This window comes from Coregonus clupeaformis, chromosome 14 (assembly GCF_020615455.1).
Source record: "Coregonus clupeaformis isolate EN_2021a chromosome 14, ASM2061545v1, whole genome shotgun sequence".
Taxonomy (NCBI): Eukaryota; Metazoa; Chordata; class Actinopteri; order Salmoniformes; family Salmonidae; genus Coregonus; species Coregonus clupeaformis.
The window spans coordinates 33,956,432-34,078,327 of NC_059205.1; the positions used below are offsets into that span (position 1 = coordinate 33,956,432).

Below are 121,896 nucleotides of genomic sequence, written 5' to 3' on the forward strand. Positions count from 1 at the left end.
GCAAATGGAAGAAACACAAAAGAACTGTCAATCTCCCTCGGCTTGGGGCTCCATGCAAGATCTCACCTCGTGGAGTTGCAATGATCATGAGAACGGTGAGGAATCAGCCCAGAACTACACGGGAGGATCTTGTCAATGATCTCAAGGTAGCTGGGACCATAGTCACCAATAAAATAATTGGTAACACACTACGCTGTGAAGGACTGAAATCCTGCAGCGCCCGCAAGGTCCCCCTGCTCAAGAAAGCACATATACAGGCCCGTCTGAAGTTTGCCAATGAACATCTGAATGATTCAGAGGAGAACTGGGTGAAAATGTTGTGGTCAGATGAGACCAAAATCAAGCTCTTTGGCATCAACTCAACTCGCCGTTTTTGGAGGAGGAGGAATGCTGCCTATGACCCCAAGAACACCATTCCCACCGTCAAACATGGAGGTGGAAACATTATGCTTTGGGGGGTGTTTTTCTGCTAAGGGGACAGGACAACTTCACCACATCAAAGGGACGATGGACAGGGCCATGTACTGTCAAATCTTGGGTGAGAACCTCCTTCCCTCAGCCAGGGCATTGAAAATGGGTCGTGGATGGGTATTCCAGCATGACAATGACCCAAAACACATGGCCAAGGCAACAAAGGAGTGGCTCAAGAAGAAGCACATTAAGGTCCTGGAGTGGCCTAGCCAGTCTCCAGACCTTAATCCCATAGAAAATCTGTGGAGGGAGCTGAAAGTTCAAATTGCCAAACGACAGCCTCGAAACCTTAATGACTTGGAGAAGATCTACAAAGAGGAGTGGGACAAAATCCCTCCTGAGATGTGTGCAAACCTGGTGGCCAACTACAAGAAACGTCTGTCCCCTGTGATTGCCAACAAGGGTTTTGCCACCAAGTACTAAGTCATGTTTTTGCAGAGGGGTCAAATACTTATTTCCCTAATTAAAATGCAAATCAATTTATAACATTTTTGACATGCGTTTTTCTGGATTTTTTTACAAGACCACTGATAATCTCCCTCGATCTGGGGCTCCACGCAAGATCTCACCCCGTGGGGTCAAAATGATCACAAGAACGGTGAGCAAAAATCCCAGAACCACACGGGGGGACCTAGTGAATGACCTGCAGAGAGCTGGGACCAAAGTAACAAAGCCTACCATCAGTAACACACTACGCCGCCAGGGACTCAAATCCTGCAGTGCCAGACGTGTCCCCCTGCTTAAGCCAGTACATGTCCAGGCCCGTCTGAAGTTTGCTAGAGTGCATTTGGATGATCCAGAAGAGGACTGGGAGAATGTCATATGGTCAGATGAAACCAAAATATAACTTTTTGATAAAAACTCAACTCGTCGTGTTTGGAGGACAAAGAATGCTGAGTTGCATCCAAAGAACACCATACCTACTGTGAAGCATGGGGGTGGAAACATCATGCTTTGGGGCTGTTTTTCTGCAAAGGGACCAGGACGACTGATCCGTGTAAAGGAAAGAATGAATGGGGCCATGTATTGTGAGATTTTGAGTGAAAACCTCCTTCCATCAGCAAGGGCATTGAAGATGAAACGTGGCTGGGTCTTTCAGCATGACAATGATCCCAAACACACCGCCCGGGCAACGAAGGAGTGGCTTCGTAAGAAGCATTTCAAGGTCCTGGACTGGCCTAGCCAGTCTCCAGATCTCAACCCCATAGAAAATCTTTGGAGGGGAGTTGTAAGTCCGTGTTGCCCAGCGACAGCCCCAAAACATCACTGCTCTAGAGGAGATCTGCATGGAGGAATGGGCCAAAATACCAGCAACAGTGTGTGAAAACCTTGTGAAGACTTACAGAAAACGTTTGACCTGTGTCATTGCCAACAAAGGGTATATAACAAAGTATTGAGAAACTTTTGTTATTGACCAAATACTTATTTTCCACCATAATTTGCAAAAAAATTCATTAGAAATCCTACAATGTGATTTTCTTGATTTTTTTTCTTCTCAATTTGTCTGTCATAGTTGACGTGTACCTATGATGAAAATTTCAGGCCTCTCTCATCTTTTTAAGTCGGAGAACTTGCACAATTGGTGGCTGACTAAATACTTTTTTCCCCACTGTATACAGCTCTGGAAAAAATTAAGAGACCACTGCAAATATTTCTTAAATCAGCATCTCTACATGTATGACAGCCATTCCATTCCAGTGTCTGTTGAATTCCAACACAGGCACACCTCATTCTACTGAATTAGGTACTGATTAGGAAAAGTATAAAAACCACTGCTGTGGTCATCATCACTATCCTCTTGCAATAGGACCAGTTGGATGGCAAAAACAGTGCTAATAGTACCTCAAAAGTAATATTAATCAAAAAATAACAATTGACCATGCCAAAAGAGTTGAAAAGGAAAGTTTTGAGTGAGGAAAAGAAGGGTTCAATTCTGGCTTTACTGGCAGAGGGATACAGTGAGCGTCAGGTTGCTTCCATCCTTAAAATTTCAAAGACGGCGGTTCATAAGAACAAGGTCAAGCAGCAGACATTGGGGACAACAAAGCTACAGACCGGCAGAGGTTGAAAACGACTCTCTACTGACCGTGATGACCGCCAACTCATTCGAATGTCACTCAACAACCGTAGGATGACATCAAGTGACCTACAAAAAGAATGGCAAACAGCAGCTGGGGTGAAGTGCACGGCGAGGAAGGTTCGAAACAGGCTCCTAGGGGCAGGGCTGAAGTCGTGCAAAGCTAGAAAAAAGCCCTTCATCAATGAGAAGCAAAGAAGGTTTGCAAAAGACCATAAGGATTGGACCGTAGAGGACTGGAGTAAGGTCATCTTCTCTGATGAGTCCAATTTTCAGCTTTGCCCAACACCTGGTCGTCTAATGGTTAGACGGAGACCTGGAGAGGCCTACAAGCCACAGTGTCTCACACCCACTGTGAAATTTGGTGGAGGATCGGTGATGATCTGGGGGTGCTTCAGCAAGGCTGGAATCGGGCAGATTTGTCTTTGTGAAGGACGCATGAATCAAGCCACGTACAAGGTTGTCCTGGAAGAAAACTTGCTTCTTTTTGCTCTGACATTGTTCCCCAACTCTGAGGATTGGTTTTTCCAGCAGGACAATGCGCCATGCCACACAGCCAGGTCAATCAAGGTGTGGATGGAGGACCACCAGATCAAGACCCTGTCATGGCCAGCCCAATTTCCAGACCTGAACCCCATTGAAAACTTCTGGAATGTGATCAATAGGAAGATGGATGGTCACAAGCCATAAAATAAAGCCGAGCTGCTTGAATTTTTGCGCCAGGAGTGGCATAAAGTCACCCAACATCAATGTGAAAGACTGGTGGAGAGCATGCCAAGACGCATGAAAGCTGTGATTGAAAATCAGGGTTATTCCACCAAATATTGATTTCTGAACTCTTCCTTAGTTAAAACATTTGTATTGTGTTGTTTAAAAATGAACATGAACTTATTTTCTTTGCATTATTCGAGGTCTGACAACACTGCATCTTTTTTGTTATTTTGACCAGTTGTCATTTTCTGCAAATAAATGTTCTAAATGACAATATTTGTATTTGGAATTTGGGAGAAATGTTGTCAGTAGTTTATAGAATAAAACAAAAATGTTAATTTCACCCAAACACATACCAAATGTAAAACCAGAGAAACTTACATTTTTGCAGTGGTCTCTTAATTTTTTCCAGAGCTGTATACATTAGTTTACATACACTTAGGTTGGAGTCATTAAAACTTGTTTTTCAACCACTCCACACATTTCTTGTTAACAAACTATAGTTTTGGCAAGTCTACTTTGTGCATGACACAAGTAATTTTTCCAACAATTGTTTACAGACAGATTATTTCACTTACAATTCACTGTATCACAATTCCAGTGGGTCAGAAGTTTACATAAACTAAGTTGACTGTGCCTTTAAACAGCTTGGAAAATTCCAGAAAATTATGTCATGGCTTTAGAAGCTTCTGATAGGCTAATTGACATAATTTGAGTCAATTGGAGGTGTACCTGTGGATGTATCTCAAGGCCTACCTTCAAACGTAGTGCCTCTTTGCCTGACATCATGGGAAAATCAAAAGAAATCAGCCAAGACCTCAGAAAAAAATGGTAGACCTTCACAAGTCTGGTTCATCCTTGGGAGCAATTTCCAAACGCCTGACATCAGTCAGGAAGTTAAAGCTTGGTCGCAAATGGGTATTCCAAATGGACAATGACCCCAAGCATACTTCCAAAGTTGTGGCAAAATGGCTTAATGACAACAAAGTCAAGGTATTGGAGTGGCCATCACAAAGCCCTGACCTCAATCCTATAGAAAGTCTGTGGGCAGAACTGAAAAAGCGTGTGCGAGCAAGGAGGCCTACAAACCTGACTCAGTTACACCAGCTCTCACTTTGACATTACAGAGTATTCTGTGTAGATCGTTGACTAAAAAAGACAATTAAATCAATTTTAATCCCACTTCGTAACACAACAAAATGTGGAAAAAGTCAAGGGGTGTGAATACTTTCTGAAGGCACTGTACTGTACTTTCAGTGCAAGAAGAATCAGCAGGAGAAGCTCTCTAGTCTTTTGACCTCTGCTACCACAGGTACACTGTAGTGTATGATTCATGAAAGAATAATTAAAACCTAGTCGGATATCTATCCAGCATGCTGAAAAATCACTGTTTTGGCTCTGCAAAAAACACAAACACCAAACATCAGCATGGAACTCCTTCTTTGCTTCTTTGTACTCCCTTAGCATCTCCTTACTGTCGTTTCTTCTTCTTTTGTGGAAAGAAAATGGTTTCGTGAAAACTGACCACGGTTTAGACTGAGCATTCCTCTCACTGAAGGGGACCTGGGAGACCTCTTATGGCATTCAATATGTGCGCCCAAGCGTGAGATCCAGATCCATTTGGCCGGGGGATCCATGGGGACGGTCTGGGGTAACTCAATCTCTCACACTGCTCCCTAACTCTCCCGCTCCCTTGCCCAGAGAGCCATCTTTTCACTCCAAAACTGTGTCAGCAAAATGGATGTCATTGACTCTCCATGTCCAATTGAATCTGGGTGAAAAGGGGCCTCCTTTGTTATTTTTTCCCAATTCACTGTATTTTCGTTTCTACTTCTTCCTCTGGTGAATGTTTTGTGTCAAACTTGATCACTGATATGTCTAGTAATACACTCTACCTTTTAGTGTGCCCCATATGGAAAAGAATCACGAAAATCCAATGAGAATATTTTATGGCAGAAGAAGATTATTTATGTCAGTGGTGTATTTGTACGAGTTAACTTATATGACATATGTAAGTCTGCTAAATGACTAAAATGTAAATGTAAATGTAACAAATACAATTGAATACATGATTGTGATCATTTTACTACATATATATGGTATGACATTTGAGTAGCTGTGGGAAGTAGCGCCCACTGAAATATCGGTGGTGCTGGGGGTGTGTTGGGAAATATCACATTTACATTAGTATTCAGACCCTTTACTCAGTACTATGTTGAAGCATCTTTTACAGCCTTGAGTCTTCTTGAGTCTTCTTGGGTTTGACGCAAACTTGGCACACCTGTATTTGGGGAGTTTCTCCCATTCTTCTCTGCAGATCCTCTCAAGCTCTGTCAGGTTGGATGGGGAGCGTTGATGATCAGCTATTTTCAGGTCTCTTCAGAGATGTTCGATCGGGTTCAAGTCCGAGCTCTGGCTGGGCCACTCAAGGACATTCAGATACTTTTCCCGAAGCCACTCCTGCATTGTCTCTGCTGTGTGCTTAGGGTTGTTGTCCGGTTGCAAGGTGAACCTTCGTTCCAGTCTGAGGTCCTGAGCGCTCTGGAGCAGGTTTTCATCAAGAATCTCTATGTACTTTGCTCCGATCATCTTTGTCTCGATCCTGACTAGTTTCCCAGTCCCTGCCACTGAAAAACATCCCCACAGCATGATGCTGCCACCACTGTGCTTCACCGTAGGGCTGGTGCCAGGTTTCCTCCAGATGTGATGCTTGGCATTCAGATCATCATGTTTCTCATGGTCTGAGAGTCTTTAGTTGCCTTTTGGCAAACTCCAAGTGGGCTGTCATGTGCCTTTTACTGAAGAGTGGCTTCCATCTGGCCACTTTACCATAAATGCCTGATTGTTGGAGTGCTGCAGAGATGGTTGTCCTTCTGGAAGGTTCTCCCATCTCCACAGAGGAACTCCAGAGCTCTGTCAGAGTGACCATTGGGTTCTTGGTCACCTCCCTGACCAAGGCCCTTCTCCCCCAATTGCTCAGTTTGGCCAGGCGGCCAGCTCTAGTAAGAGTCTTGGTCGTTCCAAACTTCCATTGTGGCCACCTCTTCCATTGTGGCCAGCTCTAGGAAGAGTCTTGGTGGTTCCAAACTTCTTCCATTGTGGCCACTTCTTCCATTGTGGCCAGCTCTAGGAAGAGTCTTGGTCGTTCCAAACTTCTTCCATTGTGGCCACTGTGTTCTTGGGGACCTTCAATGCTGCAGAAATTGTTTGGTACCCTTCCCCAGATCTGTGCCTCGACACAATCATGTCTCGGAGATCTACGGACAATTCCTTCGACCTCATGGCTTGGATTTTGCTCTGTCAACTGTGGGACCTTATATAGACAGGTGTCTGCCTTTCGAAAACATGTCCAATCAATTGAATTTATCACAGGTGGACTCTAATCAAGTTGTAGAAACATCTCAAATATGATCAATGGAAACAGGATGCACCTGAGCTCAATTTCGAGTCTCATAGCAAAGGGTCTGAATATATATATTTTTTATACACTTTAAAATAATAAAATAATAAAACTGTTTTACCTTTATCATTATGGGGTATTGCGTGAAGATTGCTGAGGACTTTTTTTATTTAATCCATTTTAGAATAAGGATGTAACACAACAAAATGTGTCAAGGGGTCTGAATACTTTTTGAAGGCACTGTATCATCAATAATACTAGTTAGGCCTATATACAGTTGAAGTCGGAAGTTTACATACACCTTAGTCAAATACATTTAAACTCAGTTTTTGCAATTCCTGACATTTAATCCTAGTAAAAATTCCCTGTCTTAGGTCAGTTAGTATCACCACTTTATTTTAAGAATGTGAAATGTCAGAATAATAGCAGAGAGAATGATTTATTTCAGCTTTTTATTTCTTTCATCACATTCCCAGTGGGTCAGAAGACTATATACACTCAATTAGTATTCAGTAGCATTGCCTTTAAATTGTTTAACTTGGGTCAAACGTTTCGGGTAGCCTTCCACCAGCTTCCCACAAAAAGTTGGGTGAATTTTGGCCCATTCCTCCTGACAGAGCTGGTGTAACTGAGTCAGGGTTGTAGGCCTCCTTGCTCGCACACGCTTCTTCAGTTCTGCCCACACATTTTCTGTAGGATTGAGGTCAAGGCTTTGTAATGGCCACTCCAATACCTTGACTTTGTTGTCCTTAAGCCATTTTGCCACAACTTTGGAAGTATGCTTTCGGTCATTGTCCATTTGGAAGACCCATTTGCGACCAAGCTTTAACTTCCTGACTGATGTCTTGAAATATTGCTTCAATATATCCACATAATTTTCCTTCCTTATGATGCCATCTATTTTGTGCACCAGTCCCTCCTGCAGCAAAGCACCCCCACAGCATGTTGCTGCCACCCCTGTCCTTCACAGTTGGGATGGTGTTCTTCGGCTTGCAAGTCTACCCCTTTTTCCTCCAAACATAACGATGGTCATTATGGCCAAACAGTTCTATTTTTGTTTCATCAGACCAGAGGACATTTCTCCAAAAAGTATGATCTTTGTCCCCATGTGCAGTTGCAAACCTTAGTCTGGCTTTTTTATGGCGGTTTTGGAGCAGTGGCTTCTTCCTTACTGAGCGGCCTTTCAGGTTAGGTCGATATAGGACTCGTATTACTGTGGATAAAGATACTTTGTACCTGTTTCCTCCAGCATCTTCACAAGGTCCTTTGCTGTTGTTCTGGGATTGATTTGCACTTTTCGCACCAAAGTACGTTCATCTCTAGGAGACAGAACGCGTTTCCTTTCTGAGCGGTATGGCGGCTGCATGGTCCCATGGTGTTGATACTTGCGTACTATTGTTTGTACAGATGAACGTGGTACCTTCAGGCATTTGGAAATTGCTCCCAAGGATGAACCAGACTTGTGGAGGTCTAAAAAAAAATTTCTGAGGTCTTGGCTGATTTCGTTAGTTCTCCCATGATGTCAAGCAAAGAGGCACTGAGTTTGAAGGTAGGCCTTGAAATACATCCAGAGGAGGAAAACTAGACTCCCTGCGGACCTGGCATCTTTTCACTCCCTCCTCTCTACATTTTCTTCCTCTGTTTCTGCTGCTAATGCCACTTTCTACCACTCTAAATTCCAAGCATCTGCCTCTAACCCTAGGAAGCTCTTTGCCACCTTCCCCTCCCTGCTGAATCCTCCTCCCCCTCCCCCCTCCTCCCTCTCTGTGGATGACTTCGTCAAACATTTTGAAAAGAAGGTTGACGACATCCGATCCTCGTTTGTTAAGTCAAATGACACTGCTGGTCCTGCTCACACTGCCCTACCCTATGCTTTGACTTCTTTCTCCCCTCTCTCTCTCCAGATGAAATCTTGCGACTTGTGACGGCCGGCCGCCCAACAACCTGCCCGCTTGACCCCCTCTCTTCTCCAGACCATCTCCAGTGACCTTCTCACCTCGCTCATCAACTCATCCTTGACCGCTGGCTATGTCCCTTCCGTCTTCAAGAGAGCGAGAGTTGCACCCCTTCTCAAAAAACCTATACTCAATCCCTCCGATGTCAACAACTACAGACCAGTATCCCTTCTTTCTTTTCTCTCCAAAACTCTTGAGCGTGCCGTCTTTAGCCAACTCTCTTGCTATCTCTAGCAGAATTACCTTCTTGATCCAAACCAGTCAGGTTTCAAGACTGGTCATTCAACTGAGACTGCTCTTCTCTGTGTCACGGAGGCTCACCGCACTGCTAAAGCTAACTCACTCTCCTCTGCTCTTGTCCTTCTAGACCTGTCTGCTGCCTTTGATACTGTGAACCATCAGATCCTCCTCTCCACCCTCTCCGAGTTGGGCATCTCCGGCGCGGCTCACTCTTGGATTGCGTCCTACCTGACCGGTCGCTCCTACCAAGTGGCGTGGCGAGAATCTGTCTCCGCACCACGTGCTCTCACCACTGGTGTCCCCCAGGGCTCAGTTCTAGGCCCTCTCCTATTTTCGCTATACACCAAGTCACATGGCTCTGTCATATCCTCACATGGCCTCTCCTATCATTGCTACGCAGACGACACACAACTAATCTTCTCCTTTCCCCCTTCTGATAACCAGGTGGCGAATCGCATCTCTGCATGTCTGGCAGACATATCAGTGTGGATGACGGATCACCACCTCAAGCTGAACCTCGGCAAGACGGAGCTGCTCTTCCTCCCGGGGAAGGACTGCCCGTTCCATGATCTCGCCATCACGGTTGACAACTCCGTTGTGTCCTCCTCCCAGAGTGCGAAGAGCCTTGGCGTGACCCTGGACAACACCCTGTCGTTCTCCGCTAACGTCAAGGCGGTGACCCGATCCTGTAGGTTCATGCTCTACAACATTCGGAGAGTACGACCCTGCCTTACACAGGAAGCGGCACAGGTCCTAATCCAGGCACTTGTCATCTCCCGTCTGGATTACTGCAACTCGCTGTTGGCTGGGCTCCCTGCCTGTGCCATTACACCCCTACAACTCATCCAGAATGCCGCAGCCCGTCTGGTGTTCAACCTTCCCAAGTTCTCTCACGTCATCCCGCTCCTCCACACACTCCACTGGCTTCCAGTTGAAGCTCGCATCCGCTACAAGACCATGGTGCTTGCCTACGGAGCTGTGAGGGGAACGGCACCTCCGTACCTTCAGGCTCTGATCAGTCCCTACACCCAAACGAGGGCATTGCGTTCATCCACCTCTGGTCTGCTGGCCCCCCTACCTCTGCGGAAGCACAGTTCCCGCTCAGCCCAGTCAAAACTGTTCGCTGCTCTGGCACCCCAATGGTGGAACAAGCTCCCTCACGACGCCAGGACAGCGGAGTCACTCACCACCTTCCGGAGACACTTGAAACCCCACCTCTTTAAGGAATACCTGGGATAGGATAAAGTAATCCTTCTACCCCCCCTTACCCCACCCCAAAGAAAGAAAAAAAATACATATTGTAAAGTGGTTATCCCACTGGCTATAAGGTGAATGCACCAATTTGTAAGTCGCTCTGGATAAGAGCGTCTGCTAAATGACGTAAATGTAAATGTAAATGTACACCTCCAATTGACTCAAATGATGTCAACTAGCCTATCAGAAGCTTATAAAGCCATGACATAATTTTCTGGAATTTTCCAAGCTGTTTAAAGGCACAGTCAAGTTAGTGTATGTAAACTTCTGACCCACTGGAATTGTGATACAGTGAATTATAAGTGAAATAATCTGTCTGTAAACAATTGTTGGAAATAATTACTTGTGTCTTGCACAAAGTAGATGTCCTAACCGACTTGCCAAAATTATAGTTTGTTAACAAGAAATTTGTGGAGTGGTTGAAAAACGAGTTTTAATGACTCCAACCTAAGTGTATGTAAAGGTCCGTCTTCAACTGTAGCATTTGCAATGTCATCAACAGCTATTGTTTCAATTCAACCGAAGGTTCAACTAAAAATAGAAAATACATACAATAGACATAGGTTTCAAGCTTTGGTTGATTTCAAATTGTACCTACAAGTTAATAATTAATATCCAGTTGGTCTACAAATTAATAACTGATATGTTGGATTGACGTCTTCATCTCAACCACAAATCCAAGTTAAAGAATAGGACTAAATCAAATCAAACTTTATTTAAAGTGCATTTAACCCCCAAACTACTACATTATTTTTTCATACACGCATTACCAAGTGGGGTCATTTGGACCCCAATAAGAAAATATTTGAAAAAGCAACAATCATAGCAAAATATCTACTTAATTCTTATCAAAACATCATCAGACATGTTAATAACGTTATATGAAAAATAAAAAACAGATTGTTATTTTTGCAAAATTACAGTAAATTTGCATATGATGTAAAACAGAAAATTGTATTTTTCCCTTAAATAACGTGCAGATTTTTTCTAAAGTACAATAGACATTAGTACTTAAATGCTGATTTACCATCATTTGATTGTAGTATGATTTCGTTTTGGGAATTTTTAAGTAAATATGGATTTTGTCATATTTATTTAGTTTTAATGCACCTCATTGCTGGAACCTACTTCAAAATACATTACAATGGGTTGTTCTGGTGCTGCTCGCGCAGTTTAAAGTATTGATTGGGGGCCTTCGTACTGAGGAATGTAACTGTTTTCTTGAATATTTGTGTTGTGCTGTATTTTATTTAGTTTTATATTGTATCTGATTTTGATTCGATTTTGTTTTATGAATTGTACTGTGCCTACGGAAAGTATTCAGACCCCTTGACTTTTTCCTCATTTTGTTATGTTACAGCCTTATTCTAAAATGTATTAAATTTATTTTTTCCCCTCATCAATCTACACACAATACCCCATAATCACAAAGCAAAAACCGGTTTTTATTTTTTTTGCAAATGTATTACTTTGCAACGTAAATATCACATTTACATAAGTATTCAGATCATTTACTCAGTACTTTGTTGAAGCACCTTTGGCAGCGATTACAGCCTAGAGTCTTCTTGGGTATGACGCTACAAGCTTGGCACACCTGTATTTGGGGAGTTTCTCCCATTCTTCTCTGCAGATCCTCTCAAGCTCTGTCAGGTTGGATGTGGAGCGTCGCTGCACAGTATTTTCAGGGCTCTCCAGAGATGATCAATCAGGTTCAAATTCAGGCTCTGGCTGGGCCACTCAAGGACATTCAGAGACTTGTCCCGAAGCTACTCCTGCATTGTCATGGCTGTGTGCTTAGGGTCGTTGTTCTGTTGGAAGGTGAACCTTCCAGCAATTGCCCCTTCTCCCCCGATTGCTCTGTTTGGCCGGGCGGCCAGCTCTCGGAAGAGTCTTGGTGGTTCCAAACTTCTTCCATTTAAGAATGATGGAGGCCACTGTGTTCTTGGGGAGCTTCAATGCTGCATAATCTTTTTGGTACCCTTCCCCAGATCTGTGCCTCGACACAATCCTGTCTCTGAGCTCTACAGACATCTCAAGATGATCAGTGGAAACAGGATGCACCTAAGCTCAATTTCGAGTCTCATAGAAAAGGGTCTGAATACTTATGTAAATAAGCTATTCCTGTTTTTTATTTGTAATACATTTGCAAAAATTTCTAAAAACCAGTTTTTGCTTTGTCATTATGGGGTATTGTGTGTAGATTGATGAGGAAAAATAACAATTTAATCAATTTTAGAATAAGGCTGTAACGTAACAAAATGTGGAAAAAGTCAAGGGGTCTGAATACTTTCCAAATGCACTGTAGTTACATTTCTCCAGCCCCATCCCTCAGCTGTTCACCAAAAATGTAGATTTTTGGTTGAGATGGATACGTGAATCCAACATATCAGTTATTAATTTGTAGACCAACTGCATATTGAATTGTGTTCAAAGGGCTCATTCTGCGACTTTTCAACCTTATATTCATTATCTACAGCACCATACCAGTGTCTACATATGTGAAAACAGCGCATTTCTACGTTTTGTAGTAAAACAAAATAAATTCTACCCGATGACATCATCAAAAGTGAAAACATTTTAAAAACAGTGATTCGAGGTGAAGTAGATAAAGGGCTTTATTGCCAAAATCTTTAAGTATCCATTTAAAAGAAGATTGTTGTAATATCTTACTTATATGGGTGGGTAACCTTTAGACATAACATTGCCAAAATCCTGAAGTATCCCTTTAATCTTGTATGTGTATTTGCTCCCATATGTATTCCTTACAAGTTCCAGGTAGAACATATAATAATCTTGTTAGATTCTTCTATATCTTGAGGTTCATTGGCTCTCAGTAAGATCCATCTTTATAGAAGACCTTACATTTAAAAAAATATACTAAATCACATTGACTTAAAAACAAACATATAGAAACTTAAGGGCTGTAGAAGTGTGGATGGCAAGAAAAAAAGATCTAAACATCTCAACGTCTCAGGTGATAATTGGACAAAAATGTGTAGTTGTGAATATCTCCTTCATGTGTTGGAGGAGATTCACAGAAGCTTGGCAACAGTGAAACACCCATCACATGCAACACCACAAATACTCTCTTCCTCTAATACACATGACAACACAGGCACTATGATGCATCACTACAACACTACTACAGTATAACAAACATTACCTCAACTGTCTGTAATACAACGATGCATCATAATGTTAAATTAACTGATTTTATTGGTGATCTTGATGGAGCTTGGCCTATGTGATCTAAAGTTCAACTTACTGTTGAGCTGTGTTCTTCCCACTTACACAGTTAGCTAGCTGTATGTACGGTGCATTATTGATATACAGTTCTCTCTCTCTCTCTCTCTCTCTCTCTCTCTCTCTCTCTCTCTCTCTCTCTCTCTCTCTCTCTCTCTCTCTCTCTCTCGCTCTCTCTCTCGCTCTCTCTCTCTCTAATTTGTCTTTATCCTTCCCATCACACTGGCATGCAGGAGCCAAGAGACCTCCTGTGGGTTTGACCCCACATAGTCTATATTTCATTTCATGGTGTTTAATTCATTTTGGAGAATAAAAAATATCATCCTGTTTTAAGTGGCTGACTGGCTTGTTGGGTCTGCTAGGGCAGTGTGGTGGGATGGGAGATGATGACTGGAGGGAGATACTCACCTTCAGCTTCTCCCAGTTCAGGAGGCAGGGGGGATCATTAGCCATCAGGGCCGCGGGAGGGGGGATGGACAGAGGAGGGAAGAGCCGATAACGTGCCCTCGCATGGTCTCTGCTCTGAGCCTGAGTGAGTGGGAGAGTAGGAGAGAGCCAAGCAAGAAAACAACAACTTTACTAATATGGGCAGATATAGATAGAGAATGTAAGACAGAGAGACCGACACAGCAATACTGAAGATAGAAAGGTTATTTGGTTTAGCTGTATTTGGGCTAATGCAACTTGAATCATTCATTCTGTGGTATTATACAGTATGTTTGATTGAATGCTTTACCGGCAGAGTGGGGTAGGCCCTAACACTACAATGGAGATGTTTTTTGTTAAGTCTTATTTTTGTCTCTGTTTGTTTAGGTGGGGCAGAATGGGAGCTAATCGTATTTCCTCATAATACCAGTTAGTTTGTCATTTGTTTTCCTTCATGGCTTGTGCTTATTGGTGAACTAGGAAATGCTCTATAATGGTGCCTTGTGGGAGATAAAGGCTTCATTCACCCTGCTTCTTTCTTTCTTTCTTTTTCTCTCACTCTCTCTATTCCCTACTTTCTCTCACCCTCATTTTCTTTATTGCTCCCTCTTTTCCCCTCTACTCCCTCCCTCCTTAGCTCTCTTATTTCTCTCTCCCTCTCTCTCTATCTTCACCTCTTTCTATCTCCCCCTTTCCCTAACTCCTCTCTCTCCCTCTGCTGCTCTCCTCTCTTGCATATCTTGTATTGTAAACAGCTCACAAAAGCGTGACAAGGTCTCCGGCTCCCCCCGCTTCACTCTCTGTTCTCCAAGCTATTTGTTATTGTCGATCCTCCGCTATCGTGTGTTTGTCTCTATCACGCTTTTCTCCATTCTTCTTTTTTTTTCTCTCCGCCACGTCAGAAAAGCTCAAGTTAATTAAATATGGAACGAGACGGAGCAGCATCTCTTTAAACCATCATGTCATTAAAATGGCATCCCTCTGAGATCAGCTTAAAAGGAGTCGGAGAACAATGTCAGATATTTATGGGCCTGGTTATGTAAACATGCTCCCTTTATTCTCTATGTATATTTCATGTAATTATCACTTTTTGTAGCGCCTCTCCCCCGAGACATGTAGAGGCAAGGAGTTACTGGGGGAATGTCATTAGAAGAGACTGTTGTTACAGCGCCGATATGATACTGCTATTGAGTATACTGATTATACTGTAGGCTACATTCCCGGACTCACTGAGGAAGGTTTTTATCTATATTTGAGATTTATCATCCATAAATCATTGCTGTTTGTATTCATTTTATATTTACATTTTAGTCATTTAGCATACTGGCCCCCCGTGGGAAACGAACCCACAACCCTGGCGTTGCAAGCGCCATGCTCTACCAACTGAGCTACAGTATTCATATATGCTTTTGTATCTGATTCATATCTAGGTCTCTCTGTCTGGCACGGGACTCACGCTCAATTCACTCATTTGTCCATCTACGACAACAGACCTTGCATTCCATTCACTCAATCATTTCTCCATCTGAAACAAATGGTAAATGTCCTACTAAGAACTTTTACCTATCCTCGCTTGACTAATCAAATAAAACCAGTGGACCCCTCACACCCCCCCATGATATATCCATCTATAAAGAATAGAGATCTAGTGCACTGTGAACTCGCTCCTACAACAAAGGGTATACATGGTCTCCATCATCATGCTTGAAGGCCTCTGTCTGTCTGCCACTGCCAGCTGATGGAAGATGCTAATTAAGAGGGCCGGAGAGCGAGTGGGGCAACTGTCTTAGCACTACAGGCACCTGTGTTGCACTAGAGTAGGAGGCTGGGCCTGGATCTCTATCACAACTCATAACAATGGTGCTGTGGAAGGGGAGAAGGGAGACAGATGACAGGGGAGACACTAGAGTAGAGTACGATGGGCCTGGATCTCTTTTACAACTCAATTATGTGTGTTTTTCCGTGTTATTTGTAATTTATTTTCTACATAATGTTTCTGCCATCGTCTCTTATAACCAAAAAGAGCTTCTGGATATCAGGACAGCGATTACTCACCTCGTATTGGACAAAACAATTTTCTTCAACGAGGCGGCTGCGAAGGATATCATACAGACACCCGACAAGGCCCAAATCCCCGTCATTCGCGTGAGGAAGAGACAGAAATATCGTGGACGTAGATCGGGGTGCCTTGTAAGGATCCGATGGCGAGCGAGTAAACTACCTCTTCCATCAATCCTATTAGCCAATCTTCAATCATTGGATAACAAATTGGATGACCTAAGATTACGGTTATCCTACCAACGGGACATTAAAAACTGTAATATCTTATGTTTCACAGAGTCGTGGCTGAACGACGACATGGATAACATACAGCTAGCGGGCTATACGCTACATCGGCAGGATAGAACGGCTGACTCCGGTAAGACAAGGGGTGGCGGTCTGTGTATATTTGTAAACAACAGCTGGTGCACAAAATCAAATATTAAGGAAGTCTCGAGGTTGGAGGTTCGAGTATCTTATGATAAGCTGTAGACCACACTATTTACCAAGAGAGTTTTCATCTATATTTTTCATAGCTGTCTATTTACCACCACAAACCAATGCTGGCATTAAGATTGCACTGAATGAGTTGTATTAGGCCATAAATCAACAGGAAAACGCTCATCCAGATGCAGCGCTCCTAGTGGCCGGGGACTTTAATGCAGGGAAACTTAAATCCGTTCTACCTAATTTCTACCAGCATGTTAAATGTGCAACCAGAGGAAAAAAAACTCTAGACCACCTTTACTCCACACACAGAGACGCTTACAAAGCTCTCCCTCGCCCTCCATTTGGCAAATCTGACCATAACTCTATCCTCCTGATTCCTGCTTATAAGCAAAAACTAAAGCAGGAAGCACCAGTGACTCGGTTAATAAAAAAGTGGTCAGATGACGCAGATGCTAAGCTACAGGACTGTTTTGCTAGCACAGACTGGAACATGTTCCGGGATTCTTCAGACAGCATTGAGGAGTACACCACATCAGTCACTGGCTTCATCAATAAGTGGATCGATGATGTCGTCCCCACAGTGACCGTACGTACATACCCCAACCAGAAGCCATGGATTACAGGAAACATCCGCACTGAGCTAAAGGGTAGAGCTGCCGCTTTCAAGGAACGGGACTCTAACCCGGACGCTTATAAGAAATCCCGCTATGCCCTCCGACTAACCATCAAACAGGCAAAGAGTCAATACAGGACTAAGATTGAATCGTACTACACTGGCTCTGACGCTCGTCGGATGTGGCAGGGCTTGAAAACTATTACAGACTACAAAGGGAAGCACAGCCGCGAGCTGCCCAGTGACACAAGCCTACCAGACGAGGCTAAACCACTTCTATGCTCGCTTCGAGGCAAGCAACACTGAAGCATGCATGAGAGCACCAGCTGTTCCGGATGACTATGTGATCACGCTCTCCGTAGCCGATGTGAGTAAGACTTTTAAGCAGGTCAACATTCACAAGGCCGCAGGGCCAGACGGATTACCAGGACGTGTACTCCGAGCATGTGCTGACCAACTGGCAAGTGTCTTCACTGACATTTTCAACATGTCCCTGACTGAGTCTGTAATACCAACATGTTTCAAGCAGACCACCATAGTCCCCGTGCCCAAGGACTCTAAGATAACCTGCCTAAATGACTACCGACCCGTAGCACTGACGTCTGTAGCCATGAAGTGCTTTGAAAGGCTGGTCATGGCTCACATCAACAGCATTATCCCAGAAACCCTAGACCCACTCCAATTTGCTTACCGCCCCAACAGATCCACAGATGATGCAATCTCTATTGCACTCCACACTGCCCTTTCCCACCTGGACAAGAGGAACACCTACGCTAGAATGCTATTCATTGACTACAGCTCAGCATTCAACACCATAGTGCCCTCTAAGCTCATCACTAAGCTAAGGACCCTGGGACTAAACACCTCCCTCTGCAACTGGATCCTGGACTTCCTGACGGGCCGCCCCCAGGTGGTAAGGGTAGGTAACAACACATCTGCCACACTGATCCTCAACACGGGGGCCCCTCAGGGGTGCGTGCTCAGTCCCCTCCTGTACTCTCTGTTCACCCATGACTGCATGGCCAGGCACGACTCCAACACCATCATTAAGTTTGCCGACGACACAACAGTGGTAGGCCTGATCACCGACAACGATGAGACAGCCTATAGGGAGGAGGTCAGAGACCTGGCCGTGTGGTGCCAGGACAACAACCTCTCCCTCAACGTGACCAAGACAAAGGAGATGATTGTGGACTACAGGAAAAAAAGAGGACTGAGCACGCCCCCATTCTCATCGACGGGGCTGTAGTGGAACAGGTTGAGAGCTTCAAGTTCCTTGGTGTCCACATCACCAACGAAGTATCATGGTCCAAACACACCAAGACAGTCGTGAAGAGGGCACGACAAAGCCTATTCCCCCTCAGGAGACTGAAAAGATTTGGCATGGGTCCTCAGATCCTCAAAAAATTATACAGCTGCACCATCGAGAGCATCCTGACTGGTTGCATCACCGCCTGGTATGGCAACTGCTTGGCCTCCGACCGCAAGGCACTACAGAGGGTAGTGCGTACGGCCCAGTACATCACTGGGGCCAAGCTTCCTGCCATCCAGGACCTCTATACCAGGCGGTGTCAGAGGAAGGCCCTCAAAATTGTCAAAGACTCCAGCCACCCTAGTCATAGACTGTTCTCTCTGCTACCGCACGGCAAGCGGTACCGGAGTGCCAAGTCTAGGTCCAAAAGACTTCTCAACAGCTTCTACCCCCAAGCCATAAGACTCCTGAACAGCTAATCATGGCTACCCAGACTATTTGCACTGCCCCCCCACCCCATCCTTTTTACGCTGCTGCTACTCTGTTAATTATTTATGCATAGTCACTTTAACTCTACCCACATGTACATATTACTTCAACCACCTTAACTAGCCGGTGCCCCCGCACATTGACTCTGCACCGGTACCCCCCTGTATATATAGCCTCCCTACTGTTATTTTATTTTACTTCTGCTCTTTTTTTTCTCAACACTTTTTTTGTTGTTGTTTTATTTTTACTTTTTTTGTTAAAAATAAATGCACTGTTGGTTAAGGGCTGTAAGTAAGCATTTCACTGTAATGTCTGCACCTGTTGTATTCGGCGCATGTGACCAATAAAATTTGATTTGATTTTTTATTTGACCCCGCTGGTCATCTATGAACGTTTGAACATCTTGAAGAAGGATCTGACCTTAATGGCAATGTACTCTTATAATCTCCACCCGGCACAGTCAGAAGAGGACTGGCCACCCCTCAGAGCCTGGTTCCTCTCTAGGTTTCTTCCTAGTTTCCTGCCTATCTAGGGAGTTTTTCCTAGCCACCGTGCTTCTGCAGCTGCATTGCTTGCTGTTTGGGGTTTTAGACTGGGTTTCTGTATAAGCACTTTGTGACATCTGCTGATGTAAAAAGGGCTTTATAAATACATTGGATTGATTGATTTATGGAGGGAGACAGGGGAGAGGGAGGAGGGGAGACAGGAGAGACAGAGGAGAGAGGAATCAGAGGAGAAGGGAGATAGGAGACAGGAGAGAGGGGAGACAGGAGAGACATGGAGAACGGGGCCATCGGCTACTTCTCTCTGCCAGTTTGAGGAGCAGGTGAAGAATCAAGGAATATGCTTGCTGAGATATACCCAAGGAGACAGCAGAGAGAAGACTGCTCTATGCAACCCAGACACAATCACTCAGGTATGATGTCATGTCAAACATGGTTCATGCAACAAAAGCCACCTCCCCCCTTTCCTTGTGGCTTTCCATAGGTGCAGAAAGATGTGATTGCATGGTATGATGGAACAGCATGTTACGTTGCATCAATACAAACACAGACACACAAACATGCCTACATCATAATGGGCATACACACACAATAATTTCCACTAACTATTGTTCAGTTCAATCTACTGTGCCATTGAGTCAAAGTGTCTCTGTGTAATTTAACACCGATTGGCACACAGTGGCGTGTATTCATGGATGCCAAGGGAAGCCAGGCTTCCTCCAAAAATTGACCAAGAAAAAAAGAAAAAAACATATAAAATAATGTATCTTTCATCTCCCTATGTTTTCTTAATTTTCCTTCAATTTGCAAGAGGCCGAATGTATCTCACCAGAGAAAGCATTAGAGCGAGCAAAACATTAACCCTCTGTCTCTGTATGTGTAGGCCATCTATCTGATGCTGTCTGGTCAAAAAGAGTATGACATTGGTGCTGCCTGTAGCATTGAATGCAAGAAAGGCCAACGAGCATTTGACCTCCTTTGATAAAAAAAAGTATAAAAGAATAACCAATCAGCATTGAGCTAAACTGAGTGCTCTCAACTGTGAATGGTCCTGGCGCACCAAAAAAAAAGTGTCAAGGGAAGCCAGTTTGGATTTGGCTTTACTCCTATCACATCACATCGAGAGAAATACGTCATTGACAGAAACATCTTGAATTGTTGCATCTCATTGTGTTGTTTTCCTCCGGTGGCTAGCTAGCTAGCAAAAATTGTCCCTTTCCTAAATTAGCCATGGATGGAGATAGGGATTTTGACTTTTACATAATTTTTTTACTGCATTTTTTCAAACTTAGTTTTACTTAGTTCTCTGTACTGGCCAATGATTATAGCGCAGATTCTGATCCAACCATAAATTCATACATTGTGCCCCTGGACTGAGAGGATGGAAGTTCAATATGTAGCTAGATGTAGAAGGCTAATGTTGCCCATGAAAGCAAGTTAGGCTAGCGAGCAAGCATTTTAACCAGGTAGCCTAGGATAACAAAAAATAAAAGCGTGTACTGTATGACAGAGTCATAGACCGTTTCGTCAACATGAAAGAGAGGAGGATGGCATTGGGGTTTCTCTACAAGTAGGGTGAGTCAACATGTTTTTTCTACTTGCACGAACACATGCACGCAAACACACACACAAATCTGAACCATGGACAGCCACATCATTTTTATTTTACATTGATTGGACTAAATTGTTTATTGTATTTTTTAGTTGTCACTGTAGTAGACTAAGCATAGGATATTTGATGATGTTGAAATGTTGAAAAGTAGAGGCAGCTCCTGTTTTCTTTGCGATTTGCGGTAACTCTCCATGGTTCTAAATCAATAGTTGTTTAGTAGTGCGAAGATTTCGGAAACATTAACTTGCTTGACCATGCTGTAGGTCACTGTTTGTTACATGCAATATGCTTTGTGGACTTCACCGGACAGAGGTTGCTCTCCGGTTTTGTGATGAATCAAAGGTGTGGTTGAATTTATTCTGTCTTCTTATTTTCTCGGGCCTTAGGCCTATATATCACAGTCGCAAGGCTTATGAAATAACAGGTTATAGAGCAAACAATGTAATTATCGCAACACATAGGTTGTAATATGGCATTTTTTTCTGGCTTCCCCAGTGATTTTACCCATGCCCTGCTACTGTTGATACGTGTTTTTCTGTTGCTCATTAGAAAAACGTGCGTTTTCTAACCGATTCTGCATTTGGTTAATGATGTTTGTCATCAATGAGACACTGTAGACGCGGAAGCCTATTTCACTTCCTCAAAATCCCCAGAATAAATCTAAGATAACTCAAGAAATCTATAATTCATTTTGACGGTTTTGCCGAGGATGTTTTAGTTGCGCAATTTTACATTTAACTAAGGAGTATGGTATTTCTCAAGTTAAAGAATGTGTGACGTGTTGTCTTATATAAAATTTCTGGGCAGGTCTGTCTCACTGTCTATGCTATTGGATAGAGAGAAATCACTGCAGCTATTCACCCCATTTTAGTGGGCAAATTTACATCGTCAAATCAAAACCCAAACTTAATTTACCCGTTGTGACACACGGATGTTCCAAACTCCGTTTTAGAAGAGACTGACTTTATTACCAAAATTATCCTATTTACACTTTGTATTCAATTTTGACAGTAGAATATCTGTTTCTGACTCATATCGATGCCACATAGGCCATTTTCAAAGGGATCTGATGCTATTTAAAGGCAGTCACTCTTTAACAATGTCTGATTAGGGACAGGACAATCCATGCACGTCTACTGACTGTGAAGCTGTCATTTCACCTCTAGTTATCAGGAGCAAAAACAGCTCTTCTCTTGTCTCACCCACCAGTGAAGTAAACCTGCCATAATGCCATCCAATCTGACCCCTCACATCACCATGCAGTAAACCTATGTGAACCGCAGTGTTCTTAAATCGTCTGCAATAACCACAGCAGAATTGCTTTTAATCAACGTCTGAAATGAGGGTGACTGGAAGCGTCGCCCCATGCTGATTAAATGTAATTGTTTAATTGCCAAGTGCTGGGAACCCATCCTAAGAGGATTCCAATGGAATTATTTAAGCTCCAGTCAGGAAATGCTGTGTCCCGGAAAAGAGGAAGGAAGGAATACGGAAATGGGAAAAATGGCAGAAAAAAATTTAGCTTTTTTCTGTCTATGAAATATTGACTGTGGTTTAATTTTCAGTTGGATGATAAGTGAACAGCCTAGGGGCAACAATGCACATCAGCGACTCTGGTCAATCACCAAGCTCAAAGGAGGACAGGTCACACTCAGGCCCTGTGTGGGGTGAAGGAGGATGGCCCCCTATTTTCCATTTTCACTGTCGACCTATGGAGCTGATCTCAAGATGCTTTGGCCTTCATACTGCATCTATTGAAATATTCTGTGACAATGAATTTTTAACAATGTCTATGTACTGAAATGTCTCTGAAGGAATTCACCATCAGTAATTATGTTACCTTAAATCACAGGTAAGTTATACTTAATTTACAGGTACAATTCCTGCTTTTTGCTGGTGTCAGGACTGAAGATGTTGGTCATTAGACTTAGAGAACCTAAACAGAAGTGTTCAGCATGAAGTCATTGTATCCGATGTCTTATGCTTGTGTGGACGGACTTCTGAGGGGTTAACTCCTGGAACGTTCTCATGAAGGGGGTTATATAAGCATAGAAATAGCCCACATAGAGCAGATATACAGCTTCGTAGACTTTCTTTCCATGATAATGACAGATCTATAACTCACATTTCTCCCTGTGAATTTGGTCAGGTTTCCCAAAAAGTTACATATTGCAGCTTTAACACTTGATAACACTTGATTTACATCATCATCAATATTCGGTTTGGTTAGCTGATAGCCTATGTAAAGCAGCACTTCATAATTTATTTCCTTATAGAATCATAGCTGGAAGGGTGCCGGTCAGTGCTGTAGCACCCCTGATAAATTGAAATACATTTTACATTTGCCAAAGTTATAGAATTACTGCTGTCTGCTCAGAAAGAAATGAAATAATTCAGAATAGACTACCACACCATGAGTAGGCCTATAATTTAGCCACAGAGGATCAATAGCTTCTTTCTTTTTTTATTAGCCTAGCTGTGGATTGTGTGTAGCCCAATAACAAGGCAAAGCCTACAGTCGGGAACATAGGCAAATCTGTCAGTGAAGACAAAACAGGCCATCCGCAATATTTCAAATACAATCGCGGGAAATCACAGGTTGGAAAGCAAATGGCTCCTGCTGAAAAGAGAATCTGTCTGCTATTGGCAACCAACATATTTTACCAACTTCCAAATAGGCTTATTGAGCGAACATTGTTTTACAAAGTAAAATAAGAGATGTGCTTTTGGCACGAGCACATCAGCCATTGCTGGACAGTGAGCTGCACATCATGGGTGAGTCAGTGAAACTGGAAAGCTTTTTCAGGACTACAATTTCGTCCTTGTTTCCACACACCTAGGCCTAGGCTATTGATGGATTCAAGACGAGGTTGTTTTTATTGATCTCATATTCTCAGTTTGTCAGTGTCAAAGTAGCCTAATTTCGATAATTTGTGTGGTATTAAAAAATATTCTGCCTAAGTCACTGGTTATGTAGCCTAAAATGACGTAGAACTGCATGAAATGCATTTATAAAAGGCCACATTTTTCCCGGACCCTGGGCTACAAAATGTTTTCCTCATGTGTGCAACTTCTGTAAGTGCCTCTACTTTACTGTTCTATGCCACTACACAAATGTGATGATATAACATACATGCAATGCTTTATTATAAAGGCACATTTTTCTCTCTCATGTATTTCGGTAGGCCAGGGTTTCCCAAACTCGTTCCTGGGCTACAAAATTTCCACACAAGCCACTTGCCAACCAGCCATATATCATGTTAGAGTTGGAAGATTCTATTATTAGGCTATATTATGAAGTTAGTATTTAAGAGCATTAAAGATATATCACAATCAGTTAACAAAATATCGAGCTAGCTTTACATCAATCATCAACATCAATGATCAGCTGCTAGCCTAGCCTCTTTTTCAGATGTCAATCATGTCTTTAGGAGGCACTGTAACTACACTGAACAAAAATATAAACGCAAAATGTAGGTTAAAGTGTTGGTCCCATGTTTCATGAGCTGAAATAAAAGATCACAGACATTTTCCATACGCACAGATAGCTTATTTCTCTCAAATTTGGTGCACAAATTTGTTGACATCCCTGTTAGTGAGAATTTCTACTTTGCCAAGATAATCCATCCACCTGACAGGTGTGGCATATCAAGAAGTTGATGAAACAGCATGATCATTACACAGGTGCATCTTCTACTGGGGACAATAAAAGGCCACTCTAAAATGTGCAGTTTTGTCACACAACACAATGCCACAGATGTCTCAAGTTTTGAGGGAGCGTGCACCAGAGCTGTTGCCAGAGAATTCTATGTTCATTTCTCTACCATAAGCCACCTCCAACGTCATTTTAGAGAATTTGTCAGTACGTCCAACCGGCCTCACAACCGCAGACCACGTGTAACCATGCCAGCCCAGGACCTCCACATCCGGCTTCTTCACCTGCAGGATCATCTGATGCCAGCCACCCAGACAGCTGATTAAACTGTGGGTTTGCATAACCGAAGATTTCTGCAGAAACTGTCAGAAACCATCTCAGAGAAGCTCATCTGCGTGCTCGTCATCCTCACCAGGGTCTTGACCTAACTGCAGTTCGGTGTCGTAACTGACTTCAGTGGGATGATGCTCACCTTCGATGGCCACTGGCACGCTGGATAAGTGTGCTCTTCACAGATGAATCCCAGTTTCGACTGTACCGGGCAGATGGCGTTGTGTGGGCGAGCGGTTTGCTGATGTCAACATTGTGAATAGAGTGCCCCATGGTGGCGGTGGGGTTATGGCATGGGCAAGCATAAGCTACGGACAACGATCACAATTGCATTTTATCGATGGCTGACATGACACCCATTGAGCATGTTTGGGATGCTTTGGATTGACGTGTACGACAGCATGTTCCAGTTCCACCAATATCCAGCAACTTCGCACAGCTATTGAAGAGGAGTGGGACAACATTCCACGGGTTACAATCAACAGCCTGATCAACTCTATGCGAAGGAGATGTGTTGCGCTGCATGAGGCAAGTGGTGGACACACCAGATACTGATTGGATTTATGATCCACGCCCCTACCTTTTTTAAGGTAGCTGTGACCAACAGATTCATATGTGTATACCCAGTCATGTGAAATCCATAGATTAGGGCCTAATGAATTTCTTTCAATTGACTGATTTCCTTATATGAACTCTAAGTCAGTAAGATCTTAGAAATTGCTGCATGTTGCGTTTATATTTTTGTTCAGTGTAGCTTGCTTACAATTTGAGATGAGTGAGTTTGTTGTTGCAGAAATAAAAAGGCATATGTTATGAATTTGAGGTATGAATTATGAATTTTGAGCACCTGCCCCCTGAAGGATCTGTGCACGGCCCTGGCTCCCACATACAGACACACACACACACATGCTCAAAGCCACGCACAGTTAACACATTCCGCTGTAGGTTACAGATCATTGTGATGATCATGTCCATCTCTCACAACATCAATTTACTTTGAAATTAAGAATGAAAAACCTACAGTGAAGGCCACATTTCATTAGAAACATATTGGCACAAATCCCATGACATTTTAATCTATCAGTGCTATCACACTATCTTTCCTAACATTACTGACCTAGTGCAGAACAGATATCCATTAATGGAGCTTGTTTTAGCATTTAGAAATGTGCAGGATGAGCTGAGGTTTGGTGTTTTGCTGATGAGTGCAGTAATCCATCCCTCCCCTAGGGATATGCTCTGCCTACTACTGCTACTGCTGCATCCCTTGCCTCTGGTCACAAGTATGTCTCGGTCTCCCAGACCTGGGTTCAAATAGTATTTGTAATCTTTCAAATACTTTGAGCATTTGCTCGAGCCTACCTGGGGTGCCATAAGGGGTTTGGAATTTTGGGATTATTTTATTAATTCCTCTGTGCCAGGCAAGTTCAATGAAGCACAATTTAAGCATTTGAAAGATTTTTTATTCTATTTGAACCCAGGTCTGTTTTCTCTCCCCACCATGCAGGGGAGGGAGAGAAGAGGAGCTGTGCACCCAGCTGTGGCCTTATTACCAGGCAGGCAGGCAGCCGGACAACAACACCTGACCATGCAGGGCCAGTCGGCCCAGATGTGCACATAGACAGTGGCAACACTTTGAGCAATGCAGGTCCCCTCTGGGACCCCAGGCAGCTGCAAACCAAAGGCCCTTCTCACTATCTAGCATGATGTCGTAATTACACATCTAATAACTCACCATCACCCTGAGAGAACCACACTAATCTATATCATAACACAGGAGTGACTCTGACACTCATTGTTTTTTGCACATCATACCAAACAATTGTGGTGTGTAGAATAAATAATGGTACTACTGTACTTGACCCAGAAGTGCTCTCCAGTCTTCACAGCAGGGACCCAATTTGTGGAATTTACTTGAAGGTTGGAAAGTTCTACAAAAAACGACATCCCAGCTAGCACATAATGCTCTGAGAACCATATGTTTCGTAGAGCTTGGTGAGATCGTGGTTGTCCTATGGTTATTTTGCATACAACCTTCCCACAACTTTCTGGGAATGGTGCAGGATAGTTGTTTGGCTTTGGAACATTCTCAGCACATGTAGCTCTTTCCTTCAGTCAAATGACCTAGTGGCCTCATGGGTGGAATGTTATTAATATAATTTCATAATTAATAAACATAAAGAAAATTAAACGCTGAAAATCCTGTGTTTCTATGTCAAACATTTTTGTTATAATTCAGTCTTCTGTGATGTCTATAAAGTATAATATTGGGATGCAAACACAAAATTGAATACATTTAAACTCTATATCTGACATGGTACATGTGTCTTCTTTTTAAAGCCCATAACTATGAGTGTGAGGTGTATACTTTTGTTTCAAAGTAGATTTGTTTAAGACTACCAAGAAACACTCTGTGTGACCGTGATTTAGCCCACTACAGTAAAAGGTTAGAACTTGACAAAAAAACTTGGTATTTCATTATTTTAACAGAATGTTTCCTAAAAGTTAAAAAATGGTTACATTTAATTTCAGTTTTGGTAATGTTCTAGGAACGTTCTCCAACAGGTTTGACATTGCAAATGTTCCCAAATAGCTTGGAGAACGTTAAGAAACAATATTCTTCTGTGGGAATTTCAGTACCTCATGGTTCTATTAAAAGTAATGTTCTCAAATTGTTCCTAGAATGTTAAGAAAACTTTCCATAAAACCACAAGAAACTTAAGTAGCGTTCAGAGAATGTTCTAAGAATGTTATTTAAAAACATACATTCCTTTCTCATAACGTTAAGAAAACTTTCCATAAAAACCACAAGAAAACTTTAGTAACATTCAGAGAACATTCTAAGAATGTTATTTAATAAATGTAACTAAATGTAATTGAAAATGTAATCTACGTAATCCCCAAAACTCATTATTTATCATGAAAGGGCCATGAACAATAACTAGTAATGCTGCATATTCCAAGAAATGTTAAAATCTCTCCTTTCTGGTAAAAATAGTTATATATTGCTGAGGTGTAGTCACTTTCGAGGACAAAAGCTCAAGTACACAGTACAAATATGATAAAAAATATGAAGATATTAAATATTTCATATGATTTACTTCCTATTCAACAAAACTGCATGAGTTTTTCAAAATATAGTATAATCAATTCATAAAATGACTAACTATAAGATTTCACCTTCCTTATAACTGTAAAATACATATTTGTATATTTAGTGTTAGAGAAAATGTTAAAATTTTCTAAAGGTCTCTCTTGATCAAAATGTCTGCCCACATCGATGTGAATGTCTCACAGAGCTTTAGCTTGGCTTCCTGAACTCATTAGGAACTCGTCTTTCATCTCACATTACTCTTGTCCGTCTATGACAAACAGAAAATTATCGTTATTCATTGTGTATTTATTATTACTTTTATTATTTTATTATTATTACGTGTTATTACTTTTCTATGATTTTTCTATTTTCTTTCTCTCTGCATTGTTGGGAAGGACCCGTAAGTAAGCATTTCACTGTTAGTCTACAACTGTTGTTTACGAAGCATGTGACAAATAAAATGTGATTTGATTTAATTTCCGTTCTCAGAGCTTTATTAAAACCTCCCAGGAACCATAGTAAAACGTTCTCAGAACCCCCTGCAACCTAAAAATGTACATTCCCAGAACAGGGGGGAAATGTTTTTGTTTTACTGGTCAAGAAACCTAGGGCTTCATTCCCAGAACCGATGGGAACCCAAAAACGTGCATTCAAACAACTTCCAAGGCACCAAATGTGCTAGCTGGGATATATTTTGTCACTCTTGTCATGCACTGTGTCTCATTGAGGCCAAGCAAAGTACTCAGAACAAGGCAGCATCTCAGCATGTGGTCCGTTCTAATAGGCCAATGTTGGTGACATTTTTTTTAGATCAACGATACACAGCACTGCATTCAATTATCAAAATGACAAGGTAAAACATTTGACACGTGGATTGCTTAAATGAATGAAGCATAACCAAACGGCTGAAATTAATAATTTGATCTGGGCTTCTTTTTTTCTCAGTCAATCCAGGTCTTGATGTAGTATGTATGGGTGCACAGAGTGTTCAGGTACAAACAAACAAAAGCTAGGAAGATGAACAGTGACATCTAGTGGTAAATATACTCCTGTACACCAAGTACAAAATAAACTAATACTTGTTTGTCATACAATACAATGCCTTGTGATATAACACAACTGAATCGAGCACATATGACAATTACTGCTAATAATTGTTGACATACAGTGGGGGAAAAAAGTATTTAGTCAGCCACCAATTGAGCAAGTTCTCCCACTTAGAAAGATGAGAGAGGCCTGTAATTTTCATCATAGGTACACGTCAACTATGACAGACAAATTGAGAAAAAAAAATCCAGAAAATCACATTGTAGGATTTTTAATGAATTTATTTGCAAATTATGGTGGAAAATAAGTATTTGGTCACCTATAAACAAGCAAGATTTCTGGCTCTCACAGACCTGTATGTCACGCCCTGGCTCTGGGGACTCTGAAATGTTGAGCCAGGGTGTGTAGTTCTGTGTTATATTTTCTATGCTGATGTTCTAGATCGTTTAGATCTATGTTGGCCAGGGTGGTTCCCAATCAGAGGCAGCTGTATCTCGTTGTCTCTGATTGGGGACCATACTTAGGCAGCCTGTTTGGCACTAGTCGGTGTCAGATCTTGTTCCGTAAAGGTTTGTTTTGTGTAACCTAGGACTTCACGTATCGTTTGTTTGTTGTTTTGTGTCGTGTTAAGTACGTAATAAAATGTACGCTTATCACGCTGCGCCTTGGTCCGTCTCTTCAGTAAACGATTGTGACAGAAGATCCCACCAAAAGAGGACCAAGCAGCGTGTCCAGGAACAGACAGCCTGGACCTGGGAGGAGATCCTGGACGGGAAGGGATCCTGGACTTGGGAGGAGATTCAGGCCGGAATGGATCGCCGTCCTTGGGAGGAGACTGTGGAGGCGCGCTATAGAGAGGAGCAGCGGCAACGCAGAGGGTACCGGCCGAGGAGGAAGCCCGAGAGACAGCCCCAATAAATGTTTTGGGGGGGGCTAAATGGGTGGTTGGCGGAGCCTAGGGTTAGAGCAGAGCCAACTCCCCGTACTCAGGCTAGGAAGCGTGTGACTGGGCAGGCTCCGTGTTATGCGGAGCCACGTACTGTGCCGCGAGTGTTCCGGCACAGTCCTGTACGTCCTGTGCTAGCATCACGCACGTGTCGTGCAAAGATGGGCATTCAGCCAGGACGGGGTGTGCCGGCTCAACGCTCGTGGTCTCCAGTACGCCTCCTCGGTCCCGTATATCCTGCGCCAGTGCCACGTGCTGTAGTGCCAGTACGAGTGCACAGCCCCGTACGTCCTGTGCTGATGCCTCACACGTATTGTGTGGAAGTAGGCATTCAGCCAGGACGGGTTGTGTCAGCTCTTCGCTCCAGACCTCCAGTCCGCCTCCACAGTCCGGCCCGGCCCGTTCCGGCTCCCCGCACCAAGCCAGTGGTGCGTGTTCCCAGGCCAGCCCGGCCTGTTCCTGTCCCTCGCACCAAGCCAGTGGTGCGCGTTGCCAGCCCGGTCCGGCTTGTTCCTGTCCCTCGCGCCAAGCCAGTGGTGCGCGTCGCCAGCCCGGTCCGGCCCGTTCCTGCTCCCCGCACCAAGCCAGTGGTGCGCGTCGTCAGCCCGGTCCGGCCCGGCCCGTTCCTGCTCCCCGCACCAAGCCAGTGGTGCGCGTCGTCAGCCCGGTCCGGCCCGTTCCTGCTCCCCGCACCAAGCCAGTGGTGCGCGTCATCAGCCCGGTCCGGCCCGTTCCTGCTCCCCGCACCAAGCCAGTGGTGCGCGTCGTCAGCCCGGTCCGGCCCGTTCCTGCTCCCCGCACCAAGCCAGTGGTGCGCGTCGTCAGCCCGGTGCGGCCCGTTCCTGTTCCCCGCACCAAGGCAGTGGTGCGCGTCGTCAGCCCGGTCCGGCCCGCTCCTGCTCCCCGCACCAAGCCAGTGGTGCGAGTCGTCAGCCCGGTCCGCTCCTGCTCCCCGCACCAGGCCAGTGGTGCGTGTGTCCTGTCCGGCACGGCTTGTGCCTGTTCCACCGGTGCCTGGTCCGGCACCGGTCAGCTGCTCCACTCCGGAGCCAGAGCAATCCGCTCCACCGGGGTCCGGTCCAACTCCTGTCAGCGGATCCACTCCGGAGCCAGAGCAATCCGCTCCACCGGTGCCCAGTCCAGCTCCGGCCAGCGGCTCCAGTCCAGAGCCTGTACAGATCGATCCACCGTCGTCGGGTCCAGCTCCAGTCAGCGGTGCCAGACCAGACCAGGGGCGCAACGGGGAGGTGGGGAGAAAGTGATGGTCACGCCCGGAGCCGGATCCACCTCCAAGGCGGAATGCCCACCCGGCCCCTACCCTGTTGTATCTGTGTGGCGCGGTCGCAGTCCGCGCCATTGGGGGGGGGGGGGGTACTGTCACGCCCTAGCTCTGGGGACTCTGAAATGTTGAGCCAGGGTGTGTAGTTCTGTGTTATATTTTCTATGCTGATGTTCTAGATCGTTTAGATCTATGTTGGCCAGGGTGGTTCCCAATCAGAGGCAGCTGTATCTCGTTGTCTCTGATTGGGGACCATACTTAGGCAGCCTGTTTGGCACTAGTCGGTGTCAGATCTTGTTCCGTAAAGGTTTGTTTTATGTAACCTAGGACTTCACATATCGTTTGTTTGTTGTTTTGTGTCGTGTTAAGTACGTAATAAAATGTACGCTTATCACGCTTGGTCCGTCTCTTCCATAAACGATCGTGACACTGTAACTTCTTCTTTAAGAGGCTCCTCTGTCCTCCACTCGTTACCTCTATTAATGGCACCTGTTTGAACTTGTTATCAGTATAAAAGACACCTGTCCACAACCTCAAACAGTCACACTCCAAACTCCACTATGTCCAAGACCAAAGAGCTGTCAAAGGACACCAGAAACAAAATTGTAGACCTGCACCAGGCTGGGAAGACTGAATCTGCAATAGGTAAGCAGCTTGGTTTGAAGAAATCAACTGTGGGAGCAATTATTAGGAAATGGAAGACATACAAGACCACTGATAATCTCCCTCGATCTGGGGCTCCACGCAAGATCTCACCCCGTGGGGTCAAAATGATCACAAGATCCCAGAACCACACGGGGGGACCTAGTGAATGACCTGCAGAGAGCTGGGACCAAAGTAACAAAGCCTACCATCAGTAACACACTACGCCGCCAGGGACTCAAATCCTGCAGTGCCAGACGTGTCCCCCTGCTTAAGCCAGTACATGTCCAGGCCCATCTGAAGTTTGCTAGAGTGCATTTGGATGATCCAGAAGAGGATTGGGAGAATGTCATATGGTCAGATGAAACCAAAATATAACTTTTTGGTAAAAACTCAACTCGTCGTGTTTGGAGGACAAAGAATGCTCAGTTGCATCCAAAGAACACCATACCTACTGTGAAGCATGGGGGTGGAAACATCATGCTTTGGGGCTGTTTTTCTGCAAAGGGACCAGGACGACTGATCCGTGTAAAGGAAAGAATGAATGGGGCCATGTATCGTGAGATTTTGAGTGAAAACCTCCTTCCATCAGCAAGGGCATTGAAGATGAAACGTGGCTGGGTCTTTCAGCATGAGTGGCTTCGTAAGAAGCATTTCAAGGTCCTGGAGTGGCCTAGCCAGTCTCCAGATCTCAACCCCATAGAAAATCTTTGGAGGGAGTTGAAAGTCTGTGTTGCCCAGCGACAGCCCCAAAACATCACTGCTCTAGAGGAGATATGCATGGAGGAATGGGCAAAAATACCAGCAACAGTGTGTGAAAACCTTGTGAAGACTTACAGAAAACGTTTTAACTGTGTCATTGCCAACAAAGGGTATATAACAAAGTATTGAGAAACTTTTGTTATTGACCAAATACTTATTTTCCACCATAATTTGCAAATAAATTCATTAAAAATCCTACAATGTGATTTTCTGGATTTTTTTTCTCATTTTGTCTGTCATAGTTACAGGCCTCTCTCATCTTTTTAAGTGGGAGAACTTGCACAATTGGTGGCTGACTAAATACTTTTTTTCCCCACTGTATCAGTTCTAAATCTTGTTGGTCAATGTTTGATGAGCAAAGATCCTGAAACATAAATATTTTCTGTAAAGGTCTGTAGGGGCAGAATTCGGACAGCAGAGAGAGATAGTGGCTTGTGTTTGAGAAGCAAACTAAACATGACACTTATGTTTCTTTCTCCATTTCTATAAATTAAATGAACATGTCTTTATTTATTTTTTATTTTTTAATTTTAGATTTAGGTCATTTAGCAGACGCTCTAATCCAGAGCGATTTACAGTTAGTGAGTGCATACATTTTTTTTCATACTGGCCCCCCGTGGGAATTGAACCCACAACCCTGGCGTTGCAAATACACGGGGTAGATCAGCTTTAATATTGCAGATTGATTGTAACTTCCATCAATGTAATTGTCTGCATCACTTCCAATCCCCCATATGTGTTTGTCTCTCGCAAATATATATACAGTCAACATATGGACACAGTCAATTTTACAATAATTATATTTTGTTTGTTTTTACTCCTGAACTTCCTCTACCCTCAACCTCTCCGATCATTTTCATGATGTCCATACGGTTTGCTTCTATATGCCATATCTTTCTAACTGTGCTCTTTCACAAAAGCTCTCAACCTATAACCTATATACTTATTATGGACACAGTATGCTTACATTATTAGTTATCTCATTGTTATTAGTTGTTGTTTGTTGTTATTAGTCCCATCCTTCAACTCCATTCAACACCACCCATCTATCTCTTAACACCATCCATATTGGATTTCTATTTGCCATATGTTTTTCAACTGTACTGTGATGTTTTACAAAAGTTCTGAACCTTTCTATTCTCATTGTTTCTACAGATTGTAAATTGAAAATAAACATTTTTGCTAAAAGTAATATTATATTATTGATCGATTGACTGACTTTTCAGATCACCCAGTAATGCTAACTGCAGGGTTAGCTCCAGGTAAATATTACAATCCTTTAGCCATTCCTAGACCTGTGTCCAAAAACAAGCTACAAATGGACAGTACCAAAACAAATGATCTAATGATTCTGTCTCTTCGCAGCAAAATCTGCAGAGCTGGGAAGATTGTATCCCCCATATAAATAACATTCTAATGGTAGCAAGAATTTTATATTATAATTTAAATTGAACAATTCCATGTTTTGAATCCGGCGTCGTTTTGCGTATCAGTTCATAAACACTATGCCATGGGATCGGTTTGTCAAAAATCTCTTGCCAACTATTTTGCAATCTATATGGGATGGCTCTCAATCCTTTGGTCCTTAAATGAAACTGGTATACTTTGTTATTTATCACAGTTTTCTTTAACCAATTAAGTTATTTAATGCAAGGCCGACAGACAAGTTCCTTACATTTTCCCCCTTCCACTTTCCTCTTCCATTTTTGCGGTAATGCTGCAATTATTTGGTTGTAATTTTGGGTAGAGCAGACATTTCCATATGTTTTTGTTAGCTGCATAACTCCACCAGTCCTACCGATGATATAATCTACGAAGCTTATACCTTTTTTAAACATTTTGTCCAAAAAAAAAGTTGTTTTAATCAATTAGTATATTTGAGTTTAACCACAATATTTGTTGCATTATTTGTTCTGTCGTTTCTGGAGGATTAAATTGAAATTGCAAACAACTTTCTATGGCTTATTTTAGAAATAGTGATATTTGGGAGATGATTTCCTTTTCAAATAACTGAAAGTGAGAGGTTGTAATCTGAATAAAGGGAAAAAGGCCATTCTTGAACATTGGGTGAGACAATCTTACTAATTTGCTAGAGAACCAGTTCGGATTTAAGTATAACTTTTGTATGACTGAAGCTTTTAGTGATAGGTCTAATGTTTTAATATTTAATAATTTATATCCTCCGAATTCATATTCATTATATAAATAGGCCCGTTTAATTTTGTCTGGCTTGCCGTTCCAAATAAAATTGAATATTTTTTTCTCATATAATTTAAAAAATTGTTCGCTAGGCGTAGGCAAGACCATGACACTTATGTTTCTTTCTCCATTTCTATAAATTAAATGAACATGTCTTTATGATCTTCATAATGTATACAAACAAACGTTGTCATACACATGCTCATAATATATTCAAATACACACTTCAGGGCTGTAAATAGCATTCAATATGACAATCTATTTTGTTCCATTTCAATGGTAAATTATCCGATTTGGTAATGACCCACTAGGAAAAATTAGGTTGAATCAACATTGTTTCCATGTCATTTCAACAAAAAAATTATATGTGATGACGTTGAATAAACGTGGAAAACTGATTGGATTTGCTAAAAGAAATCAATGTAAGGGAATTTCATATTTTTTTCACTTAACTTTTAACCTAAATCCAACGGCATGGCGCAATTTTTTGTAGATTTCACGTTGAATTCATGTTAATTGACAACTCAACCAAATGTAAATCAAAATTGGTCATTGAACTGACGTCTGTGCCCAGTGGGGAGTATCTCCTTTGAGTCTATGTGAAGGAGGTGAGGAGCGAGGACGCGAGGAATAAAGGAAAGATTTTCTAAATTCACCTCATCTCTCTTGCCACTGCAAGAAAATCTGTTTTGTTCCAACCAATATTTTCATTTGTAAAGTATCAGATTTGGTCATGAGAATCTCCTTTGAATCTATGTACAGTAAAGTGCTTTATGTGTCTGTGTGACCATCTCTTTGGCCACTGTCCCGTCTGTCACATGCAGTAGAGGCCCGTCATTGGTCAAATGGCCCATCCGTCACATGCAGTCGTGGCCTGTCATTGGCCATACTGAAGGTCAGTTGGTGGCCAGCTGAGTTGACCTCTTACTGGGATACAGGATCCTGCCGAAAGCCCTGCGGAAGCTGCTGTGGCAGAGCGGATACAGGAAAGGGTTAATAGCTGAGTTGAGCCACAGCAGCCAGATGGTGACCTCATACCAGCGGTGCTGGACGCATCGCCCCCTACAGGCGGCTCTGATGATAATCAGCAGAGTGTAGGGCGCCCAGCACACAGCAAAGACACACACTATGACGGCCAGCGACTTGGCGATCTTCTTGTCCCTGGAAAGGCGGAGGCGCTGAGGAGGTGTCCTGCCGCTCCATGGGGGGAGGGGATGTCTGGGAGTGGAAGGACCCCAAGCCTGATCCCTTCTCCTGGACCGACACAGCACTAGCCAGCTTTTTAACCATCACCAAGTTCCGGGAGAAGAGGGAGGTGAGGCGAATGCCTTTCCCTCTCCTGTTCACAGGCCTCATCTCTGTTCCGGAGCCTCCTCCTACGGATGTTGAGGTAGATGCTGAGGTTGAAGAAGGTTACAGAGATAAAGGGGGAGAAGAACTCCAACATGGAGGCACTGAGGAGGAAGTACCACATGTAGTAGAACTCAGCGAAGCACTTGTCCTCCGGGATGCGGCTCTTCCCTTCCACCTGCTCCCAGAAGATAATGGCAGGGCCATAGAGGACGAAGACCAGGACCCAGACTGCTATCATCTTCATGATGGCTCGGTGGGTCATGCCCTGTCTGGCACAATAGCTCACCTGGTGAAAACCATGGAACAAGAGACAAAGATGGTGAACATGATTGGTGATTTGGGGCTTGTTATGTTATTATTTGTCATTTTGTCTAGACGTTGGTTCATTTGTTCCAAAAATATGGAATTAGGTGGACTGTAATTACACATTAACATGAGCTGTGAAATAGGCAAAGTGGGCTCAGAAGGTTAGTATAAGAGCAATAGCAATGAAATATTGTTTTGTTGATACAATCAAAGTGGAGCCTTCCTGAAAGGACAGACAGGTGCCAGAGTGTCTCTAATAGAAACTGTCTGCAATCAAAACACTAAGTCCCTGCAGTAATACCACCCGTCATTATCCACTCCATTCACACATCTCTTCTTCCTGTCAACAATATGGGGAAACTGGCAGCTTTCCTCCAAATCACAGACACCCTAAGTCTAAAAATAATCCCTTGCACAGCACTGCCCTTTCCACAGACTCCTACAGAGGTTCTCTCAGCTAGTATTTTTCAGGCGCAGTGGCATTGTACACATATACAGGGCTCATCTGGAAATGAGACCTTGGTCTCAGCATTGACTCCCTGTCAAAATATATATATATTTAATTTTTCTACAAAAAACATTGAGGATAAAACCCCACACATCACACCTCAATGTAAAAACTACACTGTGTAATATATGGCTAATTGGTTATATGTAAACAGATCACAGTCCATCATTCGATTTGGATTTGAACCCTTAGGGGCTTGCTAATATTAGGGAGTGAACAGTACCATGTGACGACATACCAAGTAGTATATAACTAGGGGTTGGAGTTGTAGATGCCAGAGTCTTTCCTGGTCAGGTCACATGGACAGGAAAGTCCACTGGTCCTAGTCTTGTAGGGGAGGGCTTTCCATTGAGGTGTATTGGTAGATGCCAGAGTCTTTCCTGGTCATTGGTACATCCCCTCAGCCTAGGCTGCTTCATGAGGTTTAATGAGTCAATGAGGTTCTTCAACACTTCTTTTTTTTTTTTAGGGGGTTGATCAGCTTTAATATTTCAGATATATTGTAACTTCCATCAATGTAATTGTCTGCATCACTTCCAATCCCCCATATGTTTTTTTTTCTCGCTAATATATATATATATATATATATATATATACAGTGGGGAGAACAAGTATTTGATACACTGCCGATTTTGCAGGTTTTCCTACTTACAAAGCATGTAGAGGTCTGTAATTTTTATCATAGGTACACTTCAACTGTGAGAGACGGAATCTAAAACAAAAATCCAGAAAATCACATTGTATAATTTTTAAGTAATGAATTTGCATTTTATTGCATGACATAAGTATTTGATCACCTACCAACCAGTAAGAATTCCGACTCTCACAGACCTGTTCATTTTTCTTTAAGAAGCCCTCCTGTTCTCCACTCATTACCTGTATTAACTGCACCTGTTTGAACTCGTTACCTGTATAAAAAGACACCTGTTCACACACTCAATCAAACAGACTCCAACCTCTGCACAATGGCCAAGACCAGAGAGCTGTGTAAGGACATCAGAGATAAAATTGTAGACCTGCACAAGGCTGGGATGGGCTACAGGTCAATAGGCAAGCAGCTTGGTGAGAAGGCAACAACTGTTGGCGCAATTATTAGAAAATGGAAGAAGTTCAAGATGACGGTCAATCACCCTCGGTCTGGGGCTCCATGCAAGATCTCACCTCGTGGGGCCTCAATGATCATGAGGAAGGTGAGGGATCAGCCCAGAACTACACGGCAGGACTTGGTCAATGACCTGAAGAGAGCTGGGACCACAGTCTCAAAGAAAACCATTAGTAACACACTACGCCATCATGGATTAAAATCCTGCAGCGCACGCAAGGTCCCCCGCTCAAGCCAGCGCATGTCCAGGCCCGTCTGAAGATTGCCAATGACCATCTGGATGATCCAGAGGAGGAATGGGAGAAGGTCATGTGGTCTGATGAGACAAAAATAGAGCTTTTTGGTCTAAACTCCACTCGCCGTGTTTGGAGGAAGAAGAAGGATGAGTACAACACAAAGAACACCATCCCAACCGTGAAGCATGGAGGTGGAAATATCATTCTTTGGGGATGCTTTTCTGCAAAGGGGACAGGACGACTGCACCGTATTGAGGGGAGGATGGATGGGGCTATGTATCGCGAGATCTTGGCCAACAACCTCCTTCCCTCAGTAAAAGCATTGAAGATGGGTCGTGGCTGGGTCTTACAGCATGACAGCGACCCAAAACACACAGCCAGGGCAACTAAGGAGTGGCTCCGTAAGAAGCATCTCAAGGTCCTGGAGTGGCCTAGCCAGTCTCCAGACCTGAACCCAATAGAAAATCTTTGGAGGGAGCTGAAAGTCCGTATTGCCCAAATCCCTGCTGCAGTGTGTGCAAACCTGGTCAAGACCTACAGGAAACGTATGATCTCTGTAATTGCAAACAAAGGTTTCTGTACCAAATATTAAGTTCTGCTTTTCTGATGTATCAAATACTCATGTCATGCAATAAAATGCAAATTAATTACTTAAAAATCATACAATGTGATTTTCTGGATTTTTGTTTTAGATTCCGTCTCTCACAGTTGAAGTGTACCTATGATAAAAAATTACAGACCTCTACATGCTTTGTAAGTAGGAAAACTTGCAAAATCGGCAGTGTATCAAATACTTGTTCTCCCCACTGTATATACAGTGAGGGAAAAAAGTATTTGATCCCCTGCTGATTTTGTATGTTTGCCCACTGACAAAGAAATGATCAGTCTATGATTTTAATGGTAGGTTTATTTGAACAGTGAGAGACAGAATAACAACAACAAAATCCAGAAAAACGAATGTCAAAAATGTTATAAATTGATTTGCACTTTAATGAGGGAAATAAGTATTTGACCCCCTCTCAATCAGAAAGATTTCTGGCTCCCAGGTGTCTTTTATACAGGTAACGAGCTGAGATTAGGAGCACACTCTTAAAGGGAGTGCTCCTAATCTCAGCTTGTTACCTGTATAAAAGACACCTGTCCACAGAAGCAATCAATCAATCAAATTCCAAACTCTCCACCATGGCCAAGACCAACGAGCTCTCCAAGGATGTCAGGGACAAGATTGTAGACCTACACAAGGCTGGAATGGGCTACAAGACCATCGCCAAGCAGCTTGGTGAGAAGGTGACAACAGTTGGTGTGATTATTCGCAAATGGAAGAAACACAAAATAACTGTCAATCTCCCTCGGCCTGGGCTCCATGCAAGATCTCACCTCGTGGAGTTGCAATGATCATGAGAACGGTGAGGAATCAGCCCAGAACTACACGGGAGGATCTTGTCAATGATCTCAAGGCAGCTGGGACCATAGTCACCAAGAAAACAATTGGTAACACACTACGCCGTGAAGGACTGCAATCCTGCAGCGCCCGCAAGGTCCCCCTGCTCAAGAAAGCACATATACAGGACCATCTGAAGTTTGCCAATGAACATCTGAATGATTCAGAGGAGAACTGGGTGAACGTGTTGTGGTCAGATGAGACCAAAATCGAGCTCTTTGGCATCAACTCAATTCGCCGTGTTTGGAGGAGGAGGAATGCTGCCTATGACCCCAAGAACCCCATCCCCACCGTCAAACATGGAGGTGGAAACATTATGCTTTGGGGGTGTTTTTCTGCTAAAGGGACAGGACAACTTCACTGCATCAAAGGGACGATGGACGGGGCCATGTACCGTCAAATCTTGGGTGAGAACCTCCTTCCCTCAGCCAGGGCATTGAAAATGGGTCGTGGATGGGTATTCCAGCATGACAATGACCCAAAACACACGGCCAAGGCAACAAAGGAGTGGCTCAAGAAGAAGCACATTAAGGTCCTGGAGTGGCCTAGCCAGTCTCCAGACCTTAATCCCATAGAAAATCTGTGGAAGGAGCTAAAGGTTAGAGTTGCCAAACGTCAGCCTCGAAACCTTAATGACTTGGAGAAGATCTGCAAAGAGGAGGGGAACAAAATCCCTCCTGAGATGTGTGCAAACCTGGTGGCCAACTACAAGAAACGTCTGACCTCTGTGATTGCCAACAAGGGTTTTGCCACCAAGTACTAAGTCATGTTTTGCAGAGGGGTCAAATACTTATTTCCCTCATTAAAATGCAAATCATTTATAACATTTTTGACATGCGTTTTTCTGGATTTTTTTGTTGTTATTCTGTCTCTCACTGTTCAAATAAACCTACCATTAAAATTATAGACTGATCATGTCTTTGTCAGTGGGCAAACGTACAAAATCAGCAGGGGATCAAACACTTTTTTCAATCACTGTATATATGTATATATATATATATATATATATATATATATATATACAGTGGGGAGAACTAGTATTTGATACACTGCCGATTTTGCAGATTTTCCTACTTACAAAGCATGTAGAGGTCTGTAATTTTTATCATAGGTACACTTCAACTGTGAGAGACGGAATCTAAAACAAAAATCCAGAAAATCATATTGTATGATTTTTAAGTAATTAATTTGCATTTTATTGCTTGACATAAGTATTTGATCACCTACCAACCATTAAGAATTCCGGCTCTCACATACCTGTTAGTTTTTCTTTAAGAAGCCCTCCTGTTCTCCACTCATTACCTATATTAACTGCACCTGTTTGAACTCGTTACCTGTATAAAAGACACCTGTCCACACACTCAATCAAACAGACTCCAACCTCTCCACAATGGCCAAGACCAGAGAGCTGTGTAAGGACATCAGGGATAAAATTGTAGACATGCACAAGGCAGGGATGGGCTACAGGACAATAGGCAAGCAGCTTGGTGAGAAGGCAACAACTGTTGGCGCAATTATTAGAAAATGGAAGAAGTTCAAGATGACGGTCAATCACCCTCGGTCTGGGGCTCCATGCAAGATCTCACCTCATGGGGCATCAATGATCATGAGGAAGGTGAGGGATCAGTCCAGAACTACACGGCAGGACCTGGTCAATGACCTGAAGAGAGCTGGGACCACAGTCTCAAAGAAAACCATTAGTAACACACTACGCCGTCATGGATTAAAATCCTGCAGTGCACGCAAGGTCCCCCTGCTCAAGCCAGCACATGTCCAGGCCCGTCTCAAGTTTGACAATGACCATCTGGATGATCCAGAGGAGGAATGGGAAAAGGTCATGTGGTCTGATGAGACAAAAATAGAGCTTTTTGGTCTAAACTCCACTCGCCGTGTTTGGAGGAAGAAGAAGGATGAGTACAACCCCAAGAACACCATCCCAACCGTGAAGCATGGAGGTGGAAACATCATTCTTTGGGGATGCTTTTCTGCAAAGGGGACAGGACGACTGCACCGTATTGAGGGGAGGATGGATGGGGCCATGTATCGCGAGATCTTGGCCAACAACCTCCTTCCCTCAGTAAGAGCATTGAAGATGGGTCGTGGCTGGGTCTTCCAGCATGACAACGACCGAAACACACAGCCAGGGCAACAAAGGAGTGGCTCCGTAAAAAGCATCTCAAGGTCCTGGAGTGGCCTAGCCAGTCTCCAGACCTGAACCCAATAGAAAATCTTTGGAGGGAGCTGAAAGTCCGTATTGCCCAGCGACAGCCCCCGAAACCTGAAGGATCTGGAGAAGGTCTGTATGGAGGAGTGGGCCAAAATCCCTGCTGCAGTGTGTGCAAACCTGGTCAAGACCTACAGGAAACGTATGATCTCTGTAATTGCAAACAAAGGTTTCTGTACCAAATATTAAGTTCTGCATTTCTGATGTATCAAATACTTATGTCATGCAATAAAATGCAAATGAATTACTTAAAAATCATACAATGTGATTTTCTGGATTTTTGTTTTAGATTCCGTCTCTCACAGTTGAAGTGTACCTATGATAAACATTACAGACCTCTACATGCTTTGTAAGTAGGAAAACCTGGAAAATCGGCAGTGTATTAAATACTTGTTCTCCCCACTGTATATATATATATACACACATACACATACAGTGCCTTGCAAAAGTATTCATCCCCCTTGGCGTTTTTCCTATTTTGTTGCATTACAACCTGTCATTTAAATAGATTTTTATTTGGATTTCATGTAATGGACATACACAAAATAGTCCAAATTGGTGAAGTGAAATGAAAAAAATAACTTGTTTCCAAATATTCTAAAAAATAAATAACGGAAAAGTGGTGCTTGCATATGTATTCACCCCCTTTGCTATGAAGCTCCTAAATAAGATCTGGTGTGACCAATTACCTTCAGAAGTCACATAATTAGTTATATAAAGTCCACTTGTGTGCAATCTAAATGTCACATGATCTGTCACATGATCTCAGTATATATACACCTGTTCTGAAAGGCCCCAGAGTCTGCAACATGACAAAGCAAGGGGCACCACTAAGCAAGCGGCACCATGAAGACAAGGAGCTCTCCAAACAGGTCAGGGACAAAATTGTGGAAAAGTACAGATCAGGGTTGGGTAAAAAAAAAATATCCAAAACTTTGAACATACAACATGGAGCACCATTACATCCATTATTAAAAAATGGAAAGAATATGGCACCACAACAAACCTGCCAAGAAAGGGCCGCCCACCAACACTCACGGACCAGGCAAGGAGGGCATTAATCAGAGAGGCAACAAAGAGACCAAAGATAACCCTGAAGGAGCTGCAAAGCTCCACAGTGGAGATTGGAGTATCTGTCCATAGGACCACTTTAAGCCATACACTCCACAGAGCTGGGCTTTACAGAAGAGTGGCCAGAAAAAAAGTCATTGCTTAAAGACAAAAATAAGCAAACACATTTGGTGTTCACCAAAAGGCATGTGGGAGACTCCCCAAACATATAGAAGAAGGTACTCTGGTCAGATGAGATTAAAATTGAGCTTTTTGGCCATCGAGGAAAACGCTATGTCTTTTGCAAACCCAACACCTCTCATCACCCCGAGAACACCATCCCCACAGTGAAGCATGGTGGTGGCAGCATCATGCTGTGGGGATATTTTTCATCGGCAGGGACTGGGAAACTGGTCAGAATTGAAGGAAAGATTGATGGCGCTAAATACAGGGAAATTCTTGAGGGAAACCTGTTTCAGTCTTCCAGAGATTTGAGACTGGGACGGAGGTTCACCTTCCAGCAGGACAATGACCCTAAGCATACTGCTGAAGCAACACTTGAGTGGTTTAAGGGGAAACATTAAAATTTCTTGGAATGGCCTAGTCAAAGCCCAGACCTCAATCCAATTGAGAATCTGTGGTATGACTTAAATATTGCTGTACACCAGCGAAACCCATCTAAATTGAAGGAGCAGGAGCAGTTTTGCCTTGAAGAATGGGCAAAAATCCCAGTGGCTAGATGTGCCAAGCTTGTAGAGACATACCCCAAGAGACTTGCAGCTGAAATTGCTGCAAAAGGTTGCTCTACAAAGTATTGACTTTGGGGGGGGTGAATAGTTATGCACGCTCAAGTTTTCCTTTTTTTGTGTCTCATTTCTTGTTTGTTTCACAATAAAACATATTTTGCATTTTCAAAGTGGTAGGCATGTTGTGTAAATCAAATGATACAAACCCCCAAAAAATATATTTTAATTCCAGGTTGTAAGGCAACAAAATAGGAAAAATGCCAAGGCGGGTGAATACTTTCGCAAGCCACTGTATACACATACATACATCCATACACACACACTTAACCTTTTTTAAATGATATTTCCCTTCATTACTTTCCAACCCCACCACCCCTTCCCCAATTGGGGAACATACTCTCTTACATGTGACCCCATTTCGTGGCCACAAGCTCAACTTGACCCAGCCTGTCCTGACATTTCATCTCTATCTTGATCTCAATCTTTCCTTTTCACTTCAGATGCTCTAAAACATGTGATTGCCTGCCATTTCTGTTTCAAGTTGGGAGGAAAGTGTTTTCAGGCGAAATGCTGCTCCTTGGCCGCCGACCATCTCTCTCTCTACTTCTCTACTGATTGATGTCTCAGTATTGGAGGGAAACAGCACAGACTGGAGACTCGAGGATCATAGAAACTAGAGGATGTCTATGATCAAAGCATAAGGTTGTGTGGATTAAAGGAGAGCCTCAGCCTCTCTAGTGTCATCTGTATTCATGGGGGCGAAGATGGAGCCAAAAACTTAGATAGACATTGCATAATTTCATCTGTCCCATTATGGCGTCTGTGAGAGCATGAGCAGCGACATTAAGGCCATCTTCATTTTGAAGAAGTAAATGTTTTTCTTCTACTACTTGAGCTGGCAAACATACTGAAAGGGTGCACACTGCCACCTAGTGTATTTTGTTTGAACAGGTTTAAAGCCAAGGTTGGCAATATACTGCCACATGCAGTTATGGAATGTTTCCTCACAAGTATAATTCATTGGCTGATCCCTCCTGGTGACCTGGATGGAATTATGTGATCCTTCCTTAACCCATATGAAGTCCCACCCAGTTGACTGGTTGTTGTTCTCAATGGCGCTGCCCATGTTAAAGCAGGCTTTTGGGCACTAGAGTCCTCTATCTATCTCTATGGAGAGGTCATGAATGATTAACCTGTCCAGATGGGCACTTTCAGGACAGTAGCAGAGTGGCACAGTCCTTGCTGATGATGACCCAGGTGAGTTACCCAAAAAGGGACAGAAGGTCAACAGTGGACCAATGTCAGGGCCTGATGGGAGCAGAGACTCTTGAACCTTTCAATAGTAATTCAGCCCTTAACTTTCTTTGGTTCTTAGAAATCAGGCACTAAAATATCTTATATTATGTTGATATTACTTATTTTATTCATTTCCCACCGCCCCCCACACACACAAAAAACACAAGTTTCTAAAGCCTCTGTCGAAGAAACGTAATTTTGGCTCCCTCTGGTGGTCAGCTGCTTCATTACACCCTCTAAGATGACCACTTAGAAAATGCCTGCTCCTGGGCGGCATGTATCGCAAAGCGATAGGAGAGCCTTCGCTGCCTTACTGTGGCGCACATGGATGTACAGTACCAGTCAAAATGTTGGACACACCTACTCATTCCAGGGTTTTTCTTAATGTTTTACTATTTTCTACATTGTAAAAATTCTACATTGAAATAACACATGGAATCGTGTAGTAACCAAAAAAGTGTTAAACAAATTCTTCAAAGTAGCCACCCTTTGCCTTGATGACAGCTTTGCACACTCTTGGCATTCTCTCAACCAGCTTCATGAGGAATGCTTTTCCAACAGTCTTGAAGGAGTTCCCACATATGCTGAGCACTTGTTGTCCCCCAGGGCTCAGTTCTAGGCCCTCTCCTATTCTCGCTATACACCAAGTCACTTGGCTCTGTCATATCCTCACATGGCCTCTCCTATCATTGCCAAGCAGACGACACACAACTAATCTTCTCCTTTCCCCCTTCTGATAACCAGGTGGCGAATCGCATCTCTGCATGTCTGGCAGACATATCAGTGTGGATGACGGATCACCACCTCAAGCTGAACCTCGGCAAGACGGAGCTGCTCTTCCTCCCGGGGAAGGACTGCCCATTCCATGATCTCGCCATCACGGTTGACAACTCCGTTGTGTCCTCCTCCCAGAGTGCGAAGAGCCTTGGCGTGACCCTGGACAACACCCTGTCGTTCTCCGCTAACATCAAGGCGGTGACCCGATCCTGTAGGTTCATGCTCTACAACATTCGGAGAGTACGACCCTGCCTTACACAGGAAGCGGCACAGGTCCTAATCCAGGCACTTGTCATCTTCTGGATTACTGCAACTCGCTGTTGGCTGGGCTCCCTGCCTGTGCCATTAAACCCCTACAACTCATCCAGAATGCCGCAGCCCGTCTGGTGTTCAACCTTCTCAAGTTCTCTCACGTCACCCCGCTCCTCCGCACACTCTACTGGCTTCCAGTTGAAGCTCTCATCTGCTACAAGACCATGGTGCTTGCCTACGGAGCTGTGAGGGGAACGGCACCTTCAGGCTCTGATCAGTCCCTACACCCAAACAAGGGCATTGCGTTCATCCACCTCTGGCCTGCTGGCCCCCCTACCTCTGCGGAAGCACAGTTCCCGCTCAGCCCAGTCAAAACTGTTCGCTGCTCTGGCACCCCAATGGTGGAACAAGCTCCCTCACGACGCCAGGACAGCGGAGTCACTCACCACCTTCCGGAGACACTTGAAACCCCACCTCTTTAAAGAATACCTGGGATAGGATAAAGTAATCCTTCCTTTCACCTACTCTGCATCTCACAAAGACACTGCAGTTAGAACCAAAAATCTCAAATTTGGACTCATCAGACCAAAGGAGAGATTTCCACCGGTCTCTTCTTATTATTGGTGAGAGCCAGTTTCATCATAGCGCTTGATGGCTTTTGCGACTGCATTTGAAGAAACTTTCAAAGTTATTGACATTTTCCGGATTGACTGACCTTCATGTCTTAAAGTAATGATAGACTGTAGTTTCTCTTTGCTTATTTGAGCTGTTCTTGCCACAATATGGAGTTGGTCTTTTACCAAATAGGGCTATCTTCTGTATACCACCCCTACCTTGTCACAACACTATCTGATTGGCTCAAACGCATTAAGAAGGAAATAACTTTTTTGGGTTACTACATGATTCCATATGTGTTATTTCATAGTTTGGATGTCTTCACTATTATTCTACAATATAGAAAATAGTAAAAAATAAAGAAAAACCCTTGAATGAGTAGGTGTGTCCAAACTTTTGACTGGTATTGTATATACACTGAGTATACAAAACATTAAGAACACCTGCTCTTTCCATGACATAGGCTGACCAGGTGAATCCAGGTGAAAGCTATGATCTCTTATTGATGTCACTTGTTAAATCCACTTCAATCAGTGTAGATGAAGGGGAGGAGACAGGTTAAAGAAGGATGTTTAAGCCTTGAGACAATTGAGACATGGATTGTGTATGTGTGCTATTCAGAGGGTGAATGGGCAAGACAAAATATTTAAGTGCCTTTGAAGGGCGGTATGGTAGTAGGTGCCAGGCGCACCGGTTTGAGTGTGCCTAGAACTGCAACGCTGCTGGGTTTTTTATGCTCAACAGTTTCCTGTGTGTATTTTTATATTTATCTAATACAAACTATTGGTTAAGGCCTTTTGGTGACATAGTGAACAAACTGTGAATCCAATAGAACTCTCTTCTCAATAACAAATTATCAATGACGTGAAGTTACACTAGGTACATTGACCACAACTATAATTGCTGTCCGGCACTTTGTCTAGGAAGGTGCTACGTGGCACAGATGGAAGATCAGCCCTAACCACCATTTTGACTTATGTTGGGTGCACTGCAACCTGGACAAGGGGGTTAATGTTATCTAGACTAGGGGTTAGGGTTAGGGATAAGTTAGGTTAAAGGGTTAAGGTTAGGGTTGGGGGAAGGGTTAGCTCACATGCTAAGTAGTTGCAAAGTAGCTCAAAAGTAGTAAGTAGTTGCAAAGTTGTTAATTCACTAAAATGCAAAAGTTGTCCATGATGAGATTCAAACACGCAACCTTTGGGTTGCTAGACGTTTGCGTTATACGCTCACCCATCCACCCCGACTAACCACCCTCCAATCGTTTTTGCCATAAAGTAACCATACCAAATGTAACATATCATGCTAATTTGTGTGTCCCGGATTTACTTTTACTATGTTACGTCTAGTCTATGAGACCAGGCTGTTGGTGAGCTTTTCTTTAAACATATTTTCCAGTTGTGTTCAGTGTTCAAGATGTGCCAGTGTAGTTTTTTTTAGTAATTTGTACCCCCTTTTTTTCCCCAATTTCGTGATTAGGATCTTGTCTCATCGCTGCAACTCCCCAACGGGCTCGGGAGAGGTGAAGGTCAAGTCATGTGTCCTCCGAAACATGACCCATCAAGCGGCGCTTCTTAACACCCGCTCAACCCGGAAGCCAGCTGCACCAATGTGTCGGAGGAAACACATTTCAACTGACGACCGAAGTGAGTCTGCAGGCTCCCGGCCACAAGGAGTCGCTAGAGCGCAATGAGCCAAGTAACGCCCCCCCGGCCAAACCCTCTCCTAACCCGGACGACGCTGGGCCAATTGTGCGCCGCCCTATGGGACTCCCGGTCACGGCCGGTAGTGACGGCCGGATCGAACCCCCGGCTGTAGTGATCCCGCAACACTGCGATGCAGTGCCTTAGACCGCTGCGCCACTCAGGAGGCCGTGCCAGTGTTTTTTAACGATATGGTCGAACTGTTTGGCAAGTGGGGAGTATTGAAGGAGGCATATGACTCCCTTATCCTTAATGGAATGTACTTTTTGTTGGGGAGGGGACTGTGGATCTGTCTCTGTGCATTAGTACGTTCGTACGTTAGTCACATGCGATATCTGACAGCACTGGCCCGATTATGACAAAACTTGGGTGAATGATGCGTCTTGCCATAGAGATCCGGCATTTACAAAATTATAGTTATTGGCCCAAGGCGGGAGCTAAAGTAATGAACTGAAATTGGTTAGTCACATGCGATATCTCAATTGGCCCAAGGAGGGGCGCTGCATCATTCGTGGGGGACGTTATATTTACTGTTGCCCTGTTTGTATAAAATAAAGTCACCCCTGTCCAGTTGGTGGCAGCAACACAAAATTAGTTGTGGAACTCCATAAAACCTAAGAGAAGAAGAAGAAGAGGAAGAAGAAAGCCAAATGCCATAGCTTTCTTTATAATAAATAGATTGATGAATACAGCCATAGCGAAACATTGCAAAAGGACTGTCAGCATAAGGTTCCTACTCACCGCTCTGGTGACAGAGAGGAAGCAGTCTTAGCTGATCAGGACAATGTTGAAGACAGAGGCAGTGCAGAGCAGGTAGTCCATGACCAACCACAATTTACACAGTCCTCTGCCCAACATGCCCCTGGAAAACCAAATGGGGGAGAGAGGAGAGGCATGACATTAATACAGTTAGTCTTATGCTTTAAAGCACTTTTTTATTGTACTCTGTCAGGAGGAGCACTCATTTGTTAATCTGGACTTCCTGGCATTTGTCTGCTGTCAATAACAATGTTTTAATGGGAGCCTGTAGCAGTCTGAGCTGAGGTCCACAAATAACATTCCTCATAATGTGCTCATTAATTCTCTCTCTCTCTCTCTCTCTCTCTCTCTCTCTCTCTCTCTCTCTCTCTCTCTCTCTCTCTCTCTCTCTCTCTCTCTCTCTCTCTCTCTCTCTCTCTCTCTCTCTCTCTCTCTCTCTCTCTCTCTCTCTCTCTCTCTCTCTCTCTCTCTCTCTCTCTCTCACTCTCTCACACCAATACATTCCAATGCACATTACATATTCAACATACAATAATAGCCTAATGTACTTAGTTGAATAATCATACATTTCTCACCAACATGAAAATCCGATATAGCCAGATTCAAGAAGTAATAATTGCTTTGCCTCCTCAGACTCTTGCCCACTTTAAAGGCCAAAATGACGAAAGCGTTCCCTAAAACTGTCACGACCACCAAAGTTAACATCATCATCATCACCAGAATGACCATGACAGGCGCTGTGAATGCGGTGGCGCTCCACATTTTGGTTGAGTCGTGAATGTAATTCCAGCTTGCGTTGGCAATGAGTTGATCTCCCCCCATTGTCTTAATTGTCAGCTTTAAATGTATTATTGAAAACAATGCAACAGGTGTCATCCACACACATCTGCATCCACACATCCAAATGTAACTTCAGTATGTCCTTTGCTCGTCACGTCGCCAACGTGGCGCAGCCTACTCGAATATGCATATGCCACTCTAACAGAGACATAAAGATGCTGTCAATATTCACTATCGCAGGGGTAGGCAACTAGATTCAGACGCGGAACGATTTTTGTTGGAGCGGATGTTCGGGGGCCCGGAACATAATTATAATAATTTGTACACTGCAAATTGACAACAACTAAGCCCAAATATACAATAATAATTACAATAAAAAACATATACATATATACACCCGATATGGATGAAAATACCCTAAAATTAAAGCTGACAGTCTGCAATTTAACCTCATAGTCATTGTTTGAGTATAGAGCCAAAAGAAGAAAAAATGCTTCACTGTCCCAATAATTACAGAGGGCACTGTATATCTGGGGAAGGGTATACAACTATTTCTAGAGTGTTGAAAGTTTCCAAGAGCACAGTGGTCTCCATCATTGGGAAAATGAAAACCAAACTGAGCAAACTGAGCAACCGGACAAGAAGGACCCTGGTCAGGGAGGTGACCAAGAACCCAATGACCACTCGGACAGAACTACAGAGGTCCTTGGATGAGATGGGAGAACCTGCCAGAAGGACAACAGTCTCTACAGCATTTCACCAATCTGGGCTTTATGGGAGAGTGGCCAGACGGAAGCCACTCCTGAGAAAAAGGCACATGACAGCATGCCTGGAGTTTGCAAAAAGGCACTATTGCAGGGGTAGGCAAGGGGTATCCACATACTTTTGTATATATAGTGTGTGTACACTGCTGGGTGCAACACTGCTGGGTATTTCACACTCAAATAATTTCCAGTGTGTATCAAGAATGGTCCACAACCCAAAGGACATCCAGCCAATTTGACACAACTGTGGGAATCATTGGAGTCAACATGGGCCAGTGGAACGCTTTCGGCACCTTGTAAAGTCCATGCTCCGACGAATTGAGGCTGTTCTGAGGGCAAAAGAGGGGGGGTACAACTTAATATTAGGATGGTGTCCTTAATGTTTTGTACACCTAGTGTATGATTTGGTTAGCTGATATGTCAGCAACACCTGCCAGATATACCCTGCCACCTCCCAAAATAGTCACTAGACTAATGAGATGAAAAACAAACTAGCCCTTCCAAACATCCTTTTAAAACCTGCTTTCATATTGCACACGCAATTCACCAATTGCCACTGGGAATGTGTTACCATGGCAATTCAAAGTGGTTGATTGACATCAGACACAGAAGATAGATGCCTGTGTGCTTACCCGCTTATTTACCAGTAGATGTGGCAAACATCAGAGAACAATTCCAACCTCATAAATGTGGTGTAATAACATTCTCTATGTAATCAACTTCCAAGGTTGAAATGTATTTGTTGTACTCAGTAAAACATATTCAGCATTTTGGTTGTACCAATCCTTTCACATCACAAAATGATATTTTGTCCCACAGTCCCAGTTTTGTCCTGTATTGTCACCTACATACCCAAGATATACAGATGTAGGATCTTAATTCGATCACTCTTTTGTTGCTGAGAATTTTCCTGCACAGCAGGAAATGGAAACTTGTAGTGTATTCAAGGTTTAAAAAAGCTTCTCAAGTTTGTAATTTCCACTTTAAAATGTCAGACTTGATTTGCCCTAACAAAAAATGTATCAACCCCTACAAAAAAATGTCCATTAATTATAATCCACATAATAATTCACATTTCCTGTTGCTGCGGGATTATTTTCATGCTGTAGCAAACTGGCTCAAATTAAGATCCTACATCTGTAGGTATTTTATTGGCTTGAGTCTGTCTTTCAGATTGGGTTAATACTGCAGCTCAGTCGTGCTCAACAAATATTAATATATAATTTCCAGCGATTCACAATTTGGACCCTTTTTGCTGAGATAAATGAGAACACCCTTCCACACATGATAATGTGGAATTGCCATGTTCACGGAATATAAAATCACAGATTCAGAGCAGACAGAGAATGGAGATCAGCATTATTACATTTCCCTGCAGTCACTTCGTGATTACACTTTGAACAGTTATTATTTATTTATTTTATAAGAGTTAAATACAAGCGTTGGCTAATCCCATAGCAGTGTACCACCACCACATCCTCATAGACTGACACTGGTTGAGACAAAACAGTCAAGTAACTGATCAAGAGGAACTGTGTTAGTTGAGGGTATGATTTATCTAGCCTACTATAATCTTTTTGTATATATTGTATTTTTTTTATATTATATTATATACAAATTATTTTGATAGTGTAGAATTTTGCTATTTGATAGTAATATATGATTGTAAATTGGTGTACAATTCAGTCTATGACTGCGATAAACCAATTAAATCGACTACTACTACTGTACTACTACTACTACTACTACTGTACTACTACTACCAGCCTAAAGAAATATTAATCTGTTCAAAATGCTTTCATCTTGATAATGTCATGGGCTGACACAACACCGGTTGAGGCAAAACAACCACCAGTTGATTGGCTGAAAATTGTATTATAGGACAAGGTCATGAATAAAGCAGAACAAATCTAAAAGGCCTCTGGCAGGTTATATGAAGGTGATTTACATGCATGGTCATTTTCGATGGCAACACTCATGCAGCATGGTTTCCTTTTCTTCCAGACAACTAATGACCATCTCACTGCTACATTTGATGTTGGTCTGCATCTCCACAAACATCAGCCTACAGAAAAGACACATAACACAAACTCCCTGACTTATTAGCTTCCTGCCAACAAATCATTGTTTCCCAGACAAACATGTGACCTTCAGGAACTCTGGTACCAAACATTAAAAACCTAACTGTGTAATTCCAATTCAGACTGATGCTTTATACAGTATGTTTTGCACATCCAGCAGTAAGGAGTGGCATACAGTGAAGGAAAAAAGTATTTGATCCCCTGCTGATTTTGTAAGTTTGCCCACTGAGAAAGACATGATCAGTCTATAATTGTAATGGTAGGTTTATTTGAACAGTGAGAATAACAACAACAAAATCCAGAAAAAAACGCATGTCAAAAATGTTATAAATTGATTTGCATTTTAATGAGGGAAATAAGTATTTGACCCCTCTGCAAAACATGACTTAGTACTTGGTGGCAAAACCCTTGTTGGCAATCACAGAGGTCAGATGTTTCTTGTAGTTGGCCACCAGGTTTGCACACATCTCAGGAGGGATTTTGTTCCACTCCTCTTTGCAGATCTTTTCCAAGTCATTAAGGTTTCGAGGCGGACGTTTGGCAACTCGAAACTTCAGCTCCCTCCACAGATTTTCTATGGGATTAAGGTCTGGAGACTGGCTAGGCCACTCCAGGACCTTAATGTGCTTCTTCTTGAGCCACTCCTTTGTTGCCTTGGCCGTGTGTTTTGGGTCATTGTCATGCTGGAATACCCATCCACGACCCATTTTCAATGCCCTGGCTGAGGGAAGGAGGTTCTCACCCAAGATTTGACGGTACATGGCCCCGTCCATCGTCCCTTTGATGCGGTGAAGTTGTCCTGTCCCCTTAGCAGAAAAACACCCCCAAAGCATAATGTTTCCACCTCCATGTTTGACGGTGGGGATGGTGTTCTTGGGGTCATAGGCAGCATTCCTCCTCCTCCAAACACGGCGAGTTGAGTTGATGCCAAAGAGCTCGATTTTGGTTTCATCTGACCACAACACTTTCACCCAGTTCTCCTCTGAATCATTCAGATGTTCATTGGCAAACTTCAGACGGGCCTGTATATGCGCTTTTTTGAGCAGGAGGACCTTGCGGGCGCTGCAGGATATCAGTCCTTCATGGCGTAGTGTGTTACCAATTGTTTTCTTGGTGACTATGGTCCCAGTTGCCTTGAGATCATTGACAAGATCCTCCCGTGTAGTTCTGAGCTGATTCCTCACAGTTCTCATGATGATTGCAACTCCACGAGGTGAGATCTTGCATGGAGCCCCAGGCCGAGGGAGATTGACAGTTCTTTTGTGTTTCTTCCATTTGCGAATAATCGCACCAACTGTTGTCACCTTCTCACCAAGCTGCTTGGCGATGGTCTTGTAGCCCATTCCAGCCTTGTGTAGGTCTACAATCTTGTCCCTGACATCCTTGGAGAGCTCTTTGGTCTTGGCCATGGTGGAGAGATTGGAATCTGATTGATGGATTGCACCTGCTGTGGACAGGTGTCTTTTATACAGGTTACAAACTGAGATTAGGAGCACTCCCTTTAAGAGTGTGCTCCTAATCTCAGCTCGTTAACTGTATAAAAGACACCTGGGAGCCAGAAATCTTTCTGATTGAGAGGGGGTCAAATCCTTATTTCCCTCATTAAAATGCAAATCAATTTATAACATTTTTGACATTCGTTTTTCTGGATTTTGTTGTTGTTGTTATTCTGTCTCTCACTGTTCAAATAAACCTACCATTAAAATTCTAGACTGATCATTTCTTTCAGTGGGCAAACGTACAAAATCAGCAGGGGATCAAATACTTTTTTCCCTCACTGTATGCCTAAGCAGCACGCTTCGATCAAAGCAGGTAACAGTGATGTGTTCACATTGAGGTAGGAGAACAGGAGCCATGCAGAGGGATTATTGATCTCTAGGACTACATTTCTTTCTTTCTTTCGCTCTGTGAGAGGGTTCTTCGGCTGTCCTCATAGAATAACTATTTTTGGTTCCTAGAACCCTTTCCACAGAGGGCTCTACAATGAACCCAAAAGGGTTCTACCTGGAACCAAAAAGGGTGACAGCCGAAGATCTTTCTCTCTCTCCCAGTTTAGTTATAGTGCATTCGGACCTCTTCACTTGTTCCACATTTTGTCATGTTACAGCCTTATTCTAAAATGGATTAAAATAGGTCATTACTTTATTCAAAACGTATTAATAAGGTAGAAAGTGAGGCTGGTCAACCCCACACTCTGAAGTGTGATGCCGAGAGCTCTGACATACAAACAATACAAATATATTTTATAGCAAAGATACACCCTCTCAGTCTACATGACAAACAGCAGATGTGTGGAATGAGTCAAAAGGTTAGGATTTGTATGAAAGAAATGCATAATTCACAGCAGACAGTATCTGCGGTGAAGACTGTTCTCATTGTATGGAAACAAGGGTTTGGCCCCCAAGACGAGGTTCTTATCAACATTATCCATACCCGAGCCATCTCTCCCTGGTACCTTACATTACACAAACACCAATTCATTCTATGGAATGCATGCAGTAGGTTTTATCACCAAACCATTCATAAATCAATTGTCAGCTCCAGATACCCCTATCTCGAGTATAACCCATGTCCTTAACCACACGCCTAGACTAGCTGCATGGAGCTGGAGTAGAAACCATCCCTTTACAAAAACACAGCATTAGTAGAACAGTATATAATTGTTAACTATCAATATTAAACAAAGCATGTAAACATGTTACATGTACATTTCTCTCACACGTGACGCTTGGCATTCAGGCCAAAGTGTTCTTGGGGACCTTCAATTCTGCAGGTACCCTTCCCCAGATCTGTGCCTCGACACAATCCTGTCTCGGAGCTCTGCAGACAATTCCTTCGAGCTCATTGCTTGGTTTTTGCTCTGACATGCACTGCCAACTGTGGGGCCTTATATAGACAGGTGTGTGCCTTTCCAAATTATTTCCAATCAATTGAATTTACCACAGGTGGACTCCACTCAAGTTGTTGAAACATCTCAAGGATGATCAATGGAAACAGGATGCACCTCTCAATTTAGAGTCTCATAGCAAAGTGTCTGAATACTTAAGTAAATAAGGTATTTCTGTTTTTATTTTAAATACATTTGCTAAAATTTCTAAACCTGTTTTCACTTTGTCATTACGGGGTATTGTGTGTAGATTGATGAGGAAACACATTTATTTAATCCATTTTAGAACAAGGCTGTAACGTAACAAAATGTGAAGGGGTCTGAAAACCTTCCAAATGCGCTGTATATACACCACCAGTCAAAAGTTTGGACACACCTACTCATTCAAGGGTTTTTCTTTATTTTAGAATAATAGTGAATACATCAAAACTATTAAATAACACCTATGGAATCATGTAGTAACCAAAAAAGTGTTAAACAAATCAAAATATATTTTATATTTGAGATTCTTCAAGTTTGCCTTGATGACAGCTTTGCACAGTCTTGGCATTCTTTCAACCAGCTTCATGAGGTAGTCACCTGGAATGCATTTCAATTAACAGGTGTGCCTTGTTAAAAGTGAATTTGTGGAATTTCTTTCCTTCTTAATGCGTTTGAACCAATCAGTTGTGTTGTGACAAGTAGGGGTGGTATACAGAAGATAACCCTATTTGGTAAAAGACCAAGTCCATATTATGGCAAGAACAGCTAAAATAAGCAAAGAGAAACAACAGTCCATCATTACTTTAAGACATGAAGGTCAGTCAATACGGAACATTTCAAGAACTTTGAAAGTTTTTTCAAGTGCAGTCGTAAAACCCATAAAGCGCTTTGAAGAAACTGACTCTCATGAGGACCGCCACAGGAATAGAAGACCCAGAGTTACCTCCGCTGCAGAGGATAAGTTCATTAGACTTACCAGCCTCAGAAATTGCAGCCTAAATAAATGCTTCACAGAGTTCAAGTAACAGACACATCTCAACATCAACTGTTCAGAGGAGACTGTGTGAATCAGGCCTTCATGGTCGAATTGCTGCAAAGAAACCACTACTAAAGGACACCAATAAGAAGAAGATACAGTGCCTTGCAAAAGTATTCATCCCTCTTGGCGTTTTTCCTATTTTTTTGCATTACAACCTGTAATTTAAATGGATTTTTATTTGGATTTCATGTAATGGACATAAACAAAATAGTCCAAATTGGTGAAGTGAAATGAAAAAAATAACTGGTTTCAACAAATTCTAGCAGCAAGCGGTAGCAGGATGTGTGATCAGAACCAGTCACCTTAAATAGACAGCCAAATAAGGTAGGCATGATTGTTACTAGCATCTAATTGGTGTAATCTCAGCTGATGCTCAGCTGAGGCGGGCACTCGGGTTCCCTTTCTGAACTGGCTTCACTTTATATACGTGTTGGAATATTTAAATGAACAAAACTATGACGAGGTGCAGTAACCACCGTGAAAACACAATTGGGGGATTTCAGCATAAAAGCTCTCTCCCTCCCTCTTTCTCTCCCTCTCTCGCTCTCTCCCGCCATCCCTCCCCCTCTCTCTCTCGCCATCCCTCCCCCTCTCTCTCTCGCCATCCCTCCCTCTCTCTCTCTCTCTCTCCCTAAAAAGGTCCCTATAGAGGATTATATCTGCAGGTTCCTTTAGAAGCGGTGGCCTCTCTCTGCCTCCATTATCTTGTCATTTGAGGAGGATTATGTTCCGGAGCACACGCAGTCCAGACTGGGGCTAAAGAACTGTGACAGCTTACAATAATTGCTGAGCTAATTAGTGGGAACGAGCTCAGCATCACCCTTCTCCCTGTTCTCCCTGATTAGTCCTGAACTGATGAATACAGTGCCTTGCAAAAGTATTCATCCCCCTTGGCGTTTTTCCCATTTTGTTGCATTACAACCTGTAATTTAAATGGATTTTTATTTTGATTTCATGTAATGGACATACACAAAATAGTGCAAATTGGTGAAGTGAAATTAAAAAAATAACTTGTTTCAACAAATTCAAAAACATAAATAACGGAAAAGTGGTGCGTGCATATGTATTCACCCCCTTTGATATGAAGCCCCTAAATAAGATCTGGTGCAACCAATTACCTTCAGAAGTCAAATAATTAGTTAAATAAACTCCAACTGTGTGCAATCTAAGTGTCACATGATCTGTCACATGATCTCAGTATATATACACCTGTTCTGAAAGGCCCAGAGTCTGCAACACCACTAAGCAAGGGGCACCACCAAGCAAGCAGCACCATGAAGACCAAGGAGCTCTCCAAACAGGTCAGGGACAAAGTTGTGGAGAAGTACAGATCAGGGTTGGGTTATAAAAAAATATCTGAAACTTTGAACATCCCACGGAGCACCATTAAATCCATTATTAAAAATGGAAAGAATATGGCACCACAACAAACCTGCCAAGAGAGGGCCGCCCACCAAAACTCACGGACCAGGCAAGGAGGGCATTAATCAGAGAGGCAACAAAGAGACCAAAGATAACCCGGAGATTGGAGTATCTTTCCATAGGACCACTTTAAGCCGTACACTCCACAGAGCTGGGCTTTACGGAAGAGTGCCCAGTAAAAAGCCATTGCTTAAAGAAAAAAATAAGCAAACACGTTTGGTGTTCGCCAAAAGGCATGTGGGAGACCCACCAAACATATGGAAGAAGGTACTCTGGTCAGATTAGACTAAAATGTAGCTTTCTGGCCATCAAGGAAAATGTCTGGTGCAAACCCAACACCTCTCATCACCCCAAGAACACCATCCCCACAGTGAAGCATGGTGGTGGCGGCATCATGCTGTGGGGATGTTTTTCATCGGCAGGGACTGAGAAACTGGTCAGAATTGAAGGAATGATGGATGGCGCTAAATACAGGGAAATTCTTGAGGGAAACCTGTTTCAGTCTTCCAGAGATTTGAGACTGGGACGGAGGTTCACCTTCCAGCAGGACAATGACCCTAAGCATACTGCTAAAGCAACACTCGAGTGGTTTAAGGGGAAACATTCAAATGTCTTGGAATGGCCTAGTCAAAGCCCAGACCTGAATCCGATTGAGAATCTGTGGTATGACTTAAAGATTGCTGTACAACAGCGGAACCCATCCAACTTGAAGGACCTGAAGCAGTTTTGCTTTGACGAATGGGCTTGTGCATAATAGTTATGCACGCTCAAGTTTTCTGTTTTTTTGTCTTATTTCTTGTTTGTTTCACAATATAAAATATTTTGCATCTTAAAAGTGTTAGGCATGTTGTGTAAATCAAATTATACAAACCCCCAAAAAATCAAAACAGGGGGGTGAATACTTTTGCAAGCCACTGTACCTGCTTGGGCCAAGAAACACGAGCAAAGGACATTAGACCGGTGGAAATGTGTCCTTTGGTCTGGAGTCCAAATTGGAGATTTTTGGTTCCGGATGCTCTCCGCATGTGTAGTTTCCACCGTAATGCATGGAGGAGGAGGTGTTATGGTGTGGGGGTGCTGTGCTGGTGACACTGTGTGATTTATTTAGAATTTAAGGAACACTTAACCAGCATGGTTGAATAAGCAAGGTCCCAAAAAAATGGTTTGTCGAGATTGGTGTGGAAGAACTTGACTGGCCAGCACAGAGCCCTGACCTCAACCCCATCGAACACCTTTTGGATGAATTGGAATGCCGACTGCGAGCCAGGCCTAATCACTCAACATCAGTGTCCGACCTCACTAATGCAAGTCCCCGCAGAAATGTTCCAACATCTGGTGGAAAGCCTTCCCAGAAGAGTGGAGGCTGTTATAGCAGCAAAGGGGGGACCAACTCCATATTAATGCCCATGATTTTGGAATGAGATGTTCGACAAGTAGGTGTCACATACTTTAGCATACTGTACACTGAGTGTACAAAACATTAGGTACACCTTCCTAATTTTGAGTTGCACCCACTTTTGCCCTCAGAACAGCCTCAATTCATGGGGTACGGACTCTACAGGGTGTCGAATGCGTTCCACAGGGATGGTGGCCTATATTGTCACCAGTACAGGGTGACAGGTAGCTTATTGGTTAAGAGTGTTGGGCCAGTAACCAAAAGTTTGCTGGTTCGATTCCCTGAACCGACTAGGTGAAAAATCTGCAGATGTGCCCTTGAGCAAGTTACTTAACCCTAATTGCTCCTGTAAGTCACTCTGGATAAGAGCGTCTGCTAAAATGTAAATACTTCCCACAGTTTCGTCAAGTTGGCTGGATGTCCTTTGGGTGGTGGACCATTCTTGATACAAATGGGAAACTGTTGAGTGTGGAAAGACCCAGCAGCGTTGCAGTTCTTGACACACTCAAACCGGTGTGCCTGGCACCTACTACCATATCCTGTTCAAAGGCACTTAAATATTTTGCCTTGCCCATTCACCCTCTGAATGGCACACGTACACAATCCATGTCTCAATTGTCTCAAGGCTTAAAATTCCTCCTTTAACCTCTCCTCCTCTTCATCTACACTGATTGAAGTGGATTTAACAAGTGACATCAATAAGGGATCATAGCTTTCACCTGGATTCACCTGGTCAGTCTCTGTCATAGAAAGAACAGGTGTTCCTAATTAATTTGTACACTTAGTGTATATAAATATCTCTCTAAGTTTAGACTACACACATCTCTGCCTGCCACCTCACTTCCTGAGTGGTCTCTGCTTACCCCCTCAGTACGGGCCTTAATGGCCTGCAGTGTGCCTGGCTTTCAAAGCCCCAGGAGGAGAGTGTTTGGCCCCCTGCGCCAGACACAGTGATGACCCTCATTAGTCCCAGTGGCTACAGACGGGGGCTTCCGGAACTCACATCATCACTACTAATGAGACCAATCTCTGTCTGAGTGGCCTGCCTGGTCTCTATTGGCTCTAGCTTCCATTAGAGGAGGGTGACAGCCTGAAGTTCTGGTGATTAAGGTAGAATATGCAGGTCAATGTCCCTGTAGAGTTGGCATTTATTTACTATTTTTCCCCCAGGTAAGCTTGTGTTTGTGTTCTAGTATGGGGGTGAAAATGTATATGTCATTGCACAGCACAAAGGAATTATCTATTTTTTTCTAGTCTAATAGCCTAATTACTAAATAATAAATAGTACTACATAGCCTACAAATCTGGGGACATGGTTAATTGCAATACTTCCATCTTGTGTACAATATAAGAACTACACATGTTCAAATAAGCAACAGCCTGTTCCATTCAATTACTTTTCTTCATTCCCTGTGATTTTGAAATCTGATTTAAACATCTTTTAAAACATATATTGTTTCTTAGATTGATGTTAAATTTTGAGCCGTTTAAATTGGTCACGTGGGTCCACAGTTCACGTTCCAGTCCTTGTCAGCTGACATCCATATCCAAATTCACCATTATGCACTGTCAATGTCTGAATGTCAACACAACCTTTAATATAGTGGACGTTGTTTACTGCGGAACGTATGTGAGTTATAATATCTGGACTGCTAATTAATTTAATTACCAAGGTTTAGAAGCAATACCGTCTTGTGTAGCCTACCAGAAACTACACGAAAACTTGCCTAAACCTTTCTGTACTCTTGCAACCACCAAATCATGTGGCAAATGTTAATTTCAGGCGCGGGAACATAGGCAAATGTCCCGAATATCAATGCTGAATATGTTTTATTGCTCGAGGTTCACTTGAAGCGAATGTTGGTGCTTGTAAACATTTTCGCACATGTTACATGTTGTGAATCTAGCAATACCAGTTTGTCCAGGGTTGTATTCATTACGCCTTTTCTGTTGCAAAACGTTTTGCAACAGAAAATGTTTACTCCAAACGGAAAATGTTTAGCATCGAAAACGAGAGTTTCTATTGGACAGATTCAGGTAGGTTTCGTTCCGTTTGCTTCCGTTTGGTTCTTAAACAGTAAACGGTTTCAGTAATGAATACAGTCCTGGTGAGGCGAGCGGATCTGGCGCTACACAGAAATGTGTTGATTTATATTCATGATTAAGGCTAATTTAAAGTTATAGCACAAATTCTAACATTGATGCAGATGTAATAAGTGTCAATCTGTAATTATTGAGACATGTATTGTTGTTTAATTGTAGTTGTACATTTTTACATTTTAGTCAGTTAGCAGACGCTCCAGCGCGACTTACATTTTCTAAGTGCATTTATTACGATAGCTAGGTGAGACATCCACATAGTAAATATATTTTTTCTCAATAAAGAAGTTATGAGTTTCAGTGATGGACCTGTCAGACCCTGAGGAGCAGTTACTCCACTATGCCAAGACTGGAAGCCTGTCTCTCATCCAGTGTCTTCTGCAGCTACGGATTGAGCAAGATCTCAGACTCAACATCAATTGCAGAGGTACCCTTTAACTCAATGTAGTCTAATGTACCATCATTTTATGTTGAGAAGCCTGTTGCTGTTCTGGTAATCAGACTACAGTTAAGTGATTGCCTGGTGTGATGGCCCAGGTAAGACCAAGACCAGTGCAGGTTGGACACCTCTACATCTGGCCTGCTACTTTGGACACAAAGATGTTGCAGAGGAATTGCTCAAGGTGAGAATAATACAGACTATATTATGTATGTTTGACCTAGTTTATTCTCCTAAAATGTATGTGTGAGCATCAGTGTGTGTGTGTGTGTGTGTGTTAGGCTGGTGCTGATGTGAATTTACAGAATAACATGGGCGACACGCCTCTACACAAAGCTGCCTTAACGGGAAGAAAGGTAAACATTACATCTTTTCATGGGCTTTTTACAGAAATACATGTGTGTACAAGATCATGTATGTTCAGGTGTGCAGTGTGCACAGCTACTTAGTGGTGCATTTCTATGGAGAATGTAATCCTATTTTCTATTACAGGAGGTAGTTCTGTTGCTGCTGCGATACGATGCCAGTGCCACTATCATCAACGGGAAAGCACAGATCCCTAAAGCTGTCACAGAGGATGATGAAATTAACACCATGCTGGAGGGTAGGTTGTGATTATGGGTTACATTAGAGCAGGGGTGTCAAACTCATTTTAGCTCAGGGGCCACATGGAGGAAAATCTATTCCCAAGTGGGCCGGACCGGTAAAATCATGGTATATATAACTTAAAAACAACAACTTCAGATTGTTTTCTTTTGTTTTAATATGATCAACATAAAACATAAAGCTGGAGCCTGAGGACAGTGTGTCCAAAATAGTACAAGCACAACATCACTATTAATCATAAAACACCTCAAGTTTATTTGAAAATTCTAAAGAAAAAGAACACACAATGCCTCAGTGATTAACAGAACTGTTTCACAGATCACAGAACTATATCAGGGTGTCATTTCTCAGGCAGAAATGTAGATAAAAATAATGAAATCCTGTTCCCCAAACAAGTGCAAGAACCACAGAGTCAAGAATAGGTTAAATATACAAATAAAATAAAATCAATTAAAAACAATAGCACATCAACATAAAAACATATAAACATAAAGCTGGAGCCTGAGGACAGTGTGTCCAAAAGCACAACATCACTATTAATCATAAAACACCAAGTTATTTGAAAGTTCTGAGGACAAAGAACACACAATGCCTCAGTGATTCACAGAAGTAGATCACAGAACTATATCAGGGTGTCTCATGCAGCACTTTAAGTGGGGTTGCATAGTTTATTTGACTCCTGATACCTGGCATCTTTTAGCTTTCACCAGCACATCAATATCAGGCGTCACATCCTGAGTGGCAGCCAACTTCAGGATGTGATTCAAGTGCTTGTGCGTGAGCCTTGAGCGCAGCTTTGTTTTATTTATGCTCATTACCGAGAACTTGCTCACAAAGATATGTGGTTCCAAACATGCACAACAGTTTTGCAGTGAGGGCTGTCAAGTTGGGTTAACCTGGCAAGAGATTCTGATAAAATGTGTTCAAGCCAGCTGCGGCAAATTTGCCCTTCAAATCCGAGTCACACTGCAAGTCTATTATTTCAAGTTGGATGCTGACGGGCAGATCAGAGGGATTCACTGTGAATGGCGAGCAAAAAAACGTTGAAGTCTTTCTCCAGTTCACCAAAAATCTGAAAACGTTGCTCAAACTCCCGTAACAGTCCCGTTATTTTATCTTTGAACCGCTTCATGTCTGCCACATGTTGGGTCGCGCACACATTTTTCATACAGGGGAAGTGAGCTGCATCACCACCGGCGAGTTGCGTCTCCCACAATGACAGCTTCAACTTGAAAGAACGTATGCTGTCATAATACTGCGTGACAACTTTGTTGCGCCCTTGCAGCTGTTTGTTCAAGTTATTCAGGTGCTCTGTAACATCCACCATAAATGCAAGGTCCTGCATCCATTCTGCGGAATGAAATTCTAACACTCCTTTTCTTCCATGAACTGTTCAATTTCTTCTCGTAAATCAAAGAAACGCCTCAGCACAGCACCTCGGCTTAACCATCTTACCTCAGTGTGGTATGGCAGGCCATAGATGTGGTCTTTCTCTCTGAGAAGGCTGTCAAACTGACGGTGATTCAGGCTTCTGGATCGGATGAAATTAACAGTTTGGATGACCACCTTCATGACGTTATCCATCTTTAATGACTTGCAACACAAAGCCTCCTGGTGCAAAATAGTGAAAAGTCAAAAAATCACGTCCTCCATTTGCAGATTGCACTTTCTCTCTGAACTTTGTCACAACGCCTGCTTTTTTCCCGATCATTGAGGGCGCACCATCTGTAGCCAGGCTGACAGCGCGGGACCAGTCCACTCCGACCCTGTCCAGCGCGTCGACGAGTGCGGTGAAAATATCAGCTGCTGTCGTTGTATCTGTCACCGGCACCAACTCCACGAACTCCTCGGTGACGGTCAATGTGTCATCAACTCCGTGGATGAAAATGGCCTGTTGTGCAACATCTGTAATGTCCGTGCTTTCATCAATTGCAACCGAAAACGCAATAAATGACTTTACTTTTTGCTTCAACTGGCTGTCCAAATCCACTGAAAGATCGGAAATCCTGTCTGCAACTATGTTTCTTGTCAGGCTAATATTTACAAAAGCCTGACGCTTTTCAGGGCACACAAACTCCGCTGCCTTCATCATGCATGTTTTTACAAATTCACCCTCACTAAATGGTTTTGAAGCCACTGCGATTTCATTAGCAATGAGTTAGCTAGCTTTCACTGCAGCGTCACTGATGTCTCGGCTGTGAGTAAACACAGACTGCTGTTTCTTCAGACCCGCCAACAGTTCATTCACCTTCTCTCTTCTCCGCTGTCCTTGAAAGTTGTCATATTTGTCGGCATGAAGACTCACATAGTGGCGACGAAGGTTATATTCCTTCAGCACTGCAACATGCTGTGAACACACCAAACATACAGCTTTCCCATTGAATTCCGTGAATAAATAGGAGGATGACCATTTTTCTTGGAACACTCTGCACTCTGCGTCCACTTTTCTCTTTTTTGACAGAGACATATTGGGGCAATGAGGGTGCCAAAGCACATAATGTTAAAAGTAGAAGCCGTAATAAATATCGCGGGCAAAACAAAGTAGCTCATCCGGACTGGCTGCACGTGCTTGACGTACTTGCTCTGCCCCGGTATAAACAGTTTGCTTGCTTAACACAATTGCTATTGCGCCATCCAGTGGATGCAATTGGAACAGCAGTTTATTTTATTGAAAAATTGCAGCGCATTTTTATACTTTACAAAATCATCTCGCGGGCCGGATTAAACCCGTTTGCGGGCCTGATCCGGCCCGCGGGCCGGACGTTTGACACCCCTGCATTAGAGGAATGATTGATGGACTCTCTATCGCTGCACTAGATTGTGTTCAGTAGGTCAAACATTTAGAATTTTCCTTTGCATAACGTTTTGCTACAGTATGCCCTACTGAACACTACCCTGGTTCACAAGCCCTGTTTAATGTTGTGCAGCTGCAGAGAGAAGAGCTGAGAGGAGACAAGAGGAGAAACTTCTGGAGGCGGCCAGAGAGGGAGACATCTTCAGCCTGTCTGAGCTGGTCAGCATCTGATCATCTCTGACCCTCCACTGAACCTCTGGTTACCTTCCAAATGGCACCCAATTCCCTAAATGGTGTACTACTTTTGTCCAGAGCTCTATCTGGCCCATAGGACTCGGGTCAAAAGTAATGCACTATATAGGAATAGGGTGCCATTTGGGGCAAAGCCTCTGAACCTCAGAATGGGGTAGAGCAGAGGCCTGGCTTTGGGCTGACTGCCCAAATGGTCTTCTTGATGATTAAGCGCCATATACATGACTTGAGCTTTCATGTTATTGTCATCAGCTTGGTTACTGACCTCGTAATTGAAGAGGTCAACCTAGTCCTTCCATTGAGGATCCAAGACCACAAAAACTTGTTTGGTTTTATACAAATTTAGTTTGCACATAGCTATATTGATTGCTTACATGCATATTTGACTTACAGTTGTTGTGCATGCATGTTATGTGAATGTTAAGACACCATGTGCTTAATTAATTCACTTTAGACGTGACCTTTTTCAGCTCAGCAGGAAGCGGCCTCCTGACATCGACTGTAGAGACCTGCAGGGGAACACGCCTTTACACTGTGCTGCCTACAGGGGGCAGAAGCAGTGTGTTGGAAAGCTGCTCAAGTGTGGAGCTAGCTCCAGCATGAAGAACAAGAGTGGTATGTTTCCCTGCTGATATGTCCACTGAGGAAATAAAAACACACAGGATTTTGGGTCAACCATAATTCACCTATCCTCACCATGCACATACTTTGTATAGCATATATATATTTTTGGTAAGTGGGATTGTGACTTTGTTTTAGCATGGATATTACATTTGATAGAGCCTGGATGTAGTTGAAAATCATCATCACTTAAGTTTCATAATGTGTAAAACAGAGGTGTATAGATTTAGATTACCACATTTGCAAACAAACTATAAGCCTATTTAGCTGGTGTCTATTGCTGCGTCCCTAATGGCACCCTATTCCCTATCTCTATGGGCCCTGATCCAAAGTAGTTCACTATATAGGGTATAGGTTGCCATTTGGGAACATCCTATGTGGTGTATTCACTGCCTCCCTCCCTTTCAGCTGGCAGGAGGTTTAGTTTAGTTTATTAGGATCCTCATTAGCTACTTCACATGCAGTATCTACTCTTCCTGGTGTCCACATACAAATACATGACAAAGTACAGAACAGTTATAGACATGAACAACAAAAGATATTACATTAAATTTAAAAAAAATAAAGTAAGAGTTTTATAGATTGTAAAGACACCAAGAGACAACAAAAATACTATTTACACACATATATCATATTCTTATATACAGTACAGTTAAATTAGATCTTTAGAAATAGGTTATTGATAATGGTCTGATAAATGGCTTGGTTCTGTTGCAGACCAAACGGTGTTTGACCTGGCCTGCAGTGAGGAGATTAAGCAAATTCTGGAGGGCAGTCATGACAAGGTGAGGTGCGAGAGGAACGCTCGCTGATACTGTTAAAAGCATTGGTCCAGTGCTCTAGTTTTCAATGAAATCATGACTCATGAAACATCAATGTTTTTTCTTCCCTTAAGGATACAATTAGTGGTGTGCAGAAATTTGAAGGCCTCCTATGGAAGGTATTCTTATGATTTATTCACAACAAATATTTATATATTCTGAAATATACTGTACACTCTTGAATGTAATTGAATGGTTTCATACAGTACCTACTGTAAAATTAGTACAGTATAGACCAGCGGTGTTTAGTGTCACTCTGAAACCTCTGAACTGACATCCTTTAGTAAAATATAGTGATGCTGTCTTTGGCCCTGTCCTATACAGAGTTCCAGGTTCCTGGGATGGCGTTCCCATTGGGTGGTCATTCAAGATGGGGTCCTGTCCTGGTACCCTAGACAGTGAGTCCTCCAACCTTCTTCCCCCTCCTCCTCCTCTCTCTCTCCCTCTCTACCTCCCTCTCTCGCTCCCCCCTCCCTATTGCATACACAACACAGCACCTTGCTCCTCCTCTTATCCCCTGAAGAGCTTGAGGTAGTACAGTGAAAAGCTCTTGATATCTTCATCTCTCTGTCTGTGTTTGTTTCTAGAGCTGATGCCGTGGCGAATGTCCGGAAGCAAGGCGCTAAGGCTCTGATGAAAGCTCACTGCAGGGTAGGTAGGCACCAGGCCAGGGTGCTGTGTTCTCAATGCTTTACCCCACATTGAGATGTGGACAGCACAAAAGACAGTTAACCCTTTACTGTCACTTACAGGCCTACCCTCCAAAACCCAACACCTCCATTCCTGCAATGCATATTTATCACATTATGTTGATATTAGAAATACCTATTGTCATCATATCTGTACTGACTATTTTTTTATGTTTCACGGAATTTGATTCATGTTCCTCCAGGTAAAAGCATGGGACAAGTGCTTCTTCAGCCTCCGGTGCTTTGATCACAGTCTCCATCACTTTAAGGTGTCATCTAAGACTGATCCAGAGGCTATAAGAAAAGTGAAGTTCTGCTAGTATAGATAATATGTGGTTTGGGACACTGCACTTCATAGTTTACAACACATAGACCTAGTTTTTGGTGTGATTATTTGTGTGTGTGCTTGCAGAGATGGCTGGATGCCCTGGAGGAGCATACGTCCTACAGCAGCTGTTACTCTACCCAGGAGCAGACCACTGAGGATGAGGAGGGGGATGAAGATACACTGGGGGACCTAACAGACTCCCTCCAGGTCAGCTAAATTATTTTCCACCAGCAGCATATTTTCCACCCAATGCCACACACACACATAATCAGACCGGGATTCAAACCAACACAGATTAACAACCGCACTACAATAGACTTTTAAAGGCAATTTCCCTGATGTTTATGGAGATCGCGTTGGCTGTAAATGCCACGGATGACGGCTCAAGCATCAGTCATCTGTAAAAGTAAATCACAGTGCCCAGGTCCTACATTTTCATTGTTGAATTCCGGCCACTGTCAAGTATAGTGTTGAATACAAGGTTCAGTGTGCCAAGAAAAGTGAATAGCATCCTATCAAAGCTGTGTGCGGCTAGTGTGTACTTACACAAGGTGAAGTGTCTCTCTTGCTCTTTGCAGGCTGCTGAAGCCTGTCAGCAGAAATTGGAGACTCAAGTGTCTATTTTTCTGTCCATGGTGAAGAATGAGGAGAACAACAGTAAGATATTTTTTTTTTTTTAAGAACACAGCACGTAAACAATTGTGTAAGCATCAATACGAGTGAATTACTGATCTCCCATTCATGTTCTAACTGTTCCTTCACAGCTTCTGCCAGTCTCTCTCATTTACTGTCTGTCTGTCTATGGCTGTGTTTAGACTTGGACAGTTTTTATGCAGCTTTAGTATTCTGATCATGGAATTCCGAATGCTCCATGCATCTACACCTACATTTAAATGTGTCTACCGTGTCCACCAGGGGTGCAACTTTGGTTTTAGAAGTGGGGGGGGCATACATTTATTTTTATCCAGTCGGATAAACACTCCAAACAGCCTACCCTACCGCTCGGAGGCGTCCACATCGTCCTAAAGCACACCGTTGCGTCGTTTTGTATCACATTCCAATGATAAAACTGGGGGGGACAAAAATGCAATTTCAGATTGTGGGGGGGACATGTCCCAAGTGAGAATTGCGCCCCTGGTGTCCACAGTGTGTCCGTATTCCCTTTTCCCCAGCTATATTCAAATGCCAGGATGCATTCTACAAATGGTGGAATAGGCAAAATATGATAATAACAACAACAACAACAACAACTGATGGCAGTAGCTAACTAGTCAGTTAACCTCTGTATTTAGCTAGCAAGCAATGCTAAAGGGATTGCAAATGGGTTAACATAACTCTAGCCAAACTATTTTTATTTTCTTCTAAATATTATGATGCCAGCAAACACGTTCCTCACACTCTAGGAACTTATTTCCTCCAACGTTATAATGAAATGATGCCTCTTGGTCCCAAAACACAAGTTTTCTGGACACTTGTGGGAGGAGTGCTGATGACGTCGCCCACTGTATGTGCTTTTGGTAGCCTGATTGCGTCCAGACTGAGGAGAAATCCGCACATAATGCATCACTGACAACCTCCTGAAGTGGTCAGCCAGATCTGAACACAATCAGACCACATGTTAAAGTCAATGTAATTATCCTGTCATTCAATCATATTGTCCCTTTTACTGATATTGGCATGAATTAACCCTGTAAATACTATAGAACACGCCTCAGGAAGGATCACTATTCAATTAAGAGTTTGGGATATGATTAACCTTTGGTTAAAATGACCGTTTCTGTAATGTGTGTAACTATCAGGTGGTGTGACATGCATAACCACAGAATTAGATAGAACAGTATAGTGTTGACTGTATATCTCTATGGTCCTAACTCTTTCCTCTCCCTCTGTGTTCCAGCATTGGCTGCTCCTCTTCTGCTGAAGGCCAGGGAGACCAGTGACCTCTCCAGGGAGACCAGCTCTGCCCTGCACAGCTGTCTGGGTCTGTTTTCCAAACAACAGAAGGTACAGTAACTACTATATCTCCATCACCTCTACCTCACCCCTCCAACCTCACCTCTACCTCACCCCTCCAACCTCACCTCTACCTAACCCCTACACCTCTATCTCACCTCATTCATAAAGCATCTGAGTGCTGATCTAGAATCAGGTCCCCCCTGTACATATAATCGTATTCATTATAATCTAAAAGGATCCTAGATCAGCAACACTCCCCCCTAAGACGTGGTTTGAATTGTATGCAACCCAGGCTATTTTTAAACCGTTTGATGGTCACATTGCTTTTTTTACTCCGAGGACATGCTATGCCTCTGTTAAAAAGGGGGGCATTGGTCCTAAAAAGACTAAACGGGCTGTGATACTATGTGATTCAAAATTCATTGAAGAGCATCTATCCCATTCACTCGTATTCATGCTTACACAATTGTTTATGAGCTGTGTTGTTACTGGCTGGTTCATTAATGGTGAATGGGTTATAGAAGCCTCCAGCCTCTCCCCCTGTTGTGACTGGCCAGTAGCTGAGTGTGACTGGGGGAGGTAGTGGATTGGGAAGGGCTGATGGCAGTGTGTGTGTAGTATGGAGGGGTGTGTGTGTGTTTACACCTGTCATAGTGGCCGGGCCATGCCCTTGGGACATAAGTACAACAGTTTAGTAATCACTGGTGCGAGCCTGCAGTAAGCACAGGGCCGAGCAAGATCCGCTTTTATGCTGAGCTCCGCACTCGGCCCGCAGATCAGCACAGGCACGTGCACACACACACGCGCTCCTCCAGGCACACACACACTCAGTCACGGTTTTGCTCAAGGGAAACGCTGCACGTTTAGAGAACTGAAGCGCGTGCATATTAACGCTCAGGCAGAGACACACACACACACAGGCAGTCAGGCAGGCACACTTCCACCACCCAGCAGAGCATCCCGGACAGGAGAAAGGAGAATCGGTGACAGCAGTACCCTCCATCCACACAGGTACAGACAAACATCCTCTCTTTGTTTTTCATTTTCTACTGGGTCTATTTGCATTAGACTGTTTTCTGTAGACCCTGCTTTTTCCATGGTGGGGCTTGTTCAGGTGAGTGGTTTTTCAATGTTGTAGGTAGGAGTTTATTCAAAACAGGCATTTTACATTCAGAACAAGTTGTCTTGACTGCTCTCATGGTGAAGTGGGGCATTGAGTACGCATGAAGAGGGGTTCGCATAGTGTTCTGTGCATTTATGACTTTTATCTGGAGTTATGTTATTACATTGGGGTTTATTGTAGTGTACTCTCATGTTAGATAATTTAGCAATACAGTAAGGACAAACAATGCTTACAGGAATACTGTGTTCAGTGAACTTGGACTTCAACATCTGGTGCTATATGGCATACCCAGATGGAAGGTTGTATGACAATAGAGTCCCTCTGCAATACAGTTTGAATGCAGAAAGTCATTGACGGTATGACTGTATTCATCAACCAGTATCTTTCATCAGCATCTTTGTAAGAAAAAAATATGTCTGGAAAAAGTTTATTTCCTTCCCATCTTTTTCTGATAGATCACTGTTTAAAAATGACAGTTTGAGGTGTTATTCAAACGACCCCACAGTGGTTGGATACATTGCGTGCTGGTCCTGGGCTAGTTCTGTCTGATAGATCTTAGAATATCTAGGTTAAGACTTTAGCGTTCTGGAAGATTCTGTCCACAGTGAGAGATGCAAAGTGAGTGTCAAACGGGCTCACTGGCCCGACAGCCGACACAGGGGATTAGAATCTTTGACAACAAATCACATGATAAGTCTGAACAAGTACTACGATGTGTCGGCTCCCTCTCTGAGTTGGATGTGTTGGATCAGACCAATGGGATTAAGACACCTAGCAGTGTCAAGGAGGGAGAGATGGACAGTATTAACCCTAATCCTTCCATCCATCTCCATTCCTCTGTTCCTGCCACAGACACAGCTGTCACTACTGCTGCTGGCTAACTAGCCTTTCTTCACATGTCATGATTAATAGGGCCCTGAGTTTTTCTTGACTAGGGATAGCATGTCCTGACCATGGAAAACTCAGGGTTACAGTCATGTAAGACTGGTAGAGCCAGGAGTTTTTCCAGACTGTGTGACTCAGATCAGGAGAAACTCCTGGCCCCAGTCATTGTTTACCGGTAGGGCCTGGACACTAGCTGCCCCACTACAAGGGAAAACTCTGGACCTTGGCTTGGGTGGCTGAAGTCTTTTAAAATGTTGTGGGCCTTCGTCTGCACCGCCTAGAATGGAGGTTCTGGATGGCAGGGAGCTCGGCCGTATTCACCAACCTCTGTAGCGCCTTGCGGTGGCATGCCTTGCTGTTTTTATTTTTATTTTACCCCCTTTTTCTCCCCAATTTCGATCTCGTCTCATCGCTGCAACTCCCCAACTGGCTCAGGAGGTGAAGGTCGAGTCATGCGTCCTCCAAAACTTGACCCGCTAAACCGCGCTTCTTAACACCTGCCCGCTTAACCCGGAAGCCAGCCGCACCAATGTGTCGGAGGAAACACCGTTCACCTGGCTTGATTGCTTTCATTTTACTCCTGCGACTCTTTCATACTCTTGCTTGTGCCTGTCTTTTTTTCCCCCGTTAACGTTACGACCACGGAAATGTTTGTAATGACCTGTTAAAACACACCCCGGTAATGGCTGAAATGGGCTCAATGGAGAATACATTGTCTTTACATTTACATTTACATTTTAGTCATTTAGCAGACGCTCTTATCCAGAGCGACTTACAGGAGCAATTAGGGTTAAGTGCCTTGCTCAAGGGCACATTTACGTCATTTAGCAGACGCTCTAGTCCAGAGCGACTCACAAATTGATGCATTCACCCTATAGCCAGTGGGATAACCACTTTACAATTTTTTTGGTTTTTTTTTTTTGGGGGTGAATGCATCAATTTCCTTTGCATGTATAAGAATGCTAAAGCTTCGTCTGGGATTTAACGCATCGTCTCGACACTTATATCACAAGAAAGAGAAGAAGGATAACAACATTTTTTATTGAAAAAAGTAATAATTTAATACATTTGAAACGTTTACAAATTAGATGCGCTGAAATGAAACAACTTCCGAAAATGTTACACTCAGATTATAGTGATATTATGTCTGATCTCCCAAACAATGTAAAGTATGTATAGATAGTTGTAATCTAGAGCCAAGCTTGTTGATTTTTAATTAGTGGGTATCCTGCTATTGACATGTTGAATTATGCAACACAACGTGACAACAACAGTAATTAATGAGGCAGTCTAGACAGGGCAGGTGAGGGCAGGTAGGCCTAGACAAAGCAAGTTGTTGGTGGTTGCAGCCCTGTTCCACCCCTTAGTTAATTTATTAATGTATCATGTGCAAATTAGGTATGTATTATTTTCTTTATTTTAACACAAAATATCTAAAAAAAATACCTGATACCATTAGAAAACCAATGTCTGAAAATATTCAGACCCCTTGACTTTTTCCACATTTTGTTACGTTAGTCTTATTCTAAAATGGTTTAAATCACTTTTTTTCCTCAACAATCTGCACACAATACCCCATAATGACGAAGCAAAAACAGGTTTTTATAAATTTTTGCAAATGTATTTTAAAATACGATTACATTTACATGAGTATTCAGACCCTTTACGCACTACTTTGTTGACACACTTTTGGCAGCGATTACAGCCTCGAGTCCTCTTGGGTATGATGCTACAACCTTGGCACACCTGTATTTGGGGAGTTTCTCCCATTCTACTCTGCAGATCCTCTCAATCTATGTCAGGTTGGATGGGGAGCATCGCTGCACAGCGATTTTCAGGTCTCTCCAGAGATGTTCTGGCTGGGCCACTCAAGGACATTTAGAGACTTCTCCCCAAGCCACTCCTGCGTTGTCTTGGCTGTGTGCTTAGGGTCGTTGTCCTGTTGGAAGATGAACCTTCGTCCCAGTCTGAGGTCCTGAGCGCTCTGGAACAGGTTTTCATCAAGGATCTCTCTGTACTTTGCTCCGTTCATCTTTCCCTCGATCCTGACTAGTCTACCAGTCCCTGCCGCTGAAAAACATCCCCACAACATGATGCAGCCACCACCATGCGTCACCGTAAGGATGGTGCCAGGTTACCTCCAGATGTGACGCTTGGCATTCAGGCCAAAGAGTTCAATCTCGGTTTCATCAGACCAGAGAGTCTTGTTTCTCATGGTCTGAGAGTCTTTAGGTGCCTTTTGGCAAACTCCAAGTGGGCTGTCGTGTTTCTTTTACTGAGGAGTGGCTCCAAGTGGGCTGTCGTGTTTCTTTTACTGAGGAGTGGCTTCCGTCTGGCCACTCTACCATAAAGGCCTGATTGGTGGAGTGCTGCAGAGATGGGTGTCCTTCTGGAAGGTTCTCCCATCTCCACAGAGGAACTCTGGAGCTCTATTAGAGTGACCATTGGGTTCTTGGTCACCTCCCTGAACAAGGCCTTTCTCCCCCGATTGCTCAGTTTGGCCGGGTGGCCAGCTCTAGGAAGAGTCTTGGTGGTTCCAAACTTCTTCCATTTTCAATGCTGAAGACATTTTTTGGTACCCTTCCCAGGTCTGTGCCTCGATACAATCCTGTCTCGGAGCTCTACAGACAATTCCTTCGACCTCATGGCTTGGTTTTTGCTCTAACATGCACTGTCAACTGTGGGACCTTATATAGACAGGTGTGTGTGCCTTTCCAAATCATGTCCAATCAATTGAATTGACCACAGGTGGACTCTAATCAAGTTGTAGAAACATCTCAAGGATAATCAATGGAAACAGAATGCACCTGAGCTCAATTTCAAGTCTCATCGCTAAGGGTCTGCATACTTAGGTAAATAAGGTATTTCTGTTTTTTATCGCTTTGCCATTATGGGGTATTGTGTGTAGATTGATGAGGATTGTTTTTTTGTTTAAATCCATTTTAGAATAAGGCTGTAACACAACAAAGTGGAAAAAGTCAAGGGGTCTGAATACTTTCCGAATGCACTGTATGTTATGCTCATAAAATGGAAGGTTCTCATAATTATGTCCTAGATTAGAATGTTCTACGGGCCAGTAGATATTCCTTGCATATTGTGATCTAAGTGGGAAATGGAGAGGGGTAGATGTGAACAAAGCATCTTTCAGTATCAGACAACACTTAGTCATTAGATAGGTTGGTTCCTAAATTTGAATGTCTTTATTTCTGATCTATTAATTTATTTATGATATTATACTGAACCAAAATATAAACGCAACAATTTCAACTATTTTACTGAGTTACAGTTCATAAAGGAAATCAGTCAATTGAAATAAATTCATTAGGCCCTAATCTATGGATTTCACGACTGGGCAGGGGCCCACCCACTTGGGAACCAGGCCCATCCACTGGTGAGCCAGGCCCATCCAATCGGAATGAGTTTTTCCCCACAAAAGGGCTTTATTACAGACAGAAATACTCCTCAGTTTCTTCAGCTCTCCGGGTGGCTGGTCTCAGACGATCCCGCAGGTGAAGAAGCCGGATGTGGAGGTCCTGGGCTGGCGTGGTAACACGTGGTCTTTGGTTGTAAGGCCAGTTGGACGTATGGCCAAATTCTCTAAAACGACGTTGGAGGCGGCTTATGGTAGAGAAATGAACATTCAATTCTCTGGCAACAGCTCTGTTGGACATTCCTGCAGTCCATACCAATTGCACGCTCCTTCAAAACTTGACATCTGTGGCATTGTGTTGTGTGACAAAACTGCACATTTTAAAGTGGCCTTTTATTGTCCCCAGCACAAGGTGCACCTGTGTAATGGGACCAACACTTTACATGTTGCATTTATATTTTTGTTCAGTATATATCTAAGGAAATACCCCTCCAGAGCATACAGACTGTGACTAACCCTGACCTATGAGCAGAGCGCATCTGGTTATGTTCTCCCTCTCGCTACAGTACCAACTCCATTGCGACATAACCAGTACATAATCTCCATTGAGATCTCTAGAGGATGTCTTCTTAGCTGATGTGAATGTGCCTAGCAGTTAAGAGCATTGGGCCAGTAACCGAAAGGTCGCTGGTACGAATCCCCGAGCCAACTAGGTGAAACATCTATCGATGTGCCGTTGAGCAAGGCACTTAACTCTGCTTGCTCCTGTAAGTCGCTCTGGATAAGAGCGTCTGCGAAATGACTCAAATGAAAAATGTGCCAGACAGCTGAACCAAATGCCAAGGCATTTATTTATAGGATGGCAATAAATCACCTGCATTTCACAAAGGCAATTGCTGTCCCCCCTCCCCTTCAGAAAGTGAAGAAGATACTTTATGTATACAGTGGGGAGAACAAGTATTTGATACACTGCCGATTTTGCAGGTTTTCCTACTTACAAAGCATGTAGAGGTCTGTAATTTTTATCATAGGTACACTTCAACTGTGAGAGACGGAATCTAAAACAAAAATCCAGAAAATCACATTGTATGATTTTTAAGTAATTAATTTGCATTTTATTGCATGACATAAGTATTTGATACATCAGAAAAGCAGAACTTAATATTTGGTACAGAAACCTTTGTTTGCAATTACAGAGATCATACGTTTCCTGAAGGTCTTGACCAGTTTTGCACACACTGCAGCAGGGATTTTGGCCCACTCCTCCATACAGACCTTCTCCAGACCCTTCAGGTTTCGGGGCTGTCGCTGGGCAATACAGACTTTCAGCTCCCTCCAAAGATGTGCTATTGGGGTCAGGTCTGGAGACTGGCTAGGCCACTCCAGGACCTTGAGATGCTTCTTACGGAGCCACTCCTTAGTTGCCCTGGCTGTGTGTTTCAGGTCGTTGTCATGCTGGAAGACCCAGCCACGACCCATCTTCAATGCTCTTACTGAGGGAAGGTGGTTGTTGGCCAAGATCTCGCAATACATGGCCCCATCCATCCTCCCCTCAATACGGTGCAGTCATTCTGTCCCCTTTGCAGAAAAGCATCCCCAAAGAATGATGTTTCCACCTCCATGCTTCACGGTTGGGATGGTGTTCTTGGGGTTGTACTCATCCTTCTTCTTCCTCCAAACACGGCGAGTGGAGTTTAGACCAAAAAGCTCTATTTTTGTCTCATCAGACCACATGACCTTCTCCCATTCCTCCTCTGGATCATCCAGATGGTCATTGGCAAACTTCAGACGGGCCTGGACATGCGCTGGCTTGAGCAGGGGGACCTTGCGTGCGCTGCAGGATTTTAATCCATGACGGCGTAGTGTGTTACTAATGGTTTTCTTTGAGACTGTGGTCCCAGCTCTCTTCAGGTCATTGACCAGGTCCTGCCGTGTAGTTCTGGGCTGATCCCTCACCTTCCTCATGATCATTGATGCCCCACGAGGTGAGATCTTGCATGGAGCCCCAGACCGAGGGTGATTGACCGTCATCTTGAACTTCTTCCATTTTCTAATAATTGCGCCAACAGTTGTTGCCTTCTCACCAAGCTGCTTGCCTATTGTCCTGTAGCCCATCCCAGCCTTGTGCAGGTCTACAATTTTATCCCTGATGTCCTTACACAGCTCTCTGGTCTTGGCCATTGTGGAGAGGTTGGAGTCTGTTTGATTGAGTGTGTGGACAGGTGTCTTTTATACAGGTAACGAGTTCAAACAGGTGCAGTTAATACAGGTAATGAGTAGGGAACAGGAGGGCTTCTTAAAGAAAAACTAACAGGTCTGTGTGAGCCGGAATTCTTACTGGTTGGTAGGTGATCAAATACTTATGTCATGCAATAAAATGCAAATTAATTACTTAAAAATCATACAATGTGATTTTGTGGATATTTGTTTTAGATTCCGTCTCTCACAGTTGAAGTGTACCTATGATAAAAATGACAGACCTCTACATGCTTTGTAAGTAGGAAAACCTGCAAAATCGGCAGTGTATCAAAATACTTGTTCTCCCCACTGTATGTACTGTATGTTTATACAAGTATTTTTGTTAGTAGGGCGATATGGAGAACGCAGACGCAATCCAGACAATAAAACGGAATTCAACAGTATTCAACAATGTATTGAACTTAATAGGGAGTCAACTAAATGTATTGAACGTTTATCAATTTGCCGATGTTTATCATAAGACATGAACACAATGCATCAGTGATTCGTATTTCCTGCAACTTTCTGAAGAGGCAAGGAGAATTCCCCGTCTGTGTACAGTAAGGGGAAAAAAGTATTTGATCCCCTGCTGATTTTGTACGTTTGCCCACTGACAAAGAAATGATCAGTCTATAATTTTAATGGTAGGTTTATTTGAACAGTGAGAGTCAAAATAACAACAACAAAAAATCCAGAAAAAACGCATGTCAAAAATGTTATAAATTGATTTGCATTTTAATGAGGGAAATAAGTATTTGACCCCCTCTCAATCAGAAAGATTTCTGGCTCCCAGGTGTCTTTTATACAGTTAACGAGCTGAGATTAGGAGCACACTCTTAAAGGGAGTGCTCCTAATCTCAGCTTGTTACCTGTATAAAAGACCTGTCCACAGAAGCAATCAATCAATCAGATTCCAAACTCTCCACCATGGCCAAGACCAAAGAGCTCTCCAAGGATGTCAGGGACAAGATTGTAGACCTACACAAAGCTGGAATGGGCTACAAGACCATTGCCAAGCAGCTTGGTGAGAAGGTGACAACAGTTGGTGCGATTATTCGCAAATGGAAGAAACACAAAAGAACTGTCAATCTCCCTCGGCCTGGGGCTCCAAGCAAGATCTCACCTCGTGGAGTTGCAATGATCATGAGAACGGTGAGGAATCAGCCCAGAACTACACGGGAGGATCTTGTCAATGATCTCAAGGCAGCTGGGACCATAGTCACCAAGAAAACAATTGGTAACACACTACGCCGTGAAGGACTGAAATCCTGCAGCGCCCGCAAGGTCCCCCTGCTCAAGAAAGCACATATAAAGGGCCGTCTGAAGTTTGCCAATGAACATCTGAATGATTCAGAGGAGAACTGGGTGAAAGTGTTGTGGTCAGATGAAACCAAAATCGAGCTCTTTGGCATCAACTCAACTCGCCGTGTTTGGAGGAGGAGGAATGCTGCCTATGACCCCAAGAACACCATCCCCACCGTCAAACATGGAGGTGGAAACATTATGCTTTGGGGGTGTTTTTCTGCTAAGGGGACAGGACAACTTCACCGCATCAAAGGGACAATGGACGGGGCCATGTACCGTCAAATCTTGGGTGAGAACCTCCTTCCCTCAGCCAGGGCATTGAAAATATGTCGTGGATGGGTATTCCAGCATGACAATGACCCAAAACACACAGCCAAGGCAACAAAGGAGTGGCTCAAGAAGAAGCACATTAAGGTCGTGGATTGGCCTAGCCAGTCTCCAGACCTTAATCCCATAGAAAATCTGTGGAGGGAGCTGAAGGTTTGAGTTGCCAAACGTCAGGCTCGAAACCTTAATGACTTGGAGAAGATCTGCAAAGAGGAGTGGGACAAAATCCCTCCTGAGATGTGTGCAAACCTGGTAGCCAACTACAGGAAATGTCTGACCTCTGTGATTGCCAACAAGGGTTTTGCCACCAAGTACTAAGTTATGTTTTGCAGAGGGGTCAAATACTTATTTCCCTCATTAAAATGCAAATCAATTTATAACATTTTTTACATGCGTTTTTCTGGATTTGTTTGTTGTTATTCTGTGTCTCACTGTTCAAATAAACCTACCATTAAAATTATAGACTGATAATGTCTTTGTCAGTGGGCAAACGTACAAAATCAGCAGGGGATCTTATACTTTTTTCCTTCACTGTATGTGCGTTGCGTGCAGCTACCACTTTGTGTAGCCATTAGCGATGATGCTAATTAAAAATCTTCTGGTAGAAAGGATATCCCCAAAACCTTCTCATTTAAATATTAACTCACTGAACAAAAATATAAATGCAACATGTGAAGTGTTGGTCCCATGTTTCATGAACTGAAATAAAAGATCCCAGATATGTTCCATACGCACAAAAAGCTTATTTCTCTTTAGTGAGTGGACCTGGCTCCCAAGTGGGTGGGCCTATGCCGTCCCAGGCCCACCTGTGATTGCGCCCATGCCCAGTCATGTAATATTAGGGCCTAATGAATTTATTTCAATTGACTGTTTTCCTTCTATGAACTGTAACTCAGTAAAATCTTTGAAATTGTTGCATGCTGTGTTTTATATTTTTGTTCAGTATAAATTGGATGTTATAAGTCCACAACAATGCTTTAACCACACCAGGAGACGACTTTTGAGGTCTGGGAAAAATGTGAGAAATTTCTATTTTTGGGTGTAGTTACCTTATAATTCCAGTGTGCGTGTAGCAAGAGGCTGTTCTTTAGCTATGTTTTTGTAGCTCACATGTGAGAGTAGAGTTTGCTAAACAAATACCCACTGGATTTATGCAAATAATCATGATACCATTCTGCCAGGTAAGCATAGGCTACTTTTGTATACTGAACAAAAATATAAATGCAACATGCAACAATTTCAATGATTTTACTGCGTTACAGTTCATATAAGGAAGTCAATCAATTGAAATAAATTAATTATCTATGGATTTCACATGACTTGGTAGGGACGCAGCCATGGGTGGGCCTCGGAGGGCATAGGCCCACCCACTTGGGAGCCAGGCTCACCCACTGGGGAGCCAGGTCTAGACAATCAGAATTCGTTTTTCCCCACAAAAGGACTTTATTACAGACAGAAATACTCCTCAGTTGTCTGGGTGGCTGTTCTCAGACGATCCCTGCAGGTGAAGAAGCCGGATGTGGAGGATCTGGGCTGGCGTGGTTACACATGGTTTGCGGTTGTGAGGCCAGTTGGGCGTACTACCATATTCTCTAAAACGACGTTGGAGGCGGCTTATGGTAGAGAAATTCTCTGGCAACAGCTCTGTTGGACATTCCTACAGTCAGCATGGCAAATGCACGCTCTCTCAAAACTTGAGACATTGTGTTGTGTGACAAAACTGCACATTTTCGAGTGGCCTTTTATTGTCCCCAGCACAAGGTACGCCTGGGTAATGATCTTGCTGTTTAATCAGCTTCTTGGCAAAGAAGAAAGGCTCACTAACAGGGATGTAGAAAATTTGAGAGAAATAAGCTTTTCATGCGTATGGATAATTTCTGTGATCTTTTATTTCAGCTCATATAACATGGGACCAACACTTTACATGTTGTTTGTATTTTTGTTTAGTATAGTTGTTTTTTTATTAAAAAGGTGTGGTTTTGAGAGCGAAAACCTGAAAAAACAGGGGAAAACAGAAACCTGGAAAAACTGAATTTGGTGAAAAAACTAAACGGGGTCAGGCAAAAAAATAACCGATTTTATAGGGGCCTAGGTTAGGGTTTGACAAAAATAAATCCTGTTGTATTGGATTCCATTTTGATGTCATTTCAGGTACATTAAGCAGCGTGTTTGCCTTTCTTCCTGTTTGATGTGTTGTTGTTCAGTCAACGCTAAGGTAAAGTAATGATCCTGTCCATTGTGATAGGTTCACATTTCAGCGCCCCACCTGCCAACCCGATTGATCAGAGAGTAGAGCTGTTTTTAAAGCAGCTCAATACAACCTGCATCAGTATATTGATTCACAGGAGTCATCCACGCCTCTGACCTCATACGCAGCACTGGAGCAGGCTTTGGTAATTAACATTGGGCTAGAAGCCAGTCAGGGCCATAGAGGAAAGATTGAGTGCATATTATTATAGTGTTGCAGTAGTTTCTCCTCCATCGTCTGGGTTTGAGGGGATGAAGAATATTTTGTATGAATGTTTTAGCCCACCGAAGCTCAGCACCTGTTATGGCTAACACTGTGAACTTACAAGGCAACTGCTTTGAGTTTTGTGTTTACTATCTCTATCTGTAAGTGTTCTGACTTCTAAGAAAGAGCATAGTTCAACCATATCATAGTGACTGCACTCTCCAGACGTTCTTCTGCTATTGAAGTGTTATTGTTTATCCTACTCTGTATTGAAGTATTCTCTATTTGGAGTTTCTATCTGATTTACTCGGCCTTGTCTCAGGATTGTAAGTTGGTGGTTGAGGATATCCCTCTAGTGGTGCGGGGGCTGTGCTTTGGCAGAGTGGGTGGGGTTATATCCTTCCTGTTTGGCCCTGTCCGGGGGTTTCTTCGGATGGGGCCACAGTGTCTCCGGACCGCTCCTGTCTCAGCCTCCAGTATTTATGCTGCAGTAGTTTATGTGTCGGGGGGCTGGGGTTAGTTGGTTATACCTGGAGTACTTCTCCTGTCTTATCCAGTGTCCTGTGTGAATTTAAGTATGCTCTCTCTAATTCTCTCGTTCTCTCTTTCTCTCTGAGAACCTGAGCCCTAGGACCATACGTCAGGACTACCGGGCATGATGACACCTTGCTGTCCCCAGTCCGCCTGGCCTTGCTGCTATTCCAGTTTCAACTGTTCTGCCTGCGGTTACGAAACCCCTACCTGTCCCAGACCTGCTGTTTTCAACTCTTAATGATCGGCTATGAAAAGCCAACTGAGAGACCTGAGCCCTAGGACCATACGTCGGGACTACCGGCCGTGGTGACTCCTTGCTGTCCCCAGTCCGCCTGGCCTTGCTGCTATTCCAGTTTCAACTGTTCTGCCTGCGGTTATGGAACCCCTACCTGTCCCAGACCTGCTGTTTTCAACTCTTAATGATCGGCTATGAAAAGCCAACTGAGATTTATTCCTGATTATTATTTGACCATGCTTGTCACTTATGAACATTTTTGAACATCTTGGCATGGTTCTGTTATAATCTTCACCCGGCACAGCCAGAAGAGGACTGGCCACCCCTCATAGCCTGGTTCCTCTCTAGGTTTCTTCCTAGGTTTTCGCCTTTCTAGGGAGTTTTTCCTAGCCACCGTGCTTCTACACCTGCATTACTAGCTGTTTGGGGTTTTAGGCTGGGTTTCTGTACAGCACTTCGAGATATTAGCTGATGTAAGAAGGGCTATATAAAAAAAAAAAAAAAAAAAAAAAAATTGATTGATTTTGAATTGGTTGTTTTTCGTCCTTGTTTTTATATAGTTATGTAAAAGAGTCATTTTATTCAGCAATCCATTCCGAGGTATTACTCTGTCTTTAAATAATAATATAGAATAGATAACAAGTACACTCTCACAGTCCGTCCCCTACCCCTCTCAGGTGACTGATCTAGTGGTTAGTTAACACCACTGACTACAGTATGATTTTTACATTAAAGGTGTTTTGTTGAGGTTGTGTTATTTATTGCCCAAATGCCCTTTTGACTGATGAGTACAGGCTTGACAATGTGTGGACAGTACTACTATGGGGACGGTGGCCTCTCTTCGCTATCTCAGATGTACAGCCTGATTTACGGGCTCCAGTTTCCGACGGAGACTGTCAGCTCAGGCTGCCTTCCTTCCTTCCCCAAGGTGACTTTGGCATCTTTTCAGTCTGTGGAGACTTGGCTCACTTTGTTTTTGTCGTCAGTCACTGAGCTTTCTTTACTCACAGAATTCAATTGACTTCTCCTCTCAGTAGGGAACATCTACACTTAGTATTTACACATTTATTTACAGTATTTACCATAGTACTTGTTTTCTCTGGAAACACTTCAAAAGAGAAACTGTATTAATATAACTTGAAGTAGGTTAGCTATCTTTCCAGCTGTCTCTTGAGTGTTCAAAGCCCCGGGTTCTGACGTAACCTGTTGCTTGGTAAGAGTGTTGTTTTGTCAGGTTGCTGTTTATTAGTCTCTTCTCTGTGCCCCAGCAGCTGAGCTCAGGTTGCCCAGGAGAGACACTCAATCCTGGGCCACGGTGCTGTCTGAGACTGGGGTGTTTGGTTCAGAGTGGAGGAAACTGGATCTGAAGGGCCGGGGTTAGAACAATGACCTGCCGGCCCGTCAGGAGCAGCTTCAACTACAGAACTCTACAGAGGAAGAGATCAATACCAAAAACACAGTCTGTTTATCAGAGGATATATTATAGATGCATTAAAACAAATGTCACATTTTAATGCGTGTGAGTGTTTGTAATGGCATGTTGTGCCATGTCTTGTCTAATGTGCCAACAAGTGTTTGTGTGTGCACATGTTCCATACGCTATGCCATGTCTAATATACCCTGTGTGTGTGTGTGTGTGTGTGTGTGTGTGTGTGTGTGTGTGGGTGTCCCAGGTGTGGAGCCAGAAGTTGGAGCAGGAAGTAGAGAAGAACAAGCTGCAATCAGAGGCGCTCCAGACCATAGCTACAGAGCACCAGGAACTAGACCAGCAGTCCCTCTGTAAAGGCAGGAGGTCCTCTACGCTAAGCACACTCACAGAGGATGACTTCTATGATGCCCTGTCCGGTCAGTCAAACCCAACTGTCTTCATTAAACCCTTGGAGTGCATCGCAAATGGCACCCTTTTCCCTACATAGTGCCCCATACTGACCAGAGCTCTGGAAGTTCACTATATAGGGCAGGGGTACTCAACTACTATTTGAGAAGGTCCGGTCACACACATTTCCTAGTTGGCAAACATCCGTATGGATATGGTCATCTATTGGTAGTAACAAACCCCCCACCTCGCAACCCCAAACTGTTCACATTCCTCTTTTTGGCGGAAAGAACAGTTAGCAGTTGTTAAGATCATTTCCTGCAATTCTACACATTTTGCCATATCGTATGTGTGTTCGTATGATACCTGAGTGACTCCAAAAAAATCTATGTGTTCAAGGCCCCCATGGGCACATAATCTGGCCATGATAACTACAGGATTTAGATAGCTAGTTAGCCTAACTTACTTACCTAGCTAACATGGGCTACTTGATCAACTGGACATTTCTGACAGGTTATCAATAGCTCTCTAAGATCTGCCAGTGAATGACATAACTAGGAAAACTGCCCATGCACTACCAAATTTCTAAATTGCACCTTGTGCATTCTACTATTACAACTCTCAACAGCATTCAATTGAAAGCCCGACTAAGTTCCTAAAAAAGCCGGGACCCATAGTCCATATTCACCCCGTTCTGGGTCTGAATCTGGACCGTGGTCCTCCTGTTTAGTGTGTGTGTATATAGGGATATAGAGAATAGGCTGCTGTTTAAGATCGCAACAATGGACATTAATTATACCATTAACATATTTTAGTTACAGGCTATTCTGTTTTTCATTGACCTGTAACTCAGAACATGTCTAAAAGACCTCTATGAGCACCTCTATACAAAGCGATGTATTACGCTTCCAGAGTACACAGCATCGAGCCACACCTTGATAAGAACCAATTAAATGAGCCTTGTAAAGCTGTAATAAAAAATGAGCCGGCTGACTATCGTGGCTCTGCAGCTCTGAACTATAAAGCTGAGTTGATTCCTTTAGTCTAAATTGTTCATTGACCCTACCTGGCTCCCTAACCTTAGCTCCTCCACACTGTTTTCAGTAATAAAAACCACTTCCCCTGTGGAGTTGTTTCTGTGTTGAAGAATAGGCAGTGGTTTACAGACACCTTGTTTTATTTTTATCAGCAGCACAGACACCTCTAGGATCCAGCAACACATCTCTCTCCAGCAGACAGCAGCCTCTGAGGCTGAGGAAGATGTCACTCTTTATTTGGTTCTTTCTTTATACAGATTACAGAGACTGAGTTGATAATTGTGCAATGTGTTGTATGACGTATGACCTTCTGCTGACTGCCCTAGGGAAGTTCCACGGTAATGGAATTCCGCGGTCCGATTTGTCACTTTAAAATGTATGCCAAACAACAACCGTTGATTTCAAAGTTTAACAAACCATGCAACTCTATACACAATGACTGCTTTGAACAATTTACACAGTAAATGCAAAATAAAAAAAATACTGGAAAAATTGTGCAGATGCAAACTTTGGTAACAGAATTAAGGTAACATCTCCCTCAGTTTTCAAGTTTCAAGTTTTTGTCACGTGCACAAGAACAGTGAAATGCCTTTCTTGCTTGCTCTTTCCCAACAATACAGTAATCAATATCAGTATGTGTCTCTGTCTGTGTGCACGGAACATGATTCACTACACATGCTAAAGCACCCACAACTCAGTCCTTTGCCCCAGAAGGTCCCCAGGGCACCTCAGCCACCCCAGCCTCCCTCCTTGTCTTCCTGTCTAATGACCAATCCCAGTGCTGCGTTACACGGCTGGTTACTCAACAATCAGCTACCTGCTACACTGGCTAATTGTCTCCCTGTTGGGCTCAGTAATGGCCCTTACAACTCGTGTTGCAGAGAAGTAACAATCTCAAAATGGCTGCTGCTAATGAATCCCAAGGCTAATGACAGCTAGCGCTTCTTCTTAAGACTGAAATATTCTCTCTCGTTTTAGGAGGAAATATCTCTCACTGTAGCTAGGCTCTAAAATTCCAACTCAATTCAAAGTACTGAAATAGATGTAGAACTCTGTAGTGGGCTGCTCCAGCACAGTGTAGCCTATACCCTAGAGCCTTGCAGTAGAGTAGTGGTTGGTACTCTATGCAGGCTAAAATAGGAGCGTGCTGCTTTGCTATACAGTATGTTGATTGTTGCACTATTCATCCATCCACAGTTATCTACTGGTCAGAGCTCTCTCTCTCTACTCTTTATAAATATACCCTGCTTACTGCATCTATAATACAATGTTTACGTTTAATATAAGAGAGAAAATCCCCCAGCATGTTAGACCGCTTCAATCTTGTTTGTGTTTGTTTACATAATAAAGATCCATCAAAGCATCATGTCCATTTTTGTGATTGAACTTTATTATTGGATTAAACTACATGACCCACATCTATCAATAGCATTACTCTACTTACGAGAGATTTGAAGCTTTGTTCCCATAACTGATCATGCCAGCTACATTTTTTGAATTAAAATTCATTATTGGCATGCCCAAAAAATGCATTTGTATTGCCACAATCATTGAGTTATTGATTATAGAGTAATGCCAGCTCTGTAACCCCTGCCTCACATGAAGCACTACAAAAACTATTATACAATATTCTATGATACAGTATCTCAGCTCCTCCTCATTGTGTTCTGTTTTCCCCTCTCCTTTTTCCTGGGTGTTACTACCTGTGTTGTCCCTGGTAGCGTTAGCGTTTGGTCTAGGTTAGAGGCGGAGCCAGAGTACTATACTAACCACAGCAGACACAGCACCCAGAGGAAGCGGAACGTCTGTGTGGCCTCTCATTGGAACCCTATCCCCCAGGTGGGGTTTCGCTGGCTGCAGGAAGGAGGAGGAGGAGGGAGTTCAGTCAGTCACCACTGGGTGGAGGATTGTGAAGGCAATCCTTTTTTGTTTTGTTTGCTTTGCTAGGCTCAAAGGTGACATGACCCCCTCTCTGTCTCTGGCCCCTGGCACCCCCCTCCCACTGCAGAGTCCGACGACGAGCGTTCTCTCTCTCTGAGCGGCTTCCTGTCTGTGGCCGGACACTCGTTCGAAGAGGAGGAAGAAGAGGAGGTGAAGGAAGAGGGGAGAGAGCCCCTTGTGTTCAGCAGCAGCCTCCGTCTCCGCAGCACCCTCAGGGGACCCGCCGCCGCCAGCGACATGTCCGGGGAGGTTAACGATGGCGACCAGAAGGTCCAATGCAACGGAGTCAAGAAGCACAGGTGGGATCATGCTGTAGTTAATATGTGATGTAACGGCTTGTTTTCCACGTGGTTTCCTGCATGGTTACCTGCTTGTTTTCCACTTGGTTTCCTGCTTGGTGTCCTGCTTGTTTTCCACTTGGTTTGCTGCTTGGTGTCCTGCTTGTTTTCCACTTGGTTTCCTGCTTGTTTTCCACTTTGGTTTCCTGCTTGGTGTCCTGCTTGTTTTCCACTTTGGTTTCCTGCTTGTTTTCCACTTTGGTTTCCTGCTTGGTTTCCTGCTTGGTGTCCTGCTTGTTTTCCACTTTGGTTTCCTGCTTGTTTTCCACTTGGTTTCCTGCTTGTTTTCCACTTTGGTTTCCTGCTTGTTTCCTGCTTGGTTTCCTGCTTGGTGTCCTGCTTGTTTTCCACTTGGTTTCCTGCTTGGTTTCCACTTGGTTTCCTGCTTGGTTTCCACTTGGTGTCCTGCTTGTTTTCCACTTGGTTTCCTGCTTGGTTTTCTTGTTCCCTTTCTTCTCCAGTGCGTGTAAAAGCAAGGATTTACTCTAGTATATTCTATCATTATTTATATTGTATTGTTGTTTCAAAACGTGTGTTTTTATCACGTGTGACATTTTGTAGGAAATGACTTTGTATGCTATAGCACCAACGGTATGTAATGTGATATACCCCTGTCCGTCTAGGTTTTTATTCCGGTGTCTCTTGTTTTTCCATCCACAGTTATGTCATTCAGCAGGCTAGTGGCTTATTGGTGCTTGGTACACTGGGTCAGAGCAGAAGGCTTTTTGAAGATTGGTCAATCTACTTTATTTCTGTGGATGAGGATGGTTGCCTGCCCTCTCTTTCTTAATCCAACAATTGACCTGTGAATAATTTAGTGCTTGCCAGTTTAGAGAACGAAAGACTGAGTGAGAGGAAAGGGGTGTGCGTGTGTGTGTGTTGTAAAAGATTGATGAGGAGCTTGTTTATACGCTATAACTCCTGTCATTCAGAGTTATAGCGTCTCTGGCTATGTGTAGATACGTCTCTGTTGTGTGATGGAACAAGGGAGCTCTATGGGCCCTGGTCAAAAGTAGGGGAGAGTGGGGTAAGTTGAACCAAAGGAGTAAGTTGAGCCACCCTTGTTTCTAGTAAACCACATACAAAACTAATCATCTGACCAAATATTTAGGAAGAGGTCATCATTTCATGGAGTCTGTGAAGAAATAAACCACATGGAAGAAGTGGTTAGGTCCCAAAAACTGTTTTTCACCAATAATTTTAAGATTGTTCTATACATCAGTTTGGGGTCTCTATAAGCTTCAATATGAGGTCCTTAACCTATCATGAAAGTGCATCCTTGTAGCTGTCTGGGCTAATATAGTCCAAATCTTTGCCTTGGGGTAAGTTGAACCAATGGCTTTGGGATAAGTTGAGCCAATGGCAAGTTGAGCAAATTAAAGTGTTTTCTTCCCATGTGTAATGCAAGGCATTATCGCTGGGCTATGAGGTAACAACAGGGCCTGGTCTATGTTAAAAGTGTTTAAAAAGTATAAAGTGTTTGTTTGTTGATAATCCTCTGTTAAAATATGATTTAAATGATTAAAAGACAAAAAAGTGATTGTGTTGAATTGTTTGAATGTTTGGGAAATAAAGATAGACATGGTTTTTAAAAGGTAGTGGTAATATTTCATTCAGTACAGAAATTTGAAGGCAGCTTAATTTACCCTGTCCTGCAGCTCAACTTACCCCATACCTGGTGTAAGTTATGCCTAGAGACCTAGAAACTGTCATGTTTACATGAATTCTGATTATTTCCAGGGATACACAACATCCTGAAATATATGTAGATATCTTTGTTAGAAAGAATACTACGCTCTCCGCACCTTACACACACACATATACATTCATGCTACACACACATCACAACTGCTGCTTCAAGATGTATTATGATAGCTAATACTGCGCAATTTAAACACTTGCCCCCTAATCCCCCTTCCCCAAAACACATGTAAATATTGGACTATAAATTATGCCTTCCTGTATCAGTTTCTTGCTCTTCAATCGAACGCTGCTGGCACCCGCCCACCCGACTAGAATCACTACTCTCGACGGGTCTGACCTAGAGTATGTGGACAACTACAAATACCTAGGTGTCTGGTTAGACTGTAAACTCTCCTTCTAGACTCACATTAAGCATCTCCAATCCAAAGTTAAATCTAGAATCAGCTTCCTATTTCGCAACAAAGCATCCTTCACTCATGCTGCCAAACATGCCCTCGTAAAACTGACTATCCTACCGATCCTTGACTTCGGCGATGTCATTTACAAAATAGCCTCCAACACTCTACTCAGCAAATTGGATGTCACAGTGCCATCTGTTTTGTCACCAAAGCCCCATGTACTACCCACCACTGTGACCTGTACGCTCTTGTTGGCTGGTCCTCACTACATATTCGTCGCCAAACCCACTGGCTCCAGGCCATCTATAAATCACTGCTAGGCAAATCTCCGCCTTATCTTAGCTCATTGGTCACCATAGCAACACCCACCCGTAGTATGCGCTCCAGCAGGTATATCTCACTGGTCATCCCCAAAGCCAACACCTCCTTTGGCCGCCATTCCTTCCAGTTCTCTGCTGCCAATGACTGGAACGAACTGCAAAAATCTCTGAAGCTGGAGACTCTTATCTCCCTCACTAACTTTAAGCATCAGTTGTCAGAGCACCTTACCGATCACCGCACCTGTACACAGCCCATCTGAAATTAGCCCACCCAACTACCTCATCCCCATATTGTTATTTATTTTGCTAATTTGCACCCCAGTATCTCTATTTGCACATCATCTCTTGCACATCTATCATTCCGGTGTTAATACTAATTGTAATTATTTTGCACTATGGAATATTTATTGCCTTACCTCCATAACTTGCTACATTTGCACACACTGTATATATATTTTCTGTTGTATTTTTTTGACTTTATGTTTTGTTTTACCCCATATGTAACTCTGTGGTGTTGTTTTTATCGCACTGCTTTGCTTTATCTTGGCCAGGTCGCAGTTGTAAATGAGAACTTGTTCTCAACTGGCTTACCTGGTATATACTTATACTAAAATGTTTACTCTACTGAGTCATTTACTTTGTTCGTATTCTTAACTTTGATTATTTCTTATTGTTTTTGCATTGTCGAGAAGGGACCTGCAAGTAAGCATTTCGTTGGATACCATGTGTATCTCGTACATACGATTAATGAAACCTGAAACTATACTATATTTCCCGTGAGGGAGAGATGCTGAATGTAAAAAAATTGTTCAACTTACCCCAGTCTCCCCTAGTGCGCTAAATTGAGGATAGGGTGCCATTTGGGATGCATCCATTCTCCTTCCAGGATTCTGGACTCTCTCCAACCAAATATAAGCTAATTGATATCAACAATGCTTCACGCTCATGGGCCCACTATTAATCATGGTGCAGTCAGACATGCTCTCATAAAGGAGATGGGATTCATGATAGCCTAGCACTAGACCGTTGTTGAGACATAGGGGGATGAGAGCCGTGCCTTATCTATACAGTAGCTATATATAGGAAATATGCTACTCTAAGGGACTATGGCTTAAACCCCTCATTAATTACTCAGTCACCAAAGTCCTTGAGTGTTTTTTTTTAGCTTGTTCAATTCTCTGGAACCAGGCTAACTGTCTGCATCCCTTGACTTTTTCCACATTTTATAACATTACAGCCTTATTCTAAAATTGATTAAATTATTTTATCAGACCCTTTGCTATGAGACTCGAAATTGAGCTCGGGTACATACTGTTTTCATTGATCGTCCTTGATGTTTCTACAACTTGATTGGAGTCCACCTGTGGTAAATTCAATTGGTTGGACATGATTTCGAAAGGCACACACCTGTCTATATAAGGTCCCACAGTTGACAGTGCATGTCAGAGCAAAAACCAAGCCATGAGGTCGAAAGAATTGTCCGTAGTGCTCCAAGACAGGATTGTGTCGAGGAGCAGATCTGGGGAAGGTTACCAAAAATTGTCTGCAGCATTGAAGGTCCCCAAGAACACAGTGGCCTCCATCCATTCTTAAATGGAAGAAGTTTGGAACCACCAAGACTCTTCCTAGAGCTGGCCGCCCTGCCAAACTGAGCAATCAGGGGAGAAGGGCCTTGGTCAGGGAGGTGACCATGAACCCTATGGTCACTCTGACAGAGTTCCTATGTGGAGATGGGAGAACCTTCCAGAAGGACAACCATCTCTGCAGCACTCCACCAATCAGGCTTTTATGGTAGAGTGGCCAGACGGAGCCAATCCTCAGTAAAAGGCAAATTACAGTCCGCTTGGAGTTTGCCAAAAGGCCCCTAAAGGACTCTCAGACCATGAGAAACAAGATTCTCTGGTCTGATGAAATGAAGATTGAATTCTTTGGCCTGAATGCCAAGTGTCACGTCTGGAGGAAACCTGGCACCATCCCTACGGTGAAGCATGGTGGTGGCAGCATCATGCTGTGGGGATGTTTTTCAGCGGCAGGGACTGGGAGACTAGTCATGATCGAGGGAAAGATGAACGGAGCAAAGTACAGAGAGATCGTTGATGAAAACCTGCTCCAGAGCACTCAGGACCTCAGACTGGGGAGAAGGTTCACCTTCCAACAGGACAACTACCCTAAGCACACAGCCAAGGCAACACAAAAGTGGCTTCGTGACAAGTCTCTGAATGTCCTTGAGTGGCCCAGCCAGAGCCCGGACTTGAACCCGATCAAACATCTCCGGAGAGACCTGAAAATAGCTGTGCAGCGATGCTCCCCATCCAACCTGACAGAGCTTGAGAGGATCTGCAGAGAAGAATGGGAGAAACTCCCCAAATACAGGTGTGCCAAGCTTGTAGCGTCATACCCAAGAAGACACAAGGCTGTAAACGCTGCTAAAGGTGCTTCATCGAAGTACTGAGTAAAGGGTCTGAATACTTATGTAAATGTAATTTTTCTTTTTTTGGTAAACCTGTTTTTACTTTGTCATTATGGGGTATTGTGTGTAGATGGATGAGGGGAAAAAACAATCCATTTTAGAATAAGGCTGTAACGTAACAAAATGTGGAAAAAGTCAAGGGGTCTTTCCGAATGCACTGTATTCAGTGGGATTACTCCATTTAGATTTGACCTTATTGTTTGTCCATTTCATTTATATCCCACAGAATGTCTTTACCGGCACCCATGTTCTCCAGGAATGACGTCAGCATCTGGAGTATCCTGAAGAAATGCATCGGCATGGTGAGAATTCACATTCATTATTTTATTCATTAAAGAAAGTTACTGCATTGGCAGAAGCACAGGAGCTGGATAAAATTGAATCTGACTGGGCAAAGAAAGACAGGGATGTTAGTTCACTGTTTCCTGCTCCCCAAAAAACATTGAAAGCAAACAGGCCTTTCTCTCTGTCTGCCAAGAATTCAGCCACAAACATTACATTTTAGTCATTTAGCAGACGCTCTTATCCAGAGCAACTTACAGTAGTGAGTGCATACTTTATCTTTATACTTTGTTCAATCTGGTGCTTCTTTAATGTGGATTTGTGCTGTGTTAGTGGGAAATACTGCTGACCTGAGAATGTGTCCTTGGGCCGACATACCGGCTAATGAGTTACTGTTGTTACTGTAGCTCTGAAGAGAATTAGCTACCTTGTTATAGCTTGTATTTATTTGTGACTATCTAAGCACAGTTCTGGGCCTCTCGAGTGGCGCAGCGGTCACTGCATCGCAGTGCTAGAAGCGTCACTAAAGATCCAGGTTCGATCACGGGCTGTGTCGCAGCCGGCCGCGACCGGGAGACCCATGATGCGGCGCACAATTGGCCCAGCGTCGTCCGGGTTAGGGGAGGGTTTGGCTGGCCGGGATGTCCTTGTCCCATCGCGCTCTAGCGACTCCTGTGGCGGGCCGGGCGCATGCACGCTGACTTCGGTTGCCAGCTGTATGGTGTTTCCTCTGACACATTGGTGTGGCTGGCTTCTGGGTTAGCAGTGTGTCAAGAAGCAGTGCGGCTTGGCAGGGTTGTGTTTCGGAGGACACATGGCTCTCAACCTTCGCCACTCCCGAGTCCGTACTGGACTTGCAGCGATGGGACAAAACTGTAACTACCAATTAGATATCACGAAATTGGGGAGAAAAAGGGGTAAAAATTATAAAATATAACAAATCTATGATGTGAAAGACCCTGTCATCAGTAGTGGTCTGTAGGGTTCCTAATACCCTTTCTCCACTTCCTGGATGATTTTCTATTGGATGATATAACCTCTACACTTCCTGTAAATCCCTTAATTAAAATGGTGTAATGATTCCTATCTGCGTCTAAAGTGGCACCCTATTCCCTATGTAGTGGGGTTGTTCAACGAAAATAGTTTATTATGCATCCTGTTGATATTTTAAGTAGAAATTGTACACCAATATTGAATTTTAAAAGCCGGTTATATTAAAATGAAGTGCCATATGGAGAATTCAATAAATCAGATTTGAAATATGAATAAAGATGTGCTAAAGTGCCAAAATTCAGTTTTCACCATGATTGTAAAGCCCTAGTTATTTTGTTGATTTGTCAGTCATTTCTGAAGATTATTATTTATTTAATGTGATTAGTGAATCATTTACGTCTGTCCCTCTTTTTAAGGTCAACCCTGTTACGTGAACTGAACTTTTCCTTTTAATCTTTTTTTCTATGGAAACATTGAACATCTAATAGTCAAATCATAGTGTAAAAGCAGGTGAACTGGTTCAACTCTTTGGCCATCTTTGGTGTTTTGTGGTGGACAACTGAGCGGGTCGAGCATAACACGTCCACCCTGAAATGCTTTAATAATTATTTTTTTGTTTTTGGAAGCTTTCATTCAATCCCTGATGCACACAACAAGCTTCCATTCCCCATGTCACAAGGGGATTTATGTCTGATTTTAAGATGAAATCGTCAACCCTGTTACTTTATTTGGCACTTAATAGGCACTTACTATAATAATCATTTTTTTTATTTAACCTCTTGAGAAGGGAATAAATGTTTTTTAATGAAGTTGAACATTTGTTCTTTATGAAAGGATGTTAGTTTTTTTGTTGTTGACCAAGTTATACTTCTCAAGGCACCAAATTGGTGGAACGACATCAGTGCAATACTTTGACTAGGGCCCCTTGACCAGAGCCCTATGGGCCCTGGTAAAAAGTAGTGCATTACATAGGAAATAGGGTACCATTTGGGACACAGCCCTGGTGTAGGGGCAGATGTCATCGATGGCAATGGAGAAACTACCATAACTATGTGTGTGTACTCTATGTGGGCCTAATTTAGTTAGATCCATGTTTTAACCCAGGGTTCCTACTGAAATGTGGGCCTTTTTAATGACACTGCAGAGACCAGTCGGTACTGCTGTCAAACAGTGTTCCGGACTGGGATCTAGACTAGAGCTTATTGCTGATATTATTTCACACCTCTGTCATCGAAACACAATTATGTGAGCTTTATAGGGACTTTCACTCTATTGCCAATGTCCTGTCATTGTCTGAAATACTGTATATACAGGTACAGTACCAGTCAAAAGTTTGGACACACCTACTCATTCAAGGGTTGTTCTTTATTTTTACTATTTTCTACATTGTAGAATAATAGTGAAGACATCAAAACTATGAAATAACACACATGGAATCTTGTAGTAACCAAATAAGTGTTAAACAAATAGAAATATATTTTATATTTGAGATTCTTCAAATAGCCACCCTTTGCCTTGATGACAGCTTTGCACACTCTTGGCATTCTCTCAACCAGCTTCACTTGGAATGCTTTTCCAACAGTCTTGAAGGAGTTCCCACATATGCTAAGCAATTGTTGGCTGCTTTTCCTTCACTCTGCGGTCTGACTCATCCCAAACCATCTCAATTGGGTTGAGGTCAGGGGATTGTGGAGGTCAGGTCATCTGAGGCAGCACTCCATCACTCTCCTTCTTGGTAAAATAGCCCTTACACAGCCTGGAGGTGTACACTAAGGGATGGCGTATCGCTGCAGAATGCTGTGGTAGCCATGCTGGTTAAGTGTGCCTTGAATTCTAAATAAATCACACACAGTGTCACCAGCAAAGCACCCCCACACCATAACACCACCTCCTCCATGCTTTACGGTGGGAACTACACATGTGGAGATCATCCGTTCACCCACACCGCATCTCACAAAGACACGACGGTTGGAACCAAGAATCTCCAATTTGGACTCCAGACAAAAGGACACATTTCCACTGGTCTAATGTCCATTGCTCGTGTTTCTTGGCCCAAGCAAGTATCTTCTTATTATAGGTGTCCTTTAGTAGTGGTTTCTTTGCAGCATTTCGACCATGAAGGCCTGATTCACACAGTCCCCTCTGAACAGTTGATGTTGAGATGTGTCTATACTTGACCTCTGTGAAGCATTTATTTGGGCTGCAATTTCTGAGGCTGGTAACTCTAATGAACTTATCCTCTGCAGCAGAGGTAACTCGGTCTTCCATTCCTTTGATCCTCATGAGAGCAAGTTTCATCATAGCGCTTGATCGTTTTTGCGACTGCACTTGAAGAAACTTTCAAAGTTCTTGACATTTTCCGTATTGTCTGACCTTCATGTCTTAAAGTAATGATGGACTGTCGTTTCTCTTTGCTTATTTGAGCTGTTCTTGCCATAAGATGGACTTGGTCCATATAGGGCTATCTTTTTTACCCCCCCTTGTCACAACACAACTGATTGGCTCAAACGCATTAAGAAGGAAAGAAATTCCACAAATTAACTTTTAAGATGGCACACCTGTTAATTGAAATGCATTCCAGGTGACTACCTCATGAAGCTGGTTGAGAGAATGCCAAGAGTGTGCAAAGCTGTTATCAAGGCAAGGGGTGGCTATTTGAAGAATCTCAAATATAAAATATATTTATATTTGTTTAACACCTTTTTGGTTATTACATGATTCCATATGTGTTATTTCATAGTTCTGATGTCTTCGCTGTTATTCTACAATGTAGGAAATAGTAAAAATAATGAAAAACCCTTGAATGAGTAGGTGTGTCCAAACTTTTGACTGGTAGTGGTCCTCTGTAGCTCAGCTGGTAGAGCACGGCGCTTGTAACGCCAAGGTAGTGGGTTCGATCCCCGGGACCACCCATACACAAAAATGTATGCACGCATGACTGTAAGTCGCTTTGGATAAAAGTGTCTGCTAAATGGCATATTATTATTATTATTATTATTATTATTATTATTATTATTATTATTATTATTAATATTAGTGTAGGTCTGTGTGGGCTGTGGATGAACTTCATTGCTTGTGTGTTTCCTTACCTCTCTCTCTCTCTGACTCTTCTCCTCCTCTCTTCTCTCCTCTCCCAGGAGCTGTCTAAGATAGCCATGCCAGTGATCTTCAACGAGCCCCTGAGTTTTCTTCAGCGGCTGACAGAGTACATGGAGCACACGTATCTCATCCACCAGGCTAACGCTACCACAGACTCCATGGAGAGGATGAAGGTAGCTAGCGCCCGTCATCATCCTCTCTCATATAGACACACACATGCGTTTTTCGCTCATAATTTCTGCCGTAGTACCTACTCTTTTTGCTGTGCTCATCTACAGCTACTAATGTTACACATTTCTGTCCATCTATGATGGTTTCAGTGTGTGGCAGCATTTGCTGTGTCTGCTGTAGCATCACAGTGGGAGAGGACTGGAAAACCCTTCAATCCACTTCTAGGAGAAACCTATGAGCTGATCAGGTTAGACATATTACTGTGGTTGATGTTTAGGTTGACTGTTCTGGATGTGTTGTGAGGTGGTGGTTACTACTAGTTTGTGACTCAAGACGTCTCCAAAATACAATTAAATCCTTAAGAGGTCAGATGTCTCAAGACATCTGAAGACGGAAGGTGATGGCTAAGTATCTTCCATTAACCCCCTCCCTCCTGTCCCCTCAGAGAGGACCTGGGGTTCAGGTGGATGTCGGAGCAGGTGAGCCACCACCCCCCTGTAAGCGCCTTCCACGCCGAGGGCCTGCAGGAGGACTTCCTGTTCCATGGCTCCATCTACCCTAAACTCAAGTTCTGGGGCAAGAGCGTGGAGGCAGAGCCTAAAGGCATCATCACCCTGGAACTGCCTAAGTGAGTCTGGACCTGAGATTCCCTCCATACTGTACATGTACACTGAACAAAAATATAAATGCAACATGTAAAGTGTTGGTCCCATGTTTCATGAGCTGAAATAAAAGATCGCAGAAATGTTCCATACACACAAAAAAGCTTATTTCTCTAAAATGTTGTGCACAAATTTGTTTACATCCCTCTTAGTGAGCATTTTTCCTTTGCCAAGATAATGCATCCACCTAACAGGTGTGGCATATCAAGAAGCTCATTAAACAGCATGATTATTACACATGTGCACCTTGTGCTGGGGACAATAAAAAGCCACTCTAAAATGTGCAGTTTTGTCACACAGCACAATGCCACAGATATCTCAAGTTTTGAGCGAGTGTGAAATTGGCATGCTGACTGCAGGAATGTCCACCAGAGCTGTTACCAGATAATTGAATGTTCATTTCTCTCCCATAAGCCGCCTCCAACGTCGCTTTAGAGAATTTGGCAGTACGTCCAACCGGCCTCACAACCGCAGACCATGTGTAACCACACCAGCCCAGGACCGCCACATCTGGCTTCTTCACCTGCGAGATCATCTGAGACCAACCACCCGGACAGCTGATGAATCTGTGGGTTTGCACAACCGAAGAATTTCTGCACAAACTGTCAGAAACCATCTCAGGGAAGCTCATCTATGTGCTCATCGTCCTCACCAGGGTGTTGACCTGACTGCAGTTCAGCGTTGTAACCAACTTCAGTGGACAAATGCTCTCCTTCGATGGCCACTGGCACGCTGAAGAAGTGTGCTCTTTACGGATGAATCGCGGTTTCAACACAATTGCATTTTATCAATGGCAATTTGAATGCACTGAGATACCGTGACGAGATCCTGAGGCCCATTGTTGTGCCATTCATCTGCCACCATCACCTCATGTTTCAACATGATAATGCACGGCTCCATGTCGAAAGGATCTGTACACAATTCCCTGAAGCTGAAAATGTCACAGTTCTTCCATGGCCTGCATACTCATGTCACTCATTGAGCATGTTTGGGATGCTCTGGATTGACGTGTACGACAGCATGTTCTAGTTCCCGATAATATCCGGCAACTTCGCACAGCCACCATTGAAGAGGAGTGAGACAACATTCAGGGGCCACAATCAACAGCCTGATCAACTCTATGTAAAGGAGATGTGTAGCGCTGCATGAGGCAAATGGTGATCACACAAGATACTGGTTTTCTGATCCACACCCTGACTTTTTTTTTTTAAGGTATCTGTGACCAACATTCATGTGAAATCCATAGATTAGGGCCTAATTAATTTATTTCAATTGACTGATTTCCTTATATGAACTGTAACTCAGTAAAATCTTTGAAATTGTTGCATGTTGCGTTTATATTGTTGTTCAGTGTAGCTTTCCCTCACTGAGAGTTTGCCTTGGAGTTTCCTTGATTTGGTCTTTATCTCCCAGTAAAGCTAGCAATACATATATTCTGGCAATAGAGCTATTCTGGCAATAGAGCTATTCTGGTAGCTTTTTTCTTAAGCTTGGATGAAATTAATTAATTAAATAATGTTGAAGTTTGAAGGACATTTGAATCTCCCTGAAGTAGTTTGGAATGAGTTGGCATCTGTAAGTTGACGTGGTTGGTGAGAGGTTATCTGCTGCTATGACATGTTCACTGTCTCTCTGCAGATACAATGAAGCATACACCTGGACAAACCCCACCTGCTGTGTCCACAACATCATCGTGGGCCAGCTGTGGATCGAGCAGTATGGCAATGTGGAAGTGATCAACCACAAGTAAGAGAGACTCCCTCGCCGTGTGTGCGTGCACGTGTATCTGTGTGTGTGTGCAGTAGTGTGGATCCACGTTTGTTTCCAGTTGATTGAGCAGTGTAACAGAACTGGGATAGATACTTGCCTTTACAAAGGAGACAGACTGAGCAGCAAAATGGTGGTTGTTTGAAAGCATTGTCTGGCTGTGGTGAATAGTGAAAGAGAATATGTAACTAGAAGGCTTGTTTTTCGGTGACAGGACCGGAGAGAGATGCAGCCTGACGTTCAAACCATGTGGTATGTTTGGTAAGGAGCTGCACCAAGTGGAGGGCTATATTCTGGATAAAAGGTACTTGTTTGTTACAGTTTTTTACCCCCACTGTTTTACTATGTCAAGATGATTTATATATTAGCTATCAGAAAAGCCTAACCTTTCATTTTGACTGTGTGTGTCTGTGTGCATGCAGCAAAAGGAAGCTCTGTGCCATATACGGTAAATGGACTGAGTGCTTGTACACTGTGGACGCCAAAACCTTTGATGCTCACAAGAAATCTGACAAGAAGAACTCAGAGGAGAAGAAAAGCAACAAGCAGGTACTGTATGTGCACTAATCAAAAACATACCGTAGTGCCTTCAGCCCCACCGGGGTGGTTATGTAACTATCATATCCTTTGCTGAGTAAAGGTGATTATTTGACTAGAGTTTAGTAAACTGAGCAATACATAACAATAGTTGACTCTTTATAACACATATTGTAGAAGAAACATAAATTAAATCACGCTGCGATTACAATTAGGTTCATGGTCAATTTTGCACTTAACACTTTCGCACCATGAAAATGTCACACAAAATGTATCCTTTTGCTCCATGCTCATGAATGAGTGGTATTTAAGCAACCTTTACACTCGTTTTGGAGTGATGACCCTTGATATGACCCAATAAGTAGCTATTGTAGTTGCATACCTGTTTGAAGGTTGCGTGTCCCCCTGTCTGTCCCTCCAGACCAGTGTAGACGAAGAGCCAGAGGAGATGCCCCTGCCTGATGGAGACACGGTCCAGGTCATCCCAGGTAGTGAGCTCATCTGGAGGATAGCCCCCCGACCAGACAACTCTGCAGAGGTGAGAGGGGAGGAGAGGCAGAGGGTTGGGGTCGAGGAGATGCAGGGAGTTGGGGGAGAGGAGATGCAGGGAGTTTGGGGAGAGGAGATGCAGGGAGTTTGGGGAGAGGAGATGCAGGGAGTTTGGGGAGAGGAGATGCAGGGAGTTGGGGGAGAGGAGATGCAGGGAGTTGGGGGAGAGGAGATGCAGGGAGTTGGGGGAGAGGATATGCAGGGAGTTGGGGGAGAGGTGAGGCGAGGGGAGGGGAGGGGAGGCAGGGATGGCGGGAGGGGATGAAAGCAGGTCTGGAGGATAGCCCCCTGACCAGACAACTGCAGGGATCACAGGGATGAGAGAGTACTGTTTTGGAGGAATTACTGTTGATCTTTTTAGCCTTCTTGAGTGATTGAACAGGTTGTCAGTCATTGATTTGTAGACCCTTCCCCCTCTCGCTCTCTCTCTTTGGTAGTTCTACGCCTTCTCCACATTTGCCATGCAGCTGAATGAGCTGGAGGAGGGCATGAAGGGGGTGATGCCCCCCACAGACTGTCGATTCAGACCTGACATCAGAGCCATGGAGAAAGGAGACATAGGTATGGTGATAAAGTTATATAGAGCATTGTGTTGTTTTGAATGATCCACATCTGGTGTCCAGCAATTCAACGAGCAGTTTGTCATAGAATCTAAATATTTTGATACATTAAAATATTTCTGTGTTTCTCAGATTTGTCAAGTGCAGAGAAGAAGAGGGTAGAGGAGAAACAAAGACTGGCCCGGAAAAATCGCTCCAAATCAACAGAGGAATGGAAAACGAGGTGAGTGATTGGGTCTTCTCTCTTCCTCCTGGAACGCCCTCTGATTCTGCTGTGCAACACTCTCATTTAGTGTGGAACAATTAGTGCTTTTTGAGGTCGGTTTGGTTTCCGTTCGATTATTTAAAAAATGATCACGGTTTACAATTTTGGTTTAATGTGATTATTTCTTTACATTAAATGCACTATGCATTATGTGGGTTGAATGCTGTAACACAGAATAAAACAATTAAGAAGTCCCATGATGGTAGTGACTGCTCATTACTGATTATCACTTATTAATCATCATTTATTCACATTACTTTAATAAAATATTTCAGTTGTTGTGTATATTACATTACATACAGTACCAGTCAAAAGTTTGGACACACCTATTCATTTCAGGGTTTTTCTTCATTTTAGAATAATAGTGAAGACATCACAACTATGAAATAAAACATATGGAATCATTTAGTAACCAAAAAAGTGTTAAACAACTATATTTTATATTTGAGATTCTTCAAAGTAGCCACCCTTTGCCTTGATGACAGCTTTGCACACGCTTGGCATTCTCTCAACCAGCTTCATGAGTAATGCTTTTCCAACAGTCTTATGCTGAGCACTTGTTGGCTGCTTTTCCTTCACTCTGCGGTCTAACTCATCCCAAACCATCTCAATTGTGTTGAGGTCAGGTGATTGTGGAGGCCAGGTCATCTGATGCAGCACTCCATCACTCTCCTTGGTCAAATAGCCCTTACACAGCCTGGAGGTGTGTTTTGGGTCGTTGTCCTGTTGAAAAACAAATTGGCCCATTTCTTGGCCCAAGCAAGTCTCTTATTCTTATTGGTGTCCTTTAGTAGTGGTTTCTTTGCAGTAATTCGACCATGAAGGCCTGATTCACGCAGTCTCCTCTGAACAGTTGAGATGTCAGTTACGTGAACTCTGTGAAGCATTTATTTGGGCTGCAATCTGATGTGCAGTTAACTCTAATGAATTTATCCTCTGCAGCAGAGGTAACTCTGGGTCTTCCTGTGGCGGTCTTCGTGAGAGTCAGTTTCATCATAGCGCTTGATGGTTTTTGCGACTGCACTTGAAGAAACGTTCAAAGTTCTTGAAATATTCCGTATTGACTGACCTTCATGTCTTAAAGTAATGATGGACTCTCGCTTCTCTTTGCTTATTTGAGCTGTTCTTGCCATAATATGGACTTGGTCTTTTACCAAATAGGCCTATCTTCTGTATACCACCCCTATCTTGTCACAACACAACTGATTGGCTCAAACGCATTAAGAAGGAAAGTAATTCCACAAATTAACTTTTAACAAGGCACACCTGTTAATTGAAATGCATTCCAGGTGACTACCTCATGAAGCTGGTTGAGAGAATGCCAAGAGTGTGCAAAGCTGTCATCAAGGCAAAGGGTGGCTACTTTGAAGAATCTAAAATATATTTTGATTTGTTTAACACCTTTTTGGTTACTAAATGATTCCATATGTGTTATTTAATAGTTTTGATGTCTTCACTATTATTCTACAATGTAGAAAATAGTAAAAATAAAGAAAAACCCTTGAATGAGTAGGTGTGTCCAAACTTTTGACTGGTACTGTACATATTGTTTTATTTGATGACTTTATTATTTCATTACAAGTCATCATCTCATCTCTATAGAGCAAGCTACCTATGCTATCTGACAAAATCACTATTTTAGTAGTTCTTCAAAGTAAATAAGGCATACTTTTATGACTGCTGAATACCAACTATCAATCACTTAGATCATGTGCAGTATTTTTACGTAGAGATACCTCGCTAAGCAACTGCTCGCTATCCCTCTCGGTCTTGCGTTCTTCTGTCTCTTCTCTCTCCGTGTCTGCCCCACACTAATCTTACATAGCTGGCGGAAAAGAAACACACAGACCAGACAAGTAGGCGCACAATGGATTATGGTCATTGTAGTTAATTACCAAACTATGTAGAATGTTGGCCTGTTTGAAACTGCAACTCCCTACTACATCGCACAGTTCAGGCTTGGTCTGATTTATCTCTAGAGAAACTGCGCAATGTGTGCATTGAGCTCACAGAAAAAAAAGGAACAAAATGTAATTCAAATAATTGAACAGATGTCGGTTAATTCATCAAAATAAAAATAACCAACATTTCGGTTAATCGCTCAGCACTACTCTCATTGGATGTATGCTAGCGCTAATGCTAGACCTACTTTGCTAATTGTCACCCATTTGTGTCATCCTGTGCTATGTGTTATGCTCTTCCCCTGTGTTGTCATTGAGAAGGAACCCAGCTCTTGGCCCCAGGTTTGGCTCTGCTTGTCTGTTGTGGCTTGTGGATGTTGTTGTGGTTCACTGTTTGAGTGCTGTGCTTTACCACCTCCCTCAGGACAACTTTGGAACTGCAGTAAATGCATTGATTCAAACACTGATCATACACCTCTACAACCTGTGTACAGTTGACTCCTGATAAGTACACGTTGAATAAGCTAAAATAAAAATGTGGTAATTGCAGTGAAATTCACCTTTCCTGGATATTTGCATGCTACAGTTTGCATAAATTCATGAAAGACCCAAGCTATATAGAGAAAAATAACATTTTCAATGGAAGCTTGGTTTGTTAAACCCCATTATCGGGCGTCGACTGTACTGTATTATGTTTGTGTGGGTTTGTATTTATCACAATCATGTCAAACACTCATGTCTGTGCTTGGATATATATGTGCCTGAACACTCATTTCTATGTTATTTTATCTGACTCGGTTCCTCTCGTTACTCCCATATAGGTGGTTCCACCAAGGCCCCAACCCCCACATCAAAGCTCAGGACTGGCTCTACTCCAACGGCTACTGGGACCGGAACTACTCCCTGCTGCCTGATATATACTGACCTGCAAGACACACACACAGACATCTCTATCTGTATACATCTCATCTCTACTATCTCTGCTGTTTTTCATATTCAGGCTGGAACTTCTGACGGTGGAACTCTGAAGTTTTCTCGTAAGACTCATTGAAGGGGGAGAAAGTTAGTCCTGGTCAGGTCATGTGGTCAGCAAAAAGGAGTCCACATAGGCGAGGTAAAGTGAGAATTATGTCCTTCTCAAGTCCGTAACCTGCTCTGGTCCTATAGATGGTAAGGCTATTATTGGGAACCATTCAGTAGTCCCCAAATATGATGATCTCTTATCACAGCCTATGTCTCACTCAAGGCACAATGGTGAAGTCCTCATGAGCTTGTAAGCTATGGTCATTGACCAGTGTATAGAATTATAATAAAACTATAGGGTGTAACCTGCCTTTCATTTTAACAAATGGGAGTGTTTTGAATTGCGTGAATTGAATGCAGTGTGCTCAGTGCTGTTACTTACAAATGTGTGCAGCTACATTATCGTTCTGATACAGTATACATTTTAGGAAAAATACAGCTTTCAAATAGTGTGTGAAATAGGCGTGTTCCAACTTCCTGCACTTTACTATAGGCTACCAAACTAAGCTGTCATGATGTGTGAGATAGGCGTGTTCCAACTTCCTGCAGTCTCTACTATAGGCTACCAAACTAAGCTGTCATGATGTGTGAGATAGGCGTGTTCCAACTTCCTGCAGTCTCTACTATAGGCTACCAAACTAAGCTGTCATTATGACACATTTTAGCTGCTTGGACCTCTTTAAGTATGACTGGGGAAATTATACATGTTTGTACATATTATTGGATAGAGCTCTTCTATTCTTCTGAGCTGTAATACAATGTAGTTATTTATGAATTTAAGATGCTATGCTATGTATAGAGGAGAATAGCTGTACTGTACTTAGAATTATGGCTTTCTTCAATGGCACTTATCTGTGTGCAAAAGTTTCCTCTATAGTAAAAATGTAATTCAGGATATTCTGAGAAGTACTTAGAACTGTTTGGACTACCCCTCACACACTGAATGCACATACAGTACATGCACTACTTTGACTATACAATCATTAGCTGCAATACACCCACAGACACACAGTAAGGCTGTGTCCCAAATGGCACCCTATTTCCTACATAGCCCTATGGGGGAATAGGGTGCCATTATGGGAGACAGCCACTGTTCAACACACTCATGCACTGCATAATATTCATCTCCTTGGTTGTGAATAGCTGCTGCTGTAACCTCTGTAAAGTGCTAGGTAGGATTATCATGTAATACATGACAGGACAGTAGACTGGGCCTATCGCCCCCTCTGAATGGACGGTTTTATCTAGAGGCTACTTTCACTTTGTGTATAGCACATTACAGAATAAAGAATTTCTATTGTTGCTAAATAAAAGCTTAATGTTACCTTAGGGTGTTTGTAGCATTATGTAAGTTGTGGACTGAATTCCCCGCATAATACTAACATGGGTGAAGTTAGGCCTAGTGGTCCTCATGTGGGTAAGGCTAGGGCTAAGGTGTGTCTCTTTGTTAACAGCAGATGGTGCGCGTTCTCTAATGTTAAGGAAGCCTGAATAAGAATACCTCCTGATAACTCAAACAGGAAGTACCAGTGACTCGCTCAATACGGAAGTGGTCCGATGAAGCGGACGCTAAACTACAGGACTGTTTTGCTAGCACAGATTGGAATATGTTCTGGGATTCATCCGAGGGCATTGCGGAGTTTTCCACATCAGTCACTGGCTTCATTAATAAGTGCATCGACGATGTCGTCACCACAGTGACCGGACGTACGTACACCAACCAGAAGCCATGGATTACAGGCAACATCAGCACTGAGCTAAAGGCTAGAGCTGCTGCTTTCAAGGAGCGGGACACTAATCCTGACTCTTATAAGAAATCTCACTACGACCTCCGACGAACCATCAAACAGGCAAAGCGTCAATACAGGACTAAGATCGAATCCTACTAAGCCATCTCTGACGCTTGTCGGATGTGGCAGGGCTTGTAAACTATCATGGATAACAAAGGGAAACCAAGCCGCGAGCTGCCCGGTGACGCGAGCCTACCAGACAAGATAAATGCCTTTGTTCGCTTTGAGACAAGCAACACTGAACCATGGATGAGCAGCCGATGTAAGACATTTAAAAAGGTTAAAATTCACAAAGCCGCAGGGCCAGATGCATTACCAAGACGCATACTCAGAGAATGCGCTGACCAGCTGGCATGTGTCTTCATTTACATTTTCAACCTCTCCCAGACCATGTCTGTAATACCTACATTTTTCAAGCAGACCACCATAGTCCCTTTGCCCAAGAACACCAAGATAACCTGTCTAAATGACTACCGCCCCATAGCACTCACATCTGTAACAATTAAATGCTTTGAAAGGCTGGTCATGGCTCACATCAACAACATCATCACAGACACCCTGGACCCACTCCAATTCGCATACAGCTCAGGACCCTGGGACTGACCACCTCCCTCTGCAACTGGATCCTGGACTTCCTGACAGGCCGCCCCCAGGTGGTGAGGGTGGGCAACAACCCATCCGCCACGCTGACCCTCAACACATGGGCCCTTCAGGGGTGCTTGCTTAGTCCCCTCCTGTACTTCCTGTTCACCCACAACTCAGTGGCCGCGCACGACTCCAACACCATCATTAAGTTTGCTGACGACGTGGTGGTAGGTCTGATCACCAACGACGATGAGACTATAGGGAGGAGGTCAGTGACAACAACCTCTCCCTCAACGTCAGCAAGACAAAGGAGATGATCCTGGACTACAGGAAACGGAGGGCTGAGCACACCCCCATCCACATCGACGGGTCTGTAGTGGAGCGGGTCGAGAGCTTAGAGTTCCTCTGTGTCCACATCACTAAGGAATTAACATGGTCCACACACACCAACATAGTCGTGAAGAAGGCACGACAACACGTATTTGCTCTCAGGAGCCTGACATTTTTTTGGCATGGGCCCTCAGAAAATCAAAAAGTTCTACAGCTGTACCATTGAGAGCATCTTGACTGGCTGCATCACGGCTTGGTATGGCAACTGCTTGACATCCGACCACAAGGCGCAACAGAGGGTCGTGCGTATGGCCCAGTATTCTTTTGACTCATCAAATACACTGCTGCTACTGCTTATTGTCTATCCTGTCACTTTAGCCTTACTTATATGTACAGTACATTTGGAAAGTAGTCAGACCCCTTGACTTTTTCCACATTTTATTACGTTACAGCCTTATTCTAAAATGGATTTTTAAAAAATTAAAATCTCATCAATCTACACACAATAACTCATAATGACAAAGCAAAAACAGGTTTTTAGACATTTTTGCTAATTAAAAAATAAATAAATACCGTATTTACATAAATATTCAGACCCTTTGCTATGAGACTTGAAATTGAGCTCAGGTGCATCCTGTTTCCATTGATCATCCTTGAAATGTTTCTACAACTTGATTGGAGTCCACCTGTAACGCTGTAACGTAACAAAATGTGGAAAAGGTCTAGGGGTCTGAATACTTTCCGAATGCCATATGTTCCTCAATTACCTCGTACTCCTGCACGTCGACTCGGTACTACTGGTACCTCGTGTATATAGCCAAGTTATCGTTTCTCATTGTGTATTTATTCCTTGCGTTATCTTTCTATAATTTTTCAATTTTTCTCTCTGCATTGTTTGTAAGGGCCCGTAAGTACGCATTTCACTGTTAGTCTACACCTGTTGTTTAGAAGCATGTGACAAATCAAATTTGATTTGATTTGAATTTCCTTATTTTCTCAGCTTCAGACCAGCCTAACTGCTCACTTAAAACATGTTTTTTTTGTATTTAATACATGAAGGAAAACATTTTTAATGATATGCAAATGTATTTTTATTGATACTCACTAGACCAGGGATTCCCAAACTCGGTCCTGGGCCCTCCCCCCACTGCACAGCTGATTCAAAGAGTCAAAGCTTGATGATGAGTTGGTTATTTGAATCAGCTGTGTAGTGCTAGGGCAAAAACCAAAATGTGCACCTAGGGGCCCCAGGACCGAGTTTGGGAAACCCTGCACTAGACAACAGTCCCCTACCAATTAAATGGGGCACTAGTTGGCCACCTCCTGGCTCCTTCCTGGTCCTCTTCCTCTGTGGGTTCTAAGGTGACGATACGTATGAGAGCGGGGGAGTAAACAGTGTTCCCCTCATCACTGATGACCTGAAGGAACTGGTCCTGACCAGAACCTCCGCTCACCGTCTCCATGGGAACGGAGAATGACAGGTACCCCGGGGGGTCATCCGACCTGACTGCAGCAGACCTCCACCTGGTCTGCATCGCGGTTGGAACGCTAAGAACGCTCTTGCCCAGAGACACAGGAAGAAGTTGGGGATGCATGAAGAAGTTGGGGATGCTGATCTGGGGTAGAGAAGGAGTGGAGAGGGTTGAGGGCTGTGCCATGTGTGTGAAGGCCCTTCTTGGGCTCATTGGGAAGGGTGGTGGCTGGGGCTGGAGCTGGGGCTGTTGTCTGGGTTGGCCACTCCAGGACTGGGCTTCAGATTGCTGAGGGGAAGGGGACCTCTCTGCCAGTAACACATGGCCAGGCCCAAAGTTGCAAATGTAAGCACTGCCATTGTATGGAGGCTGAGAGATAACTTTAGTGGACAGTGTGCCCTCTTCTGTCTCATTGGCCAAGTGGTAGAGTGTCCAGACCTGATTGGTGTAATTCTCGCGGGCGGGCTGAGCATCATGAGTGATGTGTCCTGCTCCAATAGGAACGGTCTGTGAGGGCGGGCCATGATAATCTAATATGACAATAGAATGCAACATCAAAAGTGAACATCATAATTTCCACAAATATATTGGAGGGGAAAAAATCCACAAATATCTTCAATACACACATATTTCAAAATATGATTGAACAATTATTAAAGATTACCTGGAATAGTCTGCACACCCTGTGAACGTGTGTTTTGAGTTCTATTGTTTTGAGGCCCAACAACATTGGCTGGAAAAACTCCTAGATAAACTCCAAGTCTCAGGGTCCCCTGCTGCACTTCTGTAGGGTAGGCAGTCACCTCTTCACAAAGGCGGATTGACGTTTGTGAAACCTGTGTGCTGTTGTCCAATACTCCTATGCGATTAGGAAGATAAATATTTAGAAAAGAGTTTCTGTTAATAATATTTCAGTTATGAATTAATCTTGATATTAACCTGATGCATAAGATGTTTGCGTTTCTGCTGTTCTCCTCACACTCTCCTCTCTTCTGGGTATCCTCCCTGAGGACTCTCTGTGTACTGTCTCCATTGCAGCAGTGTCAGAGGGAAATTGTGCTCTGATGTCACTCATTGACGTATTCACCTGGTCAGACTCAATGTCTAAAACCTCAAGACAAAGTCCTGCAGTCATGGATGGTCTGTACAAAACTGCCACATCAGAAAGGACGCTTGTCTTAGATGTCTGTGGAGATATTCTGAAAGAAACTCTGGGAGTTGTGTGACTCTCTGGTGCCTCTGCTGTTCTCCCTACACTCTCTTCTTGGTGTGCTGCTTCCATTGCTGCTGCAGGTGAAATCCTGCAAACAGAAGCAGTTGAAGACACCAGCTGCTCCTCCATTGATGGTGCAGATGACATCCTGGCCAGACTGGATTGTGGAGAAACTCTGGGAGACATTCTAGGAGAAACTCTGGGAGATGTGTGTCTCTCTGGTGTCTCTGCTTTTCTCCCCACACTCTCCTCTCTACTGGGTTTCCTGACTGAGGACACTCTCTGTGCTGCATCAACTAGTTCTGTTCCTGATAAACCACTTTCAGAATATCTTATGATGGTTTCAGAAGGAGCTCTTTCTGATAAACTACTTTTTGAAGATCTTCTTGAAACTGCTGGTGACATTCTTCCAACAGAAGTAGATGGAGACACCAGTAGCTCCTCCACTGATTGTGCCGAAGGAATCCTGGCCAGACTGGATTGTAGAAAAACTCTTTGAGAAACTCTTTGAGAAACTCTGGGAGATGTGGGTCTGTCCATTGATGGTGCAGAGGGAATCCTAGGCAGACTGAAATGTGGAGAAATGGCTGTACCAGACAGAGATTCACCAACATGAGCTGTGGATGGAGATACAAAATTAAGCACATATAGTTTACATTTCACCTTACAAGTTTTGCCAATTTTTACCCAAAAAAAATCGTATTAGTAGAGCATTCTTCAGAGTATGGATGACAATTGTACCTGATACAAGAGAGATTTGTGGAGAAACTCTTTGTGATGCTCTAGGAGACACTCTGGGAGATGTGTGTCTCTCTGGTGTCTCTGCTCTTCTCCTCACACTCTCCTCTTTACTGGGTATCCTGACTAAGGACACACTGTGTGCTGCATCAACTAGTTCTGTTTCAGAGAAAACTCTTCCTGATAAACCACTTCCAGAATATCTTACAGAAGACATTACTGGTGAAAGTCTACCAACAGAAGCAGTTGGAGACATCCGTGGCTCCTCCATTGATGGTGCAGAGGAAATCCTGGCCAGACTGGACTGTGGAGAAACTCTAGGAGAAAGTCTGGGAGATGTGTGTCTATCTGGTGTCTCTGGTCTCACTAATTCTGTTTCAGAGAAAGCTCTTCCTGTTAAACCACTTCCAATATGTCTTGCAGACACTATTGGTGAAAGTCTACCAACCGAAGCAAATGAAATCTCCTTCTTCTCCATTGATGGTACTTCGTAAGCCTCCTCCACAAGTTCCTCACCAACAGATGGAGAAAGAGGTAATTCTCCCATAGATGAATCTCTGTAGAAAACTGTCATATCAGAAACAACACCTGTAAAAGAAGTCTGTGGAGAAACTCTGGGAAATGTGTGTCTCTCTGGTGTCGCTGCTGTTCTCATCACACTCTCCACTCTACTGGGTATCCTTACCAAGGACACTCTGTGTGCTCCATCCACTGCTGTTTCAGAGGGAGCTCTTTTTAATAAGCCTAATAAGTCACTTTCAGAACCGGCTGGTGACCAATGAGAATACAATGGAGACGTCATAAGCTCATCCATTGACAGTGTTTTGTTGTCTATCTGAGCTGGTTCTGTTGCACCATCACTGAGAGACACAGAGGGAGCCCTGGCCAGACTGAACTTAGATGACAAGCCTGTAGCTGTTGGAGTAACATCAACATGAGTTGTGAAAAGACGGACCAGATTGAATTATTTGAGTATTCTGTGGTATTTCACAATTCATTTCGGCCATAATACTGACATAACAACCTTATATTTCATTCAAGATAGCTGAAAACGTTACCTGAGATCACGGATGTTTGTGGAGAAACTCTGGAAGATGTGTGTCTCCCTACTATTGTTTCAGAGGGGACTCTTTCTGCTATGTCACTTTGTGAACATCTACCAGACACTGCTTGTGAAGTGCCTCCAACAGCAGCTGGAGACCCTGGTAGTTCTGCCATTGATGCTTTATACTTCTCCTCCATATACATCACTTCGCTAGAAGCTGATTCTGCTGCTCTTTCACCAATAGAGGAAAACCCATCCAGACTAGATTTTGGTGAAATGTCTGTACCACTCATAGATTGACCAACATGAGCTAGAGATGGGGAGACAAAGTAAAAATTAGAACAATATTTTAAACTTCCCACTTTTACCAAAAAGGTGATATGGACCTTATTAATGCAGCTTTCTAAATGTATTTAATAATACATTGTACCTGACATTAAAGATGTCTGTGGAGAAACTTTTGGAGAGGTGTGTTTCTCTGGTATCTCTGCTCCCACTACTGCTGTTTCGAAACAAGTTCTTCCAGACATGTCATTTGAGGAACATCTAGCAGACACCGCTGGTGAAATGCCGACAACAGCAGCAGTTGAAGACACAATATGCTCCATTGATGGTGCTGTATAAATATCCTCCACATCAGAGATGACTTCCATAGAAACTGACTCTGCTGCACCATCACTGAGAGACACAGAGGGGACCCTGGACAGGCTGTACTTAGATGACAAGCCTGTAGCTGTTGTAGTAGCTTAAACGTGTTGAGGAAAGACAGAAAAAATAAAATATTTGAGTATGTTGTGATGTTACACTGACATTTTCTTAAACATTTTACCAGAAATAGTAACATGGACCTCATTAGAAGTATATCACAGAGATTGGATGACTACTGTACCTGACACTGAACATGTCTGTGGAGATACTCTGGGAGATGAGTGTCTCTCTGGTGTCTCTGCTGTTCTCATCACACTCACCTCTCTAAAGGGTAGCCTGACTGAGGACACTCTGTGTGTTGCATCAACTAGTTCTGTTTTAGAGAAGGCTCTTCCTGATAAACCACTTTCAGAATATCTTACCCCCTCCACTGCTGTTTCTGAGGGAGCTCTTTCTGCAAAACTAACTCTTGAAGATCTTGCAGACACTGCTGTTGAAATCCCAACAACGGAAGCAGTTGGTAATACCAATAGCTCATCCATTGATGGTGCAGAGGGGATCACTCTCGGCGCTGTTGTTTCAGAGGAAGCTCTTTCTAGTAAGTCACTAGCAGAACATCTTGCAGACACTGCTGGTGACACACCATCACTGAGATATGCAGAGGGAATCCTGGCCAGGTTGGATGGAGATGACAAGTCTGTAGCCTTCAGTGATTCCTCAGAATGAGCTATGGATAGAGAGACTAAATAAATTATTTTAAATAAAGTAGTTGACTTTGTTCCTCTAACAACATTTTTTTTTTTTGTATTATGGAATATTAGGCTTGTAAGTTACCTTTAGAGGAAGTGACACATACCTGACACAAATGAAGTCTGTGGAGATACACTGAGAGATGTTTGTCTCTCTGGAGCCTCTGCTCCCACTACTGATGTTTCAGAGGGAGCTCTTTCTGATACATCATTGGCCGACACTGCTGGGGAAATCCCACCCACAAAGGCAAATACAGTTGGTGACTCTGATAGCTCCTCCATTGATGGCACTGCTGCTCCCAAAACTGCTGTTTCAGAGGGAACTATTTCTGATACGTCACTGGCAGAACACCTTGCAGTCACTGCTGGTGAAATCTCCCTCACAGAGATTGCTTCACTCTCTACTGCTGTTTCAGAGCGAGCTCTTTCAGTGCCATCACCTTCTGAGCATCTTGCTGAGGCAGTAGAGAACTCTTCAGTGACATCACCTTCTGAGCATCTTGCTGAGGCAGTAGAGAATTCCTCCACAGCTGAAGGTGAGTAAGAGAGATCGTCATAAGAGAAAGCGTTTAGAGACTGAGACACAACCACAGGGTCAGATGGGACCATTTCAGATATCTCCCTCCTTGAGCATTGTAATTGTTTGTTTACAATCTCCAAAGTATTGAAGGCTACTTTATCAATGATGGATTCTGATGTCTGCAGAAGCTCCTCCCAGGCTATATCTATGCTGGGTGAAGTAATAGGTGAGATCTCTTCGGAGGGGGTGAATTTGACTGCTTTCTTCACTGGAGAAGAGGGAATGGTGATTACACACCAGTCCTCTTTTTCAAACATCACTGGGCACTCTATAAAACACAGACATTTATTTTCAAATCAACAGAAGATACAGAGATATAGAAAAGCTGTAATGCACGTGTGATTATGTTCCTTTTAGAACTGTGATATAGAGAGATGTTACTCTGGGCAGCAGGTAACCTAGTGATTAAGCGCATTGGGCCAGTAACCGAAAGGTCGCTGGTTCGAATCCCGAGCTGACTAGGTGAAAAATATGTTGATCTGCCCTTGAGCAAGGCACTTAACCCTAATTGCTCCTGTAAGTTGCTCTGGATAAGACCATCTGCTAAATGACTAAAATGTAAATGTATTCTGTTACCTGACACATAAGATGCCTGTGGAGATACTGAGAGCGTGTGTCTTTCTGGTGTATCTGCTGTTCTCATCACTCTCTCCTCTCTACTGGGTATCCTGACTGAGGACACTCTGTGTGCTGCATCAACTAGTTCTGTTTCAGAGAAAGCTCTTCCTGATAAACCACTTTCAGAATGTCTTGCAGCAGACACTACTGCTGAAACTCTGCCAACAGAAGCAGTTGGAGACACCAGTAGCTCCTCCATTGATGGTTCCCTGTTAGTCTCCTCCACATTACAGAAGACTTCTCTGGAAGACGGCATGCGAGGCAGGTTGTCCATTGAGGGCACTTTGTGGAACACCACCACATCATCAGACATCACCTCTGTTGGGTCATTCACCCAAACCTTATTCCCCTCACCAACCAAAAGACTCCAGGTCAAACTACTCCTGGAAGACACACCTGAGGATAGACGGCTGTCGCTGTGGAAGACAATGGTCTCCGGAAGGTTCTCAGAGTGGATGATGATGGCGTTGTTGGTTGGGGCGCTGCAGGTGCTGATCAGGACCGGAGACTGGTTGGCCTCCAGTAGACTGTCCCCTGACGGAAATCTCTGGAACATAGCTGACTGCACAGCAGAACCCGGCCCGGCCTGGGCCTCCTCCAATTCCACAGCTGAGCTGGGTTGATCTCCAGGGTGGGTTGGGCTGGATTGATCTCCAACGTCATCTCCATGGTGGGTTCCTCCAGGGGGACTGCTCAGAGACTGAGCCTGCTCATCTGGCCCACCCATGGGCTCGCAGGAGGGGACATTGGACTCCCAAGGGCTGATCGTCTGGCTGACTGACAGGGTCTCCTCAGCCAGGAGGAGTGACATCTGGTCACAGTGCACAGGTGCAAGCTCTCCGGGCGGATACTGTAGGCCTAGCTGACTGTGTGTTAAGTATATGGCAGCTTTCCAGTCTTTGACATAATTTGCCTCTATTGAAAGAATAATAATTTGTGTGACATATGTGCAAGACATTCAACTGTATTAATTTTAAAGCATTTAAATGTACTTACCCCGCATCTCTTGGTACAGGTGTATAACATCCTTGGTATCCATCAAAGGATTACCTGAGCAAAAGAGAATGCAGTTAATTCCTTGTTCCACTCTAATTCCGTAACGTCTGCCTTTAAAATGTTAGAATGAACTTGGAGACTAGGGGCCTAGCCTATATGAATTCCAAATTCATCCCCCTGTTTAAATAAATCAATCAAATGTATTTATAAAGCCCTTTTTACATCAGCAGATGTCACAAAGTGCTATACAGAAACTCAGCCTAAAACCCCAAACAGCAAGCAATGCAGATGTAGAAGCACGGTGGCTAGGAAAAACTCTCTAGAAAAGGAGGAACATAGGAAGAAACCTAGAGAGGAACCAGGCTCAAAAGTTATTACAGTCTACAAAAAAAAAGTTGGGCTACTTCAAATAATTAGTGTGTTTGTAAACGTAGACTACTTTTACGTGTTTGTAAACATACTATATGCATCTACATTAGTCCACATGTTAAAGGCAAATATTCAGTTGCTACACATGAGGCGACAGTACAGAACGTCACCTTTTATTTCAGAGTATTTTCATACATATCTGTTTTACCGTTTAGAAATGAAAGCACTTTATGTACAGGTAACTGCCCAAATAATGGAAACACTTGAGTAAATGAGGGATACAAAGTAGACTGAACAAAAATATAAACACAACATATAAAGTCTTGTTCCCATGTTTCATGAGCTGAAATAAAAGATTGCAGACATTTTCCATATGCACAATAAGCTTACTTCTCTCAAACTTTGTGCACAAATTTGTTTACATCCCGGTTAGTGAGCATTTCTCCTTTGCAAAGATAATCCATGCACCTGACAGGTGTGGCATATCAAGAAGATGATTAAACAGCATGATCATTACACAGGGGCACCTTGTGCTGGGGACAATAAAAGGCCATTCTAAAATGTTGTCAAACAACACAATGCCACAGATGTCTTAAGTTTTGAGGGAGCGTGCAATTGGTATGTTGACTGCAGGAATGTCCACCAGAGCTGTTGCCAGATAATTGAATGTTCATTTCTCTACCATAAGCTGCCTCCAACATCGTTTTAGAGAATTTGACAGTACGTCCAACCGACCTCACAACCACAGACCACATGTATGGCGTTGTGTGGGTGAGTGGTTTGCTGATGTCAACGTTGTGAACAGAGTGCCCCATGGTGGCGGTGGGGTTATGGTATGGGCAGGCATAAGCTACGGACAACAAACACAATTGTATTTTATTGGTGGCAATTTGAATGCACAGAGATACCGTGATGAGATCCGGAGGCCCATTGTCGTTCCATTCATCCACCACCATCACCTCATGTTTCAGCATGATAATGCATGGCCCCATGTTGCAAAGATCTGTACACAATTCCTGGAAGCTGAAGTTCTTCCATGGCCTGCATACTCACCAGACATGTCAGCCATTGAGCATGTTTGGGATGCTCTGGATCGACGTGTACGACAGAGAGTTCCCGTTCTACCAAATATCCCGAAATTTTGCCAGCCATTGAAGAGGAGTGGGACAACATTCCACAGGCCACAATCAACAGCCTGGTCGACTCTACGCGAAGTAGATGTGTCGTGCTGCATGAGGCAAATGGTGGTCACACCAGATACTGACTGGTTTTCTGATCCACACTCCTACCTTTTTTTAAAAGGTATCTGTGGCCAAGAGATGCATATCTGTATTCCCATTCATGTGAAATCTATAGATTAGGGCCTAATGAATGTATTTCAATTGACTGATTTCCTTATATGAACTGTAAATTGTTGCATGTTGCATTTACATTTCTGTTCAGTATATTTTGAATGCAGGTGCTTCCACACAGGTGTGGTTACTGAGTTAATTAAGCAATTCATATCCAATAGAGTTCCAGAACTTGTTGAATCTATGCCAAGGTGCATTGAAGCTGTTCTGGCGGCTCATGGTGACCCAACGCCCTATTAAGACACTTTATGTTATGGTTTCTTGTATCTAGTCCCTCCATTTGAAGGTGTCAGTATTTGGACAAAGTTCACTTATGTGTATTAAAGTAGTCAAAAGTTGAGTATTTGGTCTCATTTTCCTAACGTGCAATGACTAGCTTGTGGCTCTACAAACTTATTGGATGCATTTGCAGTTTGTTTTGGTTGTGTTTCGGATTATGTTGTGCCCAATAGAAATGAACGGTAAATAATGTATATATGCCATTTTGGAGACCCTTTTATTGTAAATAAGAATAACATATGTTTCTGAACACTTCTACATTAATGTGGATGCTACCATGATTACAGATAATCATGAATGGGTAATGAGTGAGAAAGTTACAGAGGTATAAATATCATACCCCCCCAAAAAATGCTAACCTCCCCTGTTATTGTAATGGTGAGAGGTTAGCATGTCTTGGGGGTATGATTTTGTGCCTCTGTAACTTTCTCACTCATCATTATTCACGATTAATTCATGATGATCCATAATCATGGTAGCATCCACATTAATGTAGAAGTGTTCAGAAACATATTCTATTCTTATTTACAATAAAAGTGACTCCAACACAATACATTATTTACCATTCATTTCTATTGGGCACAACATAATCCCAAACACAACTAAAACAAACTGCAAATGCATCCAACAAGTTTGTAGAGTCACAATATTGATGTAGTCATTGTGTGCTGGGTATATGGGACCAAATACTCAACTCTTTACTACTTTAATACACATATAATGAGAGTGAATTTGTCCAAATACAAATAAGATCCGTAAAGTGCTTTAATTTCTAAACGGTAAAACAGATATGTAGGAAAATATCCTCAAATAAAAGGTGACATTCTGTACTGTACATATGAAACATACAGCCAAATTAAAACTTTTAGCTTCACTGTCCAAATAAATAAATACACAGAGTGTATGTACCTATTGATTCTTGAAGAATATAACTTATAAAGGCCTCATGAGCTTAGTTCAACTGTTGCATCCCATCAGAACCAAAAATTGTTTTACTCCAATGTTTGTAAACAAAGTAAATGTAAACAAACACTATATAGCCTCAAAACATGGTTTAAACTATACTTTGGATATCATGGCTGGTCAGTCCTTGCATCCATAGCTCTGTTTATGAATTTGAGAGCGGTTACATTTCTCCAGCACCATCCCTTAGCTTTTTACCGAATAGGGGCGGAGGTATACTTTATTATTGTTTTAAGTCCTTAATGCCCCTTTAAGTATCAGCAGCACTCACGTTCTCTAAATTCCAGCAGCTCATCGCAATAGGCAGCAATAAATTCCGGTATCTGCCTTGGTCCCTCAATGAGTATGGCTCTGCAAAGACATTCTAGCCAACTCTTCAGCCCGTATGGGATGACGATGGTCAATGGGGGCTTGAAGTGAAGCGTACTCCTGGAAGCCATCTGGAAAAGTACCGTTTATGGTTTAGCTGCGGTAGTTGTTTACCTGATAATAATGTATCATGCATAGCCTAGTGTACATTCAAGTGGCTACAGCCAGTTGGTTAAGCCTATTATTTATCCCACACAAGTATAACTAGATATCTAGTCAGATTATTCGAAACTGATTCAGATAATTTAGAATAGTAAAAACATAGCCTACAGTACCATTGCAGATTACCACCTCTTGAGCCAACAACGAGGACTACAAAATATTAGTTCAAAGCCATGCTGTAAAACTCCGTGGCTTCATGACGTCACAATGGCAGTAACCTAAAGCCTTTCTTGGCTAACTTGAAAATGAAAGGAACATTTGCGCATTTTGTGCAGTAGCCTAGATTTCAACAAAAGTATAGCCTAATCCATTTCAACCAAATAAGATATTCAAATCAATTCAAATTGCCACGCCATATCAGCAGCTAAAAAACACAATAAGTAATGCCTGTGTAATTACGCATAAGCACAGCCGTTATTTTACTGGCACTCGCTCTTTCATTTTCAGTTAATGAGGAGTGAACAATTATCTGCAAAATTCTTTATTGATCATAAAAATCGATGATAAGGTTGTAGGGCTTTGTGTTCAGTCCATGTCTGGGTGTTCCGTAAAGAGAAAAATAAGTTAAATGTAGCTACCTGAGAAATGTTTATTTTATACAAACTGAGGAACAATATTTTCTGTGTCTTTGAATTCATATGTCCATGACAAAAACTTCAACGAAAAAAACTTCACTAGCTTAATTATACTACCAATTAACAAAAGCTTCCAGGCTAAATGTAATCAAATTGAAGACTTATCCTCTTATGAATATGCACCAAATATACTGTATTCATGTTTTCTTAATTAATTAGATTAAATCAAATCAAAAACTCGCAGTCATCCATTCACAGAATAACTGGTTCCATACTTCTGCCTTATTTGGACGAGAATGGGCTATTCTGGTTTTGCGCCTTCAATGGAACAACCCTCCTTGTCGGGGCACTGCATCATGGTCGCTGAACTGGGGCATCTGTTCTCTGCTGTCCAATGGGGTACGGGACAGGGGCATACAGGGACCTTAGTGCACCGGCAGGGACCGGGCTGTGGTTTGAGACACTCCCACACTGTCTTCGATGTCCTCCATAATAGGACACCTGGGAAGCGAGCTCTGGCCCCCAGCTGGAGCTGTCATTCACGTTGCAGGAAGAGGAAGTGCAGTTGAGCCGTCTGGATGTGGGCAGGGACTGGCTCCTGCAGCCGGGAACATCTATGGCCGTCCTGGGTCTCTGCCTGGGCCTGTAGTGAAGGGAGACAAACTGGCTGTGAGGAAGGGCTCTGCTCTCCATATTGGCAAGAGGACCGCATGGTTGGTGCCACTTGCATGCAGCTGCTAGAAGGACTGAGGTGCTGGTGAGTGCACTGGGGCAGTGGCAGCGGAGCTGATGATGGCACCGAGGCAGCACTGGCTGACCGGGGGGACAATATACCACTCTGCCATATAAATCCATCAAATAATCAATAAAATAATCAGTCAATCAATTACACTTGTAAAATCTGTGACGAACCCTTGAACCATTTTGTTTTAGTCGCGGGGGAAACCAAACAAAATGAACTGCTGTTTTTATGCGTTTCTGAATCAGCACCATGGACAGCGCCCGCAAAAATATTTATTGCTCATTGCACTAACTAGGCCTACTAGCTAAATAGGCGCCGCCCTTGGTGCCGATTTTGCCGCACATAATATAAAACCACCGCGTTTTCCCAAAGTTGTCTATGATTAATACTTTGTTTTTCGAAAAATCTAAAGCTAGTTAGCTATAACAAATACTCTTGTATTTTACAGTCAAACTTTCATGTGTGTAGCAGAAAAAAGCTTATTGGGCAAGTTGTTATTTTCACAACTAAATAGAGGGGGAAACAAATCTGGATTATTTACATTTCTGCAAATGTCAGTTGACATGTTACGGTTTACAAAAGAAATACACCCAATTCACCCATGCAAAAACAAAAAGAAAACTGCAGATTCAGATTAATTGCACTTATTATAAGAATTCAATGCGGATGGAAAAAACGTCATTTGTTCCGTCACTTTTCTTGGTCAACTTTATCATCCCCCACCGTCTGTCCTGTTTTGGGGGGAAATGTATACATAAGGTTAATATAACGACAAATATACTGCAATACTGTGATCAATGCATTAAACACAATATAGTATTCACCTATATCTTATTTTGCACGAGGACAGCATGGCATTATATTTTGTTAACGTTTATGCTGATTTTGAAAGACCATTCCAAGTTGGCACGTGAAGTTGTCGGGCATGCGTCTGTCCTCTCTGCCTCCTCATCTGCACAAGGTCTGGATGGGTTGATTGCCTGTATGAAATTGTGGTGGACAGCTCCTGTCTCCTCCGCAGAAACTGTCAATCGGCACAGAGAAGGACAGGAAGACAATACATCATCCCCTGTTGGCCGCACAACTCTGTTGATCAACTGGATTTTTCTTTTGGGAAGAAGCTATATCCGAGGTTGGGTCTGAACGTTCCACAAGGAGATAGTTGGGGATGTTGATTTGCTGAGTGTCCTGAGTGTCTAACTTGCTGACAGTCTGAGCGGTCTGGCCTGATTGTCCTTGTCCACTCCTGAGTTGACCTGAGTCTAGACATGAATGGCGGGAGGTCCTCCTTGCCAAAAAGACATCCTCTGGACTAACACTTTCAATGTAGGCACAGCCATTGCAGGATGGCTGGGACAACACCCTCATAGACAGGCTCCCTTTGCCGGTCTCTTGAGCAAAATGATACAGTGTCCAGACTTGGTTGACAGAGCTTTTCAGAGCAGGGTCCACATCTGGAGTTATGTGTCCTGCACCAATGGGGACATGCTGGAAGTTCTGCTGCTCCTCCACTGCTGAAATAGGAAGAGGGTAAAACTATACATGCTCTTCCAGCAAAGTTGTGTGAAATACTGGACAGACTCCTCCTCTGGTGTTTTGGTAGTTTGGTCATCCTGGACCATCTCTGGTGTCTCTGCCCCAGGACAGTGTGGAGCATTGGTAGTGTCTTTAAGCTGGGGGTTGGTAGTTACCTACACAGTTGTTGTTTCGACACTCTCCTCATCTTGAGGATTTTCTAGGATTCTGTTTTTGAGGATTCTGTTATTGGCACATTCTCTACAAGTTGAAGACTGACCAATTCTGTTATTTGCACATTCTTTACATATTGAGGACTGACCAAGTCTGATGGTTTGCTGGTCTCTATGTTGTCTGGTTTGACCCACTCTGCTACTTCAACAACATCCTCAGCAGGTGAAGGAACCAACCCCAGTTCTTCTTCTGTATTCTGATGTTACTCTTGTAGTGAGAAAACATAAAAATGTTTTAATTATACACAAACTGGTGTCA

General features: G+C 43.1%; 4 protein-coding genes across 5 annotated transcripts; 1 reads left to right on the top strand and 3 right to left on the bottom strand.

The window, feature by feature from the left end:
- Positions 1–35,586: 35,586 nt before the first annotated feature.
- Positions 35,587–49,817, bottom strand: LOC121581318 (histamine H3 receptor-like). Its single transcript, XM_045224860.1, is given in 4 exon segments — positions 35,587–35,851; positions 36,019–36,329; positions 49,038–49,158; positions 49,573–49,817. Coding segments are annotated over 4 exon segments (942 nt in total).
- An 11,136-nt stretch (positions 49,818–60,953) lies between these two features.
- Positions 60,954–105,638, top strand: LOC121580991 (oxysterol-binding protein-related protein 1). Of its 2 annotated transcripts, none has more exons than XM_041896254.2 (28): positions 60,954–61,036; positions 61,808–61,933; positions 62,044–62,129; positions 62,227–62,301; positions 62,438–62,549; positions 65,479–65,564; positions 66,068–66,212; positions 66,936–67,003; positions 67,114–67,158; positions 67,364–67,437; positions 67,627–67,690; positions 67,932–68,033; positions 68,141–68,263; positions 68,635–68,713; positions 69,954–70,060; positions 84,155–84,326; positions 87,343–87,574; positions 92,732–92,807; positions 96,918–97,052; positions 97,200–97,297; positions 97,496–97,678; positions 99,351–99,458; positions 99,694–99,783; positions 99,902–100,028; positions 100,438–100,554; positions 101,003–101,126; positions 101,258–101,348; positions 104,113–105,638. In XM_041896254.2, the coding sequence occupies exons 2-28, from the start codon at positions 61,810–61,812 to the stop codon at positions 104,213–104,215; spliced, it is 2,946 nt and encodes a 981-aa protein (XP_041752188.2). In that variant the 5' UTR covers positions 60,954–61,036; positions 61,808–61,809; the 3' UTR covers positions 104,216–105,638. The 2 variants fall into 2 exon arrangements, with proteins under 2 accessions (XP_041752188.2, XP_041752189.2); XM_041896255.2 differs by having other exon boundaries at positions 60,965–61,032.
- A 2,580-nt stretch (positions 105,639–108,218) lies between these two features.
- Positions 108,219–112,215, bottom strand: LOC121580990 (endochitinase A). The gene is made up of 6 exons (XM_041896253.2): positions 111,918–112,215; positions 111,501–111,797; positions 110,446–111,357; positions 109,431–110,321; positions 109,156–109,350; positions 108,219–109,021 (listed from the first exon to the last, which is right to left on the bottom strand). The coding sequence occupies exons 1-6, from the start codon at positions 112,138–112,140 to the stop codon at positions 108,309–108,311; spliced, it is 3,231 nt and encodes a 1,076-aa protein (XP_041752187.2). The 5' UTR covers positions 112,141–112,215; the 3' UTR covers positions 108,219–108,308.
- A 135-nt stretch (positions 112,216–112,350) lies between these two features.
- On the bottom strand, positions 112,351–118,723 carry LOC123492360. Its single transcript, XM_045224861.1, has 6 exons — positions 118,686–118,723; positions 118,313–118,481; positions 115,079–115,132; positions 114,041–114,997; positions 112,992–113,732; positions 112,351–112,862 (listed from the first exon to the last, which is right to left on the bottom strand). Exons 1-6 carry the CDS (start codon positions 118,686–118,688, stop codon positions 112,351–112,353), a joined length of 2,436 nt encoding a protein of 811 aa, XP_045080796.1. The 5' UTR covers positions 118,689–118,723.
- Positions 118,724–121,896: the final 3,173 nt, after the last annotated feature.

Excerpts from the sequence above, each read along its gene's own strand:
- LOC121580991 (XM_041896254.2), top strand. The coding sequence starts at position 61,810 with ATGGACCTGTCAGACCCTGAGGAGCAGTTACTCCACTATGCCAAGACT. Across the intron at positions 61,934-62,043 it reads ACTCAACATCAATTGCAGAG|GTAAGACCAAGACCAGTGCA; the intron begins GTACCCTTTAAC and ends GTGATGGCCCAG. Across the intron at positions 97,679-99,350 it reads ATCACCCTGGAACTGCCTAA|ATACAATGAAGCATACACCT; the intron begins GTGAGTCTGGAC and ends GTCTCTCTGCAG.
- LOC123492360 (XM_045224861.1), bottom strand. Across the intron at positions 113,733-114,040 it reads ACAGGCATCTTATGTGTCAG|AGTGCCCAGTGATGTTTGAA; the intron begins GTAACAGAATAC and ends TGTGTTTTATAG. Across the intron at positions 112,863-112,991 it reads ACAGACTTCATTTGTGTCAG|CTCATTCTGAGGAATCACTG; the intron begins GTATGTGTCACT and ends CTCTATCCATAG.
- LOC121580990 (XM_041896253.2), bottom strand. The coding sequence starts at position 112,140 with ATGGAAGTCATCTCTGATGTGGAGGATATTTATACAGCACCATCAATG. Across the intron at positions 110,322-110,445 it reads ACAAATCTCTCTTGTATCAG|CTCATGTTGGTGAATCTCTG; the intron begins GTACAATTGTCA and ends CTCCATCCACAG. Across the intron at positions 109,022-109,155 it reads GGGTGTGCAGACTATTCCAG|ATTATCATGGCCCGCCCTCA; the intron begins GTAATCTTTAAT and ends TTGTCATATTAG.